The 143800-nt window shown below is 50.4% G+C and overlaps 1 protein-coding gene across 1 annotated transcript; it reads right to left on the reverse strand.

The window, feature by feature from the left end:
• Positions 1–4006: 4006 nt before the first annotated feature.
• Positions 4007–98384, reverse strand: NKD1 (NKD1, WNT signaling pathway inhibitor). Its single transcript, XM_027513617.1, has 10 exons — positions 98172–98384; positions 98008–98040; positions 97218–97351; positions 36157–36223; positions 20700–20806; positions 16519–16614; positions 10593–10740; positions 10001–10085; positions 8546–8673; positions 4007–7744 (listed from the first exon to the last, which is right to left on the reverse strand). The coding sequence occupies exons 1-10, from the start codon at positions 98194–98196 to the stop codon at positions 7152–7154; spliced, it is 1416 nt and encodes a 471-aa protein (XP_027369418.1). The 5' UTR covers positions 98197–98384; the 3' UTR covers positions 4007–7151.
• Between the last annotated feature and the right edge of the window lie 45416 nt (positions 98385–143800).

Here is a 143800-nt window from a genome sequence, read left to right on the forward strand (position 1 = left end):
CTAAGCGACAAACACTCTCCCTTTCACAGAGAAGGAAACTGAGGCACAGAGAGGCTGCGCCCTTGTCCAAGGTGGCACAGCTGGGAAGTAGCAGGACCAGGACTCAATTCCGGTCTGCCTGACTCCAATATTCATACCCTCCACCCTGGGCTGTCCTGCCCATCTGAGCTGAGACCCCAAGCCTGCGTTCTGTGGTCTGGCTACTAAACCCAGTCACCTCCTCAACTCCACCCAGCAAGCCAAAGTAGGCCTGGTAGAGGTACGATAGGGCACCTGTATGCTTGGGAACCAAGCCCCGGTCTGCAGCATGGCAAAGCAGCACAGTAGATGGTCACATGGAGCCTCCCCCTCCCCAAGGCTGGCTTTGACCACCTGCACAAGTGCCTCTCCAGGGAGCCAGGGCCTCAAAGCACAGCAGGAAGACTGGGAAGGGCCAACAGGCATCTCCCTAAAGAGCCAAGGGAGGAAGGGGAACACGGGATCCCCACACCTGGGGTTACTGTGGATACACCCTAGTCGGAGCACATGCCTTGACTCCCACCAAATCTGGTTCTTTGGTGCCTGAAGTTTTATGAGGGGGAGGGTGGTAGGTTATTGAAGGCCTGAATGGCAAAGCAGATAGGAAAGGAGCTCAACTCACACCTACGGGAGAGTTATTAAATTCTCCATTTGTGTCCTCTGGCATGGTCATGGCCACATGCTCCAACATCATGAGGCTTTCTGGAGGTTCTGGGTGGGGCAGGTGTGTGGGGCGCTCTTTCTGTCTCCCTTACACCTCAGGGCACACACTCCTTAAGGCTGAGCCACCGGAGTTCCACCCTGCTTGTGCCAAGGCCCTGGGCTCCTCACACTAGTCTGTGGGCCCAGCTGCCACGTCTTGTCCTGAGGTGGGTGCTTGTTAAAAGCACCAATCCTCGCACCCAGCCCCAGGCCCACAGAATCACAGTCTCGGGGGGTGGGCCTGAGTCTCTGCATTAACACGCTCCCTGGGAGATTCTTATGGCCCCTGAAGTTAGGTACGGCTCTCAAAGGAGGTCATCTGGATTCTTAGCCTATCTGTCCAAGAACTCGGAACACCTTGGTACCCAGGCCAAGGAATCTACACCATCAGAGGTGGGGCCCAGGCACCGGAATTTCAAAATCTCCCCAGGTGATTCTGAAGGACTCATAGGATGAGAATTTCTTGTTGTGAGCATTCCATCCCTGCCTGTTCCCAGCCCCCTCCCCCACAGGCTGGTCTAGGCCAAAGTCAAGTCTGGAGGGTCTCCGTCGAGGTAGAGACCCTCTTGTCTCCACCAGGCACGTGAACTGGACGCACCACAATGCTCCTACTTTATGGAGAGAAAATGGAAGGGAGAGGAAAGCTCTGGGGCAGTCAGGGGGGAGATGGGGAGTCTAGGCAGGCCTCTACCATTTCCTCCACCTCTGAGGTCTCCTTCTGCTACAAGGAGATGGACCTCACACCCATTCCCTCTTCTCACACTAAAGCAAGGTGGGGGTGCACAAAGCCCTTGGCAGGGACATACATTAATCAGAATCATTCAAGGGCATGAGCCCCACAGGACGGGGGTCAGGTTCAAAGGTCTGCTGCTTTGCAAGAAGGTGACAGGGCCAAGAATAAGATCAGAACCCCAAACAAGGGACATGACGGTAAGAAGTGATAAAGCTTCAGTGGTTGGAGAAGGGTGCCCTTATACAGCATTCGAGAGTCAATACGCAGCTTTTGAAATAATGTAATGCAATAATGGAATACTTGCTTGTGTGTGTTAGTCGCTCAGTCGTGTCCGACTCTTTGTGACCCCAAGGACTGTAGCCTGCCAGGATCCTCTGTCCATGGAATTCTCCAGGCAAGAATACTGGAGTGGGTTGCCATTCCCTTCTCCAGGAGATCTTCCTGACCCAGAGATCAAACCTGGGTCTCCTGCACTGCAAGCAGATTCTTTACTGTCTGAGCCTACTGGGAAGCTAATACACAGCTCTTAGGAGTCAATAAAGCGTTTGTCTGAACCACCTGTATTGGTTCTGCAAAACACAGCCATGTACACATGGGGAGAAGGGGTGATACTGGGGCTTGTCCCACGCCTGGGGGAGCAAAGGCAGGAGCTGGGAGGGTGGGTACTGGGGCTGGACTGGACAAGGGCAAGGGGCAATGCTGCCTTGGGGTCCTTGGGGCCTGCAGTCCCTAGTATGTGCTGGTGAATTCCTGTCTTCCGAGAGGAGGGGAGGGCGTGGGGGTGGGGTGCCACAGCCCGCTGGCACGGAGCACAGCTCAGGGGTCCCCTTTCATTCCCAAGAGCGCTGACAGGCCTCACAGAAGCCGGTTATTAGTGCAGGCAGCCTTCCCCTCCTCCTGCGACCTCCAAGGTTGCCTTCCCTCTGGCCCTGTAATGATTTGACATCTGAACGCTGAGGAAAAGGTGGGATGGGAGTGGGGGTGGGGGAGAGTCAAAGCAACTGCTCCTGGCTGTTTCCTTTGCCAGAAACTGTAATTGGCACTGCTGAGTGTGAAGTGCACGGGCCCCTCCACCCCCCGCCCACCCCCTCCCCGACCCCTCGTGCTTCCTGGGTAACTAGAGCCTCAGCTTAGTTGGCTGCCTAAGCCAGACATCCCTGGTGTCAGGGACAGATCAGCAGAACCAGGCATCCTAGCGACCGAGCACCTGGAGTTTTGCGCATATGGGTCTGTAGACCCCAGGGAAGGTCTGGCCCTCAAAGCTCAGGATCTGGGGAGCTAGAGCAGTTCCTCTGCAGTGGGTGTCAGATTTGCCTGCAGGACAAAACTCACCCCTACTAGCCTGCAGGAAAATGCTCACAACCCCACCAAGAAGCATGGTTGACCACGCGTTCATCCTTCCATTCCTTCCTTCTCTTCTCGCCTTCCCTCTGTTTCCTCCCTTTCTCTTCTTCCTTTAGCTGCCAATGACTGGGTACCACTTCTTTTAGAGCTCATTCACAATCGATCAACATCGAATCGCAGGCTCTTGAACTCAGCAGATCAGCATTGGCACTCCAGGTGCCAGGGCTCCAACTGGTGGGCACCAGACAAGCCGGGCAAGCCTCGGTGGGGATGACAGTGCCTCAGAGCAAGAGAGGGCTTGAGCAGCTGTCGGAGAGGACCGGGCAGAGCTCTGTGACACAGGGAGCTCTCCAAATACATTAGGTCAGAGAGGAAAAGGGCCTAAGTATGAATACTATGCTACTCCTTGGGTAAAAATAAAAGGGTGTGGTGGGAAGAGGATTAAGTGGTAACTGCAGTGTTTTCTTTCTTGAAAATAGATCTGAAATAAATATTGCAAAATGTCAGCATTTGTAAAATCTGGGTAGTGAGCCTCACGGTTACTGTTACACAGTTTTCTGTTTCAAAGTTTGTTAGAAGTATTTTTTAAAATAGTAAGATGGGAGGGTAGGGGAGAGATGAATAAGCAGGGCATGGAGCATGTTAAGGGTAGTGAAAATACTCCGTACAATATTATAGTGATGGAAACACATCATTACGTGTGTGCGTGCGTGCCAAGTCGCTTCAGTAGTGTCCGACTCTGCGACCCTTTGGACTGTAGCCCATCAGGCTCCTCTGTCCATGGGATTCTCTAGGCAGGAAACTGGAATGGTTGCCATGGACTCTTCCAGGGGATCTTCCCGACCCGGGGATCGAACATGCATCTCTTAGTCTCTGGCATTGGCAGGCAAGTTCTTTACCACTAGCGCCACCTGGGAAGCTCACAAATCATTATACATGTGTTCAAACCCAGTGAATGCACAACACCAAGAGTGAGCCCCAACATAAAGTGTGGATTATGATGCGTCAAGATATGTTCATCTGTGGCAAAAAAAAGAAAAAAAAAAAAGTACCATCTGTTGAGTGATGTTGACAATAGGGAAGGCGATACACGAAGCAGAGAAAGTGTATATAGGAAGTCTCAGAACCTGCCTCTCAATTCTGTTGTAAATCTAAAACGGCTCTGAAAAAACAGTCTTAAAAAAATAACAGAATTTAAATGGGGAGATATCGCATTTGAGTGTATTTATTTTTATAAAAACTGTCAGTGACACTTTCATAGTGTTCTTGTGGGCCAGGAGCTGTTTTAAAATCGATGAATTCTCACAACAAATCTGTGGGGTAGGTCTCTTATGATTCCCCTTCATAAATGGGAAGCTGAGGCTTGAGAAACACACATAACTACAGAGGGAGGGAGTCAGGATTTGAACCCAGGCAGCTAGGAACCAACATCTGTGCTCACACCACCACGGCACACTCAAAAGGCACCAGGAAGCTGGGATCAGGGAAGTCAGAGGGCTGTGTGCTTCTTCGTGTGCACTGTTGTGTACTGTTTGAATATTCTACATGTGCACGTTACAGCTCTTTTTTGTTTTTTAAGTTAGGTAAATTCCAGGTACCAAGAAATAATAGAACCCTGACAGGTGTGGGGCTGGGGGAGACGGCACGGACCTCCTCTCAGAGGCTGAGGAAACACTCTAAAGCCACCAGACCACAGAGAGGCTCCCTGCTGGACCCAGTGCCTGGCTCATTCCCATGGCTGCAGCAGTTCTGGGCCTGGGGCGTGATCCGCTGTCTGCTCAGTATCCCTCTTCTTCCTTCTTCTGGCACAGACCCCACCCCCTCTCCACAGGTTAGACATATGACTCTGGGGGGCCACAGTGATTGGTCCAGGGATGGGTACTGGCTCCAAACCCAGCCAATCAGAGTCCTTCCCTGGGCTTGTCCTAGTGGAAAATCCTTTTGCATCGTGGGTGCCAACAGCACCCGCACCATGGCAAAGCATGTCAGTGGAAGTATACCTCCAGAAACGGAGCAAGAAGAACCAGGGAGTCGCAGCTGCATTCATAGCCTGTCATCTCAAAGCCAGCTCCCTCCCTGCCTTCCCTGGTTTGGTTACATTCCTATCAGTTTCAGTTGGTTCCTGCCTGAGAGCAGCCCACAGCCCCAAACACGAGAAGCCCAGATCCACTGGTTAAGGGGTCCTGAGAAAGACTAGAATCCCACCTCTGCCACTTGCTGTGTGTTCTCAAGAGAGTTACTCAACCTCTCTGAGCCTGTTGTACTCCCTGAGCTTCTCCTGGCCGCCTCAAAACTCACTGGTTGTCACAAGGATTAACTATACTAATCCAGTTCCAGGTATGCCAGTAAGTAATAAAATTAATATGGTGACAACAACTCTGCACACTATCTTCAAAAATTACTCCTTAGCAACCCCAGTAAACCAACACCAGAGGCTCTGGAAAAGGGGGTCCCTGCTGGGAGACCAAGTAGCAGAAAGGCAGGCAGCTGGAGCCACTTTTTCTTCCTGTGTGCTCCCAGATTCACCCTCCACTCTCCTCTTTCCTGAAAGAATGCCCGTGTGACCCCCATCAGTAACTCCCTTGCTCTCTGGTTCCTGGTGGCTTCAGCCGAGGAGGCCTCAGCAGGACACAGGAGGACAAGAGAGAAAGGTCCAGAAGTCGTTTCCCTGGAGGGTCCCCACAGGCTGGCTGCATCCTTCCAGAAAAGGCCATGGCTCCTTCGGGTGCCCCCACCCCTCTGTCTGACGACGATGACCCCCCCATCCCCACACCCTCCACTCCAGGGGTAGGAGTGGCACCCAGAGTGCCAGCATATGCCCTTTTACTCTTTTAAGAGGCTTGCCCACACTATGTAGATATTCCCTTTGTTAAGCTCACGTACTCATGCTCAGTCGCTTCATTCGTGTCTGACTCTTTGCGACCCTATAGACTATAGCCTGCCAGGCTCCTCTGTCCATGGGATTCTCCAGACAAGAATACTGGAGTGGGTTGCCATGCCCTCCTTCAGATTAAGCTCACTCCATTATCCAATTAGGATGTGTGTGTCACCGGTTTTCACAGGGTCCCTGACTAGTTGACAGGGGTCCTTTTCCTGGCCTCCCCAGGTCTCAGTCAAAATTCTTTTCTACAGAGGACACTGCTCCAGGGTCCCAACTCTGGCCACTGTTCCCATTTCCCTCCACACTTCCATAATCCCACAGTCCTCTCCAAAACCTATCAGATCCTCAACCTTGAGAAAGGACCCCCTGATGAGAGGCAAGGGGCATTTAATGAACAGCAGCCCCACAGGGAGGCAGACACAGGGTCACTTCTGGACTTTGGATGTGTCTTGAGAAGCAAAGCACCAATTTCTGCACACCAGAAAAGGTACCTGAGAGTGTATATTTATAGAAAGATACATAGAAATGGACAGATGGCATCTATCTATAGATACAGGAAGCTCTGTTAGAGAATCGCGTAGGTATGTATATATTTGCCAATGGCAGGACATGAGGTTTCCACATTCACAACCGACAACACACAATTGCCTGATCTTGGAAAACCACACTTGTTTATGTGGTTAGTTCCCTCTCCAGAGGTTTCCAAAGTGAGAAGGCTGGTTTCAGGGGCAGTCTTTAAATATGTGTGTGTATCTTTCTAAAGAAGAGAGGAGGAGGAGGAGAGAAAAAGGAGAAATGTATTTTCACGTTGCGCAAGGCAGGAACGATGGGGCTGGTTTGGGGCAGGGGGCATGATCCCACTGGAAAGGTGTGAAAGGTTAACTCCAGAAAGGACAGCTAAGGTTTCTAGGTTGGGACATCAAAACACAACAGCCGGGAAGGTCGCGCAGTCCGCTGAAATCCCTTGTAGCACATTACAATCAGTTAAGGGCAAAATAAAATCCGAATCATACTAAGAGGTAGCAGCTGTTTATCTTCTCGGAGATTTCGAGGGTCTCTGGAAGCCCGGCCAGGTGAGGGTGTTCTTCTGGAGTCGGGCAGGGCTCTGGCCGAGGGCTCCGGGGGTGGGGCTGGGCGTGGGGGGTTGGGGAAGGGAAGGGTGTGGGATGGCCCAGCGTGGACAATGGCAGCTCCCGAACCCCAGGGAGCCTCTGCCACTGCAGGCCACTTCCAAACCCACAGTCACTTCTTGGGTAAGTTATGCAGTCCCCACAACATATAAATAAAAGTTTAGTTCTGTGTTTCCATATATCTTCTACATGGAGGCTAGCTGAATATTAGTGGAGTAACAATAATTATTAATAAACAATAGTCGTCATAATAACAATAATTAATAGAATAATAATGCCTTGGGGGGCTGGGGGGGGGGTCCTTCATATGGTGCGGCAGGGCAGGGGACGGGGCTCTACGTCTCTATGTCTGGTAGAAGTGATGGTAATGGTGGTGGTGTTCGTGGTGGTGGTGATGTTCGTGTCTCTGGACTGCCTGGCCGGCCTGGCTCTCGTACACCACCACGGCGGGCAGCTCCCTCAGGTGGTCCCGCCCCACGACGGTGCCACCCACGGCCAGCGGCGCCTGCAGGCCCCGGCACCCTTGCTGGCTCTCCTTGGCGCGGTGCTTGTGCTTCCGGTGCCCGAGGGGCGCCAGGGTGGGGAGGAGGGCAGGGCTGGCGGCCAGGTGGGCCGAGGGGGCCACCGCAGGGACCGCGGGTCCCCCGGGGGGCTTGCTTCGCGCCCCTCTGGCCACGTGGCCCACACCCACGCTCTTGCCCTGGGCCTTGGGGGACCTCACAAAGTGCTTGCTCCCGTCCTGGGTGCCGCCCCGGAGCCGCTGCTGGACCTCCGAGGCCTTGGCGAAGGGGGCGTCAAGAAAGTGGAAGGAGCCGGGGTCCGCGCCCTGGGGCTTGCGGTGTGGGACGTGGATGGCTTCCGGCTCGTGGGAGCGAGATCGAGTAGGGTTGGAGGCGCGAGGGGGCAGTTCTGACTTCTGGGCCACTGACGGGGAGCCTAGGAGTCAACGCAACAGACGTTTAGTGAACACCTACTGTGTGCTGGTGTCGCAGGATGCCCCAGAAATCACCCGCACCCCCAGTTCTCCCATACGGAGAGAGGCAGCTGTTCCTTATCAGAGCTCCCACTCCCCACCCACTGCTGGCTCCTCCCTGTCTTGGAGGAGAGTTTTCTCGAATGGAACTTTGCCATCTGCTAAGTGGGGAAAAAACTGTTTCTTTGTTAGGTCTTTAAAAATAATTAATTCTCCTTCTGAGAGTTTGAAAAGAGAGGAGACAGAGACACTGTTAACTGTCTAAGGCCACCGGGGCACGAAGAAAATCTATGAGCATGTTCCTTTACTTACAGAGGTAACCCAGAGAGGAATTAAACACAGGAGGAGGGGGAGAAGGGCGCCGAGGGGAGTGAAATTAAGTGGGCTGCGTCTTCATTTATCATAGCAAGAGCCAAGATGTCAAGGGCTCATAAAGACAGAGTGGTGTTTTGCTTAACCAAGCCCGGGGTCCTCACTGGAAGAGAGGGGAACTGGGTCGGGGCGGGTTAGAGTGCAGCGCTGAACTGCTGTTTTCACTGAATTAGAAACCCTTGGATAATATTTGATTTTGTTCAACTTCGTACATGTATTACTTTAATCTCTCAAAAGTTTTCAAGATCGTCTCCTCGAAGAAGACTCAAATCACTCTAGTAAAAGCTACGCCTCCCCCCAGCCCAGGGGGCCAGTGAACACCTTCGCCCCGCACCTGCCCGCCCGGCCACGCCCTCCCCTGGCCACCCACTCAAGTGAAGGCGCTCCCTTACCAGGCCCAAACTGGGACGTGTAGTTTTCTATCCCGGCGAGATCTAAGTAGTGGTTTCTCCTCTCAATGTTCTCATCCACGCAATGGTGGTAGCAGCCGGACTGCTCCAGATGGCTGTCACCCTGGAACCTTTCGGGGAAGGCAAGTGAGAGGGTGGGCCCTGGCCTCACAGTGGGAGAGGTCCCACAAAGCTCCTGGGAAGTCACGAGACAAGCATTTCTGGACCCTCTGTTAATTTTGGTCTGGGTCTTGGGAGCGGGGTAGGGAGAGACCACTTTAGTACTCTGGCCCTCCTTTTCCTCCCCTGCCTAGCCTCCCTGGGCCAAAGCAAAGGAGAGAGTAACTGATCAAAAAGATGGTCCAGAGCCAGGCTTCAAACTGTGTGTCCCCAATGTCCGCCTGGCTCCCCAGGGGTTGGGGAGAACAGAGGCCCCCAAGCCACTGGAGTTGAGGTCAGCAAACTCCATCACCTGCTCCAAATCCAGCATGGGCCTTCCCAGTGTGTGTGTGTGTGTGTGTGTAAGGGGTGTGTGTGTGTGTGTGTGTGTGTGTATGTGTGTGTGTGTGTGTAGTGGGCGTGACGTTTTCCCCACTGCAGGATTCTGGGCTCCCTGCCCTCCCCTTCAAGGGTCTCTGTGATCTGCCCATGCTAGCTTGCCTCCTCCCTGCTCCCCTTAGGACAGCCTCCCACATCTGTAGCCAGCTTGGGCACCCCTGATTCCTAGCCCTCTCCTCACACCATGCTGTGTCCCTGCTTGGACCCCACCTTCTCTCTTCCCCCTGTGCTACTATTTCTCAAATCCCAGTCATTTCCTTTCCACATACACAGTAGATATTGATACATCTTCATGCCTCCCACGTTACTGTTACATTATATTACTGTTTACCTCAACACTTTTCTTTACTCAGTCTCTTTTCATCCCTCCCTCCCTTTACTTCCTTCCTTGCAGTTAAAGAAAAACAACAGGTGAAAGCTAATTGCAGTCTTAGAATCCTTTATCCACATTTCTGAAATCCAAAACGCCCCAAAACAAAGATTTTCCATAATTCGTTTGGCAGCCAAGCTTGCTCTAAACAGATGTGAAGGTAGCTATAGTCTTTATCTCACTTAGCGTGAATATATATACATGTCCCTGCAAAAATATTTCTGTGCTAAATCCTGGGTTGCTGCTCAGACCTCAAACAGAAATACGGTGGGAGCACCTTTCTAAAACTCAACAAACGCCAAATTCCAAAACAAATCTGGCCCAAGGCATTTTGGATGAAGCAACGCAGACCTACATTTAGGTATTTTGGAAAACTGAGCTTGATTTGTGAACCTGTCCTCTTAAGTCACACCCCCCCACCCCCACCCCGACTTCCCGCCCCAGGAGGATGCAGACTGCAGCCTCCTGCTTCAAATCCCTTAGAAGCTGGTACACAGCTGGTGCTCAACCCATGCTTGGGACCGCCTTACCTGAGGAGGGCCCGCTGCTTCTTCTCCCAGCTTCGCAGCTCCTCAGCGGGCTTGGTCTCGGCTCTGGGTCTGGCACTCTGCAGGTCTGAGTCCCATCCGAAAAACAGATGGGTGAGCAGCTCGCTCCTGTGCCCACCCACCTCCCAGCCCTTCTCAGGCTGCCTAGCACACAGTCCTTAAAAACTGGCCCACAGAAGCTTCACGACAGCTCTGTGGGGAGGGTTCTCCGAGCCAGGACTAAATAGAGGGGTCTTGCTGCTACGTGCCTGGCTTAACTCCTTCCCCCGACTCACCTCCTCCCAGACCCCTTAGCCACCTTCGAGGCTCGGCGCACTCGACCACCCTCCCCACGCCCAGGCCCACCTCCAGCACTTTGCTCACCCGGGCCTTCCATCTCTAGAACTCCTTCCGTATCCAAACCCTGGTCCTTCAAGGACCTGCTCAAACTCCACTTGTCCACAGAGCAGCTCACAGGAAAAGCCCTAGGCTCCCCACCCCCCCACCCCCCGCACTCCCCCGATGTGGGCTCTGAGCCTCCCTGAGAGCTGGGAGTGGACCAACCCCATGGCTAGCATGGCCTGCCAGCCCTCACCGGGGTGATTGAGGACGATGCTCTTCTTGCTCTGGCTCCCATCGGGGGCCACTGTGAGCTTGACCCGCAGCGTCTTGCTCGACGTTGGGGAGTGGTTGACGGAGGAATCGACCACCTCGTAGATGGTATGCAGCAGGCTGGTGATGTCCTGGATGGGGAGGGAAGCAGAAAACCACGTGCATTTAAAACAGAGTATTCAGAGGGGCGGTGGAGCCTGAAAGGTGGAAACCTCCCCAGTTCCCCCAAAGCCCAGCCTCAGGCAAAATCTAGGATGTCAGAGGCTCACCAGGACCAGAAGCAAGAGTGAGGGAGAGGGCGGGTGAATGACCTGAATGCACAGGAAGGATGGTGGGCAGCGGGGCTCAGTGGCACCTGGGCCCACGGAGGCACTGAATGGAAGTTGCTTCAGAAAGCTCATGCCTCGAGGGTGCAGAGTTGCCCCAGGGATTCTACATCCTCTGGACTTCCAGGATGTCCTGCCAGCGCTAAGCCATCTCCCAGGCAACAGAGAAAGCTCTTCTGCTGGGCACTATTTAACAGGTAAACTGAGAGGAGGGGCTCAGATACTGTGGCCGTGAGCATCAGCAGCATCTGCTTCTGATCTGATGAGCACTTTCTCAATGAAAAATAGAAAAGTGGATGCGTCCCTAAAGATAAACTCTTTTGTGAGAACTTGACCAAAACTCCTCTTCTCTCTAGACCTCAGTTACCCCCTCAATCAGAACAGGGCTCTCCAATCCTTAGGGTTGGGGGATGGAGGGGGGACCAGGTGCCCCCAGTAGGTCCCACCCACCACATCTGCCTAAGGTCCTTGGTCTGAGGGGAGGCTTCATGCTTTAAATGATGTTGGAAACCTCTAGAAAAGGTATTTGCCCTCTATAGGGTAGGCTCACAGACTCTTCTGCCCAGAGACTCTTCATGAATACAGGTGGACTCAGCCCCCTGTTGCCCCCTCACCCATAAGCCTTTAGGCAGAGGTGACACCAAGCACTGCCGTGGCTCTGCAGTAGGTGGACAGATGACCAGAGGTGGTGGGGCCAACTGGGTACATCCCCACCCACGGGAGGTGGCAGCCACCCAACTCAGCTACTTGTGACAATGCTGGCTGACGGTCATTCCAGAGAAGCCAGAAATCCAGAATCTCCTGTTACATTTTCAGAATCTTCGATACCGGCAACTAATTTTTTTTTTTTCCAACTCGATTTCCTCTGCCCCTAGCCCCTGGCAACCCCCATTTTATTTCTGTCTCTATGAATCTGACTACTCTAGATGCCTCATATAAGTGGACTCATGGAGTACTTGTCTTTTTGTGATTGGCTTCTCTCACTTAGCATAATGTCTTTGAGGTTCACCCATGTTGGGTCAGAATTTCCCTCCTTTTTAAGGCTGAATAATATTCTATTGTATGGATATGTCACATTTTGCCTACCCATTCATTATTCATTCATCAATGGACCAGAGAAGGCAATGGCACCCCGCTCTAGTACTCTTGCCTGGAGAATCCCATGGATAGAGGAGCCTGGTAGGCTGCAGTCCACGCGGTCGCTAAGAGTCGGACACGACTAAGCGACTTGACTTTCACTTTTCACTTTCATGCATTGGAGAAGGAAATGGCAACCCACTCCAGTGTTCTTGCCTGGAGAATCCCAGGGACGGGGGAGCCTGGTGGGCTGCCGTCTATGGGGTCACACAGAGTCGGGCACGACTGAAGCGACTTAGCAGCAGCATCAATGGACACTGGAGTTTGTGCCCACCTTTTGGCTATTGTGAATAATGCTGCCATGAACATGGATATGTACAATTATCTCTTAGAGGATCTGCTTTCATGTCTTTGGGGTATATACCCAAAAGTGGAATTTCTGGGTTATATGGTAATTCTATGTTTAATTCTTTTGAGAAAACTCCATACTATTTTCCATAGTGCTGAGCCAATTTACAATCCCACCAGCAGTGCACAGGGATTCCCTTTTCTCCACATTCTCACCAACACTTGTTTTTTTTTTGTCCTTTTGATAACAGCCATTCTGACTGTGAGGTAATATCTCATTGTGGTTTTGACTTGTATTTCCCTCATGATTAGTGATGTTGAATATCCTTTCATGCACTTATCAGCTATTTGTATATCTTGTTTGGAGAAATGTCTAGTTAGTCTCTGCCCTTTTTAATCAAGCTGCTTGTTGTTGCGTTGTAGGAGGTCTTTATATATCCTGGATATTAATTCCTTCTCAGACACTTGATTCGCGGATATTTCCCCTATTCTGTAGGTTGCCTTTCATTCTGCTGATTGTGTCCTTTGATGCACAGAAGCATTTAATTTTGATGTAGTCCAATTCATCTATTTTTGCTTTTGTTACCTGTGCTGGGCTGGAACACCTGGGGGCTACATTGGGGTTGCTGGGGGCTGCCAGTTTGAGACCTGGGCTCCAGCCTCTCACTTGCTGGCTGACTGGGCATCCCAGCAATTCTAGCAAGGCCCACAGAGGACCCCCTCTTTCTTCTCTTTCCCTTAAGCTGCTCTGCACCACCACAATTGCCCACCCTCTCTCATCACCTTAGGAAGCCCATGAAGGTGGCATCATTATCTCTATTTTACAGATGAGGAAAGTGAGGTCCATCAACATAATTGCCTAAAGCATCACACACCAGGCCTGGGGCCCTGGAATGCCATCCCCGAGGGTCCCAGATGATTCAAGGTGCAGGAACAAGGGTGCTTTGGTAGTCCCAGCTGGAAAACCAGCCCTGTTCATTACACAGAGTCCAGCACAGAGGAGTAGATGCCTGTGACTATTTATTGTACAAATGAACACCTGAAGGATGAACAGGTACTTTCTTCTGAGTTGGGAAGCTGGCCCAGATGCCAGCTGTAGACTGGTTGCAGTGAGGTGGGAGTCTGAATGTCCCAGTGCAGGAACGAGCATGCTGACGGCCAGAGAGTGTGGAGGGAAGGGGTATTTATAGCCAGATTTGAGGAGTGGCTTTAGAGCTAAAAATAAATCGGGGGAAACACCAGGCTGGGTCCTCCCCGGACTGGGAGCCAACCTCCTCGCTGCTTGGCAGGAGACAGACACCAGTGAAGGCTCTCCCTGCAACTGGGCTGGGGCACCCTCCTTGGAAATCTTCACATCCTTGCTATGCCTCATGTTAGCAGGGGGTGAAGAATAGCAGAATGAAGAATGAGAAAGCAGTGTCTGCCTGCAAGGTTTCGTAAGGCCTCCGAGGTGGGGGGCAAACCCTTTTATGGTCAACTCCTGAGACTCCCTCAGTCTCTTCTGAACCAGAAAGGAAGAGGGTGGCTACCAGGGGCCACTGCACGTGTTAGGAGAGGTGAAAGGCCACCACACCCCTGAGAAGCCCAGTCTGGCCTTCCCTTGAATTGCCACCTCCATGCATTTCTGTTACCCAGGCTTCAAGCCTGGGATGCATTCTCCTGTGAAGATAATGAGTCCATTCCCAAACAACCTGGGAGTGGGGTGGGTGGGGTAGGGCGCGGAGGGAGGAACAGGAGCTTCTCAATCTGAAAACACAATGACCTCGCACAAACAGCGTGATAGCTGGAGGGGACTTGGTGTGTGTGTGGGGGGGGTAGTCTCACCTAAATCATCTCCCATGTCCCCAGGGTCCCAAACCAGGAAGAGTCTCTGCTGCTTCCAAATACTCAGGTCTCCTTGGGAGCTTTGCCTGCTCAGAATCCATTCCCTTCCCCAAATAACAGACCCTTGATTTTATTTTGTGATCCAAATCCATTCCATTTTTCATTCCATGTGACTCGTGTGTCAACTTTCCCTTGACTCCAGAATGAGCACATGTACTCAGAATCAGCCATTAAACGCATCACAAGCTTATGGCCAAAATGATTCTGCACCAGTCATGTCACTCAATCAAAGCCGGTCACATTCAGCTGTGGAGCTCCACGTGACATTCTGAATTTGGGAGAGCTGCAGACAGGCTGGGGTATAGATTGAAACTATCAGTCATTATCTTGCCAACGGGAGAGACTGTTGATAATGAAGGAACACAGAGGAAAGAACCATGAAGAACAGCTAGTCCTGAAGACACTGAGCCTCTGGATCCAGCCATGCCTGAAGTCAGTGCCCGTGGACTGAATTTTCAGTTACATGAGCCAAAATGGTCCTCTCTCTCTCTCTCCCTTTTTTTTTTTTTTTTAAACTTACAGTAGTTTGTACTGGGATTCTGTCACTGACACCCAAAGAATCCTGAATGATTGAAATTCACTCACAGCTTTTCCTCCAATCTGTTCTAACATCCCCTAAACCATAGCCTGAGGAAGAGGTGGCCTTTTTTTACCCGGGTCTCTCCTCTGGCAGCTTCTCCTGCACTATTTACAGAGAAGAAAATACTGAGCCCTGAACCGGGACAGGGAGATAAGATAGCAAAGTTTCAATTCTCCCTGGGAGCACCCTGAGGCCCTCTGGTGCTGGGCGAGAGACGGGCGTGGAGCCAGCCATGCTCCTCTCGGGTCTCTGCGGATCTGTTACAGGCCACACACCTGGGCCTCCTGGGGAGGGAGTGGATGTCAGAGAGAAACTGGGCTGAAAAGGCAACAAGGAGGCAGAAAGGAGGATCTCAAGGCCCAGGCAAACAGAGGCAACAATCATCAGTAGTAACTCAGACGAGATCACGCGCCAGCCTAAATAAGCCCTCCCCTGGCTTCCCTTAACACCTGAATAGAAGTCAGGTTGCCAGCTGCGGCCTCCGAGGCCCCACACGACATGTCGTGCTGGCTTCTGGCTGCAGCCCTGTCTTTCCAGATAAGCAGCCATTGCACCAGTCTCCTCTGGGTCCTTAAACACCCTGGTGCTCTCATTCTCCCCAGCCTGGGGCTCTCCCCGAGTTTGGCACCTGCAGGGCTCAGTGCCCATGTCACCTCCTCCAGGAGGCTTCTCTGGTCACTCCAGCCCATCTCATTCACGTGCATGTGCTAAGTCGCTTCAGTTTTATCCAACTCTTTGCAACCCTATGCACTGTAGCCCGCCAGGCTCCTCTTTCCATGGGATTCTCCAGGCAAGAATACTGGAGTGGGTTGCCATGCCCTCCTCCAGGGGATCTTCCCGACTCAGGGATCGAACCCGTGTCTCTTATGTCTCCTGCATTGGCAGGTGGGTTCTTTACCACTAGCGCCACCTGGGAAGCCCTTCTTAGTCACACCACTCCGTTTATTTCTGTCACTGAACAAATCACAGCTTACTATGACCCTACGACGGTTCAGGCTCCGCTTCTCTCAGCGGACTGTGAGAGCTATATGGCTAGGAATTGCATCTGTGCCGTTTCCGCAAAGCACACCCAGTGGACAGGAGGTGCCCGCCATAGATGCGCCGTACATAGACCCAGGTATAGAGGAAGGTGAGAGGAGCCCAGGGAGGAAAGACATGTGGGAGAGGTTTGAGGGGAGAGAGAGACACAGGCCTGCAGCGAGGTGGGGGGTGGCGTGGGGGTGGACAAGCTTGTAACAGAGCCGCTGGCAGCACCCTGGGGGCTGGGCTGCTCATTTTTTAATTAGTAGAGAGAAGCACTGGGGTCCTCTGGGTGCCCAGCCCACCCCAGCTCCTGGGCAGATTGGCCGGGGTGGGAAGTAGCCTGGGGCGATCTTGGAGCTCCAGGACCAGAGAGAAGAGGAGGCCGGACAGACTCTGCTGGGGACCGGGTACCCCTCTAGGGAGGTCTGGGGCCCTGCGCCTGACTCTTGCCCCTCCCCAGCCTGAATGGTGCTCGCCCCAGAGCAGCCTGGCGGCCCTTCCTCTCTGTCGCCTCCTCCTTCTCACCGGTTTCCATGAAACTCCCAGGGGCCTCACTCCTGCCCTCCCCACCTGACCTGAGGAGAAGGGGAAGGGGCAACAGGGGTGTGTGCCCGACGAAGGGTCCTGCGCCAGGGGTGTGGCCTGGCGGGAGGCCCAGCGGGTTCACTCACCTCTCGAGTGACCTTGCCATTGTTGTCAAAGTCGTACAGGGTGAAGGTCCACTCCTGCCGGCTGTCTTCCTCCACAGACACGTCACACTGCAACTCCTGGATGTAAACAGACAACAGACATACGTGGCCGGTCACTTGGCGGCTGGGACACCCGGAGGCTGGGTCACGGGGCCGCCAGCCTCCCCGCTGCCCTCCCCAGACCCTGTATGAAGGAGAATGTGATGACCAAGACATGCAAGGCCTGGGAGAGAGGCCAAGCCGGGCCAAGGAGCTTGGGCCTGGGGAGAGGGGCCTGCCGGGTACCAGACACTCTAGGGTCTTCAAAGGCCGAGGAAACACAAGGGAGGGCTCTGGGAGGAGGCATGCGGCCTCAGGAAGAATGAACTTGGAGCCGGGGGTAGAAGCTACCAGAAAACACACAGGGTAACTTAGCCATGGGCGGCCACCCAACCTGGAAGGCAGGATGGGAGGAGTGTTAAGAGCTGAAGGGTCAGCCCCAGGTGCCAGCCTGGGCTTGGCCCTCTGCAGTGACATGAACTTGGACATGGCCTTTCTCTTCTCGGTACCTCAGTTTCCCCTCATACAGACTACAGAAGATGATGGTCCAGACCTCAGAAAGTTGTTGGGAGCATTAACTGCCCCACGCCACGTCCCCTGAGCCCCCTCCACATTCCCCTGTAGTTGTGGTTGGCTACTCCCCACCTCCCACTTCAAGTGTCCAGCATCCCTGTCTGAGGAGTCAGGGATTGAAGATCCCCAGGAACCAGAACAAGGAAGGGGCCAAGCCAGGGGACACATCTGAGACTTTTAGCATGGCTCTCTGGGGAGCCCTGGCGGACAGAGCCCTGCTGCCCGAGACCTGCTCATCAACCAACCCCCACCACCCCCAGTGACGGGCACCCCTCCTTCCCTGCTCCCTGGGATCACCTCCCAAGTCCTGTCTCAGGGTCTGCTTGGAGAGAACGGGAAACAGATATGTAAGCCACTTGGCTCAGAGAAAAGCCCAATTAATGGAGGTAGCTGCTATTGTCTTTGCTGGAGTGACTAATACAGCAATGACGTCATCACCGTGGCTCCCACAGCCCGAGGTGTCCAACCGCAAGGACTGGGAACAGGGAATCGGGGAGCTCCGTCACCGGCCACCCGCATGCAGGGGCTGGCTGAACCCCAGACAGACAGGTCCAGAAAGGACGGCCGTTTGGGGAAAGAGAATCCACAAACAGCCTTTTAGATCCACAAGTCCTATGAAAACAAGCGAAGACACCCCCATACCATCCAGTTCCATGTCTTGCCTTGGCCCACTTTTTCTTCTGCAGGAGGACAGACTCAGTGCCTCCAGAGAGGGGCGGTGCCTGGCCTCCCAAGGCTGGCGGGAGTGAGCCCCAGCACAGCAGCCCTGCCCCAGGCTTCTGCAGCTCACAGCCAGCTCCCTCTAGCAATTCTCGGGCGGCCCACGCTGAGTTCAAAGTCGGCCTTCCCTCAGTTGTGACACGCCTGTCTGATACCTGCCAAGTGCTCGCTCTGCTCTCCAGCACTGCGTCCTGCAGCACTTGCCCTGCACACATGCATGTACACGAGTGTGTGCCTATGGGCACGTGCACACACACATACATATGAACACACACAGACATACACACACTCACATACATATGTCTACACACTGATACACACATCTGCATACACATTCATATACACATGCACACCTGATTCCCTTTCCCAGCCCCTCCACTTGGCTTCAAAGAAAGCTCGGGTTAGAAGTTCAGAAATATGGGTCAAGTAACTACCCCCACCTCCCATGATCTCTGTCACACGCGTCTTCTTGTCCCCCCATCCCCGGCCTCTGGGGTGAGTCCTCCTCAGGGACCACGGGTAAGTCACAGGCATCAGCCGGCCCCCATTTGCAAGCAGACCCACATGGGCTTCCAGGAAAGACGTCCGAGTCTGGGTCTTTCTTCTGCCCTGGCCTCGGTGTTGGCTTTGCCAAGCACCCCGAGAAAACCTGCAGAGACCCGGGGTGGAGGGCTTAGGAAGAAGTTAGCAACCCCAGGTCCTCAATGAGACACCGCCTGCCCCCTCAGCTCCTCAGTTAGGAGGACGCAGGGCCCTTGATGACCTATCTCACCCCCTCTTCTGCGTCATCTCCCCTTTGCTATTCCCACACAGCCAGCCAGCACTGGCAAGCCTCCAGGCCTTCTGCTTTTCCCTTGGCCGGGAGCGTCCTCCTGATCCCAAAGGCTCCCCCATGCATCACCTCTCCCCAGCTCCTGCCTCTATGCCCAGAGGCTCAGTGCAGACACTTGCCCTCCCCAACCTCTGCTGCAGCCCTGGCTCCCCCCTCAGGGCACTGTGCAGAGTTTGGGATTGCCAAAATGCCCATCACTCTGCACCCTCTAGGCTGACTTAGGAAACCTCCCTGTCCCCTCTCCACACTCCCAGATCCCCATCACAACGCTGACCGTGCAGTTACTGGGCCTGGGTCACTCATCTGTCCCCCTGACCACACTGTGCTCCGTGAGCCAGGAACCATGCCCAGTACACCGCCAGGTTCCCTGGAACTAGCGGGTATCAATCCCCATTGCTTGGAAGGGAAAAGGAAAGTACTTATTCTGCACTGGACACCCTTTTAAGCACCTGCTGCTGCTGCTGCTAAGTCACTTCAGTCGTGTCCAACTCTGTGCGACCCCATAGATGGCAGCCCACCAGGCTCCCCCATCCCTGGGATTCTCCAGGCAAGAACACTGGAGTGGGTTGCCATTTCTTTCTCCAATGCATCAAAGTGAAAAGTGAAAGTGAAGTCGCTCAGTTGTGTCCAAATCTTAGTGACCCATGGACTGCAGCCCACCAGGCTCCTCCATCCATGGGATTTTCCAGGCAAGAGTACCGGAGTAGGGTGCCATCACCTTCTCTGAAGCCCCTGAGATGCCTTAATTCATCATGTTTCCGACATCCCAGTAGATAGATATTGTCAGCAGTCCTCAACCTTTTTGGCACCAGGGACCAGTTGCAAGGAAAAAAATTTTCCACGGACCAGGGGGTAGGGAATGGTTTCAGGATGATTCAAATGCATTACATTTATTATGTACTTTATTTCTATTCTTATTACATCAGCCCCACCTCAGATCATCTGGCATTAGATCCCAGAGGATGGGAACCCCTGGATAAAATGACTATCACCATTTTACAGGGCAGGCAAGTGAGGCAGTGGCAGAGGTGGGAACTGAATCCCCATCTGTGGGCTCCAGGGCTCTGCCCTAGTGATCTTGTAGGGGAGACAGAGCAGGAAGGAGGGAGGGTGAAAGGAGGGTGGGGAGAGGCTGGTAAGCTCCCTGCAGGCAGCCTGGGTCTCCCACTTAGCACCTGGACCTGTGCTTGGTACACACAAGGAGCTTAACATACCATCTAGGGAGGTAGGACAGACAGACCGTGGGCTCTGGGTGGGCATGTCTCTTTTGCTGTTGACCATCTGAGCCCCACCTGGGCTTCCCACGTGGTGCTAGTGGTAAAGAACCCGCCTGCCAATGGCAGGGGATGTAGGAAATGCAGGTTCAATCCCTGAGTTAGGAAGATCCCCTGCAAGAGGGTTTAGCAGCCCACTCCAGTATTCTTGCCTGGAGAATCCCATGGACAGAGGAGCCTGGCGGGCTACAGTCCACAGGGTCGCAAAGAGTCGGACACGACTGAAGGGACTGAGCACACCTGCACCTGAATCCCAGAGTGAAGGACCTGCCCAAGGCCTCCTGGTCACCTACCCTACCTGTGAGCCCCATTTTGGCCCCCTGGACAGCCTTGGGAGGGAGCTGGTAGCAAAGGTTTCCTTCACCCACGAGGAAACGGAGGACCAGAGAGGAAGTGCAGGCAGTCACGGCAGCACCGGGGCCAGAGTGCCATCTCCCCTGTCCACTCTCCTGTCCTTCCCCAGCCCAGCGGCCACCGCCTCTGGCCACTACCCCATGGTGAGAGGCCAGGGGCCTGAGCTGAGAGGGGAGGGCCGCGGGGAGTCACTAGGGCCTGTGCCGAGCTGGGGTAGCCCCAGATGTGGCAGGAGGAAAGGTTGTTCATGGGGGAGGAGAGGGGCTGTCACATCTGGAGGGGCCTCAGCATCCCTCCCCCCCCATCAAAAACCAGCACCGGGCAGAGAAAACCCTTCCGCCCAGGGCTCAGCACCAGGAAAGGAAATTTACCTCGAATTTCAGCTGTTTCTTGGAGCCCGAGCAGGGTTCGCCTGACTTCTCCATCCTCTTCTCATCTCCGCTGGCCAGTCCGTCTGACTTCTCGGGAGGCAGGGCCACTGCGGGGGGAAGGAATAAGGGAGAAGGCATGAGTTAGAAGGCGCTGAGCCACCCCAGGCCCAGACCCTGTGGCTCTGTCCGGAGGCCGTCCCCACCATAGCACGGCGGGCCCGCTCTGCCCGGCCACTTTGCTAGAGTCAAATCCCTCTGTCCTCCGGCCCCGTTAATGCCCAGGGCTGTCCCAGGGGAGGCCCCCTCCCAGGGTGCCTCTTCGCCAGCCGCTCAGGTTACCAGTGGGCCTCGCAGGCCTCTGTTTTCTGTGGCCCAGAGAAGCAGCCTGAGGCCACCCAGGGCATCTTTGGGCCAAAGACCAGGTGAATGAGGACAGAGTGGAGCTTCTGGAGACCCCAGAGGGAGCTCTGGACCACGGCTGCTTTCTGCAGTCTCCCTGCCTTCCCTGAGAACACTGCGGTGACCTCAAAGATACCACCCACCTGGGCTCAGCAGGTCGCACACTGGTGGGTGGTCAGGAAGGAGAACAGAAATGGGGAGTGACGGAAATGGAGTTCACTGAGGTAGAGGAAGCACACACACGCGCGTGCACACCTTGGTATCTTCAGGAACCAGCTCACCCTGGGACTTCCATTCTGCCTCTGCTCACCTAGAAGGGCCTCCCTCTGCCAAAAGTGTTGAGTATAGGGCTCTCGAGTCCTTCCATGCCCTCCCAGTAGCAGTGGGAAGATGGGCATGAAAAGCTGGTGGTCTGTGGACATCACTTTCCTGTGAACACCCCCAAGGGGTGCCAGGGGACAGGGCTGGGAGCAGCCATCATCCCTGAGCCCATGGTTCCATCAGATCTTGAATGTCCCATGAGACCCCTCCAGCCTCTTCTGTCTCTGCCTGATAAAGGGGACTCAGGTTTGCTCAAGAACGTGCTTTCTAGAACCTCACAGCTCTTCTCTTTAGATTCCCTCAGCTTCCCTGGGGCAGTGATTCTGTTGCCCTGTTTTACAGGGGAGCAAACAGAGCCTGGCTCTCACTTGAGGAACTTTCCCCCTATGTCCAACTAAGGGTGGCCCAGGAGGGCCTGTGAGCAGCTGAGATCCCTGAGCAGTGGCCCCAACCAGGGCTGGACTTTCTTGGGAAGTCAGGAGCCTGGAGATATATGTCTACCAGGCCAGGAAACCAGGTGGAGGGCCTTGCCTCTCCCCTGACCCTGTCCCCCACCACACTCCCACACCCCAGCTTTGCAGACCGGGACCCAGGAGTGGCTACTGGGGAGTGCCCCAGCTCTCCCACTTGACCCCTGCCCTGTGGGCTCAGCAGTTATTCAAAGCCCTTCCCAGGGAGCCCTCAGAGCTTCGTGGCTGACTACACTGCTCATTGACTCACTCGGTCCTCACAGCAACCCCAGGAGGCAGGTACCAGGATCAGCTCCACTTTCCAGATGGGAAAACTGAGGTACAGAGAGGGGAAGTGCTTTGCTAGTAAATGGCAGGGCTGGGATTTGAACCCAAGTAGCCTTGCTCGTGCTGCTGACCACTCCATGCTGATTTTGGCTCGGTTCAGCAGACTTGGTGCCAGCCCTGGAAGAGGGTACTCTCTGCTTGGGCTCTGATCCTCCCAACACTGTGTGTGGCTCTAGGCAGGTCACATAACTTCTCTGGATGTCTCAGTTTCCCCAACTGTACAGTGGGGATGATAAGAGTCCCTTCCCCAGAGAACCCTTGTGTGGATTCAAGGAGCTGCAACTGAAAGGGCTGAGAGCCCCGGGTCAGCACACGGGGTCCAGCCATCAGTAGTGACAGTCTGGCGAATGATGGCCCTGGGTCTCCCCAGGTGGCTCAGTGGTAAAGATTGCGCCTGCAATGCAGAAGCTGTAGGAGCTTTAGGGTCAATGCCTCCATGGTCGGGAAGATCCCCTGGAGGCTGGCATGGCAACCCATTCCGGTTTTCTTGCCTAAAAAATCCCCCGGGACAGAGGAGCCTGGTGGGCTACAGTCCATGGGGTCACACAGAATCGGACACAACTGAAGCAATAGCACACACACAGGATATCCCTACACATTGTATCTTTTAGGAATCAGGAAATGAGTAGCCAAGTTTTCTAAAAGCTGAGGCTTTTGGATGCAAACAGACACAAAAGTGTCATATCAGCCTGGGTAGGAACCAGGACAGGGAGGGAAGACATAAAGATAAAGATGCTCCAGTCACCAGGCTAGACAGGTGGGGACAGGAAGGCCTCCACGGCCAGTGATGTCCTGGCTCCATCACAGCTCCCTTCTTGACTGAGCCTTGGAACTGGGCTCAGTGGGATGCAGGGAGCCCCCAGATCTCCGTGCCCCCACAGCAAGGCAACAACTCCCTAAAGCTGTCAAGGGCTCCAGCTAGAGACCCCGTCTCAGTCACAGACCCCGGCTCCTCCCTGGTGGTTTCATAGAATGAGGCCACTGAGAATAAACCTAAAGATCCAGGTGGGGGCACCTGGCATCCTCATGGCTGGGGTGGTTGACACGAGGAAGGTCAGGATGCTGCCCGCTCCTGGGGTAGGGGATGAAACCAAGTCCAGCGCTCTCTGCTCCTCCAAAGCAAACAGCTCAATGGCCAAGAGGTCTGGTTGTGACACCAGAGAAGTTGGGTGGGAGACTGGCCAGTGACCCAAGGACAGCCAAGCGCACAGCCTGTACCACCCTGACCCCTCCATCTCAAATCTACCGGCACACCGCTGGGCCAGAGCTGCTGCCATCGTGGGAAGAAGAAAAAGAAAGAGAAGAAAGGGAAACAAAGGGCAGCTCCATCTTCAAAGCTGCTGCCTCCCTCTGCCAAGGTCCTGGCTGGAGATGCAAGCCGGCGAGGCTTATCGAAACCAAACTTCAAGTTCAAAGGGAAGTTATCAGAAAACCACCTTCAGGTTCAATGTTGCCTTTCAAGTTCCACTTGATAAAACCCAAAGAAAAGAAACCTCTGTCCCTGCTCTCTCCTACTCTGGGGCACCCCTCCCCCTGACACCCAGACAGCCCATCCTCCCTTAGGCCCTCCCCTGCCTGCCCTCCTGTCTCCTCTCCTGGGGAGGAGGGGAACCTCCCCCTCGATCCCTTATCCCCTTCATATGTCTTCTCCAAAGACCAGGGTTTGTCCTTTCTTCATCAGTGTGTCCCACCCCTCAGCCCATCCTAGCTCAGAAGACCACCTGGACACCCCCCAGGAGCCCCTTCCCAGCATGAGGGGCAGGCACAGGTGGGTAGTATTACTGGGAGCCATGTGCCCTGGGGCCTGGGACCAGGAACAAGGACAGTCAGCACCCTGTTGCCCCCACCAAAGAAAGCCTCTCTCCCGTTCACTGTCCCCTGCCCAGGGGCCAGAAGAGGTGGCAGATGATCAATCAGACAGCCGTGAAGACCCCGGTGCCAGACGCCTGGGCTGGGACTCAGGGGCCCTGCTTCTATATACACATGTGAGTGAGCCCCCTGAAACTAAATGACATCAAATCATTGCCCACCCCAGCTACCCCTGTGCAGAACGCACCCCCTTCTCTCCACCCGTCCAACCTCAGGCTCATGGGTAGATGGGAGAAGGGTGACTGGGGCTCACTGCAGGCTTCCCAGGCCCCACCAACCGGAGAACAGTACTTTTGTCAGGATGGGTTTTAGCACCAGAGCCTGAGCCCATTCATTCCTCATCTCCTACCCTATGCCTGTTCAGCCCACTGATTTTTTTTCTCCCCAGAGGTGATCTTTCAGGGGGCACAGTTTCAGGGGGACCCTGGGCACTCTTCAGTTGCAACAGTAACAACACTGCTAGTTGGAAAGCAGTGGAAGGAGGAGGAGAAAAAGGAAGGGAAGGGACAGAGTGAGGAGGAAGGAGACTTTCACTTAGCCTGACACACCCTTGGGTGACCTAGAGCAGGGGCTGGCAGCCCGTGAGCCAAAGCCAGCCCACCACCTATTTTTGTAAATAACGTTTTACTGGGACACAGAGACACTCACATCCATTGTCTATGGCGAAAGAGAGTTGAGTAGCTGCAACAGCCATTCTAATGCCTACAAAGCCTAAAATAGGTACTCTTCCTGGCCCTTTGAGTAAAAGTGGTGGACTGTGCAGTTTTGCACACCCAGGAGAATACAGCCTTGATAGGCAGGGTGCAGGCTGAATTTCACCTGCTGTTCACCTGCTTGACTGGAAATCCTTGTGCAGTCCACAGCCTGCCCAACCATATACAGCAGCCATAGAAGAAAGAAAATTTCAACTCTGCTTTCTTAAAACCAAGTCTCAACTCCAAAGAGTCTGGGGCAGCGTGCAGAGCTCCTTCTCTGTGGAAGCGGTCCCCTGTCCCTCCTCTCACCACGGCCATGGCCATGAGGAGCCAGCCGGCCGGCTGTGTTTACCAGATGATGGCTCTGTCCCACATTAGCTCCCAACCTGGCATCTCTCCACCCCCAGCAACTGCCAGATTAAATGCATTACTTGACCATCTTCACCCGGCTCCCTTTGATGTTCCCTTCTCAAGCTTCAAAATACCTTTTGGAGGGAGATCAGACAGCATTAAACAGAATTACTAATTAATTAAGCAAAGTTAAATTTTAAACACTGTTTGTTGTGTTAGCCAAAAGCCTGAACAGAACAGACTTTTTTCCTCCGCTGAGATCAAAGACAGTCTCTTCCCTCTCCCCTCCCCCAGTTTAAAAAGGGGGTGGGGGTGGGGAGGAAGAGAGGGAGAAAGAAGAGAGTGTTGAGTACCTCTGGGGAGAGTAGGAAATAACCTAAATGAGGCAACTCTGATCATGGGCCCCCCATGAACCACCTAATGGGAGGCATCCAAGGCTCCCTTGGAACCTCACGCTATGAGAGCCACGGTCACTTTCTTGGGACTGTTTAGCAGTGATCCAGGGAACAGGATGGCATAGCCAACCCAGCCAGAGCTGTTGACAGCTGGCGCCGCCCAAGCAGTATGAGAAGAAGAAGGGCTGTGAAATGAAACAGATCCACCCACCCGAGACCCCACCCTCCTGAGTAGGATAAGTGCCCCAGGGCTCCTCCCTTGGGTTTGGGGTCAGGGTCACTTGGGGTCACTGGGACACTGGCTCTGAGAAGCTGACAACTGTGCATGGTACACCTCGGGGGCGCCATTCACATGCCGGACATCTTCGATTGTATATTGTTCATGACAGTTTTTGGACAGATGGCAGAAAGGTATCTTGAGGAGGGGCGTCCTTTTTCCACTTTGCACAAACACATTTCTTGCTAGCAGAGGGCTGTCTAAACTCATTCAGTCTGCAGTCCTCTCTGGGATTTTCTGATAATGATGGGAGCCTACCACGTCCACGTGGCCAGAATGCAAGTTTCTCAAGAGCTGGCCCTGCTGGCTACTGCCCCGCAGCTGCCCACAGTGTACCATACGTGCACAGAGCAAATATTCCATCCCAGAATGACCCACTGCACCAAACCCCCCCAGGTGGATAGAACACAGGCTACGTAACAAACACTATGAATTCTGCTGTGGTTGGGAACTGGAGTGGGAAAGAGGGCAGTTTAAAAGGGGTAGGTCCATTCTGAATCCCAGACATCGGCTAAAATCCAAACCCTGGATGATATCAGCAAATGCCAGCTTATTTTAACACAATCCAGAAGGGCCTGGTAGATATTAAACTTTGGAAGAAGAGACGAATTTGAAACACGGTATGATTAAGTCAGCCCCACCAAAGACCAGAAATGACTAATACCGGAAGGCCTGGCGGACACCTCTCTTAGCCTGGTTACCTGGCAGGTTCTTCTCAGTTGATAGAAAGTAAGATTTAACACAAGCCAGAGCTTCCTGGCTGGAGTTTGGACACTGGCCTTAACATACTCACAGGCCTTTCTCAACTGTCCACGTCCAGATTATCTGCCACAAATATTTTAGGCTCAGGGTGGCTTGCCAGGATGTCTCTGACTCCCCAACCCTTCAAGAGCAGCTGTTAGAGGGAATGCAGATGAATTTTAATATTAGCCTATGCCAAATATAATTAGGAGGGTAAATCTGCTGCCAGTAAAAAGAGAAAGATATCGTATGTGCATTCCAGACCAAATGGTTTCTTGCGTTATCTGCATGAGGCTCTCCTCGGGGCACGAGCGTCCTAGAGACACACAAATGCGTGTGTCCTTGCACACAGCAGTGGCCTGTCTGGGGGTGCTGGTGAAGTTAGTGGGTGCACACGTTATTCCATTATGTCCTCTTAATATCACCATGCAGGGTGTGGTACCGCCTGCATTCTACAAGGTGCAAGAAGCCAACTTGATGGAACCATCTCCCAGCCCCGTCTCTCCACAGAGCCGGTTTTCCCTGCCAAGAACACTCTTTCTGTCTCTCAACACCTGCTCCTCCTTCAGGTCTCCAGGTTAAATGTCCCTATCTTCTGAGAAGGCTGCCCTCCTGTACTCTGGGGTTGGGTTAGGTTTCCCTACCCTGATTACACTGCTATCATCAGGACTGCTGCAGCCCCAGCCTGTCACCCTACATAGGAGTGTATCATCATCGTCATCAAAACGCAACAACCGGCAGCAGCAGCATCAGGATGTGAGCACAGAAGACGTAGAAACAGAACGAAAATCCCTGTTTCCTGCCTCCCCAGCCACTGGTCTGTCCACTCTGTCACAGGACAATGGTTAACACCTGTTCCTGCCTGTCCCGCAACCATGCTCCTCTTTCTCATAATAGCATCTGGGTTTTCTCCAGTGGGCCGCCCCTCCCCCAGCTCAATCCATGTGGTTTATGGGGGCGCTGATCCCACTCCAAGCTTCCTGGAAGCACCCAGACCCGACCAGCTTATTTTATCCTGGTGGCCCTGTGTCCTCGCTCTAATGCCCAAGGACAGTTGTTCATGAAGCTGACGAGGTTAAAGTTGCTGGGCCTCTGACTTGCACGGGCTCCTTCCAAGTTGGAATGTGTGGACGTGGTTGGTTGTTTTTATGATGCTTTCAAAATTAGGTATTTTATCCTCGCTTGGTTAAGAATGCTGTCTCTTCCCATTCTGACTTCCCGCCCGTCCCCTTGTGTCATGTGGTATTGGAGTGAACACAAGCATTTCTGGAATCGAGCTAAGGGGAACTTGAATTGGGGATATATTTATTTAGGTTTAGTGAAAAATAAATGCATACTAAATAGAAATATGTAAATACATATATTTGTATATAAATGGTCCACAGTTATGAAAGAGAATCGTGTATTCTTTCCCTTAAAAAAGACAACCCCCAAACTGGATAAACTTGGGTCCCACAAAAATCTAGACCTGCCCTGGCCAGTAAAGTAAGAATCAAACGTTTGCAAGAAATAATGGACTTGGGTGCTATCTTTCACCTGTGATGGCTCAGCTCATAAGATATGAGGACGCAGAGCTGGGTAGTCATCTTGGCTACCTTACTGGGAGACACTAACAGAGGGAAGACGGAGATGTGACGGAGACAGAGAGAAAATGAATGAATGTGTGTGTGTGTGTGTGTGTGTGTGTGTGTTAATGACATGGTTTGAGCTCCTGGATCAACCAGCCCTTCTTTGGCAAGATCTATCTCAGGATTTTTCAAATCTATGAGCCAGATTTTAAAAAAAAACATTTATTTATTTATTTGGCGGCACTGGGTCTTAAGCTGTGGCATGTGGGATCTAGTTTCCTGACCAGCAATCGAACCTGGGACCCCCTGCATTGGGAGCCTGGAATCCCAGCCACTGGACCACCAGGGGAGTTCCTATGGACCAGATCTTAAGCAAGTTCAGGTTGAGTATCCAACAGACCCCAAAGAATCCTGACTTAACTCTCCATCACTTGGAGCCCTTGCTTTTCAGGAAAAACAAAACCACCACCAACACATAATTGACCCAATGCAGTACTCTCGAAGCTGGCTTCCAGCAGTTTCTGCCAGTGGGTGTCTACCCCTTCCAGGGTCTTTTTCTCCTCACTCCTGCTTCCCCAGGTTACATTTTTCTGTAAGTAGATTTTATTTAAGGGCCAGTTGTGACTGAGGGGAAAGAAGAAAGGGGGAAAAAAAAAAAAACCTTCCCAACAAATAGCATTCTGGCCTTTTTTTCTCATCAGAGCATAAGGTTGATGGCCATTCTGCTTTGAGGTTTGAATAGGATTGAGACGAAACATCTGTTGGGGGAGGGAGGGGAAAACGCCAGGAGAGGGAGAGGGAAAGGGAAAAAAGCCTTCTTTGGGCTAAAAATATCATGTCCCTGCCACTCTCCCCCCATCCCCGCCCAAGTTAAAACATGTGATGAAATTCAACTTTTAAAATCTAACCCCGAGCTACTTGAAGCTATGAAAGCCTCCTCGGTATCTGACACAAGTCAGAATTTCCACTGTTCAAGCTGAGCTTTTATGAAGAACAGACTTGAGAGAAACTGCTGTCACGGCTGCAGCCCGGGCTTCTGGGGGGACTGCAGTGGACTGGAGTCGGGGCGACTGACACTCGCCGGCAGGACAGGCTCTGAACTGAGGGAGAGGAGCCAGCGGGGTGTGGCCCGCCTGCCCCCTCCATCTGGGGGTCCCTGCTGCTCGGCAGTGAACTCCCCTTCCTCCCAGACTGACGGGAACCACTGGCTGCCCCATCGATTGAGAGCCTCGCCTGGGACTCCAGGGCTCTGGTGGAGCGGTCCATGGCCTCTTCCTGAGAAGTCCCCTCCCTCTCTCTGTCTTTCTCTCTCTTCCCCAGCTGCTCCCTAAACTCCAGACTTGGTGTCCATCTGTCTGCTCCACAGCCCTACCTGCATGTCACACAGGCATCTTGAGGCCAACACATCCAAAAACAAAAGACATCGTCACCTCAGAAGGGAACGCGTAGTTCCCGAAGCCCAGTCTCTAAGGTGTCCCTGGGACCCCTTTCTTTCCCTCACCCCCCTCCCCGTCTCTCTCCCAGCCCTACCACGCCACCCCCAGGCCCCTCCACGTCGCTCCAGCCCCTCAGCCCCACTAGGCCAAGACCATCACCTCTCCCCTGCACCATCACAATCGCCTCCTGTTCTCATTGCTCCCCCCCACCTCAGAATGACCTGGCCTTCACAGAAGCCACAATTCTCTGGTGCAAAGGGAAGTCAGAATCTGGCACTCACCTACCTCAAACTTGCCAGCAGTCTCTCTTCAAAAGCAGCGTGAAATCCCAGCCCGGGGCCCCACCCTTGCCAGCTGCCCCATCCCCATCCCCCTGGTCTCTGGCTGCCATTTGGGCTTCCCTTCTGTGTTCCCCCAAACCCCACAACCCTCCCACCCTGGGGCTCCCCTCACTCCTCTGACTGCTCACCCCTCACATCCGCCCAAGGCGGCTCCTTCCTGGCACCTGCATCTCAGCTGAAACGTCATCTCCTCAGAGAAGCCTGTCACCCTCCACCTTCCCTGGGTTTTACCTCTTCACAGAACCACCCCTCCCAGAACCTTGTGTGAACCAGGTTATCAATTCACTGCCTGCCTCCCTCGTGCCAACACCCTCACAGAAAGGCCCACCTACCTTGTCCGTGGCTGGAACCCAAGGGCCTAACAGGGCCCCACACCTGCAGTAGGCACTCAGCAAATATTAAAACGTGTTGAGTGAAGAATAGACTGTCCTCAGGTCTGCTGTGTGACCTGAGACAGGTCATGCCTCTCTCTGGGCCTCAGATTTCTTACTACAAATGAAGGGGACGAAAGGCCTCCCAAGGGCTCCTTTGCTCTGTGAAGGGTTGACATTTCCCACCTGGGAGCCTCGATGGGCTGGAGCGGGGCACATGGGGCTTTCCTGGGAGCTGGTCTCCAATCACTTCATGGTGTTGGCCTCATTCTTCTAGAGAGCATGGTTGGGCCCTGACTAACAATTTTTTTGACTTGACAACGGTACAAAAGCGATACACAACTGTATGTGGAATCTCAAATCTGGATCTTTTCCCAGGCTGGCGATATGTGGTACAACTCCTCTTGTGATGCTGGACAGAGGGTCCCAGCCCCCAGTCAGCTACGTAATCACGAGGGTCAAGAACCCATACACTTACAACCATCCTGAACTCAGACAGCCAAACTTTTTTTTACTTCCAGCACAGTATTCAATAGATGACATGAGCTATTCAACACTTTATTATAAATAGGCTTTGTGTTAGATGATTTCACCCAAGTGTAGGCTAATGTAAGGTGGGCAAGGCTAAGCTATGATGTTCAGGAGGTTAGATGTGTGAGCGCACTTTCAACTAATGATATTTTCAACTTACAATGGGTTTATTGGGACATGACCCCATCCTAGGGCTTCCCAGATACTGCTAGTGGTAAAGAATCCACCTGCCAATGCAGGAGACATAAGAGACACGGGTTTGATCCCTGGGTTGGGAAGATCCCCTGGAGGAGGGCATGGCAACCCACTCCAGTATTATTGTCTGGAGAATCCCATGGACAGAGGAGCCTGGCAGGCTACAGTCCATACGGTCACAGAGAGTTGGACATGACTGAAGCGACTTAGCACGCACGCACGACCCCATCCTAAGTCAAGGAAGATCTGTTTTTATTGAGCTGTATGGCATGCCAGACTATGTCACGCACTGGGAGTGGAAGGAGACATTCAGAGATTCTAATAGGATTAAAGAAGCTTTGAAAATAGGCTGGCTTTGATCTGGACTAGTAAATAATTACAAACACCAGTTGGCTCCTCTTCAAGAAAGAGGAACCCACGAAACAAGAGTCAGGACAGCTCCCAGACACTGGCATACTCTGAACCAGCGCTGCGCTCTGGGCTTATATAAATAAGCTCGCTGTTACAGGCCCTCAGAGGAAGACATGCTATGTCTGCCCCCAACAAGAAACTGAAACACAGAGAAGTTAAGTGACTCTCCTAAGACCAAACAGTGAGCTGCAGTACAGCCAGGCTGGATCTGGGGTCTGACTCCAGAATAAAGGGAGAAGGGTGCCTCTCGTGTACTCCCATGGGGTGGCAGGAAGACCAAGTTTGGGCCATGCCAACAGGGACAGGCCTTGAGCTCACAGTGGGGCTGCTTTGCCCTTGGGTGTCAGTCCCAACGCCACTGCTCTGCTCCACAGGACTCCAGGCACCTCCACTCTGGGGCCAGAGAAGCCGAGACCCCTGCAGACTCTGCCAGATGACACCTGGGCTGGGCCAAAACAAGGCCTGTCTATCAGCAGCCCTGGGGCCTAGACGGGGGGCCCAGGCCCCAGAGGGAGGGGCTGCCCGACTCACTTTTGGTCCTTAATAAATGCACGACCAGCAGGCAGAGTTCTGTGGACTCAAACTTTCTATGGAAGATGCCGAGCTAACCCACTCTGCCCACTTTCACCTCCAAGCAACGAGGTAGAAAGACAAGAAACAGTCATGATGTTGAGGGTTAGTGGTCAGAGGCCAAGGGTGAGAGGTGGGAGTGAGCCAAGATGTTGGGCAGGGATGTGGCCAGCACCAGGTGGGGAGAGAGGGGATGCGGGGAGAGAAGGGGCCTGTGACCATCTTCAGGTCCTTCTCCCCTGACAGGCGCAGAGTCAGAGTTCAGTCGATGCTGGGTCGAGAGGACACCCCCAGACACAGTGCTTCCTGGAGCCCCTGACACCAAGCTCCACCTCAGGCCACAAGCCCAGGCTGCCACCACCTGTCGTCCTGCCCAACTGGCGAGGTGGGGACCTCAGGTGGGCACTGGAGTGAAGGGTGGGGTGAACCCCCCAGTCCTTAGCGCCCTGCTGGGTCAGCAGAAAGTGGGGGGGGGTCCCTTTCCCCTCCCCCTACAAGCCGCAGGTCCCGCCCGCAACGCCAGGACAGCTCTGGAGCGCGGGACTTTTCGTGCTTACTTTGTTCTCTCCACAGTTCAAAAGAGCTCGCAGTCCCAGCCCTCGCTCCGGGCCCAGCCTTAATCTCCCATCCCTCGAGCTCCCAGCTGGCCAGTTAAGGCAGTTAAGACGCTGGATTAGGGCCGGCTTTACATAACAACGCTGGAGCTAAAGCCATGCTCTCCTGGGATGGCTAAAAGACTTCTTTTTATCTTCACGCCTCAGATGGCTTTTTTTCTCCCTTAGCCCTCCAGCCAGCCAAGAGGCAATGAACTTGGCCAACAGGAAGACAAAGAGGAGATTCAGGATTCAGCTTGCTCTCCCTTGGCCCGAGGCTCGGAGGGATGCCCGCAGCCCCAGCTCCAGGCCAGGTGGCTGCTTCGTTGTGGCCAGGACGCGGCAGCACCCACCAGGCCTAGCCATCCACAGCCACGTCCATCATCCTGGGAGTGCTGCCTCGGACCCGGCACCAGCGGTGGCCCAAGAACCACAGGCGGCCGCTGGGGCCAGCATCCCTTCCAAGAAGCCTCAGGGGCCACACAGGCAGGCCCAGAGCAGCCCAGCCCTACTGCCTTATTTACTTACTGTTTTCACTTTTTAATTCTGTTATTAGTCTTTCGCTTCAAAGGAATACATGATCACATTCTTCTTGTAAAAGTTGAAACATTAATTACAGTTAATACTACAATCCTCTGACCATGCTTTCCAATTTTAATCTCCTCCTCCCCTGTTCAGAAGGAACTACTCTTTCTGTCTGTCTAAGCTTCTAGCTACACAATTGTATACATACATATGTGGTCCACATTCATACACACGAGAAAATCCAGAGTGCTGTCTGGTACCTTTTGTTACATAAAAGGTAATTAACATACTATCTATAACACACTGCATCTTTCAGCAACCTGGTCTGTCTTACATTCTGTGCTCTGTATAAGCTTTTGTTTGGAGAAAAGGGGCTGGAAACTCGACCACCAACAACCTAGTCTAATCCCTAGTTGGAAACTGAGTCAGGCTTGTGGCTCCCAACTCCTCCTCCCCGCCCCAAAGGTGGTACTGATATACTCGGACACCATCAATGACTGGCAAGGTGCCCAGTCGAGGCACCTTCGAAGCTGTCCTCGAAGCCTGACCTGCAGTGGTCCTAGTGGGCCACGGGATGGACCAAGTGCCACCAACACCCCCACCCTTTCTCTGACAGGAGCTGGGACTCTTGGGCACCTCCTGTTTATCTCCCCTCCATCAACCAATGTTTATAAGTGCCACCCAGCAGCAGTTTATCCTCTCTACAGGGTGCCCACATTCTCTGCGCATCCGCGGAGCCCACACCCCCCTGCATTGTGTTAGAGAGGGAGGGGCCTGGCCAAAAGCCATAGCGAGTCTCTGTGGGAGCAGGAGGGGAGGGGGACTTGGAGACAAGTCTCTGCGTTCCTCGGCCAAGGGCTCCTGCTACTGCATCCAACAGGGCTCGTACTCTGATCAGAGGTTGAACAAAGCACCCCTCTTCCGAAGAGGATTCCATGGGCATGTCATGTCTGCAGGGAAAGATGCCTCATGTGAAACCAATTACATGATTTCAGGCTGAGCCTCAGTGGCCAGGGAAGTGCCTTATTTGGGGCAGTCACCAGGGACTCAACACATGATGAAAATATAGACAGATGGTGAGATGAGTGAATAACAACTGGAAGATGGTTAAATGGGTTAAGGAATGAGTGATAGATGAGGGAGAGATGGGCGAAGGATGGATTCTGGATGGCTGGGTGGTAGATAAGGACTGGCCGGATGGGTGACAAAAGAGTAGGCAGATGAAGGAACAGGCAGTGATGGAAGGATGGGTGGGTGAAGGATGGAGCAAAAGATGAGTGGATGAGCGTTGGATGGGTGGGTCATGGATCACTGGGTGGATGATGAGTGAGTGATGGGTAGATGAATGGATAGATAAGTGGACAGGTGGGTACTTGTATGGCGAGAGATGGATGGAATAGATGGAAGGATGAATGAATAAGAGGATGAGCTTGCTAAGTTACCAGGTGATTGAGCAAATGAATAGAAAATGGAATGAGTGCTGAAGCCCATGTAATCCTTGTCTGGGGTCACCTTAGCCCCCAGATCCTACATCCTGCAGGCCTTCACCTGACTCCCCCAATCACCTCTAGGCACCAGGTGCTGGCATCTCTCCATGGAGCCAAGGATGACAGCTGAGGCTTGGGGAAGCCCAGGGAACAATGAGAATCAAAGCCACTGAGCCTGAGTGTAGCCATCAGATCCAAATATGCTCAAGAGAAACACCCTAGAGTCCTGACAGAGATGTCTGTCCATGTGCCTCCTCCTCCTTCTATTTGGGACCTGCTTGAATTTGAGCAAAGTCTGAGAGATACTCGGGTCCCAGGCACCCTCCAAATCCTGGGCCACAGAGTGAATCTCTCAAAATAGTGCTTCTCAAAGTACAGCATGCACACAAGTCATCTGAGGAGCCTATTACAGAGCAGACCAGATTCAGCAGCCTGGGTGGAGCTGAGGAGTCTACATTTATCACAGCTCTCAGGCCCGATGTGGCCACAGTCCTTGGGTCTTGCCAAGGCTCCCCTCCAGAACTTCCTGGCACGGTCTACTCTCCTCTCAGGACCCTAAAGCCCTTCCAAGACCTATATTTTCCCTCAGAGACCCCTGCCAGCCCCCTGTTCCAGTCCCAGAGAGGGCTTTACTGTACAAAGTGTTAGTCACTCAGTCATGTCTGACTCTTTGTGACCCCATGGACTGTAACCCACCAGGCTCCTCTGTCCATGGAATTCTCCAGGCAAGAATACTGGAGTCGGTTGCCATTCTCTTCTCCAGGAGATCTTCCCCACCCAGGGATCAAACCCAGGTCTCTTGCATTGCAGGTGGATTCTCTATTGTCTGAGCCTCCAAGAAAGCACATTTATTGCCCAAAGGCTGCATCAGTTCAGCAATTCTCTCCTCTGATTCTGAGTGGAAAAGGGAAATGCTATCCCTTTCAGCAAATGCTTTCATATGCTGTCCAGTCATTGTACCAGCTTAGGGAATTGAATAGGAAGAGGCCCTCATTCCCATTCTACAAGTGTAGAAACAGACTCAAAAAGGGGACGTGGCTTCCTAAAGTCAAATCAGTACACCAGTGGGCCCCAACTCTCTACTTGAGTGTCCTAATTCTTTCTACAACGCACTGCTTCCTTGAAGAAAGCAAGGAGTGAGAACTACAGAGGAAAGTGGTGAGGGGCTGGGGCTCTGTTTGTGTGTGTGCACACCTGTGCTCCAGGTGTGTGATGTGAATGGAGAAACATGAGGGTTGCTTCATACAGTGCATGCTACATGCCTAGCCCTGCTTAAGAAGCCTATGAGTGGCCACTCCCCCGCAGTGGGGAAGGTGAGGTCAAACAACTTGTCCAAGACCCCATGGCTAACACAGAGCAGGATGTGAGCCTGGGTGGCCTGAATCCACTCCCAGTGAGGACCAATGAGGCACTCCACTTCCCTCTTGCTCCTCACCCCATCCACCCCCAGTGCACCCCCACAGAGAGTCCTGTCCTTCTCCTCCTGGTCTGCAGATTTTCTGGAGGGTATGAAAGGCATAAGGTAGACCAGATGGTCCTTCCCCACCTCACTGCCCTTGGGAAGAAAGTAATAGGTTCTAGTACCTTCTAGCCGAAAGTCTTCCTCTTCCTCCTCGCTGAGCGTTTCTCTGAAAACTTCACCCACAAGCTCCTAGAGGAAGACAAAGCAGGAATATTAAAGAAGTACTGGAGTCAGGTAGGAACCTGGCATCCTTACAGTCAAGGTGGCATTGTGAAGGTGTGTGTGGCTGGTCACAAAGAAGCAGGGACCCTGTTCTCAATCTTCTGATTGAAATTTAGGTCAAGTAGGGAGAGCCTATGACACTTGTAAAGTTCATTACTGCACTGCTTTTTAGAAAGTAAGTTTTTCTCAGCCTATAGCCTGCCATGAAATATTACACAGGCTCATACTTCCCACTTGGAAAGGGAGATCCACCCTCCACCCAGGAAAATGACAAAGACAAGCTCAGAAAATGTCCCTCCTCTACCCTTCTGGGCCAACCCAATAGATTTAGGACCAGAGCCACCTCTGTGGGTCCCTAGAGGAGACCTTAGTTTGGATCCTTCCTCTATGAGAGGGTCCCAGGCAGCTGTCTTGATGAGTTTTATAAAAAGGGCCTGGTTTGCTGAAGGGAGCACTCCCTCAGCATAAACCCAGCTGTTAACATATACCCAAACTTGACATAATCCCTTAACATAAACCCAACACAACATCTTCAGCGCAACATCTAGGAACCTGTAGGCTCTGCCTTTAGCTGACCTTCAGTCATGCCTCCCACATCTCCCCCTTCCAGCAGCTGGCCTGATCCTTGCATATGCTTTGCCTTGGTCTGCAGGCATGAGTTTAAAATGTCCAGTAACTCATGCCATGTAGCAGAGCTGCTCCCAATCAGCCTGGTCAGGCTGCCACCCACGTGTTGTGAGGCTGGCAAGGGAAGTTAGTTAGGTCCACAGGCTGGGAAATTTCTGGGATATCAATAAAGGTCCCATCTATCTGATCCCACTCCAGTAGGATGACTCTAGAAACAGAGGAGCCCAGACTAGCGCTTGTCAAACAGCTTCTGTATTTATTGGTATTCTGCCAAGAGGAGTAATGAGATCAAAAGGGATTGTTTTAAACAAGGCCCTTTGGGCTTCCCAGGTGGTTCCCGTGGTAAAGAACCCACCTGCTAATGCAATGTAAGAAACACAAGGTTCAATCCCTGGGGGAGGGCTTGGCAACCCACACCAGTACTCTTGCCTGGAGAATCCCATGGACAGAGGAGACTGGTGGGCCACAGTCCATGGGGTTGCAGAGTCGGACACAACTGAAGCAACTTAGCATGCATGCATGCAAACAAGACCCTTTACTGCAAGACTTACTATGGTAACAGACTGCAGATACCTAAGTAGTAGCTTATGCTGCACCCCTCAAACCTATTTAGACCAGGAAGCTTTTTTCAAAAGCATCACATGGGATTTATGTTCCAAGGAGCCCATGCTGGTAAATATGCCTATTTTAGGGGAGAGATGAGGCTTGGGTGTGGGGGGAAGGGTCACACTGCTTTCTCTCTCTTAATGCCCACAGTGATGCCATGGCAGTGCTTCATGAACCACAAAAAGAGGAGCAACAAAAAGCCTCAACTTGGCAGCTCTCGCCAACTTCTCCTTTTGAAAAAAAAAAAAGTATAAAGAAAAAGAAAAAACACACTCTTCAAAAATTAGAAGAAAAAAAAAATCCTGCACTGGAGATGCTTAAGAGAAAAACCAAGAGCTCGCCTCGATTAACAAAAGAAAAACAATGCTTTGTATAGCTGATCTTATCAATTGGACACAGCTGGAGATAAGTCTCGTGTGTGTGTTTTTTTAAAGATGAACAGCTAACGTTTTATGGATTAGAAGTGGTGTTCTCTGTTCTCTTTCTTCTTTCAAATCATTCTAGGACATTACACACCCTTTCTTAGACATTGTTCAAATGTGGTCATTCAGACTGCTGGTGTCCCATGGACTTCAAAACCAGGCTGCATTATTCTTCAAGTCAGGATGTCTTCTCTCTCTCCTCCTCCGCCAATTATTATAATCACTGAACACTTCCTGGGCTTGTAAACTGGCTGTTTGTGTTAACAGAGCTGGAGCTGACAGGGTAACTGGGAGATGGTGACAGGAAAGGGCTGCACTCGGCTGGCATCATTAGATGGCTGGGACGCCCCGGCAGCCAATTAAAGCCGATCTTTCATGCCGGAGAGAGACGGATGCTGCTTCTCCAGAAAGGCTGGCAGGCAGCGTTTCCTCACAGGAGTGGGTGACCGTCTTCAAGGGAAGCGACAGACCCTCGTGTGCAGAGGCCCAGTGGAGGCTGGGAGCCGGCGCTGACCTCTGAGCAACCCTGACCGCTCCTGGCAAGGCCGACAGGACCTGTGAGATGGAAACTTCTGGGCACTGGCATCTTTTTACTGGCACACTCAGAGGAGTTTAACGACTCCAAACGTCACCAGCAACAAAGCAGCCTTCTGGAAGAAGCCCCATAACGATGCCTCGCACCCACAGTCATCACTCGGATGACGGCTTCAACGCTCCCTGAGAAGAACTGTCTGCTGAGCGGGCCTGGCTCTCTTGACATATTAAAGATACGTCTGTGCATATGAAAGCACAGTTCTGGCAAGTTCTGAGGTCGGTCTCTTCCCACTAAACCTCACTCTGCTCTGTGTAACACATCGACAGCTCCTCAGCTCTGTGGTCTACTGACACCCAGGGCCATGCAGCTGATCAACTATGGCAAACATTCATTTCCTCCACTGACCCAGACAGCCCAGGGCCTGGGGAGTGTGGTGTCTGTGGTCCTCAAGCTTTGAATCACCAGGCCAGAGGCCACATAAAATGTTGAGTCAGACACAGGATCACATCCTGCCTCCGTGGCCTCCCTCGCCCTGGATGTGGGGCCAGTCGCTGCCTTCGGGAAATCTCAAACTACTTATCTGTAAAATGGGAACAGTGATAAACCATTAAAAAGTCAGCTGACACCTACTGTGCATTTCCTATGTGCTAGGCACTTTATATTATCTCCCTTTATCATCATAACAGCCCTGCTCTTTCCATCTCTTGAGGAACAAATGCTTGTAAAAATAATGTGCAAATTTTAAAGTGAAAGGTATAATTGTTACTGTTTTCCTACAAAGTGCCTCAACCCTCAAGGAATGAGATAGGAAAACAATCCCAATGACAGACACTCACATCCCTGAGCCCTCATGATATATATGAGGTACTGATCAATTGGGATATTCACCAGAACCTCCAGAGAATGGGGTTCCCAACAGTCCTGTGGGTTTAAATGAGGAGGAGCCTCCAAGAGGCGAGGAGACCCTGCGGTGGATCATCAGCAGGGCCAAGACTTGAGCCAGCTCCTTCAGGTGCTGGCCCGACCTTGTACAGTGGAATTGGGGCTCCCATGGGCATGGGGATGGAGGTGGCCAAGAGTCCTGGCACTTGCTGGGGACCAAGAATCATGCTTAAAGAAGTGCAGAAAATCAGCCCAGCCAGCCGCTCCAGTGTGTCAGAGACCAAACACTCCCCTTTGTCCTGCAGGACTCAAAGGCCCCACGGCTCCTCCTCACTAGGTTTGGGACAGGGCCAAGTCTCGGCCATGAGCCTTCCTGCAGACTGGTCCTAAGGGCCTGGCCCCAAACCCTGCATGCAGGGCTCCTGGCCATGAGTCCCAAGGGAGCCCCAGCACAGAGGATGCAGGGCAGGGAACTGGTGCTGCTCAGACCTCGGTTCAAATCCCTGCTCTACGTGGGTGAAGGAGGTTTATCTCCAGTGTTCCTCAGTCTTCCCGTCTCTGCATAGGGATGAGAGCAATCGCTCTGTCTCAGGGCAGGTGTGAAAGTACTTGCATTGCACGGAAAGTACTTAGCATTACATCTGATACCATGACTGGGGCTTGACAGATGGTGGTTACCCTTTATTACTTGCACTCTTACTGTCAAATGGCTACCAGAACATTGCTGGGCAAAGCTGAATGGCTCACCAGACCCGAGGTACCCCCACAGACACAAAGAAACAAGACACAGAGAAACACACTCTTCTTCTGTGTGGTGCATATTTCTGGTGCTTTGTTTAACCCCTGTGGCAGTCCTTTGAGGTAATATGATTATCATCCCCACTTTACAGATGAGAAAACTGAGACACAGAGAGGTTTAGTGACTTGCCCAAGGTCACACAGCTAGTAACTGTCAGAGCCAGGATTAAAGGCAGGTGGCATGGCTCCAGAGCCCATACTCTTCACCACGCTGCCCTGGAAGAAGCCTGAGCGTGGGGTATGGTGTGCAGTGACCTCCCTCACTGCTCTCTTCATCAGCTCAGCCATCACGGCCCCCTCTCTTCTGGTCTCTAGGACAGTCAGACTCAGCCTCTGCTCCAAGTTCTGATCAAAGACCTTCCTGGATCCACACACCTCCGGCCCCACCCAACCTGGTGCCAGGCTGCCTCCTGCCCAGTGCCCAGGCTGAGTGGCCTACAGGGCCCAGACCTGCCTCCCTCCCAAGTCCCAACGCTGCCCCTCCTCTGCCCCACACTGGGCCTCAGGACGAGAGGCCAGCTCCTCCGGGCGCTGAATGTGCAGCCAGCATCAGCCCAGAGCCCAGAATTGCAGGCACAGTGCCTTATAAGGCCTCCAGGGATGGGAACCCACATCAAAGCAGGGCCTTGGGGAGCGGGCTGGAGTTCAGTTAGGGTTTTTTCCTCTTTGTCTTTGAGACTTCATACTCCTGAGCTTAATATCTTTCCCCACCGCCTGCCCCAGCAGTTCTTTGTCAATCTTTCTGTTCTCTAAGAGCTAACAGATGTTGGTGCCACGGGGTTTCAAAGGCAACTCCTGGTGCCCACAGAACACGGCACAACTTACAGATTCCAAGAATGCACGGGGCTGGGACAAGCCAGGGAAAGAGAAGGGTGGGAGGCAGGACCCAGCCACCCTGTAACCCTGAGATCCAAGCAGCCTGCCCTGGAGCTGATCCAGGAAATTCCTGGCGAGCTCCCTCTACACAGCACACTCCACAGAGGCGGCGTTCCTGCATTCGGGGCGTTCCTGGGGAGCCAGCGCCACTGCAGGCAGGCCCCTTGGAGAGTAAGCTCTGGCCATGCAGGGCAGGGATGCTTCACTCCCAGAACCCAGCTGGACATGGGAGTCAGGCGCCTGCAGGCCCCTTGGGAGTTGAGTGATAGCAGATGCCTTACTTAACCCCTCTGGGACCCTTTTTGCTCCTCTATAAAATGGGGATTTCGTTGTCAAAGAGGAGTCAGTAAGAAAATGCAGACCAGATACCTAGGACAGTGTCTGATGCAAACGGGGGAAGGGAACACAAGCATGAACTTCTCCTTCAGCAGCACCCTATTCCTGCCATGTGCTTGGAACATTCTCACATTTTATCTTCGCAAAACCCTAACACCCAGTGATTCAATGCCTCAATGTCCACCCTGGTGCACAATACTCGTGTGTGTGCACCACGGAGACATGTTCAAGTTCAGTCAGGTGGAAGGCAAGGCTGTTTCTATTAGCCCACAGTCAGAAACACTCTGTACGCCCAGCAAAGGAAAGTAAACTAGATCTATGTGTGGAAAACCACACAGAGGCTCAAAAGAGCCAGGTAGACCTGCACACACTGACACACAGAACCCACGCCACACGCAAGACACACAGGGTACGATTCTACTTGGATACTCAAGAAAACGCCACACACACGTATGTACCATGAGGTCGCCGACAGGAACACAATATCCACGGTTACTCCCAAGGAGGGGAGGGAGACGAGATGGAGGGAAACAGGAGTCACAAACTTCAGCAGAATGGTTCCAGTTTTTAAGGCAAGCATCCTTCTTTGCCACTTGGGTCATTACAACGCTGTTTTAGCAAAATCACACACAAGAACCCGCTTGACAAGAGAGGGGCCTGAGGCTCAGCCAGGAGACTAAGTGGCTGGTTCAAGGTCACTTAAGAAGAGAAAGTGACAGGCAGGGGCTAGGGCTCCATGGCCCTGGGCTCCTTGTCTGGAAAATGGGGCAGAAGGCCACCATGATGCTCATGGGGCCTCTAGCACAGGCTTTCTGGGGCTCCAGCCCCCCCACCCAGCAGCAGAGAGACCCCTTCTCTTGGGCTTCACTCAAGAATCAAGAGTGAGAGGGTCATCCACTTTCTGAGGTTCAATGTCCCCGATTCCAACCTGTGCCTCTAACCTTTGTTATTTCTGCCCTCTGAGAGCGTTCCCTGGCCCCCCAAGTGTGCTCTATGCACACGGGCCGGGGAATAGGCAGAGGGTGCCAGCAGCAGCACTAGAGGGGGCTTCTGGGGGCCCGGACTCCAGCATCAGGGGCTGGGGATCCCCTCCTCCCCAGAGATGAGAGGGAAACAGACACACTCTTTCCAGACCAGATTCCAGCAGAACCCAGCAGACCTCAAGGGGCAGCTTCCCAAAAGAAATGGCACCTCCCCTCAAAGGAGCAAACGGGGGCAGAGCCCTCGGCCTCCCCTAAGGACACTGCAGCCTCGAGGGGCCACAGGTCCACCTGCCCAGCATGTGTCCTCTGGCTGCAGTGAAGCCAAGTGGAGTTGTCGCCTGGGATCTTTCTCACGAGAGCTGGTGGAAAAGACGTCTTCTCTGTTGTTGAGGCTGCGCCTCCTCTCCTCTCCAGCTGCTGGTGAAGGTCCACCCAGGAGAGAACACCCCCCGCCACCACAGGGACAGAGAGAGACCCATGCGGGAGAGGGTGCTCGTCCATGGCCTCAGGTCCAGCCGTCTCTAACAAGGAGGCCCCCGAGGGCAGGGATCTGAGTCCATTTTGCTCTAGGACAGGGCTTGCTGCACAGCAGACACTCAAATACCTGTTGAATGAATTCTGAGTCAGACCCACTCTCATTGGCCTTTCCTGGGGACCAAACAGCTAAATTGTCACAGAAGCCACTAAACTGCCCTCCTGTTCACACAATTCTTACAACTGAAAACTCTGACCTCCAAAGACCCAGCATCAAGCCAAGCTTGGAGGCCAAAGAGAGGAAGCTACCACCGCTGGCTTCACTGCAACACCTCCACGAGTGTCCCCAAGCCCTACCCCACTGCAGGAGCCCAGCGAGCGAGGTTGGGGACAGGAAGGTGGGCCCCGAGGGCTGCAGCCTGCAGCGCCAGCCTGCGTGTTTGGTCTACGAGGACCAGCTCTCCAGGGATGTGTGGCAGTCATTAAAATTCCTCAGATTTCTCCCTGACTGTTTTTAATCTGCTCGAGATGTAATCTCTGGGCCCATGTCGCGGGGATTCCAGCCTGAGCTTGCTTCCTAGACTTGAAGAACTGCTTCTCAGGAAGGTGGACAGTAGGCAAGGGATGGGAGGGGAGGACTTCTGACCCTTGGGGCCTGACTCTTGGGCCACCACATCCCCCTCCTCTGACCTCCAGGTCCTAGACCCTACAGGGTACAAATCACCCCCAAAGACAGGTTTGTCCCATCCTGGAGACACAGCTGGCCACAGACAGCAAGAAGCAAAGCCCACATCCTGGGCTGTCAACCCAGCAAGCCGTGGGCACCCTTAAGCCATTGTCCCAACCTCCCCCGGAACTGGGTCCCACCTGAGCCACCGTGAGTACTTAATACTTTTCTTTAAATTGGCTCTCTCTGTCCTCTTGAAAAAAAAAAAAAGAACACCTAGAGAAGGAAATGGCAACCCACTGCAGTATTCTTGCCTGGCAAATCCCATGGACAAAGGAACCTGACAGGCTACAGTTCATGGGGTCGCAAGAGCCTCGGACATGACTTAGCAACTAAACAACTGTATAGCACAGGGACGTCTACTCAGTGTTTTGTGGTGACCTAAATGGGAAGGAAATCCAAAAAAAACAGGGGATATATGTATGTGCATAGCTGATTCACTTGGCTGTATGGTAGAAACTAAGATAATACCCGAAAGCAACTCTATTCCAATAAAGATTTATTTTAAAAATCCTGGAAGTCTTGCCACAAGGAAGATCAATACAATCATGGGTGTGATGTCCTAGTTGAAGCTGAGGTTTAAAAAAAATATGATGCGTGTGAAACCAAGATGAAACTGTTAAAATACAAGATGTCCACCACCGCCCTCAAATCCCGTCCCCCCAGTAGAATGTGGAACGTGCCCTGGAAAGGACAAGGTTTAAGGAGCCCAAAGTTGAAGTCTCTGCCCATCGCCTCCACCCTGAGCCATCAGGCTGGTTCTGACGGGAGGGAAGGAGTTGGGGGAGGAAGCAGGGAGGCAGGGAGCCAGGCAAGTACCTGGTGAGGTCAGATGGAAAAAGGTTCTCCTTTGTCAAAGATAAGGTGTCCATAGGTGTGTGGATTTATCTCTTGGCTTTCTATTTTGTTCCATTGATCTATATTTCTGTCTTTGTGCCAGTACCATACTGTCTTGATGACTGTGGCTTTGTAGTAGAGCCTGAAGTCAGGCAGGTTGATTCCTCCAGTTCCAGTCTTCTTTCTCAAGATTGCTTTGGCTATTCAAGGTTTTTTGTATTTCCATACAAATTGTGAAATTATTTGTTCTAGCTCTGTGAAAAATACTGTTGGTAGCTTGATAGGGATTGCATTGAATCTATAGATTGCTTTGGGTAGTATATTCATTTTCACTATATTGATTCTTCCAATCCATCAACATGGCATATTTCTCCATCTATTAGTGTCCTCTTTGATTTCTTTCACCAGTGTTTTATAGTTTTCTATATATAGGTCTTTAGTTTCTTTAGGTAGATATATTCCTAAGTATTTTATTCTTTTCATTGCAATGGTGAATGGAATTGTTTCCTTAATTTCTCTTTCTCTCTTCTCATTATTAGTGTATAGGAATGCAAGGGATTTCTGTGTGTTGATTTTATATCCTGCAACTTTACTATATTCACTGATTAGCTCTAGTAATTTTCTGGTGGAGTCTTTAGGGTTTTCTATGTAGAGGATCATGTCATCTGCAAACAGTGAAAGTTTTACTTCTTCTTTTCCAATTTAGATTCCTTTTATTTCTTTTTCTGCTCTGATTGCTGTGGCCAAAACTTCCAAAACTATGTTCCTTATCTTTGACAAAGGAGGTAAGAATATACAATGGAGAAAAGACAATCTCTTTAACAAGTGGTGCTGGGAAAACTGGTCAAAACCACTTGTAAAAAGAATGAATCTAGAACACTTTCTAACACCATACACAAAAATAAACTCAAAATGGATTAAAGATCTAAATGTAAGACCAGAAACTATAAAACTCTTAGAGGAGAACATAGGCAAAACACTCTCCAACATAAATCACAGCAGGATCCTCTATGACCCACCTCCCAGAATATTGGAAATAAAAGCAAAAATAAACAAGTGGGACCTAATTAAACTTAAAAGCTTCTGCAAAACAAAGGAAACTATAAGCAAGGTGAAAAGACAGCCTTCAGAATGGGAGAAAATAATAGCAAATGAAGCAACTGACAAAGAACTAATCTCAAAAATATACAAGCAACTCCTGCAGCTCAATTCCAGAAAAATAAACAACACAATAAAAAAAATGGGAACTAAACAGACATTTCTCCAAAGACATAGAGATGGCTAACAAACACATGAAAAGATGCTCAACACCACTCATTATCAGAGAAATGCAAATCAAAACCACAATGAGGTACCATTTCACACCAGTCAGAATGGCTGCGATCCAAAAGTCTACAAGCAATAAATGCTGGAGAGGGTGTGGAGAAAAGGGAACCCTCTTACACTGTTGGTGGGAATGCAAACTAGTACAGCCATTATCAAGAACAGTGTGGAGATTCCTTAAAAAACTGGAAATAGAACTGCCTTATGATCCAGCAATCCCACTGCTGGGCATACACACCAAGGAAACCAGAAGGGAAAGAGACACGTGTACCACAATGTTCATCGCAGCACTGTTTATAATAGCCAGGACATGGAAGCAACCTAGATGTCCATCAGCAGATGAATGGATAAGAAAGCTATGGTACATATACACAATGGAGTATTACTCAGCCATTAAAAAGAATGCATTTGAATCAGTTCTAATGAGGTGGATGAAACTGGAGCCTATTACACAGAGTGAAGTAAGCCAAAAAGAAAAACACCAATACAGTATACTAACGCATATATATGGAATTTAGAAAGATGGTAACGATAACCTTGTATGTGAGACAGCAAAAGAGACACAGATATATAGAACAGTCTTTTGGACTCTGTGGGAGAGGGAGAGGGTAGGATGATTTGGGAGAATGGCATTGAAACATGTATAATATCATATAAGAAACAAATCAGTCCAGGTTCGATGCAGGATACAGGATGCTTGGGGCTGGTGCACTGGGATGACCCAGAGGGATGGTATGGGGAGGGAGGTAGGAGGGGGGTTCAGGATGGGGAACACGTGTATACCCATGGCAGATTCATGTTGATGTATGGCAAAACCAATACAATGTTGAAAAGCAATTAGCCTCCAATTAAAATAAATAAATTTAAATTAAAAAAAAAAAAAGGAAGGTTCTCACGGCCTACGGATCCTCCTTTTCCTGTAACCACAGGCCCTCCCTCTAGGGCTCACACTTTTGGAATGTGACTCTGGACATGGAGAACATGGCTGATGCCAACAGAAAATGGCAAAACTTAGCATGACCCAGAATGCGCCCTAACCTCCAACCTCTGGGATTTCAGGCTCTTCTGAGGAGATGACCCAACACAAGGCATATGGTCCAGGGCCGGGTGGGGTGCGGCGCTCGCTGCTGTGTGACTGGAATTTTCCTACAAGTCAGTGTTCAAAGGAGTGTCTACAGTGGAAACCAGGATCTGATGGGCTTGTTGGGCGTGGGAGTAACTGAGGTCATGCGTATAAAGGATTCAGCGATCATCGTAACCGGCGTCTCTTTGGTAAGGGCTGGCCTATGCCAGAGCTCTGCTCAGCACATTCGACGCACGGCTAAATGCTCCAAACAGCCCCGTGGGTTGGGCACTGTTGCCACCCCATTTCAGCGGCCAGGAAACAGGCTCAGAGAGGGGAAGTAACCATCTGACTCTGGCTCCTCTGCTTTTGGGGCTTCCCAGGTGGCGCTAGTGGTAAAGAACTTGCCTGCCAATGTAGGAGACATAAGAGACGTGAGTTCGATCCCTGGGTTGGGAAGATCCCCTGGAGAAGGGCATGGCAACCCACTCTAGTATTCTTGCCTAGAAAATCCCACAGACAGAGGAGCCTTGCCGGCTACAGTCCATAGGGTCACACAGAGTCAGACACGACTGAAGTGACTTCACCTGTCTGTGCCTCAGTTTCCTCATCGGAACATGGACATGACGGCCCCCACCGGGTGGGGCGGCTGCAGAGAGGCACTAGGAGGGCAGGTGGAAGCGTGCAGCACACGCCAGGCAGTCGGCACACCATCAACACAGCTGTGCCTGCTCTCTCCCTCTGGGCCCCCTCTTTCACTCTCTGCCCTCCCAGCCTCTCTTCCAGCCCCGCTGTCTTTGGGACATTGTACAGCTGATCAAAGCTGGACCTAGCGAGGCCTCAGCCCACCCCATGAGGCCTTTAGCGGCAGGCCCGGCAGGCTGCCTGCACTCAGCACTTCTTAGCGTCTCTGCCTCTTGCCTGGCCACTGGCCAGTCATGCCACCGCCAGCTGACCCTGCCACACGACCGGTGTGCCACACCCCTGGCCTGCCACGCTGCAGACCAGCCATGCCACCAACATGCCACGATGTTGGCCTGCCACACCCTTCAGCCGGGTGCTGATAACAGGACAGGCCAAAGGGGCCGGGGTGCACCTCTGATCACTGAACAGCTGGGGCTGCCGCTGCCAGCAGCTCCTGGCCTTGGGACAGGCCCCAGGTCGGCTGCCAGGGTCCAGCGCGTGTGCCTGGCTGAGCAGGGTGGCGGTGATCCAGGTTGCTTATGACAGACGCATGGGCGTCCGTGGACCAGAGAACGGGGCCCCCACAGACCACAGGCCACTTCTTTGTGTGGAAAGGATGTGCAGCCCTGCCCAGGGCCAGGTCCAGCCCAGTCAGGGCCCCGAGCGGCCAGGGGACCCTGGGAAGTGTGGTGTTTCTCTCAGCCTTGAGAGTAAGAGATTTAGGCTTCTGGCTTCTGGCTAATGTAAATAAACAGATGGAGTACATTCCTCTTGTTTTGAATATCCAAAGACTCCTCATCAGTTTCATGAGAGAACCAAAGAACAATGGTTTGGGCTAGACTCTAAGACCCTTCTGCTATACACACTCAGCCCACCGCATCTGGCCTTGAAGCTCTTGCAGGAGTCATCTTCCTGCCCCTCTGATGCTAGCTGACATTAGGCCTGCCTTCCTCTCTCCTGATCCCCCTCCCCACCGCCCCTAACCCCATAACCCAGCTTTGACACCCTTTCCCCAGCTGGACTGCCTTCCTTGGGGTCTCCAAATCCCACCTGTGCTCTTTTCTCCACTGGGAGAGCCCTCTCCCCTCGATAGCTGGATGAAGTCTTACCCCTGCTCCACTCTAGTGTGACTGCTGACTTCCAACACCCACCCTGCCCCCCCACCACCACCAAACTGGAACAGAATCAAGGGTCGCCCCTCTGGGCTCCCAGAGGACGCAGTTCATTCAGGATCTTAGCTAATGCTGTGTCGCCCGATCTGTACCTCAGTGTCCACATCTGTAAAATGGGCCTGTGACTCAGGAGTGCCCCGAGAGTCACACATGAGGTGGCCGTGAAAGAACAGAAGAGTTAATGATACTGTCTGGGAGTGAGTGCCGTTAGGTGGGCGGGCAGGTGCGGGACAGCCGATCCCGTTTTGTTTATAGAGTCTCATTCTCCGGAATACTTCTGGAAGGACACGCAATAGCTATTCTTGGGGAGTTGAGGTGCTGTCCTTCCCACTGTCCAGGTCTGTAGACTGCCTGGGTTTTCTGTTGTCTCTCTTCTTTCTCTTTTTTAAATCAAGAACATGTAGTGTTTTTACACTAAAAAAGAAATTAAACTTTGTTCCATGAAGAAGAATGACACAGCTCCCTGCTTACCCAAAGGTTCCATCAAGCCCCTGGGCTGGCGTCTCAGACCACACTGTCCCAGCCCTGCTCCCGATTTCTTTCCTGTGTCCAACTGGGGCAGCTCCCTCCTTCTTGTTGTTCAGGCCAGAAACCCAGGAGTCATCCTGCCACGTGTCTTCAAACCTTCTGCTCAATCCACAGTGCATCCTGATGCCTCTGGCTTCAAAACGTACCCTGAGACGCGTCTTCCCTCCCCTGCACGCACCGAGCCCTCCAGGCCAATGCAGCAGGACAATGACCACCCTTTCTATTCTCCGCACCCACCTCCCACCCCATTCTCCAAGGTCCTCCTCACGCCCCACAAAGCCCCACCCAATCTGTTATAACACCTCCCTGCCTTCATCTGTTATTTCTCTGTCACTCTGCCCCAGCTACCCCAGGCCCCTTGCTATTGCTCAAACACGCTTGGCACCACCTCAGGGCCTTTGTCCTATCTGTTTCCTCTGCCTGGGAATTTTTCTTCAAATATCCTCTCCTCCCACTCCTCCAGGTTTTGGTCACCTCATCACCTGGGTGAGATCTTCCAACCCCCCTATTGAAACTTGCAGCACTGCCTGTACCCCCTCACCCTCTTCCCTGCCTAGCTTTTCTCTGGGACACTTCCCACCCTCTGCACACATAGCAGTGCCTGACAAAGGAGGCAGGCCATGAATACGTGTTGATGACTAAACACGGCTCTACAGTTTTACTGACTCAGAAAGACATACCCCGTGTATTTGTCAAAGAGAAAAGCAGTTGCCAAAGAGCAGAGGGAATCCGATTGCATCTGCTAAAGTCGTCTGCGTGTGTTTCCATGCCGTGTAGTCCGAGAGGCCCACGTGGAGGGACCAGCACCACACCAGAACGTTCCCAGAGGTTTGTCCTGGGCACTGGATTCAAGGTCTGCAGTTGTTTGCCATGAATGTGCAGGAGGATTTCTACAATCCGAAGTAGTAGCCAGGCATTTGGGAGAAAACAAAAACGGGCACCTGAGCTGGTTCTAGAAGGAATGGCTCATGGGAGACTGCCCACGGGGTCCTGGATCCAATGGGTGGTGAGGTTTACAACTCTCCAGTGACATGAGGTGGAGAAGGCAGTGGCACCCCACTCCAGTACTCCTGCCTGGAAAACCCCATGGACGGAGGAGCCTGGAAGGCTGCAGTCCATGGGGTCGCAAGAGTTGGACACGACTGAGCGACTTCACTTTCACTTTTCACTTTCATGCATTGGAGAAGGAAATGGCAACCCACTCCAACGTTCTTGCCTGGAGAATCCCAGGGATGGGGGAGCCTGGTGGGCTGCCGTCTATGGGGTTGCACAGAGTCGGACACAACTGAAGAGACTTAGCAGCAGCAGCAGCAGCAGCAGTAGCAGCAGTGACATGGGGGCTTTTCCAATCCTCACTGGGAGAGAAGGTGGAAGCCCGGGGCTTCTCGGCACCTCAGACCCCGCTGCTCCCTCCCACAGCCATGCTGAGCTCGCAGACCGTGAAAAGACCACTGCTGGAAACCCATTGCTTCTCACTGCCTTTGGCTGTGCACACATAGGAAGTCAGGGGCTGGCGAGACCCCTCTTTGTGGTTCATGTAATGCAGACAAGGTTTTGATTCCAGAAATGGCACAAGGCCAGCTGAGCATGTCAAACTGGGCTGTCACTGGGAGTGGGGGAGGGTGGCAGCTGCCCCCTGTTCCCCGAACCCGCTGCACACCAAATTCTGCTGTTTCCATTCACAGGCAAGGAAGGAAGGAAGGGAATAAAGAAGGGAGGGAGAGACAAAAAATAGGTTTTGGGTATCAGGAAGGCAGCCCCTATCTGGTCTGGTCAACCACCTACATATCTGTCATCCCAGAGTGGTCCTCTGGGAAGCCTGTGGCGGTCTGGGAGATGCTGCGTGGTCAGCATCCAAGGTCTGAGGATGTTCTGGGGCCTGGGAGCAAGTCAGCATCCCCGACAGTGACTCCGCCCATCACACCTATACTTTGTTCTATCACAGTCCTTGGGTCTTCCGACTCACCCAACAACCATGGGAGGTCACCAAGGTCAGCTATCATCCCCTTTTACAGATGAAAAGCCCGAGGCTCTGAAAGCGGAGGCAAGAACGTGGCGCAGTGGGAGGGCCAGGGCCTCGTGGGATCAGCTTCTCGGCAGGACAGGACACGTGGTATGTATCCACGTGGCAGTGGAAGGCAGGCGCGTGTTGCACGCACACCCAGCCTCCCAGACCACAGGCGTGGGGCTAGACCGGCACCCTGGTTCAGAACGGCACAAACCCCTCCAAGAGTGTCCCCCCAGAAAAATGCCATACAGATAAAACTGCACGGTAAGCCTTTTCGCGAACTTGAGGTTAAGGACTCTCGGAGTACAGATGGAGAACCCGAGTCCTCAAAAAGCAACAGGATCGGCTCAGAGTCACACAGCTGAAGAGCAGCAGGGCCATGATTCGAACCCAGAGCATCCACAGCAGGCAACAAAAGATGAGGCCTCACAGGGGTTGAAATAAAAACCAGAGTCTCTCAACTCTACCAGAGGCCACTGTGGAAGCACTCTGACCAGATTCTCCAGGTGCCAGGACCAATGGTCCATGCAGTCTGGGGAAGATCCAGGGTTCTGCTGCGGGACTTCTCAAGCCTTTATAGACTGTTCTCATTAGGAACCCCTGAGGTGTCCACAACATGAGGGATTTCCCCATCTTCTCTAGATTCTTAGATGTAGACTCACCCCTCTGTCTCATTTACCATTTCCGCATCCCCCCAGCCCCCATTCAGCGTGCAGTCCCTGCCATCAGCCCAAACCAGTGAGGTTTCTTCAAAAAACAATCCCCAGTGCTTTGATGGGAGAGTCAGAGAACCCCAAATCCCGCCCCCCCCGACCCTCCACCAGGTGGCCCCAGGCCAGTGACTGCCTGGAGCAGGAGAATGAAAGCCCAGCTTCCATGCCTTCTGTGGGGACTGACTCTGAGCCACACTTACAGTCCAGAGCTACCCACAGGTCAGACTAAAACCAAGGCTCTGCCTGAAATTGCACCTTGCCTGCTCCTTCTCCTTCTCTCCTCCGAATCCCCTCCCCACTCCCGCCCCATTGCTGGTCTGTTCTGGGAGAGCATCCTCCAGAAATCACTGACACACAATCCTTGTCTCAGCCTCTGCTTCTGTTTCTGTGAACCTAAGCTATCTCTCCACTGAACAGCCTCCAACAGGTAGTTGGAGGAATCCTGACACATTTGGCGAATTCACAGGGAACAGACAGGCTGATTAGTCTCAGACAAAGGCATCACCCCATGGCCAGGCCAGCGAGGTCAAGGACCAAGGGTCTTCATGCCAGGGCTTGGATCTGAGTGGCAGGCAGGTGGACACTGACATTTTTTTGTAAGATTTTTTTTTTTCAATGTGGGCCATTTTTAAAGTCTCTATTGAGCTTGCTACAATATTGTTTCTGTTTTATAGTTTTTGGTTTTTCAGCTGCCAGGCATGTGGGAGATTAGCTCCCTCACCAGGGATTGAGCCCACACCCCATGCATTGGAAGGCAAAGTCTTAGCCACTAGACTACAAGAGAAGTCTTGAGGATGGACATTTCCTCCCACCTACCACCCACCCTATCCCAACTTTGAGAAAGCCTTCTCTTCTTTGAGGCCTAATTCAAGTACATGAAGGCCTCCCTGAGCACCTCAAACGGCGCCCCCCCACCCCTCCACCAGACTTCCCTCACTACTATCCACAGCTCTCAGACCGCCTTCACAGACTGTGTCTTCAGGGGGTGTCCAAGGCTGGAGCAAAGCCCTTGGCCCCTTTCATCACCTCTGCAGTGGGCACCTGGGACTTGGACAACGTCCCCTCTTCCCTTAGCATCCACTCTTCCGTCTTCTGGCAACCATGTAATTTTCCTTAGAAAGCCACCCCTTCACAGGCTTGCCAGATTTTACAAATAAAAACCACAGGACACTGAGTGAAGTCTGAACCTCAAATTCAATCATTGTTTAGTATAAGCTATGCCATGCAGTACTTGGGATATACTCATATTTTTAAAGAGGGATTCCCAGATGGCCTTACTGGTAAAGAACTTGTCTACCAATGCAGACATAAGAGATGCAGGTTTGATCCCTGGGTTTGGAAGATCCCCTGGAGGAAAGCATTGCAACCCACTCCAGTATTCTTGCCTGGAGAATCCCATGGACAGAGAAGCCTAGCAGGCTACAGTCCGTAGCATTGCATAGATTTTAAAATATATTCTTTATTTGAAATTCAAATTGAACTAGGCACCCTGTATTTTATCTAGAAATCTTCCCCTCCACCATTTCCATCCAAGAGGTGTGGACAGGACTGATTTCTCCCCCTAACTGGACAAGGAAGGACACATGTCCCCAGGTCTGACCAGTGAGAACTCTGTACATTCCTGGTCACAGGGATTGGCCAAGTATGGGCACATGAGCCAAGGTCAAAGAGATGCAATCCCAAGGACATCTGCTCTCTTTCTGGTGACATTAATGAGATGTGAGGGTAGGGATCTGACACTGAGGAAGACATTCTACCTCCTTACAGGGAGAGTCTGTCAAAGGAAAAAAGCCATCACGGAGGGAAAGAGAACCAGGAGGTAAAACCAAAGAAAATATGCCGTGACAACACTGTGCATCTGGACCAAACTGTGCCTGAAGCTAGAGCTTCTCCTAGACTTTTCAGTTATATGAACTGCTAAATCTCCCCTTCTAGCTTAAGCCAGTTTGAGCCTGTTCTCTGTCATGAACAAGTTCGGCTCAATTCAGCCTCCTCTCACCCCACCCACCCCTGGGACAACAGTGGGCACAGAACCCACACTCAGTATTTCAGCTGCATGTGTCCATAACTTTACACCTCGCTGTGCAAGGCCGTGTGGGATTATGGGAAAGCCTGGGCTTTCGAGTCAGGCAGGCTGTTCCCATCCCAGCTCCGTCCCGTCCTTCTTCCAGGACCTTGCATGAATAACTCAACTCTCGCGAGCCTCAGTTTCCTCATAAGTAAAACAAAGATCCTCGTATCTAGACCTGGCCTGCCCATATAATTTTACTGCCCAAACCAGGACCCTTCTGAGAGTGAAAGGGGGCAATTTTAAGAACCAGGCCAAGACAATAGGAACAGCTGGAACTGTCTTGGGTAAACAGGCCAGGGGTAGCATGGACCTACAACTGACCTTGCCTACCTCCTCCTGAGCCATGGTCAGTGTATACCATCCTGTCCACCCTCCCCTCTGCCCAGAACACTCCCCCCCACTCTCTCCTTCTAGCTACTTCCATCTCGGCTTTAATGTCCCCTCTTGGAGGCACTATCCTGTGGCACTCAGACTCAGTGTGGTCCCCACTCTGTGCCCTGGCCACCTGTGACACCCTTGTTATCCTCAGGGGTCTTTATAACTACTCCTTGTGGATGGCCAGTCTCCCGCATGGCTAACTCATCAAGGACAGGGACTGTACATTTCTTCTTCATTCCTGAAGGCCCTACAGACCTGGCCCAGTGCCTGGAATACAGAAAAGGGCAGCCAAAAAAGTAAACAGCTAACCCTCCTTTTCCTCCTCTCTACAAATCCCGTATTTTCTTCGTGTTGATAAACCCAGCTTGGGTGAGCTGTCAAGCAGGGCCAAATGGGACTAGGATCACAGAGTGGGGAGGGTGTGGGGCAGGGTACGGCCTGCCCCCAGCCGGCCAGGACACGCTAATAATGGTCTCAGAGCCAGCGACTCTGGGGATGGCAGCCCCAGGAGGCCCCGCCCAGCTCAGCAGTCCCTAGGCGGCGGCAGCGGTGCACTGGCCCCACGACAGTTTTCATTGATCTGGGGCCAGCGGAGACTGGACCCAGGCCGGCTGCCTATTCCAGAATCCAGCCCTGGCTCCTGCTCAACACACAGGCCCGGCGTCTCCCCGCGGCCCCAGCCAGCTTTGTCCTCGGCAGCCACAGCCAAGTCACTGCCCAGAATGCAAATTGGGCAGGTGCAAAGGGGCCTCTCCAACCTGAGACCAAGGCCATGACATCCCACACACAGCCCCAACTGTTCCACCCACGAGCAGACGGCGTCCCCTTGGGATGCTCAGCCCCTTCCCACACAGCAATCCTGGTTTGCCCCGGGGAGGGCTCACTGCTTGAGTTCTTGGTCCAGACAGGCTCCCAGCCTGAGATCAGCTACCTGGAGAACTTTGTCAGACCAGCTCCTTGACTCGCACCCCCAACCAGATGGCACAGCACTACTTTATTTCCACAGGCTTCCTCCTCCACTCTGTAGGCCTCAATGGCTCCCTCTTCCTGACCAACTCAAATCCCTCTGTAGCCTTGCCCTTCCTTCCCAGGCCTGCTCATTGGGAGACAAGTGGTTATAGGGGTGGAGGAATATTAGCCTGGGAGCCATACACCCTGCCTCATTTTCACTATTTGTACAAAGTGAGGAGACAGGGCTCCAACAGTCCATGATTCCATGGCTCACAGTAAAGCCAATCCAGCCAAGTTCTGACCTCTTCGTCCTTCTTCTGCTCTTCAGGCTACCCTGAAGGGCTCTTGCCCACTTACAAAGCCACTTACAAAGTCATCTCTCAAGACTGCTGCTCTCAGGAGCAAACGTGCCTTGAGGAGAATGAAGGAGATATGTAGGATCTGAATGCTTCCCTCAATCAGATTCTGGATCAGCCTAGCACATAGCTCCCATGGCCCCAAACTTCCTGCCCCAGGAGTGAGACAGACTGAGAAATGGCAAACACCTAAAGCACTAAAACACCACAGGCAGGACCCCAGCAGCTCAGCTTACGTGTATCTCAAAAAATAATACCTATCAAGGTTAATTTCATGAAAGGCTGAGTCCTAATGGCTATGAGCTCAGATGATGCTGCAGGGGCCAAGAGAATCACAAAGTGAGGTGGGGCCCAGATTCAGCCCCGGGTTTGGGTCTTGGCTCTGTCACCGACCGTCTGTGAAATGCTGGGCAAGGTGTTAACTTCTCCGTGCCTCAGTTTCCTCCTTTGTATCATGGGGAAATAATAACACCTACCTCGTGGAGTCATTGTGATGCTTAAATTAGATAATGAAGTGCTTAGAACAGTGTCTAGCTCTATATAAATAAGAAGCTCTTTATATATATAGAAGCTTCTTTATATATAAAGAAGCTCTATATAAATATTGATTCAACAAATAAAACTAAAGGTTAATATAAACTACATAAAGAGGTACTCATAGAAAAGAAGAATGATTCCCCTCCCCACCAAAAAGGATGACTGAATACCTTTAGCATTCATTGGCTTTTACATATAGGAAGGTATAAATTTTGCTTTTTCCACTGGAGGTATGCCAGTCTTATATGAGGTTACTGATATGTTCTTGTATTACCCTACAAGCACAGAAGGATCAATATGGGGAGATGACGTTGGGCCAAACAGTCCTGGAAAAGGCTGGGTCTCTTCCAGAAAAAAAGGCTGGACTGGCAAGAGAGGTTACTTACAACGCCAATCTCAAAAGAGGGATTCCACATTGTTTGCCTGCCCATTTCCTTTAGAGGGGAGCAGGAATGGCCCAGACTGGAGCCACCACGCCCCAGGAGATGAATCCTCAAGGTGGCCCCACTAATTAAGGACACTACGAGCAAGGCACAGCCCTGCCTTCATAGTGCCCCTGTTGCAGCTGATACTTCACAAGGCCAGGGGAGAGGGCTGTGAGCGCTGTCCTCTTGCTGGCTGTTCGGCACACTGGACTACAGAAATGCAAAACCAAGCAAGAGCCCACGAGTTCCTCGTAGACAACACAGTCGTTGCTTTTTCCTTTATTTTTAATTGTCTAAATCTATTCAGCCACTCTGTGTCTTTGGACTGGAGACTTGAATCCATTTACACTTAAAGAAACTACGGAAAGGGAAGGATTCACTCCTGCCATTTTGCTCACGCCTTCTGTTAGTCTTAATTCTTTTGCCCTCTTGCTGTCCTCTTTCCTGTTTTATTGGATTTTTACCTGGTATGCTTTGACTCTTCTCTTTTTTTCTTTTGTGTAGCTTCTCTGCGTATTTTCTTTGTGGTTACCAGGGGGCTTACATAGAATATCTCAGTTATTAGAGTCTATTTTAAGTTGCTGAAAACTTAGGTTCAAAAATTCAAACATAGAAAAAGTCAACACTTACTTCTCCCCCTACCACATTTTACATGGTTGTTGTCACAATTTACATCTATTTATATTGTGCATTTATTAACACATTTTCCAGTTATAGGTATTTTTAATACTTTGTTTTCTAACTTTCGTACTGTAATTAAAAGTGACTTGTGTGCATGCGTGCTAAGTCGCATCAGTTGTGTACGACTCTTTACGACTCCAGGGACAATAGCCCACCACGCTCCTCTGTCCGTGGGCTTCTTCAGGGAAAATTACTGGAGTGGGTTGACATGCCCTCCTCCAGGGGATCTTTCCGACCCAGGGATTGAAACTGTATGTCCTGCAGCTCCTGCATTGCAGGCAGATCCTTTACCACTGAGCCACCAGCGAAGCCCCTAAAAGTGACTTTCAGTTCAGTTCAGTCACTCAGTCGTGTCTAATTCTTTGTGACCCCATGAATCGCAGCATTCCAGGCCTCCCTGTCCATCACCAACTCCCAGAGTTCACTCAAACTCATGTCCATCGAGTCGGTGATGCCATCCAGCCATCTCATCCTCTGTCGTCCCCTTGTCCTCCTGCCCCCAATCCCTCCCAGCATCAGGGTCTTTTCCAATGAGTCAACTCTTCACATGAGGTGGCCAAAGTATTGGAGCTTCAGCTTTAGCATCATTCCTTCCAAAGAACACCCAGGGCTGATCTCCTTCAGAATGGACTGGTTGGATCTCCTTGCAGTCCAAGGGACTCTCAAGAGTCTTCTCCAATACCACTGTTCAAAAGCATCAATTCTTTGGCACTCAGCTTTCTTCACAGTCCAACTCTCACATCCATACATGACCACAGGAAAAACCATAGCCTTGACTAGACGGACCTTTGTTGGCAAAGTAATGTCTCTGCTTTTCAATATGCTATCTAGGTTGATCATAACTTTCCTTCCAAGGAGTAAGCGTCTTTTAATTTCGTGGCTGCAGTCACCATCTGCGGTGATTTTGGAGCCCAGAAAAATAAAGTCTGACACTGTTTCCACTGTTCCCCCAACTATTTCCCATGAAGTGATGGGACCAGATGCCATGATCTTAGTTTTCTGAATGTTGAGCTTTAAGCCCACTTTTTCACTCTCCTCTTTCACTTTCATCAAGAGGCTCTTTAGTTCCTCTTCACTTTCTGCCATAAGGGTGGTGTTATCTGCGTATCTGAGGTTATTGATATTTCTCCCGGCAATCTTGATTCCAGCTTGTGCTTTTTCTAGCCCAGCATTTCTCATGATGTACTCTGCATATAAGTTAAATAAGCAGGGTGACAATATACAGCCTTGACATACTCCTTTTCCTATTTGGAACCAGTCTGTTGTTTCATGTCCAGTTCTAACTGTTGCTTCCTGACTTGCATATAGCTTTCTCAAGAGGCAGGTCAGGTGGTCTGGTATTCCCATCTCTTTCAGGATTCTCCACAGTTTATTGTGATCCACACAGTCAAAGGCTTTGGCATAGTCAATAAAGCAGAAATAGATGTTTTTCTGGAACTCTCTTGCTTTCTCCATGATCCAGCGGGTGTTGGCAATTTGATCTCTGGTTCCTCTGCCTTTTCTAAAACCAGCTTGAACAACTGGAAGTTCACGGTTCATGTATCGCTGAAGTCTGGCTTGGAGAATTTCGAGCATTACTTTACTAAGCGTGTGAGATGAGTGCAATTGTGTGGTAGTTTGAGCATTCTTTGGCATTGCCTTTCTTTGGGATTGGAATGAAAACGGACTTTTCCAGTCCTGTGGTCACTGCTGAGTTTTCCAAATTTGCTGGCATATTGAGTGCAGCACTTTCACAGCATCGTCTTCCAGGATTTGAAATAGCTCAACTGGAATTGCATCACCTCCACTAGCTTTGTTGGTAGTGATGCTTCCTAAGGCCCACTTGACTCCACATTCCAGGATGTCTCCCCACTGTTATCACAGCATGCTGTATTTGTCTGTGCATTTACCTTTACCAATGAGTTTTATACTTTCTTACATATCGTGTCGCTGTTGGACTCTTTAGTGTTTCTAGTAAGGCAGGTCTACTGGCCTCCCTCAGCTATTATTTACCTGGGAATAATTTTATTTCTCTATCATTTCTGAAGGTGTTTTGCCAGGTATAGTATTCTTGGTTGGCAGGTTTTTATTTTTCTTTCTGTACTTTTAAAATATCAAGACTTCAAAAATATATTAGCATTCCCACGTTTGCTACAGGATTATTCACAATAGCCAGGATGAAGAAACAATGTCTCCTTCAGTAGATGACTAGATAAAGAAAATGCAGTATATATATATATATATATATATATATATATATATATATATATATATATAATTGAATATCACTCAGCCTTTAAAAAGAAGGAAATTCTATAATCTGCAAAAACATAGACCAGCTGCATAGATGAATGTTATGCCAAGTGAAATAAATCAGTCACAGAAGGACAAATAATGCATGCTTCCACTTATATGAGGAACTTAAAAGCAGATTCATAGACTCAAAGAGTGGAATGGTGTTGCCAGGGGCTGGGGAAGGGTAGAAATGGAGAGTTGCTAGTCAATGGGCATGAAGTTTCAGTAAAGCAAGATGAATAAGCTCTAGAGAACAGCTGTACAACACCGTACCAATCGTCAAATAAAACATATTCTTGGACTCTTAACAATTTGCTAAGTTAATTTAGTATGTTAAGTTATTCTCATGTTAAATGTTCTTACCACAATAAAATACAAATAAAGTTTTTAAGCATAAATAAGTAGGGACTTCCCTGGTGGTCCACTGGTAAAACTCTGTGCTCGCAGTTCAGGGGGCCTGGATTCAATCCCTGGTTGGGGAACTAGATCTCACCTGCTGCAACTAAGAGTTCACATGCAGCAGTTAAAGACTGCGCATGCATCGATGAAATTAAAGGTCCTGCGTGTCGCAACTAAGACCTGGTGCAATCAAATAAATAAATAAAAATAAATATAGTTTTAAAAAGCATAAGTAAGTGAATGAAGAAGAAAACCCATAAGGACAATACAGGCTTTAAAAGCTGTGTTAAGTCACAAGTAAACTTTACCATTTAAATAAACTTGATTGGTTGGTGGAGCTGAGTTCATGAGGACTCATTTCTATATTCTACTCTTGTGTATGACTGAAATTTGCTATCATGACTACTTTTCAAGGGGTTAGGAGGAAGGGCAGCTTAGCCTGAAAACTAAGAGCAGGACTTTGAATCCTTCTCAGAGAAGCAGTCAGATCCAAGGCTCACCAGGCATCAGCTAGTCAACAACCAAGAAACTGTGATGCTGGGTTCTGAGAAGGTGCTAGATTTCTTTTAGGCCCAGCAAGATCACAGCAACACAGGAGGGGCTAGCTGCTGCACGGCACTGACTGTGAGCTAGCCACCGTCCCAAGAGCTTTACGATTATTGACTCATTAAACCATCACAACAACCATGAGGTTCTCATTGCTATTTCCCCATTCTACAGGTGAGAAAACCGAGGCCTGAAGCAGTTAAGAAACTTGACCAAGCGGCTAAGAAGTGTCAGCCGTGGGATTCAAAACCAGGCCATGCTCTAGGCTGTGCTCTAACCACCATATTGAACTGCCATTCCATGTCAGCCCAGAGCAGGTCATGGTCCAGCGGGATCAGATATAAAAACAACAAAACAATGGGTTAAAGCTGTAGCATCACCATAGCTTTGGAATAGATTTCATTACAAGTGCAGTAAAAAGTTGGTAACTACGGTATCCACCACTAGGTTATTTGATTTGTCCTTCTAAATGCATGCTCGCAGTCCCACGTATTTATGGGAATTCAACTTGAAATCAGCATTTAAATCTTTAAGAAAAATTGGCTCCTCAGATAGACATATAAGTTGAATGAACTGAGCAGTAAAAGTACAAATAGGCGCAGGTGCCCCTCTCCATGCTGAAGTCACCTGGACGTCAGGGAATCCCAACAGCACCACAGCGCTGACCCATCACCCGCACTGGGCCTGTTTCACTCAGCACCAGCCTGAGTCAGCCACCTTTGCCCTGAGCAATTCTGCTGTACAGGACCCTCTGGGACTCCCTCTACTGATTCAGCTTTGGGCTTAGTCACATGACACATCCCAGGGGCAGACAGATGTCCAGAAGCAAGTCAGGTCTCAGAGATCCTCAGGTTCTTTCAGGTCCATCAAGCTATATGCAAAGTGCAGGACAATTTTCCCATAAATCACTAGTTCAGACCAGTGACTTCAGAGGATTGAAGCTATCTTGATATTCAAGATAATACTTTTCCCTCCTATATAATACAAACGTAGGTTGGATTAACAGAAGAATTGCATCTATATCACTGTAGATGATTCTACTATCACCAGAATAGCGCAGACCCCACCTGGAAAATGAGCTTTGTATGTAAACAAGTGGGTACACTCGCCTTGCTGTTGAAAATGTGGCCTGAGGGGCAGCAGTCTCTATATGCAGAGTCTCAGGCCCCACCTCATCTACAAAAACAGTATTTGCATTTTTATATGATTCTTACGTAATTCATATGCACATTCAAGTTCAGGAAGCCCTAGTCTACTGATAACCAGAAAGATGACTGCAGAGTTCAGTTCAGTTCAGTCGCTCAGTAGTGTCTCACTCTTTGTGACCCCATGGACTGCAGCACACCAGGCCTCCCTGTCCAACACCAACTCCTGGAGTTTACCCAAACTCATGTCCATTGACTCGGTGATGCCATCCAACCATCTCATCTTCTGTCGTCCCCTTCTCCTCCTGCCTTCAATCTTTCCCAGCATCAGGGTCTTTCCAAATGAGTCAGCTCTTCGCATCAGGTGGCCAAAGTATTGGAGTTTCAGCTTCAACATCAGTCCTTCCAATGAACACTCAGGACTGATCTCCTTTAGGATGGACTAGTTGGATCTCCTTGCAGTTCAAGAGACTCTCAAGAGTCTTCTCCAACACCACAGTTCAAAAGCATCAATTCTTCGGTGCTCAACTTTCTTTACAGTCCAACTCCCACATCCATACATGACTACTAAAAAAACCATAGCCTTGACTAGATGGACCTTTGTTAACAAAGTAATGTCTCTGACTGCATAGTTAAAGCTGGTATTTATTCACTTAGCAGGTACCGAGCCCTGTTTTAAATACTTAAATTACTCACATAAGCCTTGCAAGATTGAGGTGGGGACTATCACAATCCCCACTTTACAGATAAAGAAACTAAGATTTAGAAAGACTAAGTAAGCTACTGCAGAGCACACAGCTTCAGAGAGGTAGAGCTGACAACAGAACGGTGAAGAGGTGGAAACTCAAGCTGAAGACCCCAGATGATCTGCAGGAGAGGGTGGGAGGCTTTTTCCTTTCTGCAAAGTGAGAAGGTCAATTCTGGGTGCCCCTTGAAGGCAGAGCAGAACTCATAGCAGAAAGGGCTCAAAAACCCTATCCTTGTAGGAGCTGGAGCCATTCAACAACAACAAAAAAGAGGCCACTCAAGGTGGTGAGCTCCCCATCACAGGGAGGTATTCAAGCAAAAGCTGGGTGGCCTTCTATACAAAATGTACTGGAGAGGATACCTACTTCATGAAGGAGTCAAGCTTGATAGCTTGGACTTTCCTCTTTAATCCCAAGGCCAGGAAGATGTTTCCTACATCTGCTGGAAGACTGGAAGGTAAGAATGCCCTCCTTCCCCATCAAGGGCTTCCTGTGGATAATGATGGCCCATGGGAGCCTAGGAACTCTCTGTGGCCTTATGAGTCCAAACAGATGATGGACACTTTTGTTACCCCTCTGGCCCAAGCACCTTCCTCATCCTGAATCCCAGACATGTGGCCCTGGTGGTCCTCAGACAGGAGGTAGAGCTAACTGACCCTTAACTGGCGACAGGAGGGGACTCCCCTCACCTGCTCTGAAGCAAGGCAATACCTCTGTGGCTCAGAGAGTTGCACTTTCACACAGGGAAAGAAGCCCCCATTCACTTCACCCATGGGCTGTGGCTTTCACTTAGCAGATCCCACACACTGGCATCTTCAAGTACCCGCAATTTGGGCTTAGCTCACAGAACACAGTTAAAACATCAAACCCTGATGGGAACTTGTCTTCTAAAATGTCAGCCCATGGAGCTCTTTCAGAGGGACACAGTCCTGGCCTGGAGACAGCTCAACCGAGGCTCAGAACCTGATCGCTGGAGCTGGAATCACAGCTCCCCATGTGAATGGACCGCTCTGTGCCTCAGAATCTTGTCTGGAACATAAGGACAGTAATAGCATCTATCTCACGAAGCACACTTAGAACAGTCCCAGGCACGGAGTAAGCACTGCATTGAAACATAGACAAAAAAAGTGGACCAAAACACCCTCATAAAACAAAGCTGCTGAGTATGTTCACAAACTAGCACACTCAATGAAATAATGAACAAAGCACCTGGTGTGTCGGGCACACAGAAGTCTCTGGATAAGTGGTGGCTGTAGGCACTGGGGATTCTGCTGCTATCATTTTTATTACAATGATCAGATTCTAAGGAGAGAAGAGAAGAAAACTGACACAGACCACAGGGTCCAGCCCAAGGGGCCAGGATACAGAGGGAAAGGGATGGCAGACCCTGATGGCCGAGGCGGGCAGCACAGAGAGGAGGGGAAGGCCCTGCCTGGGTAAGAGCTGGGCAGCTGGATCTTGGAGGCGGCGAGGCCTCCACAGAGCCAGCTCCTTAGGCCTCAGAAGTCAGGCCAGCTTTCAGTTCCCGGCATTCCGGCCCCAAGTCCCCACTCGGGCCAGCTGCCCAGGGCACTCAGATTCTTCCAGGGCCCAGGACGTGCTTCCAAGGCAGCCTCATCGCAGACTTAGGCCCAGAATTCCTTGGCCGGCAAGGACCTCCTCTCCGAGCGGCTGACACGGCCCAGCTGCTGGGGCGCCTTCTCCTGCACTCCCACCAAGGTCCTGCCAGCTCCAAAGTGGATGAACGGGAATTGCCAGTGTCCCCAGATCCCGCTTCAGCCATGTGTTTGGTACAAATGCCAGTGAAGTAAAGGGCCTTGGCCGCCTCTCCTCGTCCTTCGGTGTCTCTCTATAGTGGCCAATACTGCGGGGTCAAAATCGGAATCTAAAGACAGATTTTCCCCACCCTGGAACAAAAAATCCCATGAAAGGCCAAGTTTGAAGGAAAAAGAAACGAAAAAGAACCCTCTCTGTTCTCCAGAGTAGCGCATCCCGAATCTAGCACTGTCCGTGATTCTTCAAGGGAGCCAGGGAAACTGCCATTATCTGGCCTCATCACAGGTCCCTTCATCAGGAGGCTGTGTGCACCCCACCCCATGTCTGGGACCTCAGTCTGGGTGTCTGGGCCTTGTTTCCATCTACAGATGACAGCCTAGAGCCCTCAGGGGCACAGCCACTGAAGGATGTGGGCTACGGTGTCATGAGGCCTCTGCCATCCACAGTCAGGTACAGACAAGCTCAGCAGGGGCCACCCTAGATGGAAGAGACCCCATGCTCACTCACGGAGGCCGAAGATGAGAAGCCAACCAGCTCCAGTCACTATCAGTTAGCATGTACCTATAACCTAGGGTCACTTCTAATTACAATAATCACTGACGTGCACTCTCTGCACCAGATATTATGCCGTATACTTTATACTTTTCTTCTTTCTAAACCCTTGCAACATCCCTTCTGTTATTATCCATTTTATGAATGAGAAAACTGAAACAGGCTGAATAATGACAAAGGTTACACATACATTTAGAAAGTGGCAACTCCAGGGCCTGTGGGCAGGAAAAAACACCCTCAGCCCAGCTGTGGCAAGCTGAGTGCATTAACGGCCTCGATTGGTTCACACCCCCCTGCACGTACCCGCTCCGGCAGTGTTCATCCGCACTGACTATGAGCTTAGCCACGTGACTTGCTCTGGCCAATGGGACTGCAGCAAATGTGATGAAACCAGATACTTGATAAGGCACTTGGGGTTTCCACTTCCTCTCTGGAATGCCAACCACTGTAATGAGAAAGGTTGGGGCTTGCCTGCTGGAGGAAAGTGACACGCACTTGAATGACAGTCAGTGTATGTCAGATAGCTCTTTTCTAGAGCAGGCAGCTGCCAATCTACTGTGCCAACTGTCCTCAGAAGCACAAGTAAGCCCAACCCAGATCAGCCTAGCCCAGCCCAGATCAATAAAACTCCTCCAACCAATCCAAAGAAGCGATAACTAATGGTTGATTTAAGTCACTAAGTCTTAGGGTGATTCGTTACAGAGCAATAGTTTAGTATGTATATACACACACACACACACACAAATACAGATTTTTCTCTTACTGTCTATTCTCTTTTGACATAGGGAACAAACCTCTTGAGATTAACAAAGTGAAGCAATGCTACTGTGAATGAAAACTCCATTTAAATCGAGGGGTTCATGCTAAATGAGGGATCACCAATGAGTTTATTTAGATGAGTCTCTGAAACCTAGAACCCTTGGAAACACCCATGAAGAGATCAGACCACATCTGCAGCTGTGACCCTCATCACTCCGACACACCTGTGCAATGGAAGCATTTATCACCCCCGCCCCACACTCATCAGACAAAGCTCTACCACGTGCCAGGGGATGCCTCAGTTTCCTCCCACGCAAGCTGACATTAAGTTATGACTCTATTTTGGATATCTGTGGTATAAAAAACTGCCCCAAACTTTGTGGCTTACAACGGCCACTTCCTTATCTCTCACAATGCTGAGGGCTGACAGGGCTCAGCTGGGTGACTGTGCTGGTCGTATCTGAGTCTCTCACGTGACTGCCGGCAGATGGAAGTTGCGCTGCCGTCAGCAGGAGCTCACTTGGGCTGGAGCACACAAAACGGTTCACTCCATGTCTGGCCCCTTGGCAGGCGAGGCTGGGGCGCCAGGCTCAGTGTCTCCCAGCTGAGACACGGACGGCTAGGCTTCTCTCTCACTTCATTCTGTCTCTGAGCCTCACTCTCTCCATGTGACCTCTCCATGTGGTTTCTCCACCCAGATCGCTGGACTTCTCCCAGGGCAGCCTGGGGCTCTCAAAAGCACGAGAGCAGAAGCTGCCAGGCCTTCTTGGTGCTTCTTCCACTGCTTTCTGAGGAAAGCAGTTATAGGGCCTGTACAGGTTCAAGGTAGGGGAATAAATCCCACTTCTTAATGGTGTTGGGGGTGCGGTGACAGAAAGCTGCAGCCACTTTAATTCATCACAACCTCCTACCTCCTACACGTGGCCCACTTGGCTGAACAACCCAGGTCAGAACAGCCCACATCCTGAAGTGGAGGGGTCACCCACCATAGACCTTAATCCACACCAAGCAGCAGGCCTGGGATGGATCTACAGCATATACATTGAATAAGCAAATGGGCTTTCCTGCCAGAACCACAGACAGGTCTGGAAAGAATACCAAGGGGAAGGCAGTGGGCTATGGACCCCAGAATCCCTGCCGGGTCACTGGAGACTCCTGAGGTCCCGTTCAGAATAAACATATGAGATGATCCATGAATGGCACCGTTCCCATCCCTGGACACACACAGGGACGTCTGGAAGGTGTGAGGTCACCACGTTCTTTGCAAAGACCTCAGTCTAGAAATGGGCACCGGCACGATCTGGTCTCCCTCGGGCCCTAGGACAGAAAAGAATCTTCTCTTGGCAAGAGCCCTAAGCAGAGGCCTGAGGGACTGCTAGACGGAGGGCAGCCCCGGGAGAGTCCTTAATCGTTTAACTAAAATCACATTTGAGGCATAATTAGCAGACAGCTCCAAATTCATGATCTGAGGCCCATCGGCTCAAATGGACTAATTAATTGAGACATACTTGGGCGGGCAACGCGCTCTGGCCTTCTCTGAAACATCCCAGGGAACTCAGCAGATCAAGGCTGGCATCTGGTCCACGAGTCACCTTCCTATGGCTAGGCAAACAGACCAACGTGTTCCTGGGCAAGAAATATACCTCGCAGCACGCCACAGCTCAGGGAGGTCAACCAGGCAATCTCCCGACCCTCATGATTCACCCTCCCCAGAACCACTCCTCCAGCCCAGCAGGCTCATAGCAACCAAGAGCTGTTTCAAAATTGCCCAACATCATCCTGGATCAGAAAAACAAAGTCACCCACTCTGTGGAAGCCCACAAAGTACCCAGAGCCAGAGACCCACCATAGAGAGCAGGCGCTGGCTATTCAGCCAACTTGCTCAATCCAAGTTGCTTCTGAGCAAGCGGCTGGCACCCCACACAGCAAGGGGGACTCAAAATTTCAGTGGGGAGCTTGGGAAACTGGTCCCCAAATTGAAGGAACACTGAGTTATACTAAAACCCCCATATTGAGATTTACAAGGCACCTGAGCAAAACAAAGCTCTGAAAAGTCCTGCAGGAAAGAAACTGGGTTATTCAGTTGTTGTATCAATTTTTCCCAAACTTCTTTTAGCACAGGATCTTTTATTCCCTAGAAACACTATTAGGATACTATATTTGGGAAATCCTGTCCTACAGGAAGCATAGGACATCAGCAAAGGGAAGACATCATAACTACAATCCTATAGGAACTCAATTATCCAAATAAGTGTAGTGGGCCAGGTTGCATATTTGTATAGTAAACACACAGAAACTTTCATCTCCACGCAGAAATACACTCAATTTTCTTAAAACAAAGAACCATCTTGGCTCACCTTTTCCCCTTTCTCTGAGAGAAAATTTTTTATTTTTTTTTAGAGAAATTGAAACATTTATTGAAAAGAAACATAGGAGAAATACATGCAATGGCAGTGATGAAGGCCAGGAGAGAGAGAAACAGGATTGGTGGGTGCTGAGGGGCTCTGGCGTGTGCCCCCCAGAGCCCTGGCCACACTTAGCTCCAGTTGAACTGATGCCAGTGTTGTATACCACATCGCAATGTTTTATGCCTGTAACTCATGTAATACTGAATTATAATCAACTATACTTCAATCTTTAAAAGGGGAGAAAAATAACAAGAAGTCAGAAATCTGGACTTCTAAGTGAAATTTCCCATATTTTAAGTGTTGGTTCTATTTTTTTTTTAAGATTTTTTTTGATGTGGATTTTTTAAAAGTCTTTATTGAATTTGTTACAATATTGCTTCTGTTTTATGTTTTGGGGATTTTTTTTTTAATGCAAGGCATACGGGATCTTAGTTTCCCAACTAGGAATCAAACCCACACACCCCTGCATTGGACAGTGAAATTTTAACCACTGGAACACCAGGGAAGTCCTTTTTTTCTTTTTTTTTAGTTAAGTCAAATACAACATTTCTTTGGGCCAGATATGGCCCATCAACTTGTAATCTCTGCCAAAAGGACGAGAGTAGGGTGGTCATTGACCTGGCGCTATCTCCTGTTTTCCAAGCTTCTCTGGCCAGCGCACCCTTGGGAAGCAGAGCTGTAGGGTTGAGTATGCTTGCCCTTTGGGGCGCTGTCCCTTGCATTCACCCAGCACATACACGGCATTCCCTATGTGTACCCGCTCTTATGCCAGATGCAGTGACGGCTTCCTAAAGATGTGGGCTTTGCCATTGCAAAGGCTCCTGGATCCTCTCCTCACCTTGGCACATGTGACAAGCGGTGAGCTATGAGCCCTGCACACAATGGGGGCTCAAAGTGGCCGGGCCATCAAGGGGAACCTTCATGGCATCATAATGCTAAGGTTACTTCCAGAAATGGGATCTGTTCTCAAATGAAAAATAAAAACAAAACGGCCACCTGGAAAGGCTTACCAAGGAAGGGGACAGACAGAAAACCTGGGTGCAGCAGGCCAGGCCACAGGAGTATGTGCACAACCACAGGCTCGCTGGGTCCTTGGAATGGCCCCTGTGATAACACAGCCAGGGCTTCCTTTGAATGTTTATTTGTTTTCACAGATGAGGCCCATGGATGTAAACCGACTTTCCTCTAAGGACATAGCAAGTCTTGCATTCCTGACAGGAGGAGATGTCATGAAATCAGTGATGAGACACAGCCTGTGCTGCAGCCAGTCTGGCTCCCAAGTTGCCCAGGAGGACTCAGGCCTCCAGGGCATTTTCTGAACCATGAGGGAAGGTATATCCATCTCCTTGCATGCATCTCAGTCGCTTCAGTCATGTCCAACTCTTTGAGACCCTATTGACTGTAGTCCGCTAGGCTTCTCTGTCCATGGAATTCTCCAGGCAAGAATACTGGTGTGGGTTGCCATGCCCTTCTTCAGGGGATCTTTCCAACCCAAGGACTGAACCCATGTCTCCTTCATGGCAGGCAGATTCTTTACCAGAGTCACTGGGGACGCCCATATTAGTCTCATATATTCCTCAAAAATCAGATGGACAACCACAGAGTTGGCAGAGTGGGCATCCAATTGGAACCTGAGTGTGAACTGCTCAGCAAAGTGCTAGCAGCCCCAAGATGCAACACCATGCACATGGAAAAGAGGCAGACACTTCTGGACCAGGAGCTAGACAGCCAGGTGAGGAAGTCAGCAGAAAAAGAAGCCCAGGCACCAACAGCCCCTGCAAAGGGCACAAGACTCAAGCTGTGGTGGTGACAGAAATGGACACCTGTGCTCACAGGTTCATGCTCCCCCTTCCACAGTTTGGGACTGTCACTGGGAGGTGGCTGCCCCAGACAGGACTACATTTCCCAGCACCCCTTGCATCATGGGACCACATGATGATGTGCCATTTCACAGCCAGGGATCTTCCACTTCTCTTTCCATCACTAGCTGGAAGAAAGGACTCAGAGAAGCACATGAATGAGCCACAAGATGGAAGGAGCCTGGGCCACAAAATCACCACCACAGGGGCGACAGTCAACTTCCAACCAAAGACACCTGTTTTTGACTGGTACATGAGTAATAATGAAAATTCTTGTGTGTTAGGTCACATACATCTTTGCTACAACAACTAGGGTGACCCCATCTAAACCAGGAGAAGAAAGAAAGGAAAATGCCATGGATTGAGAGAGGAGATCCTCACCAAGGTGAGCAGCTCAAGGCCTCCATGATACAAGAAAAACTCACCTTGCTAAGTCAGATCAGCCACTGCCTCCTACATGCAGCCCTCCTGAAAGCCCCTAAACAAGATCAACTTTAAGACCCCTGGGTGATTAATTATGCCTACCACCTTGATCAAGAATACCTTATGAAAAGTTATTTTGAAAAAAAAAAAAAGCTATTTTCCCAGTGTAGTCTGCCCACCCACCCAATAACCTGCTGAAGGGTATTCCTACCGTCTCCATTGACAAGCGAGGACCACGGGGTCCAGAGATGCAGGGACTGTTCCGGGTCAAGCAGCTGGGAGAGGCAGAGCCAGATTTTGACCTAAACTCCTGTCCCTTCCATCAACCCCTCCTGCACTGGGGTATTTCACACCTTTTCCCACAAATCACTTTCTGCACCATTCACCACACTGGGTACCTCCTAAAGAGGCTGCTGAGGCCAGGGTTGGGGGCCAGACTCAACAGTCAGTGCAGAGGGTCTTGTGCCAACCCACAGCTTCTCTCAGGCCAAATTCTGCTGTTTCCTGAGCCTGCCTGGGAGCTGCTGCTACTGCTGCTGTTTAGGCACTAAGTCATGTCCAACTCTTCATAACACTGTGGACTATAGCCTGCCACGTTCCTCTGTCCATGGAATTTCCCTGGTAGGTAGCCTACCTGGGAGGCTCCCATCCAAAACTAGCTCTCTAACCCAGCTCTCCTACAGTCTTACTAGTCACTAGTTATCGATATTTACACCAGGCATTACTATCACTGGGAGTCTGCATTGTCTTTGTAGCCTGGAAGAGGCGAAAGGGGTGAGTGGCCAGATGCCATTATGTGATCTGATGTTGGAGGGTGGAGAAAGCTGCTCCTCCTAGTGGTTCTGGGGCATGCTTAGCAGTACACACATCTGCCAGCCACCAAGCATCCATTTATCTAAGGCCTGGGCAGGGCTCTGAGGGGAGTGAGGGCAAATTACCACACGCTTCCAGCTTTAAACAAAAGGCAAGAATAAGCCAAGAAGCTAGTAACCAATCTCAGGAGCTGAGAATCATCTAGAAGCCAGAGGTGGGTTTGGTGGGAGCAAAACATGGCCCCCTACAGCAAGATGGAGCTATGGAGGCCAGCTCATTCTTTGTGGTGCCGTCCTATGCCTTGTAGAAGGTTTAGCAGCATCCCTGGCCTCCAATACTCTGGCCACCTGATGCAAAGAGCCGACTTGTTGGAAAAGACCCTGATGCTGGGAAAGCCTGAGGGCAGAAGGAGAAGGGGGTGACAGAGGATGAAGATAGGGGGTGACAGAGGATGAAGATAGTTGGATGGCATCATTGACTCAATGGATATGAGTTTGAGCAAACTCCAGGAGATAATGAAGGGCAGGGAAGCCTAGTGTGCTGCAGTCCATGGAGTTGCAAAGAGATGGACACAACTGAGTGACTGAACAACAATAAAAAAAAAAACAACTAGCCTCTACAGATCAGATGCCAGTAGCAACACCCACCCAATTGGTGACAACCAAGAATGTCTCCACACATTGCCAAATGTCCCCTGATCCCGCTGAGAAACCCTGCTCTAAATTAGGGTGCGACCAGTGGCTGGCCATGCCAAAATTTAGGCCTGGTGCTCTCAGATCTTCCATCTTCTCATATCTGGATTTTTTTTGTGTGAAATGCCCCAATTTTTAAATTTTGCCAACCAATTAATTAAAAATAATCTGCTTAGGCAATGTGAACCAAAACATTTGTATGCCAGTTACCAGCTGAGCCTCTGCTACATCCTGAAGGAAGAAGAGAAAGGACATAACCCACCTATCAATGCTGAAGGCCCTGAGCTCCCTACAGACCAAGCTCAGACCCCCAACAGCCTGGAAGAGCCCTCTGCAAGGCTCACACAACAAAGGTGGAGACAGACAAGGAATCTGAGTTATTTCTGGGGGAATATTGTCACCACCTCACAGGCTTTGCAAACACTCTCTCCCAGGAACACAGGCAGACAAACCCACCCCCAGAACAGATTCCTCAGCAGGAAAATTGAATTTCCTCATTCACATCCCTGCCCCTACTTAACCTCCTCTCCCCCAAATACAATTACTCTCCTGCTGATGTTTCTGGAGCCCAGACCCTGTGCGGTTCTGGTCCACCAAGCAGATACTGATGAACCACCCCCTACAACAACACCAGCCTCTGGGCACTGGTGAATCTTTCAGTGCTAACACTGCCTTAGAGGACTGGGCTCTGTATCTTCCAGCCCTTAGTTAGAGAACTTGTTCTAAGCAAGTTTCCTTTACTTCGAGTGAAAATCTGGGTTACTAGGGGGAGGGCAGGAGAGAATCTAATAAATCTTAGAATATACTTTTTGGCTAAAAGAGAGAAGAAAAAAAAAAACCTACTTACTGGTGTCATGAAACAACTTTCCAGCTCTCTCTGAAGAGAGCGGGTTCAGAAGTTACTATTGTATTCAAGCTGTATTAAATCAAGCTGTGAGCAGCACCGGGGTTATGCTTTTAAAGAATGCCCTGAGCCAATTCTGATGTTTAAAGGGAAAAGGAAAAGTTTCCAAGGCTTCCATAAATTCCGATGAGAGGAAGTTTCAAACTTGGGTGTTCACAGTCCGTGGCCCCCACATGGAAACAGCTTGGTTTCATGTATTTGGTTTTCCTGTTCAAACTTGAGGGTCTTTTAACTTTTTATTTTTACAGGGCTCCAAAGAAAAGGGAGAGGGAGCCATTAGTTCCCTGAGTGCCAAAGAAAACCCCGGAGCCTCCCTCGGAGGGCCTCTCTGCCTGAGGCAGCCGCGAGGCAGGGGTGTGGGCAGGGGACCCCTGGGTCCTGGCACACCCCGGCCGGCTCCTCCTGCCCGCTGGAGGCCAGGCCTGTGGGGCCAGCCACTAATTAACTCCGACAAGATCAATGCAGGCCGGAGCATGTGAGTGGAGACCGCGCAGGACAGTCATTTGGCTGTGGCTGAGCTTCAGCGGCCGCCGGCAGCAGGAGGAACAAAATGGAGCCTTTCCAAAAACAAGAGGAGGCCCAGCCAAGAGCCGAGGAATCCTAATTTTAGTCCCTGGGGGGAGACGGCTGTGTCTGCTCAGCCAGAGCACCAGTGAGGACCGCATCCCTCAGAAATGTCAACCAAAGCAAACAGGCCCTCCCAGGACACAGCCCCCAGCTCTGACTTCAAGCAGCTCACCCTCGGTCGGGAGGGCTGACTCACACACATCAGGTTCCAATCCGCAAGCCCCACTCTCCAAGCGCTGCCCGCCTGGGAGGTGGTCAAGGTCGGTGTAGGATACCCATTTGATAGGCAGGAACACTGAGTCCCGAGAGGGGCAACGGTGAGGCAGAATGAACACGGGCAGTCCTGAATCTGGATCCAACAGGGTCACACAACACCTGTGTGACCTGGAAGAAGACACCTTGTTACTCAGAGCCTCAGTTTCACCATCTGCAAAATGGGAGTGAGGATGCGTCCCTCAAAAAGTTGTAATAAGGCACAAATAAAAGCTGGAAAGGTATCTGTATATATTGTATGTATTGTATCTGTATATATTGGGTTGGTATCTGTATACACTGGTTTGAGTTTTGAAAGAACTTTTTGGCCAACCCAATATACACACACGTACGTAGATATACGTTTAAAGGTGACTCTTGAGCTGTGCCGCAGACACAGAGGGTTGACAGCAGTCATCCTATGACCACACACCCCTCCCCCATCTGGGGTAACAGCACCCTGACCCGCCCTGGGCTGCTGCCTTCCCTCAGCCCCTGTGGCTGTGAGCCTGACCAATTTCCAGACACCTACTGAATCAGAATCACCAGGGGCTGAACCCAGAAGTAACTCTTTGTTTAATTTCCCCAGGTGCACAAGAGACGGTCTTAGGAACAGCTGCCAGAAAAATTCGAGAGGACCCAGAGGCTGTGCTCACAGAGGGTGTTAATCCCCCCAGGAAGCTCACATCTGCAGAGGGTCTCAGATTCCAAAGGGCTGTCCAGATGGGACCCTATCCCAGACCTGAAACGAGATGAGAGACCCCGAGGGGCATTCCTGCGGGGCAGAGACCAGGTGGAGTTCTGACCTGACCCTGGAAAGTACTCTCTGGCTTTTTCCGCCATGACCCTCCTTGCCCCCCGCAGAGCAGATCAAGGAGAGAACAGACGCCCAGAGTCTCCACACTGAGCCTGCCCCTGGTTCCTGTAACATTTGACCACAGTCCCAGAGGCCTGAGGGGGAAACCAGGGACATCCACTTGCCACAGGGCAACTGCAGCATCAGGAGGTCTCCATAGCAACACTGCATCTGGAGAAATGGACGAGTTACCTGGTGACCAGATAGGGTACAGGGGGTGCAGTGGCAGGCAGGGGTAGGGTGGTACTCAAGGATGGGGCTGGGGCTTTTCCAGAAAGGAGGGAAATAACAAACATCTGTCCAGAGGGGGAAAAAAGTCTTCCAGCAAGATTTTTCCTTCTTCTATCTCCTCTTCCTCATAAGAAGACATCTTGCAGGGAATAGTTAGTAGTTATAATAGGAGCAGCTTTACCAAGCACCATCTATGCCAGACGACGGGGTTCACGACCTTACTGAATTCATACACCAATCCCAGAAAGGAGGGTCAACCAGTAGTCCCATTTTACAGGTAGGAAGACTAAAGCCCCAGGGAGATGAGGGAGATTGCTTAAGGTAACACAACCAGTAGAGGGTGTGTGTGTGTGTGTGTGTGTGTGTGTGTGTGTGTGTGTGTTCAGTAAGCTCAGTCATGTCTGACTCTTTGTGACCCTATGGATGGTAGCCCACCAGGCTCCTCACTCCAGATCCAAATTCATCCGGTTCTAGAGTCACTCTCCTGCTCTCTTCTGACAGGCATGGCAGCAGCCCTTCCATCCTCCACATTCTCTGGGCTCAGCAGAGACTGGCTTTGGATCCAGCTCCACCTGACCCAGAGGCACACTCAAGCCCTGACACCACGCTGCCGCTAAGCTGTTTAAGAGAAACTGAGCACTCACTTTTAGGGATGGGCTCCTTGTCCAGAGAATTTGTTTCCCATGGTCCCCCAGCAGATGCTCTGAGCCCCTGCCCAGCTAGCGCACTAAGAAGGGGGTGGGGCACATGACCTTGGAACACCCAACCTCCAGCCTTTCCCAAATAACATGTGGGGTGGAAGAAAAAGCACTGGTTAATTCCAAAAAAAAGTTCAAGATTGAAGCAACTTAGTAGTAACTGAGTGTAACCTCCCCAACCCTATTTATGGACAGGATAGTTGAAGCCCGGAGAAGGGAAGGAACTTGGGCAAGGCATGCTGCTAAGTCATTTCAGTCGTGTCCGACTCTGTGCAACCCCATAGACGGCAGCCCACCAGGCTCCCCCATCCCTGGGATTCTCCAGGCAAGAACACTGGAGTGGGTTGTCATTTCCTTCTCCAATGCATGAAAGTGAAGTCGCTCAGTCGTGTCTGACTCTCAGCGAACCCCTGGACTGCAGCCCACCAGGCTCCTCTGTCCATGGGATTTTCCAGGCAAGAGTACTGGAGTGGGGTGCCATCGCCTTCTCCATGGCAAGGCATAAGCAAAGCAATTTCTTTCTGCAGGTATTGATGGATGGATCCCTTCTATGTGCCAGGCACCATGCTAGGCATGGAGCTCTGGGGGTTAATAATAAAGACTGTCCCCTGACAGCAGAGTTGATGTTCCTATAGGAGGTGAGCAATAACTCACCCCAAGGAAGTAGAAGGAGTAGGGTGCTACAAGGCAGCAGAGCCCAACATTTTTTGGCACCAGCGACCAGTTTTGTGGAAGATAATTTTTGCACAGACGGCAGGGGGTGGGTTGTGGGGGAGATGGTTTAGGTGGTAATGCAAGCAATAGGGAGTGATGGGGAGTGGCAGATGCAACTTGGCTCATTTGCCAGGCCACCACTCACTTCCTGCTGTGCTGCCCAGGAGGTGCCAAGGACCAGTACTAGTCCGCAGCCTAGGGGTTGGGGACCCCCCCCATAAGGAACAGCAGTGACAAAGGAGCTGGTCCTAAGCGGGGCCTCAGGGAAGGCTGCTCTGAGGCCGTGATGTGGAAGTGGTGTCTTGAAAGGTGGGTAGGGGAAAACCAGGCTAAGAGTGTGGAGAAGAGGAGCCCTAGCAGTGGGACCTGCCTGTGCACAGGCCCTGAGGTAGAAGCATGATGGATGAGTTCCAAAAAGGACCAGAGTAGCGGGGACAGAGGGAGCTCAGGGGAAGGCAGTAGGAGATGAGAGGTGGGAAGGGGGCAAATCATGGGGAGTGTTATAGACTACAGGAAGGATTTTAACATTCACAAATCCCCTGCCTGGGAAGTCACAGCAGGGGATCTATACCGGAGGGTGATTCTGTAAAACCCCATTGTGTTCTGTAAGATCAGCCTGGCTGAAACACAGAGGATAAAATCAGAGGCTGGTGGAATCCTCCTGAAGTGATGTGATGATGGCTTAAACCAAGATGGGGACAGTGAGAAGAGTTGACAAAAGGTGTCCATCTCTTGGCTGTTCAGTTTAGGAAGGGGAGGAAGAGTTGGGAACGACCTCTAGGTTCTGACCTGAACAACAACAGGTGAGCAGAAGGCCCGTCACTGAGCCAGGGCGGCCTGGAGCCCTTGCAGTTCCCTAGGAAGATGAAGAGGGTAGTTTTCAGACAGTTGATGATTGGATGCTTGAGCAACGTGGAGAGACAGCGCCAAGCAGTGGTACCCAGGTCTCCAGTCACCCTGAAACTCCCAAGGCCTCCACACAACCCCCCAGGATGCCATGGACATACACCCTGGGTCTACCCAGCTGTGCAGCCAGCTAGTCATCCTCATCCTAGCTGCTCTGCTGATGGGCCTTTCTCCATATCCTCCTCCCACAGAAGGCAGAGCCTCAGCATCTGTGTCTCTCACATCATGATCTCAGAAGAGGGAATTTGCTTTAGTTATTGGAAGGCTGCCGTCTGCAAGTCCCCAAGCCAGGCCCATGTCACTGACAATTTCCAAGGCCTTGAAAGGGACCTTTAATCCAATTGTCTGTGGCAGGCAGTTAATGGGCAGCCCCTCCTTCCCCCTCCACCTTCCTCCTGGCTTTCCTTTTGAAGGCAGCCCCAGGGAAGAGCTGCCCAGCACAGCCCTGGTCCAGCCCTGACAGCTGCACGCCCACACAGCCAGGAGGGTCTGCCAGGCAGCTGGAGAAGACCACCGGTGCCCAGCCCTTGGTGTCAAACCCCTCTGTGCCTGGCACAGCACTGGCACAGTTGCAGGTGGGGGGCGTATCCCTAGCCATGTTCCTTGCTCAGCATGAAGTTCTGCACAGATATTACAGTGCCCCCAGCAACACATTTTCCAGATGGAAAAACCAAGGCTAACAGACATTATGGTCACCCTATAAATTCTGGAAGTGGATGTCTGACTGCATTCTGCGTCCAGAATGTCACTTATTACATGTCAATATGAGCAATGGTGCTAACTGCCACGTGAACTGCTCTGTGTGTGTCAGGTCCTGAGCTGTGTTTCAAGTCCTCAACCTACACAACAGCTCTGTGGTGTACGTACCATTTCTCCTCCCATTTTACCGGTGAGGAAACAGAGGCACGGAGAGGTTAAGGAACTTGCTCCAGACCACACAGCTAATAAGTGGCAAAGTCAGCATCTGCATCAGGTCTGGCTGTCTCTGGAGCACTTCTTATTCTTTATTATCTGTCCCTACCCATCAAACCAGTCAATCCAAAGGGAAATCAACCCTGAATATTCATTGGAAGGACTGATGCTGAAGCTGAAGCTCCAATACTTTGGCCACCTGGTGGGAAGAGCCGACTCATTGGAAAAGACCCTGATGCTGGGAAAGCTTGAAGGCAGGAGGAGAAGGGGACGACAGAGGATGAGATGGTTGGATGGCATCACTGACTCAATGGACATGAGTTTGAGTAAACTCCAGGAACTGGTGATGGACAGGGAGGCCTGGCGTGCTGCAGTCCATGGTGTCACAAAGAAATGGACATGACTTAGCAACTGAACAACAACAACCCCATACTTAGCCCAGTTGCACTTTTTTCCCTAATCACTTCAACATGAACTATAGGTATACGACAGGTATACTTTTTGTCTATCTGAATGTATGTATACATATGTATGTATGTATATGGGGGCAATGTCATCACCATTAAGAATGGTGTTGAATCTAGACCAGGGCTACGCAGTAGGAACAGAATGGAAGCCATACATGTAATTTTAAATCTTCTATGCATGTGTATCAATGGCACCCCACTCCAGTACTCTTGCCTGGAAAATCCCATGGACGGAGGAGCCTGGAAGGCTGCAGTCCATGGGGTCGCTGAGGGTCGGACACAACTGAGTGACTTCACTTTCACTTTTCACTTTCATGCATTGGAGAAGGAAATGGCAACCCACTCCAGTGTTCTTGCCTGGAGAATCCCAGGGACCGGGGAGCCTGGTAGGCTGCTATCTATGGGGTCGCACAGAGTTGGACACGACTGAAGCAACTTAGCAGCAGCAGCAGCAACGTAATATTGTTTACCTTCCCAAAAGCCTTGAAAGTAATGTTCTGAGAGACTTTTTTTCAATCAAAGAACCCTTTGGAGAGTCACCACCATTCCTAACCAGCAGGTCCCACTTGCGCATTCTGAGGCCTCCTATGGACAAGACACCATGCTAATATGTTCTCAAAGAGATATGAAGACTAAGAACTGTCAAGCAACTAAGGGGGGTGGTTATGAAACAGTTACCAAACCCTACTGCCCTCCAGGCCCTGAGACTCCCCACCTATTATCTTTTCACCCTCCCACTCAGCCTAGAAGGAGGAGGGGTTCGACAGTATCATCCCATTTCACTGATGAGGAAACTGAGACTGAGAAAACATGGATCTTGTCCAGGGCCCACCTATCTGACCTGGCCAACCCAGAGCAGAACTCAGTAGGCATTAGCAAAGCAATGCAAAGTCTTTTAGGAACAAGGAGGGCAGACTGGAGGGAAGGTTTTGGGGGGTTTATAAATGTGTGATGGAGGCTGCATGAGAAGGAAGAAGGAAGCCAGGCTTCTGAGGATGAAGAAGGGGCATTTGCAAGGAATGAACAAGCAATGCATGGCTTTCTGGCAGAAGGCACAGTCAAGGGGACTCTGAAGAGGCAGACAGTGTATCTAGGCACTAGGTGCCTTACAAGTAGCCCATGTGCAGAGCACCGTATGAGGAGAGTCCAAGCTCCATTATCAAGTAAAGCACCCGTTGCCCAACCCACGGGCCATAATGCCAGAGGAATCCACCTTCCCAAAATATTTACCAGAAGGCTCTGGGCACCAGACTCCATTCTGTAAACTTGGGTACCATTCCAAAGCTGAAACGATAGATCTCCTGGAGAGCAAGATAAACTCTCCCTCACATTCTAAATAACGACAGGGAGGTGAGGAAGAGAACGAAATAAATCAACCTTCTCCAACTGCCCAACTTAAAAGGGCTTATGCTCAGAAGCAAGAAGAAGGCAGGGATGCCGTCTCCTTATCAGGCACACGGCTGCTCCAGACACAAACAGAACTCTTGGCAGGCATCCTTCTTCTCCATCGTTGGGGGGAGGGGGGAACGAAGTCTTAATCCGCAAAGGTCAAACTCATCCTCCTTAAGTACAATCAAGCCAATGCTGTTTTTCCCTAATTTCCAGGAAACAACAGTCCCTTCCGTGAGCTGAGGTACAGACTGGGGTTCAAGAAATGAAGCTCGTAAATCTCCAATTTGCTGGCGTGACCCAGATTTCCAATCCTCCACCATGGATTCCAACCAGGAGTCTCATTTGGGACTCGAGAAACATGCCCACTGCACTCCAAGGCAAAGGAAGCTGCAGGATAAGTTGGTTTTGCAATATGTGTAAGGAAGGCCCATCTCCCTGCCTCTGACAATCACCATTGGACATCACGGATTGAGCAAACAAGTACTTAACAGAGATGATCTCGTTTAATACTCCACATGCCCATGAGGTGGATAACTCTGTTATCCCCAACTCTGCTATCCTCAACTTACAAATGGAAATGGAGGCTCAGAGGGGCGAAGACCAGAGCCTGTAAATGGGAGAGCCAGCTGACCCCAGGCTTGCTCTCCAGCTGGGGGCCTTTCCACACTGGTGTGCAAACCTGTTTCTTCCTTTCTCTGCCACCCCACTTCCCTCCTTTATAGCTTAGCCTCCCTTCTGCCCACCTAACAAGCCCCAAATCCCCAGGGAGGGTTAAGAGAAGGTGGGTGCACGCCCAGGAGCCCCCCACCCCCTAGGCTCCTGCGTCATCTCATGTCACCTACTCCCAGCTCCAGAAATGCAGCCCAGCCTCTCAAACGGCCCATCCAAGAAGCGGGCTTCCTAGCATAATATTTTCCTCCCACAGAACGTGAGAATAAAGGGCTCTTTGCTTGTCTCCTGAAATAACTGGCTCTCACCATAAAGCAATCTTCTGCCCAGTAAAAATATTTCTGTAAAACTTGGTAACTCTATCTGCAGTTCCTTTTCTGAAAGTCAAAAATCTTGGACAGTGAAACATGGCAGGGACAGACTTTATGACAAGCTCATGAAGTCATGTCTCCCCAGAAATTTCCTCCTTAACCCTGTGATTAATTTGCTGTTAACCACAGGGGTTTTGTGTCTTAATACTCTCAAAGCAAAGCACTAGTCTGCATTTCTGCAGAACAATACCCACCACCTGAGACCTAGTGTCCAGCCAGGTGGGCAGCAGAACCACTGGCTGAGGCTCAGGGGCCAGAAAGGACTCTGCTGAGACTGGGGACCTCCACCAAGCAGACATCATGCACGGGGGAGCTGTCACCTGTCCATGGCCTGTCCACGGCCACGCAGGAGGCACAGTTTATAAAATAAGTGAGAGGTGTCCGAAGATCAGAATGGAAAACCGCTCACAACTAACTCAAACTCACCCCAAGATGGCTGGATAAGTCACTGAAATCTCATTGGCCTCAGTCTGCCCATCTGGAAACAGAAAAGAATCACTCCAGGGAACTCTTGAGTGAACAAAGATGTTCTCTCTGAACCTCTTCATCCATCAAATAGCAACAAAGCCCCTTCCAAATGCTGCCTTGGGTCCCAGAGAGATGGTGTGGGTTCACTGGGAATCAGCAGCTCCAGAGAGGTCTTATCAGACTATTGAGTATGTTTACTGAGTGCTTATTGCACGCTAAGCCTTAAATCGCAACGTGCATTATTTCATTTAATCCTTGAAATGACTCCAAGAGATGAATACTTTTTCCCTTCATTTTACAGGTAAGGAAATTAAAGCCCAAAGTGAATACAGTTCAGTACAAACCCAGATCGGAAGTCCAGGTCCAAAGCTGTGTGCCCCCCTGGAGTAGAGAAGATCCATATAAGAAAAAAAAAAGTTAAAAGATGAGGTTTTTAAAATATTCATACAAACTGAGGCAGCAGTTCTTTACCTGGGGGCTACAGGTGCCCTGAAATTAGGGGTCAAGGTACAACAGCACTTATTTAAGGGGAAAGACACCATCTGATATAGCAGATTCCCAGAAGGGTCTTATTACCTATCCCCTGAGGATTAAGGATCACCTAACTATGCTCATCACAGAGAGGCTAGGAGCTTGAAAGGAAAGCTATGACTCATGGGGGCTGCATGGAGGAGCCCCACTTCTAGATTTGCATGGCAAATCAGTTATGCTCTTCCAAGATCCAATGGCAAGCAATGGTCCTCCCCAGATAGGTAGCTAATTGTCAGGCTGCCTCATCCCCACCCACGCCTGCCAGCTGCCACCTGGAGCTGCGGTCAGTGCGTTTTACATGCAGCACAGATGATGGTTCCATCCATCCAGTGTGCATTCTGCAATCTTCTTCTCACAGGTGATTTTCCTTTAGGGAACCACCTACCCCCACCATCCCAGCCCTTGAGGTTTGGAGGGGTGGCTCTCATCCCAGCCCCCACTCCAGGGTGGCCATGTGACCCAGAACTGGCAGAAGCAGAGGGTTTGGTTTTGGGCTGGCCATGGGATCAAGTCACTACTACAGGATCCCAGGCTAACTTTGGTCGAAACTATCTTCTAGTTGGAGATGGAAGCCCAGACTGCTAGGAGCCAAATTTCCACAATCTGAGGGAGAGTCAGCCCAAGAAAGAAGCTGACCCAAAAGAAACCAGAGCTGAGAGCAGAAGCTGCCACCCTGGGACAGAGCTGGATGGAGCTCTAGGACCCAGCTTTCCTGAATTCGGGTTTCCCTAGTGGCTCAGATGGTAAAGAATCTGTCTGCAATGTGGGAGACCTGGGTTTGATCCCTGGATCAGGAAGATCCCCTGGAGGAGGGCATGGCAACCCACTCCACTACTCTTGCCTGGAGAATCCCATGGACAGAGGACTTGGATGGGCTACAGTCCATGGGGTCACAAAGAATTGGACACAACTGAGTGAATTCAATTCACCCTCCTGACCTCCCTGTTACACAGGTCAATAAGATGCCTCTGTAGGAAACAGCTGAGATGGGCTTAAAATTCAAAGGGTCCTGACTCATCCACATAGAGAAAGGTCACACCTACTTAGTCACAAACCCCCCTGAAGCTACTGCCCTTGTGAATTTTGAAGACCCTGGCTTTGCTGGGGGTGGGGTGGGGGGGACTCTGGCTTTGCCAGAAAAGAAATAGAGGGCTTGGTGGGGAAGGGACCCCTAAGGGCACTACCCTGAGTCCATCCCAACCCCACATCCCCTTCCAGCTATTGGCATCTCTCTTCATTTCTTCCAGAAAAGCGTATCCCTAGAGCTGTCTACATGTGCTATTTTCTCATTTCTCCTAAATGTATTGGCTCTTTGAAAAATACAAAGTGGTGCTTCCTCACTGGAGAAAAAAGTCAAACAATGTAAAAACGTACAATGTGAAAATTGAATTCCTTCTCTCCTCACCATCTCCCACCACTGCACGCCTCGGGGAAACAGAGTTTGACAGTGTATTATTCCAGATCTTTCCATGTGCTTCAGCAAATATATAGAGACACAGGCCTGAACAGACTTTTGTATACTGCAAAAAACAGGACCACCTTATACTGATGTTTTGTTCTTGCTTTGCTCATTCAACAGCATCTCAGGGCCTCCTTCCTATCAGCGTGTAGCCCTCACTCAACCTGGTTTTACCTAATGAAAAGGCTACACCACTGTTTACTGGCCTATCTTCTGGTGATGGATATTTGAGTTAGTACAAGTTTTCCTTCTTTCAAACAACGTAGCCATGGATGTTCACACATGTAGGTGCTTCTGCTCCCGTGCAAGTGTTCCTCAGTCCCTTCAGGATCCATGCCAGTCTCACCTGAGCTATCATTCCACCAAGACAGCTCCTGCCAAACCAGACTGGGCCCACCAGGACCCAAAGTCCAATGGACACCTTTTCTTAGGCTGTCAGCAGTTTCTCTCCAGGAGACCATATCTTCCCTCCTGGTAAAATACTTTGATGGCCCCCCAATCTATCACAGCTGGAGCTTCCCTGGTGGCTCAGATGTTAAGAATCTTCCTGCAATGCTGGAGACCCAGGTATGAACCTTGGGTCAGGGAGATTCCCCTGTAGAAGGAAATAGTGACCCACTGCAGTATTCTTGCCTGGAGAATCCCATGGACAGAGGAGCCCAGCGGGCTACAGTCCATGGGGTCGCAAAGAGTCGGATACGACTGAGTGACTACGCTTTCACTTGTACTTTTCCTTCATTCTATCACATCTCCCAGTATTTGTGTCCCTTCCCCTGAACCTGGGCTGAACCTGTGACTAGTTTTAACAAAGAGAATGTGACGCTGCCAATTCTAGGTCTAAATCCTTAAAAGTTCTGGCAGTTTCCACTTTTGCACTTGTAGGAAGTCGGCCATCATATAAGAAGTCTGATTACTCCGAGACTGCCATACTATGAGGAAGCCCAAGCTAACCCTGCGGTGAGGCCACCTGAAAGAGAACTGAAGCCCCAGACGATGAGCCAAGTGGACCTGTGGCAGCTGGCCCCTCGCTGTTGGAGCCAACCCAACTAGGCCACATGGAGCTAGAGATAAGGTGTCCCTGCCAAGCCCTGCTCAAACTCCATAATCTTAAGCAGATCACAAAATGATTAAGTCACTAAGTTTTGGACTAATATGTTACACAACAAAACATAACCTACACATCCATCTTTTCTTCACTACATTCTGAGAGGAGGAAGCAAAGGCCAGGAGAGGTCACAGCAGACACCTAATGGCTAAGCTTGGCTCAGGATTCCCCAAAAAGTGTTCTGTCCAGAAGGACTGAGTTTGCAGGATGCAGCTGCTGCTTGTCATGCTCAGAGGCTGGTTTCTAAGGTGAGAGGACATGAGACCCCCAAGGGCCCTCTTCATGCCCTAAGCAAAGGGAGTGGGTGAGCAAGACAGTAATCCTGGGGAATTTGTTCTGACCAAACTGTCAACAACCCAAAAAGCCCTGACGTCAAGAAAGAAAACTTAGGCTCAGAGAGGGAACTTGCTCGAGGTCACACAGCCAGTGAGAAGCAGGGCTAGGTCCTGAAACCAGGCATTCAAACTCAGAGTCTAGACCAGTGACCAAACACCAGTGTTTTCTAACACTTATAGTGACCCACAATAAGAATTATGCTTTATAATGGGCCTCAGTATACATGGGTTTGGGTACAGATATGCATTTAGATATAGACATACCTGGCTTCCCTGGTGGCTCAGATGGTAAAGCGTTTGCCTGCAATGCAGGAGACCCGGGTTCAATCCCTGGGTTGGGAAGATCCCCTGGAGAAGGAAATAGCAACCCATTCCACCACTCTTGCCTGGAAAATTCCATGGACAGAGGAGCCTGGTAGGCTACAGTCCATGGGGTCGCAAAGAGTCGGACATGACTGAATGACTTCACTTTCTTTCTTTTTATAGACATATCTAGATCTATTTATCTATTTATTGGTATGGACATCCATGTCTATATATCCATATATATCTATCATCTATAGACATGCCTGTCCATGACTATCAACTAAACAGAAAGTAACACAAAGCAACATTTACTATTACTACACAGGATGTTCTCTCTTATTTTTGTTTTTGTCTATTTCATTTTTTTTAATACTGGTCACTACATAGATTTCAAGAGCCATGAATGAGCTTATAAGATACAGTTTAAGAAAAAAAAAAAAAAACTCACCTATAATGAGTTAGGACAGCTCTAAAATCAGACTGCTCTGAATTTGAATCTTGCTAGAGCAAGATTCCACTTCCAAGTCAAATGACTTTAGGCAAGAAGGCAGATTTCCTTAAAATCTCAGTTTCCCCAGCAGTAAAATGGGATAATGACAGTACCTGCCTCATAGTGGGGCTGAGAGAACTCAGTAGTAGGGACAGCTCTTGGCCCAGGGCCTGGCATACAGCAGATGCTCAATGCTGTACCCAGGGTTCAGCACAGGGCTCAGCATACAGCAGGCACTTAACAACCACACTGAAGCTGCAGCCACAGAACCCCAAGTAAGGAGGCAAGTACCCAAGACCGACTGGGGCAGTGGGTTCCTTGAGATTCCAGGACAGGGGAGCAAGGAAAGTGCTCCCAGCACCCACTTGGAAGGCAACTTCCTTCCTGGTTTGTATTAGTTCTCTGACATCATCATTTTGCTTTTGAAGTCTATCTAGATCCCTGGGGGAAAGAAGGCTAAAACAAGGTCAGGGTCAAAAGCTGCCCTGTAACAAGGTACCCCAAAGTAGCACCCTCAAACCTACTCAGGTGGAGCTGCCATGAGTCAAAGCCTGCGTGAGAGCCCTCCCACCCCCAGCCTGTGCAGACAGCTGGAGTAAGAGACACATTTGGGAGGCTCGGGTCTTCCCCAGCCTCAGTTGTGGCCTGAGGGTGGCCAGGCCCATCCTGCTGACAGGCACCTTTTAGGCTCTGCCCCACCCTCTCCAGAGCCCCAGCTCTGTCTTCAAGCTTGAGGCTGCGGGCTTGGGCAGCACATGGCAAACCAGCCAATCAGCTCCAGGCTTTCATGGGACCTGAGATTCTCCCCCATCTCCCACTCAGCCAGAAGGAAGAGAATCTGGAGGGATCAGACATCATTAAAAAAATAAATAAAACTGTGGAAGATTTGCAGCAGATGGACAAGGGCTCAAAACAAGTTGCAACATATAGCATCCTGCCCCACAACCCCCAAGCGCTACCCACCCCTGAGCTGGACCCTGCATTTCTACTTGAACATCTCAGGGACTGGATTGTCCTAAGCCGGACACCAGAAGTGGGTTAAAGACTCCCCACTCAGCAATCATGCCTTGTGGCCTTTGCATTTCCCAAACCCTTTGTCTGAGCTGTTTTTACCAAATGTTTCATCACCGGGCTATTTATCCTTTTGGGACTCAACAACTTAGTTCCCTAAACCAAAGGAGAACCCCTCCTCATTCTCTCTTACCACGCCCTGTTCTTTCCCTTCATCACATGCAGTGCACATTTGGGTGAGCAGCCACTAACCACACCAGACAGCTGCAAGAGGAGGGGCAATGTCTGCTTTGTTCTCCTTGATTTGCCAGTGAACGCATTTCACTCTGAATGACTCCACAAGGTAGGAAATTATGACCGCCCATTCCACAGATGTGAAAGCTGAGGATCTGCAGTAAGCTATCAGGTAACCCAGGGCCACCCGGCTGGGAGAGTTGGGAAGTCTGATTCTGAAAGCTCTAAACACACTCCTGACACCTACTATGGGCACACTCTGGACGCTGGTATAAAAGGGGCCACAAACCACATCTATACTGTACTTACCCTACCTGTCCTCCCATCCTTCTCTCTACCAACTGAAACATACTATCCATGACTCCCCAGCGCCCAGCCTTGGCTTGGGCTGTACCTTCCACCTTGGAGGCAGCCTGAATCCACCCTCCCTGGCTGGGCTCAGGAGTTTAACTTGCTGAGCCTGTCTTCTCAGCTGTACACGGGGGAATAATACATGTAAAGAATGCATGTACAATATTAGGCACTTTAATATTCACTTGTATGTGCTATTATCCCTCACACAGTCATACCCCACCAAAATCTTGTAGGTTTAAATCAACAGTCACAAGCCAGCCCATATCCAGCTGTCTGGGTCCACCCAAAAGAGTGTTTTTGAAAATTTTTATGTAGTTGATGATAATTTTTTAAATTAGAAAAATTTCACATAAAAATCCAGACGGCTGGATTCTCTTAACAATCAAAAGATGTGGCAACACCAGGCCACATTCCCACATGACAACAGCTGGCTGGGGCTGAGGGGCGCTGCTCCCTGGACACGGCACATGTGCTCCCCAGGGCATCCGAGTCCTCCCCACCCCCTGGGTGTCTCCCAGCCAGCCTGATGCATTGGTGAATATGACTTCTCTGGTCCCTGCAGGTCCTTTAGATTCTGACCCTTGGTCTCAGTCTTACCATCCTTAGAGCTGTATTGACATGCCATGTGTTTCAAAAACACCTCCTCCAATCTCTATAACCCTGTGTCTCTTCCTGGTTTTGTAACTGTAAGAGCGAACTTACACAGTTACGATCCGTCCCATACTACAACCATTTTACAGTTTGAGCCCTCACAGCTGCCCTGTGAGGTAGACACTATTATCATCCTCACTCTACAGATGAGGAAACACAAGCACACCCATACTACAACCATTTTACAGTTTGAGTCCTCACAGCTGCCCTGTGAAGTAGACACTATTATCATCCTCACTCTACAGATGAGGAAACACAAGCACAGAGTTGATTAGTCTATTTCATCCCCACCCTCATCCATTACCTGCCCTCCCCTCCCCCCCACCCCCAGTCCTGTGTTGCTCTGTGCCCTCAGGAAGATAACCTTGTGGACCCATTCACCAGGGCTTCCCAGTCTCTGGCTTCTGAATTCAGCTGCCAATGGGAGGCCCCCGTAAGAAACTGGAGGATGCCAGGAGATGGGGGTGGTGTGTTTCTTCTGCACCTCCTCACTACTTCTGTACTGTATCTCTGACTGCAGTTAATCCTCCATCTTTATAGCTTCGGCCTGGTCTCCACCTGTCCTCAGCTGTGATTCCTACATGGATCCAATCCAAAATATCCAACACATCCTCTCTGGCCCTTTTTTGCCCTTGCGGGGTGGTAACAGCTTCCTCCTATTGCCAGGGACCCACCAGATACTGGGTACCTCAAGACCCCATGAAGGCTCCCTAAATGCTGCCCATAGCTCCGGAAGCTAATTTCACTTAGACTCTCCGGAGTGGCTCTGTTTCCCACTAGATCCCTGGCTGACAGAGGTTCGACACTGTGTCCAAGCTCCCACAGGCAGAAAACGGCGCAGCAGGATCTGAACCCAGGACACTGGGCCGCAGAGTCCTCGCTCTGTAACCACCCCCTGACACTGCCTGGTGTTCTATTCTACTTCTCCCGGTCCTTCACCCGCCTGTGGCCCCCTCAAGAGTCCCCCGGGTGGCCCTTGTGAACTAAGCACTGTGCCTGGATCAAGGCAGACCTTCCAGAATCTCTCCCTCAGCCCATAGAATCAGTCACTTGATTCCTCTTTATCCTCTGAAGTATTTTTACAAGGGAGAGCCCATCCTTCCCCACATTCCTTCTTCCCCTAGATCAAAGGGCTTACCTCTGTCCTGCTGGCCCCTCACACAGGGCCCCTCACACACTTGTCTCTGCTCTGCACAAAGACCAAGCTCCATGGCATGGCTGAGAAGGCCCCCAGGCCCAGGCCGTGACCCCTCTTCAGCCAACTGAACTTCGATCAGTATCTCAAACAAACTGCCCTCTTCATCACAGGGCTTTCTCACATGTGGTGGGTCAGTCCAACAGACACTCATGTGGCTGTTAGGTGTTCTCTCCCCTTGCCTCGCTCATCACTACTCCTCTCCCTATGCAACTCTGGGCTTAAATCACAGCTCCTCTGAGACCACCTGTGACCCTGGACCAGTTCACACTCTCTGCTCCAGACTTTCAGAGTGTCTAGAGAAAGTCTTTCAGACTTTCAGAGAATGCCCAGAACATTCTCTAACATTCCCTAAATATTGTCATTATTCAGGAGATAACTTTTCAAACATGGGCCAATCAAACATGAATATCAATGCAAAGTAAAGTATTAGCAAATCAAATATGTGCTAAGTTGCTTCAGTTGTGTCTGACTCCTTGTGATCCTCTGGACTGCCAGGCTCCTCTGTCCATGGGATTCTCCAGGCAAGAATACTGGAGTGGGTTGCCATGCCCTCCTCCAGGGGATCTTCCTGACCCAGGGATCGAACCCACATCTCTTATGTCTCCTGCATTGGCAGGTGGGTTCTTTACCAATAGCGCCACCTGGAAAGCCTAGCAAATCAAATATAGTAATATTTTAAAGCATCAGTCTAGCACGGCAAAGAAAGATTTAGTTTAGGAATGCAAAGAAACTTAAACTCTAGGAAATCTGGCAATGTAAATCATTCATATAAATCACACATTATATTAGCAAAGAATCATCAGCTCCATCAATACTCCAATAGCATTTGATAAAATTCAATAATTATTCCTGGTTTAAAAAATCTTAGCAAGTCAGGAGATACAGAAAGCTTTCTTAATTAGTTAAACAATGAACATCATACTTAATAGTTATGAACCAGTCAAGGATATTCTAACCAATGCAATAAGATAAGAAAAATAGATGAGAGGCAAAGGTGAAAGTTCAGCTTCACGAAACTCTAAGTTCTATTCCTCATAACTTCCACAACATCCTAACCACACTCAAAAATCTGTGGAATGAACAGCCACCCAGATTAGATCTGATTCCCATTAAGTGTTCTCAAAGTACCCAGAACCTCTCCTTTGAGGCATAAATCACGACTTAGATTGTGTAATTTGTTTTTACAAACCCTTATCTTCTCCGACTAGAATGTAAGGTCCATGAAAACAAGGACCACGCTCTACTGACAGAGCAGATGTATACCTGGCATAAAGTCAGTCCTGAATTTCTATTGCAAGGGTGCATAAATGATTTGAATAGAATGCATTCAATACATAGTTTCTAAATTCCAATAAACGTAATAAATTTTATCCTACTTCTCAGCTAGAAGATTTGAGGCCCAGGGAAGGGAAGGATCCTTCAGCTAATGCCACACACCACTGTGAAGCCCACCCATTACCCTGGGTTCCTCTGAAAGGTGTCAGCCACACATAGGCCACAGCCCACATGGCTCAATAAGTAAGGAAAGTGAAGCCCAGAGCAATTCTCAGAGCCCTTGAAACAAACACACATCCAGGACACACCCCGGTGGCCAGAGTCACCTGGTAAGACCTGCCTTTCTGGACGTGCTGCCTTTCTGGGGCGAAGGATGACTTCAGCGGAGGGACCTGAGGCTTCCCTCTCAAAGCCCTGTGACAGGTACCGCGTGGATAAACAGCCCCCTCTGCTTTCCTGGGCAGTTATCAAAGAATTAGTTATGTCTCTGCAAATGCTTGTTTGGAAAAGGTTCTCCACCCCACCTGGGCTTGGCAGGAACAGCAGCATCACCAAGCCTGCCCTTTGGGGAGTGATCAGCCTTTTCCTCCAGCTCCTGAAGGAACTCGGCCATTCTTCATGTGCAGAGTCTGAAGTGAGCCATAAAGAAGCAGGCAGCTTCCCAGGATAAACGGAGCACGGTGACATCAAAGACTGCCTTCCAGATTAAACAACTGAGGCCTTCAGCTCTCTCTGGCGTTTCTTCCAGGATATTCTGGGCTCCTGCCTCAGTTCTCCCTTGGATGGAATGGCAGATATTTTGTTTGTGAGAGTCTGAATTTTTTCCTTCCTCGGGGAGTGGGGGAGGGAGGAGGCGAGGGGAAAGGAGGGGGAAAGAGAGTGAGAGGAAGAGAAAGAATGTCTGTGAGAGACAAGAGCCACAAAAAGAACATGTGTGAGTAGAAAAGAGAGCGGGAAGTCAGGGAGGCAGCCTGAAGTGCCTGCTTTGGAATCCAACAAGTGACCTAAAAATTCTAAAGTTGTGAACCTTCAGTTACAGTGAGTGAGGTTGCAAGAACCCTCGAGCAAAGAGGATTGTGTATGTGTGTGTGCTAAGTCGCTTCAGTCGTATCTGACTCTTTGTGACCCCATGGACTGTAGCCCGCCAGGCTCCTCTGTCCATGGGATTGATTCTCCAGGCAAGAATACTGGAGTGGGTTGTCATGCCCTCCTCCAGGGGATCTTCCCGACCCAGGGATCAAACCTGTGTCTTTTATATCTCCTGCATTGGCAGGCGGGTGTTCTTTACCACCAGTGCCACCTAGGAAGCCCATAAGGAGGATTGAGGGGTTCCTGACTTCCTGGGGCCCACAGATCTCCTTGTGGGCCCCTGACCCTTGCCCAGAGGGTCACAATGCACTCCTCTTCCTCAGACACATCTGGTAAACTGAGGCAGGAGACCCTCCAGCACAGGCCCACAGCAATTCTGGGGTAGGACAGGCTCTCCCTGGGATTGGCATGTCACTACACCCCCTGGCCCTTGGGGTGCCTCCCTCTGCCAATCCCATGGCTCAGGCGCCACATCCTACCCACAGCTGGGCTTCTGACCTTCCTCCCACACAGGGCAGCAGGGGCCACCCCTCACTCAAACAGCTGGGGCAATGCCCCCCAGTCCCTGGGCATGACACTGCATGCTAATCCACTCTACAGAGCATGCTGGTATCTGGACCAACAGACTGGCTGCCAGGCCAGCTCCACCCCACCCACCTGTCCAGAGGGACAGGGAGCTCACATGTGCCAAGAACCACTAAACTGTGGGGGGGATTTGTAAAATCTAAAATTTGTAGCAAGAATGAGCACCAGAGAGTTCCAGACCCCACAGGACGCACAGCCACTTGGAGCCCACAGTCCCTTCTCGAGGGCTCAACCCAACCATGGACACTAATGTGCCGGGGCCTCCCCCAGCTCCTGCTGCACAAACCCATCCCCTCTTTCCACACTTCCTTGCTCACTGGCCCAGCCTCTCATGAATGCCACTGTCTGCCAATGCACCTGTGCACATGCTTATTCTTCATCTCCTTTATTAGACTGGAAGCCACAGGAGGACAGGCACCACCGCTCTGTGATCTGCCACTGTAGCCTCAATGCCTGTCTTGGCTAGGGAGTTCATAATTAATAACAATTCATTATTGATCATAGTGAATGAACAGCTGAGAGTCTGGAAGAAAAGGCCAAATTATAGTCTGTCATTTATTCCTGCTTTCAGCTTTACCTGGACGGAGTAGGAAGAGGCAGTGATGGTGACCTAAACCATCTTCATTCATTCTTCATTCATTCACTGAGCAAATTTATCATGAGAGCCCACCGCATGCCCTGGGACTGCCACAAGGAAGACGGATTCCTCAGGAGGTGATTCTTCCTTTGCTGACCGTTCAGCCTTGTTGCTTTAAGGCCTCAGAGGAACAGTCTGGCCCCTGAGCCCAGTGCCCAAGCTTCCTGGTATGAGGAGGAATACGCTCTCTCCAGTCATCACCCGCATTATCGCCTCACTCTGACCCCCCCACAGGGCGAGGGGATTAAACATTCCCCAAGTCTAGAAGTTTGTGGGACATACTGCGGTTGTCTCCTGGTTTAGCTTCCCACTGCGTTTACGACAGACTGCACAAGGTGTGAATGTAGAGTGTCTATTCCTGAGCTTGAGGGAAAGCACACACATAACAGCCTGACTCGGGGAACCAGAGTCCTTCTCAAAAACAAAAAGGTTTGTAGGGAGGATAAGACACTCCTCGAAGCCTCTACAAGAGACCCCGTCACAGAGATGCATTAATGTATCCAGAATGACACCCTTGCCCACTTTCCACCATTCTGAGGGACCCAGACCTACCGGAAACCAGAAGCTCCCCCCAGCACTCTGCCTAGCTCCAGCTTGCCCCTGCTCTCCTCCCCACCCCCCACGGGTCCAGAAAGCTGCCAGGTGCGGCTATGAAGCTGGCCTGGGTGCCACAGGCAGAGGGCACCCTCCATGGAGAACTCAAAGAAGTCAGTGAGTGGAAGCCCAAACGCCTCCTCTAGCCTCAAAGCAAATCATCTTTTAATTGTGAAACACCAAATATTTAATTTATGCTCTACCTCAAATGTCAAGTCCACCTCCCGGCACATAGCTTTGAAACCACGTAAGGAGGCCTAACACTTTCCATATGGTGAAGACATGGGGCCTTTTAATTGTGCCAACTGGTATCATTCAAGGGTAATTCCCCTGGAATCCAGCACTCAGGCAGCAGCTGGGCCGGCCTCCAATCTCATCACCCAGCCCCATACGTCCCCGCAGGCTCCCACCATGCCTGCGCCCTCCCAATCTCCCCCAAATATCAAAATGCACGAGGTGCCCCTAATCAAATTACCAAAGCGCCTGGCAGCCACCTTTGATCCAGAGGCAGGCTTGCCTGCACCAAAGTGCTCAGCCTGTTTTCTTCAGGCGACTTTGCCATAAAAGAACAAAAGGACCCAACTGTGGGTTGGGGGAGGGGATGGTCTTAAATCCAGAGGTCAGCGTGCATATATGCACACGCATGTGCACGCTACAGGAGGGTTCACAGACACGCAGATTCTGCTTCTCCAAGTGTTCTCCTATCAATGTCTCCTATCAATATCTGTGTCCATTTACTCCATCTACTAAGCTTGTTAATTTTACCCATTATATCTTCCAGATCTAACATTTCCAATTGCTTTTCTTTTGTTAATGCCTGTTGCTGCTTCATGCTTCTAACATCATCCTTTATCTCTGAGATTATTATGCTTACTTTAATGTCTAATTATCTAGCACACAGTTGCCTGGCATACAAATTGTTCGTGTATCATTCATCTTCTGTAGAACTCATACAGCTTGCATGTCTCCTTATTTTTCTCCTCAGAGCTCATATTCCCTTGAAGCTCATCATGTACCACTAAAAGGGCAGATGTCTTAACCTGTGTCCCTCCTCTGGTTTCATAATCTGGGCCCCCATCTCCACCTTCCCAGGGCCTCAGGAACCTGCCAGGCTTTCCCCAGGTTCTACACTTTATGAAAAGTTACCTGCCAAAACTCTGCCAGAGATGAGCAGGTTATTACACCCGTTTTGCAGATGAGCTCATTAAGGTACACAAAGGTAAAATGGTTTATACAAGGTGACAAGCTATTGTGGCTGAGACTGACCTCATTTATTCATTTATTTTTTGGAAGGGTAGGCATGGGTTAATTGCCGATGAGGTCACCCTCTCACATCCCAAGATCTTGCATGAAACTAAGACCCACCTTAAACGTTTACTAAGCTACTCAGACCCCCTCAGGGAGGAAGAGGGCAAGCAGGGGCCCCTAACGCTTCTGCCTGCCTCACCCCAAAGTGCTCGGCAGCTGGCCAGCATGCCACCTCTTAGGAATGACTAAGTGGGACCCCCTCCAGGCGGATGCTCTGGTGCGGGAAAGTACTAGTAAGTACTCCAGAAAGGGAGAAAACCAGAGTCCACACCAGCTGGCTGGCAATTTTACAGGGTTATGAGGAGGATTAAGACAATGTAAGCAAAATGCTTGACACACATGGGTGCTTAATAAATAGTAGTTATCTTTGCAATAATAATACTGCTGGTTGGATGAGCCAGGAATGTGTCCCCAGCTGCCTTGGTGAAAGGCTGGGTGATGGAGTAGAGACAGAAGCCATTCCCAGGACAGGGACAGGTCTGGGGTGGGGGGTGGGGGTGAAGCTCTGCCAGCGCTTGGAACGAAGCACACTTCAGAGCCCACACCCTCCTACATCCTGATGAGATAATGGAAGAACCCAGAGCCACCCTTTCCGTGCCCCTAGAACTCACGGAAACTAAACAGACCGGGGGTTGCCTACTGCGATCCCGTTTAATATCTCAAAGTTAAACTGGGGGTATTCTTTCTCATTCACAATTTTGACCAGTTGTACTTAACATTTTTCTCAGAATCGACTTCAGACTATCTGTTTCAATTTAGCTTCATCCTAAGCAATAATATCCATGAAATCAAGGGTTTGATGTCCCAGCTATTTTATTTTTTTCTGGTAAAAAGAAAAAAAATGTAACTGTTAAGATAAAAACTATTCCTCTATACTACTTGAAATCACCTCGCAGGCACCCACAGGACAGCCCCACACCTTGGGCTCACCCTGGCTTCTCCCGAGGCCAACTCCACCTCTGCAGGCTCAGGAATGAGGCCAGCAGTGGGGGGAAGCCAGGCGTCCGGGTCCCAGTCACCAAGCACGACTCCCAAGGAGGCAGAGTTTCTCTCTTCTGAATATCCTGGATGGCAGGGCCCACCCTCCACCACCCAACATATGTCACACTGATGGCTCTCGGGCTCACATCTTCAAAAGTGCTTTGAACAAACACTAATGACCCCTCAGCATTTCTCTGCGAGAGGGGGCTGGGAAAGGAGGGGGCAGGCCCCATCCCATACTGTCCTCAGCTGGGGGAAGAAACCAGGCAACAAAATTCCCGTGACTTCACCAAAGCCACAGACTTAAGCTGGGGCCCCCTCTCCCCCCTCCCCCATTTTCCCCAATGGCAACTTTTACTGGCTCACATCCCTCTTGCTGGGAACACTACTATTTAATTAAAAACGACAGACTTTTGTTTTCCTCTCCTTCCTTCCTCCTCCCTCCCATCCTCCAGGATTGGATGCCAAGGAGACCCACCAAAAACATGCGGGTAACATTTGTTATGGCTTTGAAGATAAAAGTCAATTGAAGTAAGCCCTCGCTGTATTTCAAGTTTCCCCTAAAGCATGGAGCAAGCTGCCTGGCAGTTTAGGAAAGAAAAAAAAAAAAAAAGGACTGCAAATAAATGTCATTCTGCAGGAATACTTTGTAAAAATAAACAGGCTGAAAAAACCCAAAACTTGATTAATGGAAATCCACTCAGTTGGCCTCTGTCTTGAGCTGCAAAATGCATTTGTTCATATGGCTAAATCGGATCATTTTCATTGGGCTTTAAATAAATAAGGAGATCAAAAACTAGAAATGGTGGGGGGAAGAAAGGGAAGTTTGTACTTCTGTTTTTAAAGGGCCCTAACTGCAGCGCCCCCTCCCCCCACCCAGCGCTGGCCTTTCCTAGGGGACAGTAGCTTCAATTCTAACCTAACCAACAGATGAAAAGAAATGCGGAGGAGAAAGCCCCCTGCTCAGCAGTGACAGTGTAGGAGGGGATGGGGGAGCTTCCTCTAGATGCAGGGGTTATATCATACATGCACAAGTCAACTATCCACAGGCTCACCTCCTGCAACTGACTACACTCAGTCCAGGTTCCACGACCCTAACACACAGACATACACACACACACACTCACACACATCTGAAAACTCCACTGGCCCCTCCCCAGCCTATGAACAAGACCAAAGGACTAACCAGACCTGAAACTGAGTCTGTTCCCCTCTAAGTTTAAGAAAAAAAATTAAATGTCACATCAAAAAGTTGATTCATCCTTTGATCCTTGGCTTGCTCGAGTTCCACGCAGACCATCTGAAAGCCCTGTGCAGAGTTCCAGAGCCCATAGGACATCTGTGAACACCAGTCCCAGGCCAGGAGCTGCGGCTGGACTCACTCACTCCCCTGTCACATCTATTGCTCCCCTAGGAACAAATCCAGCCACAGGGACTCACTGGGTTAAGGCTGGGGTGGGCCAGACTAGAGCACAATGAGGCCCTCTCTCTCCTTGTGCACCAAGCCAAGGGGTCTCCCAGATCTCAGTACCCCCCAAGTTCTGCCCCCACCCAGATCACTGCCTGCTCTACTGGGACTCCAAGGCAGTTGGCACTGATGAATGCCACAGACACTTGGAACACATTCGGAGGGCAGCACAGTCCTGCCTTTCACCCAGACACCCCCAACCGCCTTCCCTCTTCCCTAGCCCAACTCCAAATCCACCTTTGAATGCTGGCCACAGAAACAAGGAAGAAATCAGAGCAAGTCCCCGAATCCCTCCAGCACAGACAAGTTCCCCATCAACTGGCCCACCTCACCTAGGACCTTTCCCCCCAGGAAGCCCTCTGCTCCCCAACTGGCCCCTCCATATGTGTCACCAGGAAGGTTCCCCGAGGCAGGGGGTGTGTAGGGTGATGTTGGTGGGGCAGGGGCACCTAAGGGATTTCTGGGCTTATAAGTTGTGCCAAGAGATGCTAAAAGTTGGCTGGGGGGTGTATGGAGACCCATCTCTGAGGTTGAAAGGGAGATAAGTGGGGATCGTACCCGAGCTCCTCTGCCAACAGTGCCCGCTGCCCGCAGCTGTCGGGGTCCCGAGCTGCCACCCGGGCAGCGCTGCCTCCCGATCCACTCCTCGATGCCTTTCCGAGCCCAGGCGGCGCTCACAGCGAAGCTGTCACCTGGAGCGGGGACGACATGAAGCCCCTGAGTCTGGCCCCTAAGCTCAAAGTTACCCGAGAGAAGAGAGAAAGAGTGGGCGAGGCAGAGGCAGCAAGGGACCAGGATGGTGCTGAGAGCTGCGCACGATCCTGAGAGAGGGACGCAGGTAATCAGGAGAAGGGGGTTCTCCAAGCGAAGCCCCGAGAGCAGGGACCTCGAGGCGAGCCAAGAGGGACACGTCTGGGGATCAGGAGAGCGAGCGCCAGAGGCCAGGACTGCGGAGAGGAGGGACAGACACGGGGTGAGGAGAAGAGGGGAACTGAGGGTCAGGAGAAGGGACGCAGGAGCCAAGATCTCGGAGGGAGGCTGACGACCAAAAAGAGAGGAGGCAGGCTCTTGGTGAAGGGGCGGCAGTGAGCGCGGAATCGGGGTACCGTAGGGGAGGGGTTGAAGGTCAGAAGAGAAAGTACTGGATAGCGGGGAGCGGGTAGGTGGGGCAGAGAGGGGGACACAAAGTGTGCTCCAAGGAGAGGGTTTGTGGGACTGGTGGCTGGAGTAACGGGTGCGGGTGGCCCTGGTAATCAGATCCGCGGGTTAGGCCATTCCGCTGCCGTCCGCGGTGCTTCCCCGTCTAGCCCCCACCCTCCTCCCCGGTCCGTGCCCCGCACGCCCCTACCTTCCGGGCTCTCCCTGCGCTTGCACACGGCGGCTGCAGGCACAACGCGCGCGGCGGCGGCGGCGGCGGCGGGAGCCGGAAAGAAAGGAGAGGCAGAGAGTTAGCAATCGCGGGGACGAGGGCGGCGGGGGCCAGGGGGCCGGCGCGCGGGCGGGGACACTGACCCGGCTTGGAGTGAAGTTTCCCCATGCTGGGGGAGCGGCTGGAGGGGGCGTCCCTAAGCCATGCGCCCGGCCGGCGGGCCCTGAAGGCTCGCCGCGCCTTGTCTCGCTCTCCTCCTCCTGAAGCAGCCCCGGAGCTGAGCGGAGCCCGAGGAAGCGCCGGGACTCGCTCCTGCCGCTGTTGCCGCGGCCGGACTGACGCCCGGGCGAGCCGAGCCCCCAGCCCGCCGCCGCGGCCCGCGCCTCCCCGCGCGCCCATTGGCCGGGCGCGGCGCATCAAAGGCGAGGCGGACCGCCGAGGGGGCGGGCTGGGGGCGGGGCCGGAGCACTGGGGGCGGGGCGTGGAGAAGGGCTTAGGGCTGGACACAGCGCCCCCCTCCAGGCTTCGGTCTTTGACCCGGGCCGGCGGCTGGGGACCCGGGACTGGGGACTAGAGGTGGGGTTGGGTGGTGGAGGGAGGCGGAGGAGCTCTGGTCAGTAGGAATATTGGGACAGACACCCTCTTGGGTTCTGCCCGCTGTAGAACAACTGCTCCTCTCACAACGCTGCTCACGGCGCTGTGTGTTCCCTGCGCTCGATTTTTCCTGGAAGCGGACTGAATTCTGCGGCTCCACTTTACAGGTGATGAAACTGAGATCGGAGACGAGATGCTGCTCGGAGCGCCCGCGAGCGCTTTGCCCTTTCCCAAGTCTTGCACGGTCGGACTTCGGCAGAAAATGTTCGCTATTCCCCGCCCAAAGCCCGCCCCGCTTCTCCTCCGAACCTCTCTCTAGGCTTCGATTTGGTTGTGCAGGAGAAGCCCCCATTGCGCCTCCGGCCAACTGTGGACCCAGCCAGCTCGCGGCGGCTACAAGTGTCCGAAAGCCGCAGGTTGCCAGCCAATCGCTCTGTCCTCTCCTCCCGGGCCCGTGGGTGCCCGCCGGGGGGTCGGGGCGCGCTGCCAGCTGTGCGGCCCGGAAGGGGGTAACCGCTGGGTCTTTGATCTTCCTGGGTTTCCGCTCCCCGCTGCAGTTCGCCAGACCCAAGGGCTTGTTTGTTTTGTCTGGGGAGGTCTCTGCGGAGGGGAGGGCGACATCAAGGGGTTCCACTCCACCTTTGTGGTTCTCAGAGAGCACGCCTGCTCTGCTGGGGACACTTGGGGCCTGTTAAGTTCGGCCTGGTACTGGGCAGTCTGGGCGTGGGAAAAGAAAACCCTGTGCAAGGAGAGAAGAAAAGCGCTGCCCCTTGGACTGAGTTCTCTGTGTGAGCCTCCGTTTTACAGACTGTAAAACGGAGGCTCAATTCTGTCCTTTTTGCCAACTCCTTAGAGGGACACTGCCCAACAGAAAGATAATGTGAGCAACATAGGTAACTTAAAATTTTCTAGTAGCCACATTTTTTTTTAAGTAAAAAGCAACATTAACTAATTTTAATGTATTTTATTTAACCCAATAGATCAAAAATATTTCAATTTCAACATATAATGAGATGTACATTCTCTGTTTTGCATTGTTTAAAATCTGGTATATTTTACACTCAGAGCATAACTCAACCCAGATGAGCCATACTGCAAGGGATCGATGGCCACAGGTGTTTGGGCATCACAACTCTGCAGCATCTACATGTCTCCGAAGGATATTGGGGACTGCGTGGCCCTCTAGAGTCATAAATCCCTTCATCCAACAGTATCTTACTTCCATCCTTCAAATTTGCTTTTTACATCCCCTTTTGCAGAGAAATGAAGGCTACTCTTATAAGCAGGTACACAGCAAGCTGTGTTCCATTTGAGGAGTGCTGGGACCACCACCACCACCCCAAAAAATAGTTATTATTGTTCATTTTATATTGCATTTCTCTATACAGTACCTGGCACTTCCCAGGTGGCACCAGTGGTAAAGAACCCACTTGCCAATGAAGGAGTCATAAGAGACACGGGTTCAATCCCTGGGTCAGGAAGATCTCCTGGAGGAGGGCACAGCAATCCACTCCAGTACTCTTGCCTGGAGAATCCCGTGGACAGAGGAGCCTGGCGGGCTACAGTCCATGGTGTCGGAAAGACTCGGAAATGACTGAAATGACTAAGCATGCATGAATACAGTATCTACTGTATGTCAGCCATTGTCTTAAGTCATGTATAACTCTTACAACCACTGTCTGATGCAGGTTCATACTTGTTCTATAAAAGAGGAAACCTACTAGGCTCAGAGTGGTGAAGTCACTTGCCCAAGGTCACACAGCTAGTCAGTGACCTGGTTAGGAACTGAGCCCAATCCTGTTGATTCCATTGCCCATGTTGTTTTTACATTGCCCATGTTGTCCCAACACTGTCCAAACTTAACATTCCAGCTGTGTGACAAGCACTGTTTCAGGCACTTAAGATACATCAGTGAAAAAAACAAAAAATCCCCACTCTCACGGAACTTGCACTCTACTGGAAGGAAGACTGAGAATAAACATAAAGAACAGGCAAATAGTACTCTAAGTTCACAGGCATCACCAGCTAGAGCAGTGGTTCTCAACTGAGGGCAGTTTTGCACTTTGGGGGGCATTTGGGATTGTTTGAAGGCATCTGGTAAGTAGACGCTAGGATTGCTGCTAAACATCCTAGAATGCACAGGACAGCCACCTGAAAGACTGATCCAGCCCCGAGTGTCAATAGTGCCATAGTGAGAACCTCTGGGCAGCAGTGAGAATGAATGAGCAAAGCAGGGTGCCAGGGATCAGAAGTGAGAGGGAGGTGGGGGCTCTGCATGTCTGAATTCCAGTAGGAGCTTTCCTGCAGACCCCTCCGAAGGAAATGGAATTTGGTTGAGGGAGGAGGGATGCTGGATGTCTCTCTCACCCCCACCCCCCACTGGTGCCAGGGTGCACCTAAATCAAAGCAAAACTCGGAGCGGTCTTTCTCACAGTGCTCTGAAAGTTGGTTACTTCCTTAAACCGGTCATGGCTTTCTTCCTGCATGAGAAAAAAGTATCCCCTCATCCCCTTGGGAATTTCTTTTTACAGTTCAAAAAGAGATAAAAGCAAGAACTAAAACTCTGCAGTTACCAGCTTTGAGTCTTAAAGGAAGTAAATCCCAAATGTCCAGCCCAGACACAAAGCTCCCCCTCCACCTTCAGCCTGGCCCTTCCCAGCCCGGCAGGCGCCTGGGGCTTCACTGCTATGGGAACCATGACATCCCCACCCCCACCAACCTGGTCCTAGGGGGAGACACAAGAGAGGTGGGCCTGATGCTGAAACCTTAGGCTGTCCAGAGCTCTGAGGAGGGGTGCTCCAGAGGTCACCAGCCCACCATCCACCTGGGATGGCTATTCGCCCTTTGCTAGCTTCTGGCCCCATGACTTGCTGTCCTTTTATGTGTTTTAATAATTTATCTGGCCCACTTCTTGGGCTGTATACTTACAGTGACACATCTTTTTCTTTGAAGATTTCCCATCCTTTGAGGGAGGAGAATGGGGAAGGAAGGCAAGGAAGAGATAAGAGAGAGAGATTATAACAGAAACGGGTTTCATGGGGCTTGAGATTTAGCAAGGCTGGTTTAGGTGAAATCTGTTAGACATGGAGCTGGGAGGTTTAAACACACACACACACACACTCATCACCCTGGTTGGCTGTCCCATGCTTGTCCCCAAGTTAAGCCATCTGCTCTGGTCCCCTTCAAATGCCACTTCCTAGAAGAAGCCCTTCTTGGCCTTCCTGCCCGAAGAACTCTGACCACTCTGAAGAGTCAAGTTCCCCTCCCCACCTCTCTCCACTTAACACTCCTTTATTTTTTAAGGATGGAGCTAAATTTCCCTTCTGGAGTTAGGGCTCCTTGAGTTCTTGCCTGACTTGCATGTCTAGATGCAGTACCCAGCATTGCCCATAGGAGGTGCTCTATATGAAACTAGAGGACCCCACCCGGTCCCATCTCTACCTTGTGACATGTTGTGGTCAATAAGAGGGTGGGAGGGCTTCCAAGAATATGAGCTGGGATATATTAAAGAAAAAAAGAATGTCCAAATTTGGCTGGCTCCCCCTAGATCCCTGGAGTTGCTTCATGCCACAGCTGCCTGGTAAGTTTCAGCACTGTGTGTGTGTTAGTCATTCAGTCGTGTCCAACTCTTTTGCAACCCCGTGGACTATAGCCTACCAGGTTCCTCTTGTCCATGGATTCTCCAGGAAAGACTGGAGTGGGTTGCCATTTCCTTCTCCAAGGTATCTTCCCAACCCAGGGATCGAACCCAGGTCTCCTGCGTTGGCAGGCAGATTCTTTACTGTCTGAGCCACCAAGAAAGCCTGGTTTGGGTGAGAATAGGAAAGTTAAACTGTGCTGTATGGGGCATCCCTGGTGGCTCAGTGGTAAAGAATTCGCCTGTCAGGGCAGAAGACACAAGTTCAATCCCTGATCCAGGAAGATCCTACATGCTACAGGGCAGCTAAGCCCATGTGCCACAACTACCAAGCCTGTGCCCTAGAGCCCAGGAGCCACCGCTGCTGAGCCCGCATGCTGAAGCCCCGAGCCCTAGAGCCCGTGCTTCATAACAAGAGAAGCCACTGCATTGAGAAGCCTGCACACCGCAATGAAGAGTAGCCCCCGCTCACACAGCTAGGAAAAGCCCACGCAGCAGCGAAGACCCAGCACAGCCAAAAATAAGTAAATAAATAAAATTTTTTAAAAAACTGTCCTACGTGAAAAAGTCACAGGAATTTTCAATATGGCAACCAGGAAAGAGAAGGAAAGAGTGACAAAGGAAACAGCATGAGGAGAAAGTGACAAATAAAAGGGCCCACGAAGGGGCAATCCAGTGAGCTAGGGACAGTCGATCCATTTTCAGGACAGTGAAGACTAAAACGTGATTGGCAGTTGTCACTTGCTGTGCTCGGTGCTGGAATTGCCCTTCATCCCTCCAAACCTCAGCAAAACCCTAACCACATCTCCAGGGTAATGGCGCAGGACAGAAGGAAGGAAGCAGAAAGATGGCCCAAACGTAGATCATCCATCCATAGGTCAACAGGCCACAGTCTTCAGAGTGGAGATGTTCATCAGGAGGGAAAGATGGGAGCAAGAGGGAGCCAGGAGGAACGCCAGCCCCAGCATCAGTCCTTGGAGGTGAGCGGAGGGCGTCTGGACCAGGGGTACTGTCCTCAAGCCACTCTATCCAGGTGTTAGAGGAGAGACCCCAAGGACAGATGCTGGCACCTAAATGTTGATAAAACTGAATTGAATTTTTGTGCTGCTGACACCTCCTGGGTCAAGAGTGTTTCAGCAAGTTCAGAATGCAGGCATGCTAGGTGACCTTGGAGGAGGGAGAGAGACAGCCCAGCCTCAGCATGGCCTGCTCTCCTCCACTCCCTGCCTCTCTGCTCCTCTCCAGGCCCCTCTGAGAAGTCCTTCCAGCCTTAATACCACTCTGTCTACTTCCAGACTTCTTTCACAAAAGGGAGAAAGAAACTCCCATCTTATGAAGACTTTGTTTTTCAGTAACAATCTGGGCCTACTCCCCATACTCAGTCTGCTCATCCAGAAGACAGAAAGAAGGGCCCAAGAGATCAGTCTTTCCCAAAAGGATGTCCATCGAACACCAGAATTATGAGATGCTCTTACTACATGAAAGAAAGAGCTCTGTGGGCCCTGCCTAGCAAAGGGAGACAAGTTCCTCTTCTGCAGAACTTGTCAGAACCTTCAGGGAGTGCCCCAGCTGTGTGAGTTTCTGAAAGGAGGGCATCCTAAGCAGTTTTTTTCAAACTCACTGGACTGGGGAACCCTTTCTGGGAGACACAAGTGAAAATGAACATTCATGGGACAGCCTTTGGAAAATGCTAGACTTGGTGTCTTCTAAGGTTCCTTCCAATCAGAAATTCCAAGTGCTAAATCCAGGGTCCTAGCCTAGAAGGGTGGCAGTAAGGAAAGTTCAGTGGGGATAGAGCCAGTGTGGGGAGGTTCCCTGAAAGAGTAGTCATGTGTGTTTAATGGTGTGCATTTAATGTATTTCAGAACATATGCATCCACCTCCACGCCTCTGAACAGTCAGATACCTACAACCCGTGAGAATTCATGTGGGGCTTCTTAAGGCCAAAGCTCGAGGCAAGACGGAAAAGCATTACTGTTCCAAAGCTTGCAGTGTTTGCCTCCCTCACCTACCTTCCCTTCTAGTTTAGCCTCGCCCCCCTCTCCTGTTCCTCCACCACCATCACCTTCTTTTCCTTCCATTTCACAGAGCACAGTTTCAGGGCGGCCCTGTTGCCATGTTGGTACACATGACCTCTTTACTCCTTGGCCACAGCTGATTGGATGCCTAACCCACGAGCTTGGCCAATTAGGATCTCTTTGCAGAATTTGACTAGCAAGGCCCAGGGTCTGGGGTCTGCTTGCTGGTGATCTCTGAAGCTGAAGGGCTCTGTAGTTTCCGTAGCTCCAGGGACTGGAGCAGCTGCTTAGGCATCCATGTGGGCTGATGAACAAGCAGAAAGAAGCAGGGGTAGGAGCTGTCAGAAAGAGAGATAGTAAGCCAGGTGAAGAAAGATGTGCAGAGAGACAGACAGAACGTCTTGGTCCCTGATGCTGCCTGTACGCAACTCCTAATCTTGTTAGTTCTGCCTATGTATTCTATGCAGAACTGAGAGACCCTTGGTTCCCCCGTCTTGGGCTGGTGTCAAAGAGCCTAGATGAGAGTTCCCTGGAATTTAATGTGCATATGAATCCCCTGGAATCATGTTAAAATGCAGTCTGGTATGGGACCTGAGAATCTGCTTTCTAACAAGCTCCAGGATGAGACTGATGCTGTTGGTTTATAAACTGCATTCAAGACTCTAGAAAGTGAAGTCTTCTCAACAGCCACTAGTGTTACAGAACTTGCCTCTTCATTGAGTAAGTTGCAGTACTGGGCAGAAGAAGGAGGAAAAGACATCAGGATAAAGGGACCTGAGAAATAAAGATACTCTCTTTCACCACATTGTTCAACAAAGATTTTTGAGGGTCTAATTTATACCAGGCTTTTATGTTGACAAAACAGACAAACATAAGTCAGTGCAATATTTGGTGTGTCTGTGGGGAAAATCAAGGAGGAAAGAGGGAGACGAAATACTGGGAGAGGGGTTGCAATTTTAGATAAAGGGGCCAGAGGGTAGTCTTTATGCAAAGATGTGAAAATTAGGAAGGGAGCCATAAGGATGCCAGGGGAAAGGAGGTTCAGGCAGCGGGAACAGCAGGTGCAAAGGTCCCGAGGCAGGGACATGCCAGGAATGTTTTGCAAACAAGGAAGCCAGTGGCTGTGAAGCAGAGAAAGTAGAGAGGAGGGGAAGATGAGGTGGGAAGGTGACAAGGCTAGTCTGTGGGAACCTTGTGGGCGTTGGCAAGGATGTCAGCTTTACTAGAGAGAGATGGCTGCTGTTAGGGGATTGTGAACCAGAGTGACAAGGCTGCTGAGTTGAGAGCAGAGTGGGAAGACAGGGGTGGTGGAGGAGATCAGGCAGGGGCAAGGAGACCCACCAAGAGGAGATGGCAGCAGCCTCGGCAAGACACGAGAGTGGTTGAGACCAGGATGATGGCAGTGGAGGAGGTGAGAGGTCGTGGGCCGAATGTGCTTGGAAGTCAGAGGCGACAAGACTAGCTAATAAACTGGATGTTGGGTGGAAGAGAAAGAACCGAGTTAAGGAAGATGATAAAATGGCCTGAGCAGCTGGGACGAGGAAGCTGCCACTAACCGAGATGATGAAGCCTACAGTGGGCGCTGTCTACAGAGCAGAGAAGCTGAGGACTCAGACTGAACATGTTCTTTGGAGAGGCCTGTTGGGTATCTGAGCAGTCAGATCAAGTAGGCAGTTGGATCCGTTCACCTAGGGTTCAGAAGTTGCGGGCTGAAAGCTACACCTGGGTGTCATAAACCTCGAGAGGGAATTTAAAGCCCGACATTGGATGAGCTCCCCTGGGGATTGAGTGCAGCCAGAGAACAGAAGAGGGCCAAGGACAGAGCAAGTCTGGAGGATGGCGAGTATCTGCCCATCTCCTGGAAATCTCCGCAGCTCCGCGACCCCTTGACCTCCATCCCATCTACGCAGCTCCCCTCCTAGAGAAGCCCTGCTCAGTAAATCCTTCTCTTACCTGCTCACCCCACCCCTGCCACCCGCCCCCACTCCACAGCAGGCAGGATTCCTGGCTCAGCATCTGAAGTCTCAAAGCAGTTCTTTGTTCAAACCAGCCCTGGAGATAAACGAGACAATGTGTGCGAAGTGCTCTGGGCTGCCGGCTGGGGACCCATGGAGGCCAGCTGTCTCTCTGACAAAGTGGATACGGCAGAGCTCCGCACCCTCCCCAAGTCAGCCGTGTCTGGGACTGTGTCACAGCACCCGGTGCCTGGCACACAGTAGGGGCTTTAGACATGTTTGTTGTGGACAGGAATGACAGCAAAGGGGCCCATCTGAGAAGAGGTGATGCTATCTCTCCTTGGACATCTCCCAGAGTTCTCTAAATCCCCCTCCCACGTCATTTGTGTTTCTTCTGACTCTGTGCCCAAGAGAGGTCACTGCCACCCTATGGCTCTCAGCAGCTTTTGGCCATATCACACCTACCCCTAGCCAGAGTGGGAAGGCAGATGGAGGTGTTCATACACCCAGCTACTACTGTGGTCCCTTCCCTCTGAAACCACAGGGCCAAGTGTTTTCTCCTCCATAGAACAGAGAATTCTTCATTTGCATCTTCCAGCAGAGAGCTGGGGTGCATCCTCCACCTGGAGCCACTTTTGACATCCTCGTCTGCGGACCTCTCTGGGTGACAAGTATCTTTGTACTCAGCCCCCTTCCCCAACCCCTCCCTCCCTCCCTGGGTTCTGACTCTTTCTCACAGGCTTCCGTCTGCACAAAGGGACCATTGAGAGGCAGGCCGTGGGACGCCGCCTTTGATCTGGGGTTCTAATAACGTGTGTATGTTTGCGTTCCAAAACAATGCAGCCGCCTCGCTGGATAGATGGAGGCGGGGGAGGACCAGAAAGTCGGCAGGACGCTTACAGTGGAGGCTGGGCAGTGAGCATCAGCTTGCTGGTTGGCACCTTTGGAGAGCACCTTGGCTGAGTCTGGCTGGTGAGGTTACACAGACCAAGACCCTGGCACGGCCGTGCTTTGCCAGATGCCCCTGAGCTCCACAGAGCCGGTGATCATGGGTTCACCAGGGGAATGGAGGAAAAGACAAAGGAGGGGTTTGGACAGGTAGAAGAAAGAAGTGAAAGTGTCAGTCACTCAGTCATGTCTGACTCTTTGCGATCCCATGGACTGTAGCCCACCAGGCTCCTCTGTCCATGGGATTCTCCAGCCCAGAATTCTGAAGTGGGTTGCCATTTCCATCTCCAGGGGATCTTCCCTACTGAGGGATCAAACCTGCATCCCCTGTATTAAATGCAGATTCTTTACCATCTGAGCCACAGCGTTGGTGGCATCTTCCCAGTCTAAAGGGGCAGCTGCAGCTCAGTGCCAGTTTCCACTCAAGGACCCTGAGTTACTAGATCTTTCCATTTTTCAGGAGTAGCTGCAAATCCATGTTTCTAGGTGAAATCTCCAAATTTTCAAATATTGGCAGTTAGTTCAAAAAAACATATAAATTATGATGTAGGCCAAATGAAACATGCACTCCTGCTGGGATCCTGCCCCTGGGCACCTGCTTCACCCTCTGCTTAGGTAAACGCATCCAGAGAAAATGTACACTGGAGACAGGCGAGGCGGGGGAAAGGAAATGATTCAGACCAGACCCAGGCTCTCTTCAAAAGGGAAAAACAGGATGATGATGGCAGACTCATGCCCCCTGCCCCAGTGTCCCCCAAACGCCCTCCCTGCCATCGCATTACCCCTCCAATCTCTCAGCAAATGGGTACTAAGTCCCTCCAGTGGGCCAGGACTAGGCTGGAAGCAGGAGATGCAGGAATGAATCAGAAAGGACTCCCTCAAGTCCAGGCAACCAGACAGAAATGTGGCGAGCTAGGCTGTGCTGGGGGCTCACTATTGCCAGGCTCTGTGTGAAGGCTTGTATGCATTTTATTACCTCACAGGGATTCTCAAGGAGAATAACGGAATTTACCAACACAGTGGCAGAGGCTAGATTCCCCACTGCCTGCTAGCCGAGCTCCTGCATGCGGTCACTACTCTTCACTGTTTCATGGGCTGCAAGATAGGTCTCCCAGGTTTGTGCCACGTAACACTTGGTATTGTGCAGTATATAACTTGTGTAACTATACGTGCCAACCCTGTGGTAGGACAAATTACAACAAATTAAGTGTTCATCAGTTCAGTTCAGTCACTCAGTTGTGTCCGACTCTTTGTGACCCCATGAATTGCAGCACGCCAGGCCTCCCTGTCCATCACCAACTCCCAGAGTTCACCCAGACGCACATCTATCGAGTCAGTGATGCCATCCAGCCATCTCATCCACTGTCGTCCCCTTGTCCTCCTGCCCCCAATCCCTCCCAGTATCAGAGTCTTTTCCAATGAGTCAACTCTTCACATGAGGTGGCCAAAGTACTGGAGTTTCAGCTTTAGCATCAGTCCTTCCAAAGAAATCCCAGGGCTGATCTCCTTCAGAATGGACTGGTTGGATCTCCTTGCAGTCCAAGGGACTCTCAAGAGTCTTCTCCAACACCACAGTTCAAAGGCATCAATTCTTCGGCGCTCAGCTTTCTTCACAATCCAACTCTCACATCCATACATGACCACTGGAAAAACCATAGCCTTGTCTAGATGGACCTTTGTTGACAAAGTAATGTCTCTGCTTTTCAATATGCTATCTAGGTTGGTCATAACATTCCTTCCAAGGAGTAAGCGTCTTTTAATTTCATGGCTGCAGTCACCATCTGCAGTGATTTTGGAGCCCCCAAAAAATAAAGTCTGACACTGTTTCCACTGTTTCCCCATCTATTTCCCATGAAGTGATGGGACCTGATGCCATGATCTTCGTTTTCTGAATGTTGAGTTTTAAGCCAACTTTTTCACTCTCCTCTTTCACATTCATCAAGAGACTTTTTAGTTCCTCTTCACTTTCTGCCATAAGGGTGGTATCATCTGCATATCTGAGGTTATTGATATTTCTCCCGGCAATCTTGATTCCAGCTTGTGCTTCTTCCAGCTCAGCATTTCTCATGATGTATTCTGCATAGAAGTTAAATAAGCAGGGTGACAATATACAGCCTTGACGTACTCCTTTTCCTATTTGGAACCAGTCTGTTGTTCCATGTCCAGTTCTAACTGTTGCTTCCTGACTTGCATACAAATTTCTCAAAAGGCAGGTCAGGTGGTCTGATATTCCCATCTCTTTCAGAATTTTCCACAGTTTACTGTGATCCACACAATCAAAGGCTTTGGCATAGTCAATAAAGCAGAAATAGATGTTTTTCTGGAATTCTCTTGCTTAGGTACATATAAAGTCCAAGAATGTTGTGGCCAGGGCCTCTCCTGAGAGCCTTCTTCCCAGCATAAATCTTGCATCTGGAGAATAAAAAAATTCCTCCTTTGCCCAGACCATCTGCCTCCCATGGGTACATGAGAGAGGCAGAGTTGAACATAGCACTTCCTGGCTCCAATATTTGCCCTCAGTTTTCTTGTCTATAAATGGGGATTGTAGTTAAGATGTAATTCTAACATCCCTGAAACAAGTGAAGCGGGATTCTAGGCTCAAAAAGGTAGCTCTGCCTTCCTCACCTGCCAGGAGAGTAAAGTTGAGCCCCTATTTATCCTCACTTCCTCCACCTATCAGCTGATAAAGAATCCGCCTGCAATGCAGGAGACCCCGGTTTGATTCCTGGGTCAGGAAGATCCACTGGAGAAGAGATAGGCTACCCACTCCAGTTTTCTCAGGCTTCCCTTGTGGCTCAGCTCGTAAAGAATCTGCCTGCAATGCAGGAAACCTGGGTTCAATCCCTGGGTTGGGAAGACCCCCTGGAGAAGGGAAAGGTTACCCACTCCAGAATTCTGACCTGGAGAATTCCATGGACTGTATAGTCATGGGGTTGCAAAGAGTCGGACACGACTGAGCAACTTTCACTTTCACCTCCATCTATAAACAGTAGACAGCTCCCAGCTCGGCCTGGGCTCTTGGTAAGCTTCAGCAGTCATTAATGTTGCCTCTCGTCATCATCATCATCTCCATAACCTTCCATGGTTGGAACTATGCTGCAGAGGGCCGTGCCCTCCTCCTGCATAAAGCCTCCCGTGGTTCCCGCTGCCATCAGGCATCAGGCCAACCCTTTCCAAGAACTCACTGGGCTGCGCAGGCCAGCTGACCTTTCGTGTTTGCAACATAAGAGCAACGGGATGAAGCTCCCAGACAGTGTGAAGTGGAATGGGGCCCGCCCAGCCTGCCGCCTTCCATCTGGGCTGCTCTTCTCCCCGAGCAGGGGGGCCAGGGCTCCTCTATCCATTGCCCTGGATCACTTCAGGGAGGGCACTGGGGAGGAGGGCTGGTCACAACTCATTATCCAAGGTTGGCAAGTCAGGCCTTAAGAGAATGGCGCTGGCCTCAGAAAGAAAAGGGTAGAGGAGGGACGAGCTGACAGGTCTGGGAGCCCCACTGCTCTGCTCCCAGCTCCTCCCCTAGACCCTTAACCGCCTTCTTTGTAGGAGGATACTCTTGGGGGCCCAAGTGGTTCAAGGGAAAATACAGAGGGCTAGTAATAACCTTTACAAAGCTCCTCGGCCTCACTAAAATCCCAGAGAATGGGAAGTAAACAGCAATAAGACACCTTTAAAGGGCTTTAATCAGAGGAGAGCTGTAATCACTCTCAAGCCAATGTCCCCTTCATACAAGGCAATGTTTTAATGCACATGTAACATTCTAGATACTCTTACTTCAGAATGCAACCCACTCCAGTACTCTTCCCTGGAGAATCCCATGGACAGAGGAGCCTGGCAGACTGCAGTCCGTGGGGTCTTGGGGAGTTGGACACGACTGAGCAACTTCACTTATTTACTTACTTACTTTAGATGCTGCTGCTGCTAAGTCACTTTAGTCGTGTCTGACTCTGTGCGACCCCATAGATGGCAGCCTACCAGGCTCCCTCATCCCTGGGATTCTCCAGGCAAGAACACTGGAGTGGGTTGCCATTTCCTTCTCCAATGCATGAAAGTGAAAAGTGAAAGTGAAGTCGCTCAGTTGTGTCCGACCCTCAGCGACCCCATGGACTGCAGCCTTCCAGGCTCCTCCGTCCATGGGATTTTCCAGGCAAGAGTACCGGAGTGGGGTGCCATTGCCTTCTCTGTACTTTAGATGAAGATCATTCAAATTTCAAAAAGACTTAAATGCCAATCAAACTGCTAATTCTTCTGTTCTTAAAGACAACAATGTGTGGGGTGGTCCAGTGGTTAGGAATCCATATTCCGCTGTAGGGGCATGGGTTAGATTCCCTGGTTGGGCAGCCAAGATCCCTCTAGCTATGTGATGCAGCCACACACACAAAAATAGGAATAGGTGCCAGCATTTCAAAAGGCAGTGTTGGGGAGCCCTCTTATCTCATATCCTGTTCCTCCTTGAGCTCCAGCATCTGGCCAGTTCCTCAGACACCCAAGGGGCCTCCTGAGTCTGTCCTCTTGCTTCGGCTCCACTCCCTGCCCTCCCCAGTCCAGCCTCCTGCTCATCCTTCAGCCCTGGCATGGGTGTCACTTCTTCCTCCACAAGCCAGCTGTTCTCTTCCTGTTTTAGCCCCCAGCTGGAGTCCTGGAGAGCTCTGACCTTCAACCCAAGTGGCTTAGTAACATGGTCCTTCATCTCCCCACTCTCACAATCATCAGATGGAATTCTGGACCAGCTGTTAACATACAGAGCCAAGGCTGTTGTTTGCAGGATGAGCAGGAATAGGGATCCATCCCACTTCTGTGCAGCTTCCCTCTGAAAATCAGTCCCCAGCCAATCTCCGGCCAGAGGACCACCTCCATGCAGCTTGTGGAACCCGCGTGGTGACAGGCTGTCAACACTGACCACCCCATCCACCCCACACTGGATGCTAAGTTCAAGGTGATTCGTTGAGGGGCTGTCTTCAGGCTTCCCCCGACCCAGTGTGGGACAGTCACCAAACTGGGTCTGCTGGTCAGTGCTGAGACAAATCCAACTGTGGGAGATGAGCACATAACAGCATTGATGAAGGTGAGTCATGAGCTAAGGTATGGAAAGGCTTTACACAGAGCCTGGCTAATAGCAGACATACAGTAAAAGGGAGCTTGTCATTATTATTAAAAGAGCACCCCAAAATAATGTTTTCTTTAGGACTTTCTGGCTGTAAGTGACAGTGACAAAAACCTAATAAAACGAATCCAAGCAAAAAGGAAGGTTATGGGCTCACATAACCCAGATGCTGGGAGGACAGATCATGGGCAGCTTCAATTTATAACCTGAAAACTTTGTGTTGAGAGTGAAAAAGATAATTATTTACCTCCCCCAGCCCAGATGAGAAAAATCCTGGGGAAGGACTCTGATTGGTCTAGCTTGTGTCATGTACACATTCCTGGACTAGAGGAATTTGGTGGGTCCAGCTTGAGTCAGATGCCCAACCTCATGGCCAGATAGAGTTGATTGGCAGCCCCATCTCAATGACAATAGTTGATGAGAAGGAGCAAGTCCCCTAAAGTAAGGGGGAAAAGGAAACAGTTTCTTACCTAAGGAAGGCAGAATGTCCTCATAACTCTACCCTTCTGATACATGAACTCAAGGCCTGCCAAAGAGGTATTTACCTTCACTTTATGGATGGGGAGTCTCAAATCTACGCAATGACTTGCTCAAGGTCACATGATCTATAAGTGGGGGCCCTAGAACTCAGTCTCGGAGCATCTGCCTCCATAATTTTCCTCACATCTAATCCCTTTCTTTCTTCAGAAAGAAGAGAAGGGTTGACTGAACACAGGCACTCACATTTCCCAACTCAGCTACCTTCTTGGGTTAGTCCAGCTCATCCAGAGCCAAGCTGGATCTTTGGAAATGTCTTTGAATGGGTGAACTCGACCTCTTGAAATTGACCCCTGGGAAAGCAAAAGGGAAGACAGTAGAGACATAGGAATGAGAGACTGAACAATTTGAGAAGCAGGTTAACAGTCGTCCTTGACCTTGAAACACAGGTGACCTGGAGACAAGAAAGGAAAGCTGGTCTAAAAAGGAAAGAAAAGCTGGCTTGGTGAGGGAACCAGAGGGGGGAAAAATACTTTAGTTGAAAACAGAATAGAAAAATATATATCATACCTGGCCCAGGGCTACCCTCTGAAGCCTGGTCTCGATGTTGAGAAAAATGATTCTAAGATTCTCTCCTGTTGACTAGAACCATAATACCTCCCTCTCCAGATGGTTGTGGGCCTCCAGGGATGAAAGGAAACCATGAAGGGGGTGTCAGCATCAAGACGGATCCCCGGGTCAACTGACACTCCTGGAAGGGGGCCAGGTGCCACCCTTGAGAGCAAATAATTCATTCTCTGACGAGATGGCAAGAAATTTACTTTTCAGAATACTCAGAGGCCAGTCTCTCTCCTTCTTCCTGACCTGCCCACAGTACATCCTAGTCTGGCTTCTGCAACCCCCTTCTTCCAAGAACATCCAATGATTTTCCTTTCCTACCTCCTTACTATCCGAATCTACCTGTCCTGTGGCCTCTTCATTCACTGCTGTACAAGAAGCCCAGCTAATCTGCCTGATGTCACTGGAGTGACTGTAGGTGTCTTGGGTGAAGGTGCCAGTCATCTTTCCTTCCCAAAGAACACACTTAACACATGACAGAGGGCTTGTCCCCTAGGCTGACCTTAGGGTTTGAATAGGGCATGCCAACAACTCATCTCCAGGCTTTCGGGGCATCCCAATACATCCTTTCACAGCCAATAAGGTGCCAGGTCCCATCCATTCTTCTGAAATCTCCCTTTGATCTGCATTCTCTCCCTCCACACTGCCACTGTCCAGGTGTGATTGGCTAAATATGGCCACACATGGTTTGTCACTCTCCCTATGGAGCAGAGGCATTTATTTTCCCCCTTGATTTCGGGTTGGCCCTGTGACTGCTGAACCAGTGGAGTGAAGGAGAAGCGAGCCTGTGCAAGTGCTGGGCCTAGCCTTTAAGAGGATGGGCAGCTTTGTTTTCTCCCACTTGGAATGCTCTCTTCTGGAACACTCACTCCCAGAACCCAGCTGAAATGCTGGAAGACCAAGCCCCATGAAGAGGTCATACCTCTATGTCAGTCAACAGCACCAGCTCAGTTTCCAGCAGCCAGCCACAACCACCAGCCTTTGGAGTGCGCCATCTTGGATGTCTAGCATGAAAGAGTCCCCAGTTGACAGAAATCCCAGTCGCCATCACACGGAGCAGAAGAGCTACCCCACCGGACCCATTTAACCCTCAAAATCACAATAGATAATAAAATGGTCAAGTCACTGAGTTTTCTGGTGGTTTGTTTCATAGCGATAAATACCTGAACTCCAGAATCAAACTTCCATCTCCCCTGTTGCAACCATTTGCTAACTATCTCCAAGCCGGCACACTCGTCTATTCTCGAGGGTTCTTTTCCAAGCCCAGAACTTAGTGTGTCATTCTTCTGAAGACTTCAACAGCTTCTCATGGGACATGGTAATAGTACTTAGCCCATGGATTACCAGGGCAGCTTTATTAAGTACAGATGTGCCATTAAAAGTCTTTGAATCAGGCTATCAGATGGAGAAAAAACATGGCTGGTGTGGCAGATTAAATTATTTGTCCATTATTCTTCCTTGTCTGCCTTTACCATGAGCCCTGATGAGCAGAGGGAAGTCTCTCACACCAGTGGGCTTGGCTGTGTAATTCATTTCACCCAGTTGAATATCGGCAAAAGCAACACTGTGCCAGTTCCAAGACAAGACCTTGAGAGGCGTCGCATATTTCTGCTCCTCCCTCTTGCACTGTTACCGTTCACTGTGAAAGAGTGTGCCCAAGATGACCACCAGCCTTTCAGCCTGGGTCCCAAGATGAGAGATATGAACCCAACCCCCAGCCTGGACCTGACTAACTTACAGAACTGTAGTGAGAAAAATTTGTTATTCTATCCCTTAGGGGTCACCGGTGACACAGCATCATTGCAGTAAGACCCTATGGACTGCAGCCCACCAGGCTCCTCTGTCCATGGGATTTTCCAGGCAAGAATACTGGAGTGAGTTTCCATGCCCTTCTCCAGGGGATCTTCCTGACCCAGGAATCAAACCCCAGTCTCCTGCATTGCAGGCAGATTCTTTATCATCTGAGCTACCACATCTCAACTAATATATCCGTGATTCCAAAGCATATCTCTGATAGAGAGCCATTGGCCCAAAGGATAAAGTCACAGATGCTTAGACTGGCATTCAAGATCTTCTTCAGTCTGACTCCCAGTTATCTTTCTGGCCTCAACTCCCAGCTTTCTCTTCTGTTTTTTTTTTTTTTGTTTTTTTTGTTTTTTCCTTTTGTTTCTGTTTTTTTTTTTTTTTTTTTTTTAAGCTTTCTTTTCTGAACCAGTCAGGAGTCTGGGTGCTAAAACAGAATCCAACCCTGATGAACCCTAACATAAAAGGTACCCAGAGGTAGCTGTAAAATCAGACGGAGAAAATGGACAGAAAACAAGAAAAGTCAGGCAGGTGAGACCAGGGTCAGAAGAGACACAGTCAGAAAAAGAGAGCACTGTTCGTCACCTGGACTCTGGACACTGGATATTTAAGCCACTGCTTGCAGAGAGGGGATCTTGGGTTCTCCAGCTCCTTTGGAGAGGGAAGCACCCCCACTGGCACAGTCACATGCTAACCACCACTAGGGAAAGACCAGGTGGGACTCCTAAAGAGGACAGGGTCAGACTCCAGGCAGCCAGAATCCCCACAAACCTCCCCTGAACCTCCGTACTCCCTATGAAGAAGAAATGAGTTCACGTTTGTAAAACTGTTGACTGTTTCCAGCAAATAGAAAGTGCCATAGGAAAAGTGTTAGTCCTCAGTCATGTCCGATTCCTTGCGACCCCATGGACTGTAGCCCTCCAGGCTCCTCTGTCCATGGGAGTCTCCAGGCAAGAATACTGGAGTAGGTAGCCATTCCCTTCTCCAAGGGATCTTCTGACCCAGGAATTGAACCCAGGTCTCCTGCATTGCTGGCAGATTCTTCACCATCTGAGCCACCAGGGAAGCCATAGGAATACTTCTCAAATAAATATTGCAATACATAACTTCTAGGCCATGGGCTAAATAAGGACTTTTTAAATTTTTTTTGCTGTTAATATTTATTTATTTGGTTGCTCCAGGTCTTAGTTGCAGCGTGTGGAATCTAGTTCCCTGACCAGGGTTTGAACCCGTGCACCCTGCATTGGGAACTTGGAGTCTTAGCCTCTGGACCACAAGAGAGGTCCCAGTCTTTTTTATTTTAATTTCCCTTCCTCTCCATTCTCTTAGGTTGGGTTCCCAGAAGCAGATTTCAAAAGAAGAAAATGTGTAGCGGGTTGGGTAGGGGGACCAGAAAGAGAAGGTATCAGTTAGGGCACAGATACCCAAGGGAGGATGTATTATCAAACAAGGATGCGTTATCAAGCAAAGTCCTCCAGACAGTAGCTTGGGGTCACTCCCACAGAGGAGCTCTGCAGTCACATGAGCTGCGTGAGCTGGGGTAGTGATACTCCCACACTGACAGACGTTGGTTGTTGATGTCTCTGGTTGCCTCTGGGTCAGAGCTTGCCCACTCTGGTTCCAAGACTCTCCTCTTGGAGCTGTCAAGTGACAAAGCACTTCCAAATAGGAGACTCCATGTGCCCAGCTGGAGTACTGGTTTGACATCCAGTCTAAGGAATTAGGGATTTTGACCCAGACATCTATTGCTCCGTGGCATTTCACCAGCAAGCCCTGGGCTGGGCCGGGCTGCACATAAATATTAGCCCAAGCTCAAGTGGTGTTTCCACTACTCATATTTTGAGGGTTCAGATGCAGGCTGGGCTTTCACAATTGGCAAAATACTCCCTTGCTCAGGCAATCTCCCAGCACTTCCTCAGCACCCTACAGGCACCAGGCACTGGCCTCAGTGTCTGGGAAGACCTCAGGCCTCGCACATTCACAGATGACTCCAGGTTCTGCCCAGCATCAGAAGAGAAGGACAGATCAAGTGGGTCAGGGTGCTGAGGAAAGAGATGCCACTTCCCACCTGAAGCTTAGGGACCGGCCTCAGGGAAGGGTCGCTTTTGAGCTGGCCTTGAAAGGATCTGAATGGACTGAACTGGGAAATTATCCTCTGGAGGACTTTCTTTGAACGCTCTCTCTACTTCAAGATCTTCTCATGAATTACCTCTTTTAACTACCTCAACTGCCCTGCAAGGAATATTTATCCCCATTTTCAAGATGAAGAAATTGGAACTTCCCTGGTAGTTCCATGGCTAAGACTCTGCACTCCCAATGCAGGGGGCCTGGATTTGATCCCTGGTCTCCAAGCAGTCCATCCTAAAGGAGATCAGTCCTAAGTGTTCATTGGAAGGACTGATGCTGAAGCTGAAACTCCAGTACTTTGGCCACCTGATGCAAAGAGCTGACTCATTGGAAAAGACCCTGATGCTGGGAAAGATTGAGGGCAGGAGGAGAAGGGGATGACAGAGGATGAGAAGGTTGGATGGCATCACCAACTCAAGGGACATGAGTTTGGGTAAACTCCGGGAGTTGGTGATGGACAGGGAGGCCTGGCGTTCTGTGGATCATGGGGTCGCAAAAAGTCGGACATGACTGAACTGAACTGGAAACTAAATCCCACGTGCCACAAAAAAAGATGCTGCATGCCATGGCTGAAAAAGATCTCATGTGTTGCAATTAAGACATAGAGCAGTCAAAAAAATAAATTTTTTGTAAATAAAAATGAAGATGAAGAAATTGAGACCCAGAGAAGTTAAGTAACTTGCCCAAGGTTATACAGTTAATAAATGTTTAGAGCAAGGTTTTCTAACTGCTATATGTACTTGCTATCTTCCATTAGAAAGATGCCAGTAGAGTTTAGACACATGTCTATAAGTTAAACTTGAGACAAAAGCCATAACCAATCCATGAAATAAACATGGATGACAGAGCACATCCACGGGAGATGGAAAGTGTGGTAGGGATTGCTTTTGTCTGTCAGACATAGCTCCCTCTCTTCACCCCATCTTTTTCTGATATAAGGTAGGGGTAGGCATGTGCGTGCATGTGTGCCTGCTAAGTCGCTTCAATCATGTCTGACTCTTTGTGACTCCATGGACTGTAGCCACCAGGCTCCTCTGCCTGTGGGATTCTCCTGGCAAGAACACTGGAGTGGGTTGCTATGCCCTCCTCCAGGGGATCTTCCTGACCCAGGGATCGAACCTGTGTCTCTTATGTCTCCTGCACTGACAGGTGGGTTCTTTTCCACTAGAGCCACCTGGGAAGCTCCAGGTGGGTGTACCAACAAAATTCCTTTCCCCAGATCTAGGCCTTGAGCTCATGGGTGGAAGGTGACTGCCACAAACACATCAGGTAGCAGACCCCCTGTCTCTGACATCCTCTGAAATATAACTTCCAGATCCAGCTGTTCAGCTCCAGCTTCAATCCTCCGTACTACCCCAGGGTTATTCCAATAAAAGCCCACAAAAGGCTCAGGTTAGTCAGAACTTGTTGCTCCAGTTTGTCAGTAAGACGTCTCAGGTGACATAGTAGTTGATAACAGGAGTGGGGTGTGGAAAGTGACCTACCCTAAAATATGGAATTGGTGAGTATATATTGTCTCATTGTGTAAGCAAGTGTGTGTGGAATGTTTGCACGTGCAGCCAAACAGATCCTGAGTGATGTATGAAACAGGTTGGGAAAGCCCCTTTCTTGGATGATCTTCCTTAAGCTACATCTCTCTGCTTGTTCTTCTTTTTGACTGTGGGTTTCAGGTTTGCTTCACTCTTTTCCTATTTTAACTAAGTCAGTGCTTTGCAAGGTGACAAAGGATGAGGAATCAGGTGGCCAGCTCAGGTAGGGAGTCCCCTGATGAGTCCAGGAGGGAGCAGAGAGAGCTGAGTGGCTCAGCAAGGAAGGCAGTGGGCTGGGGGAGGACAGTTGGTTCTAGTGACACCTTCGACTTGCTGTGTGTCATTGTGAGTCTTCCCTTTCTGGGGTTCAGCCTCGCCTTTGATAGAATGAGGTCTCCTCTAAACCTAACAAGTTTGGGGTAAACATGAAGGCATCTGTCCTAGATCACATGAAGAGCCTGACAAGGTGAAGTCAGGTAGTAATCCTGGGGAGCCATGTCTATGTAGACCTCTCTGGGCTCTCACCTGAGAGTCTCTGCACCTGAAACCTACACATGCCAGCTTATTACTCTTCCCACATCTTCCTCTCCTAATTCCTCTCCTCTCCACACCACTCCCATTGTAGCAGAAAGAGTTATCTTTCCCCCACTATCCACTCTGCCTTCCTGGCTTTAGTAAGAGAATGGCCTCACAGCTACAGGCTCCATTTTCCCACCTCCCCTGCAGCTAAGCAGGGCCCTGTTTGAGCAGCACATGAGCAGAGGGGATGTCTGTATGCCCTGCACCTTATTCTTCCCTCATTTTGCAGGTTGGCACATTGACACAGGGTAGAGATCCAGCTTTAACCACGGGGATGGGCAGAAGACAAGATGGAAGTAGCTTGGACCCCTTACCCAACTGCCCTCCACTCCCAGACCACCTCCCAACTTGAGCTTCACCTGAGAGGAAAAAAAAAACCCGCCTAGTTCAAGTTGCCATACCCAGGGGGACTATTCTTTCTTTAATATTTATTTATATATTTGTTTATTTGAGTCTTAGTTGCTGCAAGTGGGATCCAGTTCCCTGACCAGGGATAGAACCCAGGCCCCCTGCACTGGGATCACAGAGTCTTAGCCACTGGACCAGCAGGGAAGTCTTGAAAGGACTGTTCTTAAAGCCGCTTACCGTGTGCCCTAGCAGATATCTCCTCCCCCGGTTCACACCCAATCCTCAAAGACTTTGCCAGCTGGGGCGAGAATCTGATATCCACCAAGAAGGGAGGAAAGATGGAGAGAACTGAGAGCAGGAGAGAGGGAAGAATAGCTTTTTCAGACACCCACTCTGGTCCAGACATCCATTATCTTGAAAGCTTGAATTGTATCATTGGCAAATACGGTCCATTTTTTCTCCTGAAGTGATAGGAACGCTTCACTCCTTTTGGGGCAAAGGTCTCAAGTCTGAATAACCATAATTTCTCTCTCAGCCTTTTTTTCCCAAGTGAAAATGATGCTCAGTTAGGTCAGCTCACAACTCAGACAATTGCCCAAGTACTTCTCTTTAAGACAACTACTGTTCTTCAGTGTGCAGGATGAATGCTTTATGTGTTGGCCACGTAGAACATGAAAACCGCTTGTACTCAAAGGTGAGGAAATTAACAAATTAATCCATTTTTCCTGCTTCAAGGACATTCTTAAGTGATAACCATCTCTTTTTCTGTTTTTTGTTTTACCACGAGTGTATCACAGCCTGATTCACGTGCCAGCACAATCAGACTTACCCAATATTGCTCTCGCACCATCAATGCAAACCAGTCCACACAGTGAAAAGGACAAATAACATTTCAGTGTTATTATGAAAATAGTTCTGACCTTGTAGGCCCCCTGACAGCGACCCAGGCATTCTCAGACCACACTTTGATATGCCCTGCCTTTCACTATTTTGTCTTTTTCTATAAGCATACAAGCATGCATGTGCATGCTCCCACACACACACACACACACACAACACACACACACAGCTTCTATCATTTGATTTTGAAAAGGGCATTTGAATATCAAAAAGATGAAGGACGTCATTTCAGAAGAAAGCACAGCCCAGTAAACTGCATGCGTTTAGATTTATGAACAACCCACTGCATTGTCCTTACTTTTCTGGTTTTGCCAAGGCTGGAGGGGGGCAGATGTTGGCATAGAAGTCTGGTGTTTGGAAACCGCCTCTAGGATGGCACACCCCTTCTTGAACAGATGAGAGAAATGAAGCCCTGAAAGGCTGAGTGCTAGCTGGGGCACAGCTAAGCATGGTCGGACATGGCTGGAGCCTGGGTTCACCTCCAGACAGGCACCCCTCGCAGGAGGGCCCCAGGTAAGCTTTTACACACAGCCTACCCTTTCCAGAAGATCTGGGAGTAGACCAGCCCCCGGGAAGCCCCCAGTGAGGCATGTGTGGAAATGGGTGAAGAGCTCACATCCATCACGAGCACGCTGGAGAAATAGTCTGAACTATTAACCGGCTGACACTGCTTGGCCTCTGCCCCACTTCCTCCCCCGCACCCGCACCCCCATTCCCCCATCCAGTATCCACTGTCTTGGGTCACTTCGTAGGAGCCACACAGATTCACATACCTACTCAGGTGCACAGCGCATATATATCTGCCAGCTACCCCCCAGCTCACACTCACACCTTACCTGCCCCGCCTCCATCCCCAGTTGCATTCTTTACATCCTCTCTCCCCATCAGGCCCACAGCCCTCTACTCACTGCCCACCCCTCCCACCGTCCCCTGGGCACACACAAGAAGACCCAGGCCTGAGGGTCAGGGCAGCCAACAGGCAAGTCGCTTCCCCATCCCAGGCCTCAGCTGCCCGGCTATAAGGAAGGAAAGGAGGACTGGAGGAGAAGGTCCATCTCTAGAGACCCTGGCCAGTTTCAACACCCCACGGGTCTATGATGGTAGAAAAGCATGTGGAAGTCCACCCCAGCTGCCCAGGGGGATAGGGAGAGAGGGGACTTGGGAGGCAGGAGGGAAGAGGGTGTCAGCAGGAGGTGTTGGCATCTGAGAGCACCCAGGACTGAGGCTCCAGGGTTGGATGTGAGGGTAAGGGGGACCGGTTGCAGGTGGTGGGTCTGAGGAGTTAGGTGGGGAGTGTCACAATAGGGGACTTCGGGGTGCAGTTTAGGGGCTTCCAAGGGCTCCTCAGTGGATGGTGAAATTGACCCTCCAGAGTCTCCACAGTGGTGTACAGAGTGGTTTATGCCTTTCTCTGCACAAAACTTTCCCCCTAGCAACGCCAAGCAGCAAGCACAGAGACAGATATCCATCCCTTTATTCAAATAGTCAGCTTCTGTGGGAGGTGGTGATGGTGAATTGTATGTGTCCACTTGACTGGGCTCCACGGTGTGCAGTGAAAGTGTTAGGATCTCAGTCCTGTCAGACTCTTTGCGACCCCATGGACTGTAGCCCACCAGGCTCCTCTTTCCATGGGATTTCCTAGGCAAGAATACTGGAACGGGTTATCCTTTCCTCCTCCAGGGGATCTTTCTGACCCAGGGATTGAACCCAGGTCTCCCGCATTGCAGGTAGATTCTTTACCATCTGAACCAGTAGGGAAGCCCCCAGGGTGCAAAGACAGTGGATGGAACATAGACTGGGTGTGTCTGTTTAGAATTTTCTGGATGAGATTAACATTTGAATCAGGGGTCTGAGTAATGCAGATTGCCCTCCCCAGTGTGGGTGGGAATGCCAGATGGAATTTGCTGACCAGGGAGCCGTCAGCACCCAGAGTCCTGGAAAGGGCAGGGACCCTGTTCACTGTGCTTTGAGTCCGCTTGGATTTACACTCGGCAATACGGTTGGCTTGTGGGAAGGCAGAGATATGACTTGGCGACCCTAACTCAAAAGTTTGATGAATTTTAATCTGTGGCCAGTGAGAAAAGATGGGTTTTCCTGGTGCTGCTACCGCTGCTGCTTTCACATCAGTTGTGGCCAACTCTGTGCAACCCCATAGACGACAGCCCACCAGACTCCTCTGTTCCTGGGATTCTCCAGGCAAGAACTCTGGAGTGGGTTGCCATTGCCTTCTCTGTTTTCTGGTGGCTCAGTGGTAAAGAATTCGCCTGCCAATGCACAAGATGTGGGTTCAATCCCTGGCTGAGGAAGATCCCCTGGAGAAGCAAATGGCAACACACTCCAGTATTCTTGCCTGGAGAATTCCATGGACAAAGGTGCCCGGCAGGCTACAGTCCATGGGGTCACAAGGAGGTGGACACAACCTAGCCGCTGAGTACAATAAGAAGAGACACACACCTGTGTGTCTCTGAAGCTGCCTTCAGAGTGGCCTCCTGGATTTGCTTGTGCTTACCCAGAGAGGAACTAGCTTGACCTCGTGGGCTCAGAAATCTCCTCTGTTTCAAGAGCTAAATGACAGTCACAACCCCAGAACCCCCGTCCCTGGATCCCTCTCCCTGCTCCCCCACCAGGAGGATGGGAGACAGCAGTCTTCTCGGGGAATTAAACTCTTAAAGCGCTTCTCTTCATATCATGGAGGAGACAGGAACAAAGCATTTCCATTACCTCCACTCACTGATAATGCAGGCGCAATGGATGTCAAGTCATACCAAACAAGCTGAAGCTACTAGTTAGAAACAGAAGCAATAACTCTAAAGGGAGTCCATGCCAAGGAAAGGATTGCCTTCTACTTTATACACTGTACATAAGTCCAGACTACCCAACAAGTAGGACCCCCCTGAGGGAGCGAGGGGGAGACACAGGGAGCAGGGAGAGGTATACTGCATGGCTTGGGTGCCAAGAAGGAGGAAAACCCCATCATGCCTAGGTAATTCCTGCTCTGGGGTCCCTGCCCACATGGAAGAGATAAACATGGTCTGGAACAGAAGAAACAGTCTCCCCACCCCAGGCCTTCTCAGATGAATGGAATCACCAATTTAAAGGGGAGGTGGGGACCTAGACCAAAAAATCAGACCAAGTAGCCTGACATGAGGTAGTCATGATGACAAGATGGAGGAGTGGGTTACACCAAAGGCTTTAAGGGTCCAGCTTTTTCCATTTGAATATCTGCAATTCTGTTTGCTAAATGTCCAAATGATTTCAAATCCACACCCTTACTCAGCTTCCTCCTTTGTGAAATGAAGATGATAATCATTGTAACCACCTCGTCAGGATCTGTAAGGATCCAACGGCTTCATGTACATAGAGCCCTAGAATCTGTTCTTGTCGTTGCTCAGCCGCTATGTCATGTCTAACTATTTTGCAGGCCCATTGACTGCAGCCTGCCAGGCTCTTCTGTCCATGGGATTTTCCAGGCGAGAACACTGGAGTGTGCTACCATTTCCTTCTCCAGGGGATCTTCCCGACCCAGGAATCAAACCCACATTTCCTGCATTGGCAGGCAGATTCTTTACCATCACACCTGCAAGAAAGCCCCAATCCCTGGAATCGTGTCTACTAAATAAATACCGATATCCAGGCTGCCACCTTTGGTGTCATATCCCGTTGTAACACAAGGACATCAGAGGCCAGGAGGACCCACATTCCCAGCTTAGTCATCTTGCTTGGAGGATATCGTTCAACCCCTTTGAGCTTCAGTTCCTTCATTTGAGAACCAAAATGAGTTCTCTGAAGCATTATCATGAAGTAACACGGAATGATGGAAACAGGCAATCCCTAGACTGTAAATGGCTACAGTCCATGGGGGTTGCAAGTCAGTCGCGACTTAGTGACTAAACCGCCAGAGGTGGGTTTTTTTGTGCAGTGCACAGCCTGAGCAACCATCTGTAGCAGCCCTGATGATGAACGTCAAGCAGTTGGCACATTGGAAATACCACCCCTGTGTGAGCTTTCCTACCAAACCATCGACTAAAACTCAAAGTCTTTCCTGTGCACCTTCCCCCGTAATGAGTACAATCTATGCCAGGGCTGAGGAAGATGGGCCATCTTCCATTTGTGAGGGTTCCTACAAATGTTTCTAGCAGGAAAGAGCCCAAATCCTGCTACAAAGCAGAATCCAACTCCACAGGTCAGGCTCCAGAGAGTGAGGCAACCTACAGCTGGTGAAGGGGACAAGGCTGGGAGTGCAGAGGTATCTTCCCCACAGGAGGGTCACTGGGGAAGGCCTGGACTCCAATGCTTTGACTGATGATGGTGGTCACTCAGGTGGAAGGGGCAGTGTCTACAGAGGTGAGGAGGGGGACATGCTTCAGAAAATAGGCTCCTCTGGGGGCCCTTCTGTGTGCACCTAGGAGTGCCCACCCTGTGCCAACTGGGGGTGAGGCAGAGTCCCCGGAGAGCCTCTGGGGACTGGCCCCGGTCCTATCCCGTACCAGTCGGTTAATCCACTTCAAATGGGACAGCTCTCGGAGAATCCCGAGTGACACCATTGTTCTATTGCCCTTCATTACCGCCACTTAGATCTTTTTACTTTATTACAAACATTCTTTAGCCCAGTCACGGGCTGATCTCCTAATTGGAGCTGCCGCTTCCACCCCCGCCCAGATCAAAGCAGCCCTGTTTGTTTGTGGAGGACAGAGGATGAGCCGTCTTGCCAGCCTTTGAACATGAAGGCCCCTTTGTCTTCCAGCTGAAGTCATCCCTGGCACCCGCGGGGAGGAGATTGGGGAGAGGGGGTTGCTGTAGCCTGGCCAGAGGCTCAGACCACTCAAGCTCTGGTCCGAGCCTTCAGAATAAGACCCCAGACCTCCCTGCCGGCCTCTGAGGCGGGCTTGCAAACCGGCAGCACGCCCCGCCCTCCCGGCCCCGTGGTGGTTTAGTCACTAAGTCGCGACTGACTTGCGACCCCATGAACTGTAGCCTGCCAGGCTCCTCTGTCCACGGAATTCTCCAGGCAAGAATACTGGAGTGGTTTACCATTCCCTTCTCCAGGGGATCTTCTTGACCCAGGGATTGAACCAGGGTCTCCTGCATTGTGGGCAGATTCTTTACTGACTGAGCCACCAGGGAAGCCCCCTGAGAGACATCTTATTTGACCACTATGGTGACCTTGTATCTAAATGTTTAATTTAAATACTTTTTAAATTTTTAATATAGCAGATGCTTAAATATTTCTTAAAGAAATAAAGTATTTCTTTTGTAGTTTTTCTTTAAAAATTCGAATACCTGTCAATACTGGGCCTCTGCAGAGAGAGTGAGCTAACCAGCATTCTGAATGTTATTGTCTCATCTGAGGGGCATCCATGGGGCATTTCAGGCACCTTTTTATTTTTAACACTTGCTTTTAAACTGTTATTTCCCCTGAAGTTCCCTGGGCCAGAACCTGAGCCCTGCCACTGGAGATGGTAGGAAGCAGTGGAGGAAAGTTTGTGCCCATTTTACAGACAGGAAAACTGAGATCCCATGACATTCAAATAAGTGGCCTGAGGTCACACAAAGGCTAATGACAGACTTGAGAGGTAGAAATTACAAGACGAAGGGAATTGCCAATTATTTATCCTCTCTTATTTTGATGTTATGATCAATTGGAAGAGAAAAGCACAATAAAAGTGGCTTTCTTTAATATAGACACCCTTGAGGTTAACACTTGGGATCTGTTATTATGTAAGAAGCTGAGTACTCTTTATAACAATCCCTAGCACTGGGTTATAGTTTCTACACTTTACAACTGAGAAAAGCAAGGCTTTGAGACTCAAGGACTTTGCCCAAGGTTACCCAGAAGGGTCAAAGGTTAGACCCAGGACTGCCTAGCTGGTTGGTTCTGTTCTGGGTTCATCATGAGCTGGACGGTTACATCTTAGAGCTTCTGGTTCTCCTACACAACATGGGGGCCACCTACTCAGAGGACCTCCCTACCTGCAAGGCATCTGCAGCCTTGCTTATCTGCCCCCACTAAGCCCTCCCTTGAAAGAGCCAACTGGACCAGAAGTGGACACCTGACCCAGGCTGGGCCAATGAGATCCTTCCTGCTGGGGAGTAGAGATTGGAGTTCAGTTGTGGACTCCAGTCCAGACAAATAGGATAATGAAGTGTCTGAAAGGAAAGAAAGATGGAGCAGAGAGAAACTGATGCTGAGGCCCGACCGCCCCACAGGCCTCCGGGTCCAGGTCTCACGGCCTCACCCCCAGCCCTTGGCCTTTGCCATCACCCTGTATCCTTTCTGTGGAGCACCATTTTATTCTCAAGGTGATTTGAGAGATTATCTGTCTTTACAGCCATATAATCCCCCAGGTAAACAGAGTAAGACAGAGCTGGGTTTTAATCCTGCCCCTGCCCTGGCCATGTGCTTTTAGACAAGTTATTAACTATAGTTTCTCCTGTTCATAAAGTGGAAGAAATAAATTCCTACCTCATGGGGCTTTGGGGTGATTCAAAATAAATAATGTAATTGGAGATCCCTGCAGATAGGACCCAGTGCAGCAGAGCCCCGGCACCTGGCTAGAGCTTTTACCAGCTTTGTTATATTACATTAGAAAGCTTTCGTGACAGGGAGAAGCAGCAGTAATTTCAACCAACTCTTGACTATTCCACTTTGCAGGGTATCCACAAATTAATTTTTATCATGTGTTGATGTCCTTCTACCATCAGTTTCTGCACATGCTTAGGAAAGACGGAATTATTTATCAGTGGCAAACTCTATAATTGTGGAGACAGAGGCTGTTGTTCAGTCACTAAGTCATGTCCAACTCTTTGTGCCCCCATGGACTGCAGGATGCCAGGCTTCATTGCCCTTCACTATCTCCTGGAGCTTGCTCAAACTCATGCTCATTGAGTCGGGGATGCCATCCAATGATCTCATCCTCTGTCTTCCCCTTCTCCTCCTGCCCTCAATCTTTTCCAACATCAGGGTCTTTTCCAATGAGTCAGCTCTTTGCATCAAATGGCCGAAGTTTTGGAGCTTCAGCTTCAGCATCAGTCCTTCCAGTGAGTATTCAGGGTTGATTTCCTTTAGGATTAAGTAGTTTGATCTCCTTGCTGTTCAAGGGACTCTCAAGAGTCTTCTCCAGCGCCACAGTTTGAAAGCACCAGTTCTTCAGTGCTCAGCCTTCTTTACAGTCCAACTCTCACACCCATACATGACTACTGGAAAAACCATAGTTTTGACTATAGGGACCTTTGTCAGCAAAGTGATGTCTCTGCCTTTTAATATGCTATCTAGGTTTACCATAGCTTACAACTAAATCATCTAAAGCAGGTGTGAATTTTACTCCATGATCCTAGATATGAAAAAAAAAAGTTCTTATTTTATTTTTCTAAAATCAAATTAAATTTGATTCTAAGCACCCATCCAGCAGCCTGACTAGAAATTTGTCCGTGGACACTGTTGATCAGTCCTCAAACCAAGGCAGAGCTGGACACAGGGTTGCTCAGAGGTTGCAGCTCGGATGCCTTCAGCCACGTCTTGGCATGAAATCTTTGCTTAGGCCTGGGGTCTCAGTCCAGCCACCCTAGATATGGCCTTTTCTCTCAAAGGGGCTACCACAGCCCTGTCTCCAGGTCCCATCCTGTTATTTTCAGGATTTGAGAATTCCACACAGATCTTTCCTCCCTAAGGGAATTTAATTTTCCTCTCATCACCTCCTCTCCCCAAATCAACCTCCCCCATTCAGAATCACTTTCCTTCACTCTGGGAAGACCCAAGACAGCGGTTCTCAAAGTGTGGTCCTAGGCCAGCAGCATCTGTATCACCTGGGAATTCTAGAGAAGTGTAAATTGTCAGGCTCCTCCAAGACCTGCTGAATCAGATGCTCTGGGGGTGAAGCTCAGCAATCTGTGTTTCAACAAGCCTTCCAAGTGATGCTAAAGTTTGAGGACCACTGGTCCAGTTTCATCATCACAATGAATTTATCAGTTTAAAACCAAAGCCAAGAAGGTGGGGTTGTCTTGAGACAACTTCAGGCTCTGGTCTCGGCTACACAGCATCCTCTCACCTGGTGAGCGAACGATAAAGACCTGAGTCCTGAGGTAAGGAGAGACAAAGGACTTGGCTAGTGCTCATGGCAGTATATGTTGTGAACTGCACAACTCCAGAGGGCGCCATTCATGTAAACTGCCACCTGAATGCCAAAAGATGGTGGCCAAGAGGGAAACATAAGGGAACCAAACGGCATAAGGAGGGGGCTTGTGATTATTTGAATAAGTGGGTTTGGGGGATTCCATCCCATGCAAGGGGTGAGTGGGAAAATGGAAAGAAAAACAGTGCAAAACCTGAACTCAGCCCTAGGGGGCGTTGTCTATGTGGACAACACACGTTACCGGTCAAAGAGAAGAAAGCATTGAGAAGGTCTCAAACTCAAACACCTAGAGGAACCAGGCTGGCAATAAGGAGGCAGGGGGCTGGAGGATGCCTCCCATGTAAAGATGCAAGCTCCACCCAGCCTCAGCCACTGTTGCCACATGGGATGCTGGGCTCAACCTTGTCAGATTCAACTTTCACGTGAAATCTCTTGACATATTATAAACAGATTTTGATTTTTAAAAACACTTTACAGCATATCCAAACATAAAAATTATTCTCAAAATCTAATTAAAAACAAATTTAACAAAAGATTTGAACATTTCACCAAGGAAGATATATAGGTGGCAAAGAAGCTTGGGAAAAGGTGTTCCACATCATTAGTCATTGGAGAAATGCCAATTAAAACCACAATAAGATAACACTATGTACCCCCCGAACTGAAAGAGTCACATGTACCCCAATGTTCATTTCAGCACTGCTTACAGTAGCTAGGACATGGAAGCAACTTGGATGTCCATCAGCAGATGAATGGATAAGGAAGTTGTGGTACATATACATAATGGAATATTACTCAGCTATAAAAAAGAATGCATTTGAGTCAGTTCTAACGAGGTGGATGAAACTGGAGCTCATTATACACAGTGAAGTAAGTCAGAAAGAGAAACACCAATACAGTATATTAACACATATATATGGAATTTAGAAAGACGGTAACAATGACCCTATATGCAAGACAGCAAAATAGACACAGATGTAAAGAACAGTCTTTTGGACTCTGTGGGAGAAGGTGAGGTGTGGGATGATTTGAGAGAATAGCATTGAAACATGTATATTACCCTATGTAAAATAGATGACCAGTACAAGTTCGATGCATGAAGCAAGGCACTCAAAGCTGGTGCTCTGGGACAACACAGAGTGGTGGGGTGAGGAGGGAGGCAGGAGGAGGGTTCAGGATGGGGGGACACATGTAGAACTGTGGCTGATTCATGTCGATGTATGGCAAAAACCACCACAATATTGTAACACAATTAACCTCCAATTAAAATAAATAACTTAATTTAAAATAAAATTTTAAAAAAACTGACAATACCAAGTGCTGACAAATAATGTAGAAAAACTAGAAATCTTAACATTGCTGATGGGAATGCAAAAGGGTACCACTACATTGGAAGCAATTTGGCACTTTCTTATAAAGTTAAACATATTTTTACCATGCAACCCAGTCATCCCACTCTTAGGCATTGCCCAAGAGAAATAAAAATTTATGTTCACACAAGACTCTGTAAGTGTACACTTATGACAGTTTTCCTATTTGTAATCACCAAACTGGAAACAACCCAAATGTTCCTTCAACTGGGCAATGGATAAGCAAATTATGTTATATATATATATGTAATGGAATATTGATCAGCAAGAAAAGGAATGACCCACCAATACATGCAACAAAGTTGCTAAATCTCAGTAGGCATACTGTCAAGTGAAAGAGCTCTGACTCAACAGATTGCTAGTGTAGGATTCCATTTTCATGACGTTTTGGAAAAGGCAAAACTGTAGGGACAGAAAACGGATCAGTGGTTGCCAAAGGTTGGGGGTGGGGGCAGGAATAGACTAAAAAAACCACGCAGGGGATTTGGGGAAGTGATAGAGATGCTATATATGTTGCTTACGGAAGTAGTTTGTCAAAACTCACAGAACTGCATACTAAAAAGGGTGAATTTTACTATCTGTAAATTATATTAATACAATAAAATTATTATACTTTATTAAACAATATACCTTAATAAAACATGGAAAATTAAATAAAAATCAGTCTGTGGGCCAAACAAAGCAACCATGAGTCAAGTGCAGCCCATGGATTGTCCTGGGTGTCACGGAAAACAAAAGGGGGACCGGAAGCCCCAGCCCCTGCCCTCAGGGAGCAGAGGGACAGAGAGGCACGACTTTAAACCATACTCCCCAGTGACAGCCCTTCTCTCTGGTTTTCACCTAGGGTTACATGGAGGATGTCCCAAAAGACTTCCTTCCTCACCTAAAATAGTTTGGAAACTATCAGCCTCTTGGAAATAGGGATGGACCAATATGTGAAGATTCCATGAGGACCCACCTCTACCATTTCTCCTCTGTGTGACCTTGGGTCCTTCCTGGGTCTTCATGTCCACTTCTCTAAAATGGGAAATAGACCCCCCCCCCCTTGGTGCCTGTCCCCCAGATCCCCTAGGAGACCCTGTGAGACAGGAATATGAAGGGGCTCTGGCTGTGGGAGGGATGAGCTGGGCAAGAGGGTGGGGAGAAAATCATGGAAGACACTCAGAAGTAACCAGACAAATGCCCATTAAAAGAGCAGGGAGGTACTGTTTTTCATTCATTGGATTGGCAAAGATGAAAATAAAACTGAGGTTTGGTTGTGGTAGCAGTGGGGATGTGAATGAGCCCAGGGGCCTTAGGTTCTGTCCTCAACCCAGTCACATATTGGCATCTCCTGGGCAGCTGTCAACCAACCTGGAGCCCAAGTACAAGCTTAGTTGCTCAGTCGTGTCCGACTCTTTGCAACCCCATGGACTGCAGCCAGCCAGGCTTCTCTGTCCCTGGGACTCTCCAGGCAAAAATACTGGAGTGGTTTGCCATCCCCTCCTCCAGGGGATCTTCCTGACCCAGGGATCGAACCCAGGTCTTCTGCATTGTGAGAGGATTCTTTTATCGACTGAGTCACCAGGGAAGCCCAGGTGAGACCCAACCAATTAAGGAAAATCTCAGGAAAAGGAGCAACAGAGGATGAGATGGTTGGATGGCATTACTGACTCGGTGGACATGAGTTTGAACAAACTCTGGGAGATAGCAAAGGACAGGGAAGCCTGGCATGCTGAAATCCATGGGGTCGCAAAGAGTTGGACACGACTGAGTGACTGAACAACAACAGGCAACATCATAATCAGAATTTTTAAAATAATTTTTAAATTGGTTCTTTAGCATGGGAAAAGCAGCAAGTAATATACAAGGGAAACTCCATACAATTAACAGCTGATCTTTCAGTAGAAACTCTGCAGGCCAGAAGGGAATAGCAGGATATATTTAAGGTACTGAAGGGGGAAAATCTACAGCCAAGATTACTCCACCCAGCAAGGAACTCATTCAAAATTGATGTAGAAATCAAAGTCTTTACAGACAAGCAAGAGTTAGAATTTAGCACCACTTCCCTGGTGGCTCAGATGGTAAAGAATCTGCCTACAATGCAGGAGACCTGGGTTTGATCCCTGGGTTGGGGATATCCCCTAGAGGAGGGCATGGCAACCCACCCCAATATTCTTGCCTGGAGAATCCCCATGGACAGAGGAGGCTGGCGGGCTACCATCCACATGACTGGGCAACTCAGCACAGCACAGCATAGCAAGCATCTTTACAACAAATGTTAAAGGGACTTCTATAGGAAGGAAACACCACAGAAGGAAAAGACCTACAAAAACAAACCCAAAACAATTAAGAAAATGCCAGTAGTAACATGTATCAATTTTTAAATTGGTGCTTTAAAAATGAAACATCTGCTCAATGTCATGTGGCAGCCTGGATGGGAGGGGACTTTGGGGGAGATTGGATACATGTATATGTATGGCTGAGTCTCTACTGTCTACCTGAAACTATCACAGCATTGTTAATCAAACAATGCTCCAATATAAAATGAAAAGTTAAAAAGCAAAAATGAAAAAATAAAATGAACAACTGTATGTGTATAAGTGTGCATCTGAAAAAATAAAAATATATATATATATGCTGTGCTGTGCTAAGTCGCTTCAGTCGTGATTGACTCTTAGCGACCCCACAGACTGTAGCACACCAGGCTCCTCTGTCCATGGGGTTATCCAGGAAAGAATGCTGGAGTGGATTGCCATGTCCTCCTCCAGCAGATCTTTTCAACCCAGGGGTTAAACCTGCATCTCTTGTGTCTCCTGCATTGGCAGCATTGGCAGGCAGGTTCTTTACCACTAAGGCCACCTGGGGAGCATATATATATACATACATATTTAAAGGATTACATTTGATTGCTTGTTGTTAGAATTCTCTCTTGTTCCTCAAGGTAGAGGTATAAGGTAATAGATTTTAGACGAAGTCTGGACTTCAGCTTCAGAACAAATCAACCAATCTAAATCCATCATGGTAATTCTGTTTCTCTCACCGATAACTGGTGTTGAGCCGGCCTACTCTCAGTTCTGCCCAAAAAGGGGTGTGGGATGGGCTAGGGGTCTTTCTAGCCGATGGTCTATTTCCCTCAAGGAGACACAGGAGAGAGAGCCAGTCACTTCCTGTCCCCGAGATGGTGGCCCAGGAGCACATGATGTTTAACGGTGCTGTGGGCATCTTGAGCCCAAGAGGATGGCCATGCCAAGAAGACGTGCAGGTGCTGAAAGTGGTGGAGGGAACAAAGAGATGGGAATTGGGTGTCAAAGACACTACAGACCAATATGAGCCACCCTGTCACTAGGCTTCCCTAATGTGAGATAACAAGTGGCCTAGTGGTCAGATTCCCTACTTGCTGTGTTCTCTATTCCCTAAAACTGACAGCATTTCCAAGACCCACCCCTTAGAGAGCGGTCCAGGAGAGTGGAGTAGCCCCTACGGGTACCTAGCTGAGCAGGACTTCCCTTGCCTTTATGGAAGTGGCCTGGTCTGACAGCTTCTCTGGATTCAGGACCACTGGTTGCTTGAACCTCCATGATCTGGCTCAGTGGGAACCTGTACCTTAGCGGCATGGGTGAGTGCGTGGAGATGGGGTCTTCTGGGAGCTCGCAGGGGAGAAAAACCTCAGAGCTCTCTGAGGTCTCACCGTCTTGAGGGTGGGCAGGAATGGTTTATACTTCCTCAAACCTCACAGACCTGGCAGGGAGGTAGGCACCCTGGAAGGGTGATTTCAAGGCCCAGTTTCTATAAGGAAATTGAGGGCTGCCCAGTTTGAGGATGGAGCTGCTATGAAAACAGCAATCAAGATGCCTCAGTGCTGGCATCTTCCCTCTTCTGGGCACCAGGCCTCCATGTGCTGAGAACACTAGAGTGTGCAGAAAGGAAATGCCCAGACCTCCTGATGATACCCTTGAACCTGGGACCCCACACAGCTGGTGGCAGCCAGATGCCTTTTCAGTCCCTGGCCAGAAGGCACCCAGGCCCTGTCCCTGAGGTGCCCACTCAAGGTGAGAAACAGAATATGGCCCCAGCTCTAGGCCTGGAGGACTTGGGCTACACAGATGCTGAACATCCAAAAGACAGTGATTCTGGCAAATCAGGCCTCAGTTTACTCATCTGTAAAATGGGGGTACATACGATGACCACCACAGGGACTCTAACATGGAGGACATGCACAGAGTTGCTGATTCCTTGCAGAGACCCCACCCACTCTCAACAGTCTTTAACCCAGGTGACAAGTCATTCAGATCCTTGGGAGTTTGTGCTGCTTCTCATCCTAGCTGACCAATCCCTGCCCAAAACTGCAAGAAAGGTTTCAGTCCCAGTCACACATTTTGAAAGGGCAATCACAGAGACTGGAGGTGAGAATGAAAGTGAGAAAAGCCAGTCCTCCAGTGAGGACAGAGGAACAAGTGGTCCCAAGAAGCTGAGTGGAGGACCCGGGAGGAGGGGAGGGTGGTTGTGAGGGGCCGTGAAGGACAAGCAGGAGTGTGTAGACCTGGTTTCAGAGTCAGCTGTGAAAAATAAGCAAAGAAGCCCTCTTGGACATCTAAGCCCTGCCTCCTGCGTTGGCTCCTCAGAGGACTATGCTTATCTCCATCTTTCAGACAGAGAAGCTGTGGCCCAACGGCTCACACACATGCCTCGTAAGCCACCAGCCTGGGATTCAAACCCAGGCCTCTGGAGGCTCCCAGCTTTATGTCCCCGTCCTGCCACTGACTCAGGGAGATGAAGAGAGTCCTTGCTCCTCTCTGGGGCTCAGTTTCCCCATCCTGTTGACCTCCAGGCCCTAAATCCCCCGGTCCCCAAATAATGTGCCTTGCCAGCGCCAGCCCCTCTTCCAGGGGCTCCAGGACCAGCCGTTCCGGCAGGACCACCCCCCAGCCATACTCTGGCACTGACCCCCAGCCTGCCCTGCCTGGGGCAAAGGGTGGCCAGGACTCCTGCCCCCGGGGTTACCCCAACTCTGAGCACTCAGCTTTCTGGAAGAATGACCCCATTCTTCTGGCTGATCACTGTCCACAGCGACCCCAGGCCTCTTCCTCCAGGCTGCCCCTGCAGACAAAGCCCCAGGCCCAGGCTGGACCCTCTGCGCCACCCCCCAGCCCTCATCCACATTCCTAGCCCTTCGGCACCAGGCATCTGTTGCCCTTCTGGAATCTGTGTCAGGCTGCTGAGGGGCGGGCAGGCCTCCAGACCCAGAGGCCCAGGGCCCCCGAATGCCCTGGGGTACACCCCCCAGGGTCTACCCAGGTTGCTTGGGAAACCATTTCAGGTCGTTTGAGATGATCAGGAGCCTTAACTCTGTTTTGAGCCAAACAACAGGAAGAAACAAACCCCAGTCTGTCAAAGTCCTTCAGACAGAGCCCCGCCGGGGGCCAGGCATGGCGGCACACCTCACTGACTCCTCTCTGCTGCTTCTTTATTCAGCTCCACAAATATTCGTCAGGAGAGCTCCCTGCCACACTGGCATTGGTGTCCGCAGAGGTCAGCGGGGGACGGGTGGGCGAACAGAAGAGAGGAGAGCCCCCAGGGAGAGCCGACTTTGTCTCTGCACCAGGGTCCTCCCAGGGCAAAAGTGCTTGCTACCTCTTCTGTGCGACTGTCCACAAAACAGCCAGTTGTATCCTTCATTTCTAAGTGGTCCCAAGGATGGAGAGACCCCAAATGCCGGCCATGTTCTAATGTGGGGGAAACGTTCTCATCATCCATCCTTGGGTGTTAAAATTCAGCGCCATGAGCAATTATTACACTTACAATTGGACAGCAAAGGCTTACGGGCCTGTTTTTCCAGTACCGAGATGATTTATTGGAGGTGGCTGTAAATGTTATTCTGCTCCTTGTAAAATGCAGACAAGAGTAAAACACAGCCAAAGAAAGTGAAAAATCACTCGTAGTCACTGATGGGGCTGGAAAAATCCGGTTCTTCATTTCCTAGTCCACAATGATGTAAGGCCTTGGGGATCAGAGCGGCTGAGGCGCAACTGTGAAATCCCTCAGGGCTCTGGGTGCACCTGCAGGCCCTGGCCTGGGCCGGTGGGGGCCCTGAGCCTTGGCTGCCCTAAGCCTGTGCTCCCAGAACCACATGGGGGGGCAGTAGGGAGCTCCCCGACAGGAGAGGAATTCAATATATACTGATCTGTGAGTCCTCAGCATGCTGGGAGGCAGATGTTCCCAGACACTGGCTAAGAGGCAACAGTCTAACCTCCTCCAAACCTGGCTGATCAATTTGACATTGCCAAGTTTTAGGTTTAAATCTTATGCCAAGCAAGTACATTAGGAAATCAGCAATTATTCATTTTCACCAAGACTTCATAAAAGAACAGACATTTATAATATTATTTATTTTTATTTATTTATTTGGCTGTGCGGGTTTTGGTTGCAGCATGTAAACTCGGTGGTTGTAGCATGTGGGATCCCGACCAGGGATCGAACCCAGGCCCCCTGCATTGGGAGTGTGGAGTCTTAGCCCCTGGGCCACCAGGGAAGTCCCAACAACAGACATTTAAACACCAAAAACAGAAAAGACAGACTCTCAAAGTAAAAAACTTTATGAAGAACTCCGTATACTGCCCTCGCTTGCCTCATTTCACTGTGGGGGAGTCAAGCCCTGGATGAAGGCCTGCAGTTCAGAGCCAGGCTGGGAGGCGTGGGCTTGTCCTCTCTCTGGACCTCAGTTTTCCCCTTTGTCTAGCATTCTTCGTGCTCAAAGGCTCTGAGTTCTCTTAACCCCTCCCTCCCATCATTTCTCTCCCTCTCTCTTTCCAGTGACAGTCTTGTCCCAGTGGTCACCTTCTAACAGCCCATATGTAGCAGATGGTTTGAAAGTGCCAACACTAGACAGACCAGCAGAGGGGCAACCTGGGAGTCACCGAAGGGTCTTGAGCTGGGGAGAAGGGGCAGGGAGGCAAGGCCGCACGGGCATCCCAGCTGGACAGGGAGGCGGCGGGGAGAGAGAGAAGGTGTCAAACAAGGCAAAGGTGAGAACACTGGAGCGAGGGTCTCTGTGGTGTTCCAGAAAGGGGCACGAGATGTAGAGGGGCCATGAGAACATTTCCAGAGGTAGAGCCGTTTTCCGGATGGTCTTTCTGAGCTTCAAAGCCATATTCTGCCAGTCGGCGGGGTTAGTTCACAGCAGAGTCCCCCTAGGAATCCCAGATGGAGGGAAGGAAGGACGAAGGAGACCCTCCAGCTTGCCCCAGCACAGGTGCTCCTTCCAGAACCCCTTGAAACGTGTGCTCCAGAAGTCCCCACCTGAGACCTGTTCTCTGGGGCTGGGGTCTTGTGAAGAGGGTGTGATGGAACGTAGGAACACTCCAGCACCTGTTATCTCTCCAGCACCCTCCTCCTCCCCGTTAGCACCTAGCATCCTCTCCTCAGGGTCTTCCCATTTGAAAAGTCCAGCCACACAAATAAGGGGGAGGAATGAGTGGTGAAATCAGGGCTGAGGTAGGTTTGGATCACTGCACAGAGGGAAACTGAGGCCAGAGGTGTGACCCCTCCCACGTCAACCAATGAGTGGTGATATGAAACAATAAGAACAATTCAATCAATAATAATGAAGGTTTGCTGAACTTCAGTCTCAGTCTTCAGATTTAAGCCAGAGGGGTTTGGATATTGGAGCCAATGGATTTTCAGACCCTGTGGCCTGAGGTGGTGAAGCACCTGGGGATTGAGGAGTCTTCCGGGTCATCCCACGTGGGACTATCGCAGACACCAGGAGCCTGCTGGGAGGAGCAGACAGTCTGCATGTCACCCGATGTGGACATTTTTAAGCAGTTAGATTTTCCTTTCTTCTCAGCCCCTCAACCCCACCCCCACCCCTCCCAGCAAATGGATAACAGGAAACAGCCAAGCTTCTTAACTTTTCTTTAATCTTCCCCTCTCTGGCAAACTGAAAAATCAAACGATAATTGTCTGGGTGATCTCATTATTGTCAACAAAATCCAAGCCTTGAAGTCCGAATCCACTGAAACGCTGACACATTAAACACAAAAGGAAACTGAGCTTGCATGTTGTTCAATAAATAAATAAGGCTGGCGGGAGCCTGGCGCAGGCCTGGCACACGGAGGGGCCAGGCTGGCGGAAACGTGGGCAGGCAGAGCGACCGTGGGACCTGAGAACCGTGGCCTCAGGGAAAGACGGGGTCTAAGGGGTCGACATCCCATCCTTCCTGTTTGTATCAGTCTGATCCCTGCCGGAAACAGATGGCATCTTCCAAAGGGAAAGTGGGGCTCTTTACAGGTGAAGGGGAACCGGAAAGGTCTTAGGGACAGGGAGTACCAGTGGGAGTAGGTACCACAGCTAGGCCTGAAAGGACAAGGGGATGATGGAGCAGGACCCAGAAAGGGTGGCATTCAAAGAGGCAGTCAGGTAGGCGCTGTGTCCAGGCAGGGAGAGAAGCAGGGAATGGACCTCCCTCCTGCCGCCTTCTCAACCCCCGATGTGTCCTCCTATTGACCAAACCCAAGCAAAAGTCAGAGGGAGGCACCGATGGACAGCTGGCGCTGCAAGGCCACACAGTGGAATCTGGAGGGGCATAGAGGCATGCCGTCCATGGTGGGACACCCTTCAGGGTGCCCCATGCGGGGCCCACCCCAGCTCGTGCCTGCCCAGGGATCAAAGCGCCCCCCCCCCCCCACCTCTGCCTGCAAGCAGCCCATCCACACCTGAGCATTCTAAATCTCAGCTCCTGGCAAAACCAAGTTCTGGGGTTGGGAAGCAGGTCACACGCAGAACAGGGAGCTTGAGCCTGGGGAGGGCCTAGTGGGAGGCCTGCTTCATGGGTGCATTGGTTGGGGAACACAGAAACAAGAGATTCCCCCCTTTGATCATCTTCTCCATAGGTCTCTGGGCCTGATGTTTCTTCCACCTTATCAGAACAAGCGCCATGACAATACATTCCTCATCACTCGCATGGAAAATGGGATACTTGGGGGGACAGAAGTGGGCGGGGGTGTCCTTCCCCTACTCCCTTCTCATCTGTAGTGTGGTGAGCTTACAGGGACAGACCAGCCTGGGCGAGTACCGCCTGCGCACAGGGCTTGCCGGGAGCTGCTGTCGACTGGGGCCCCCACACCTCCTCTTCTTTCTGGCCCCGAGGCAGCCATGGGAGGTAAAGAGCATCAGGAGAACTGGCGCCCTCACCTGCCTCTGCTGCTTCCTGGTTCTGTGTCCCTGGACAAACCCTTCCCCACTCTGGGCTCAATTACCCCAAATAACAAGGAAAGGAGGCTTTGATTCTGATCTCGGCCAACCCAAGACCTCAGCAAGGAGAAGAGCCCCCTCCCTCACTCTGCACAGTCCCTCCCTCTCTCCCCAACTTCCTTCTATCCAAAAGGGGCAACTGGCTCCTTCTACACTACAGAGAAGTTAATTCTAAATTTTTTATCTGTGAGAAATTCCCATGAGCACGCTGGATTTTTGCTAAGCACCTCTTGGGTGTTGTCACATTGGGGTTTTTGCCAAAAACTCCCTCTGTTCCACCTGTTCAGCCATAGTGTGAGCAGATGGGATGATGGTGGACCCCAGCGTGCCTGACCCTCAAGCCGGAGACGGTCCCAGGCCCCCCTCAGCCCTCCCTTCTCGGGCTTGCTGCCCTGGGTCTCTGAGCCTCGGTTTCCTCATCTGTAAAATCAAGGCACTCATTGTAACTACATGACTGACAACACAAATAGCATTTGGCTTGATGCCTGGCACGTGGGATGCTCTTTTTTCCAGCCTCTTGTTCTGCTCTCCTTGAAGCTTGGTGCAGGTGGATTTCCTCTGCAAAGCCAGCTGGTTCTGACACCTGCCTGTCCAGTCACTGAGCAAGTAAGTCCTCAGCGCTTCATTTCCTGGCTTAAAAACCCTCCCCAGGAAACTATGGAAATAAGGCTGAAAAAAACCTCTTACTAAATGCAAAGAACTGCATGCTTCTAAGAAATTAAGAAAATATGTTTATTTTCTCGTCTTTCTCTATCTCATCACCTTGAACAAGTTCTGAACTCCTTGAGGGTAAAAAATGAAGGTGGGACACCACTGTTTATTGAACACCGTGGGAGATATTACAAGGGCTCTCTAATATCTGGTTGTCTTTTCCTTCCTGAACATAGAAAAAATCCTGTATCCCAGCACCCTTGCTGTTACATGGAGCCATGTGACTAGTTCTGGTCAATTTAAAATTGAAATCTAAAGTATGCTGCTTAGCTTTTTAGTTAATTTCTTTCTCTGCTCCAGTGAACATAGGGGTTTCCTGTTGAAATGGTGGAACAAGAACTTAATCTTCTGGATCATGTGTCGCACACAGGGGAACGCTGCCCTGGGGAGTGGCCAGCGCCATCAGCAAACCTTTTGCAAGAATGAAAAATAAACTGTTGCTGTGTTAAACCACTGAGCTTTGAGGAATATTTGTTATTGCAGCATAGCCTTGCCTGGACTGACTGGTACAAACGCTCTCATGTCAAAGTGTTTTCATATGCATGATGATTTCACGTGATCCTCACAACAAGTCTTGAGACAGCCTTGTTATGATCTCCATTTTCCAGATGCAGAAACAGACTGAGACACGTCAGATAAGTGGCCCAAAGTCAACAGGAGGTAGACCCGGGGGTAGAGCTAGGTTTATATGCCTTCCAAGTGCTGAGTCTTACCAAGGAGGTAGGTTCCACTCCCCAGAAAGGCGGTATCTGGGAGGCAGGCATGTAAATGGCCAACTCAATGGAGAATGTTCCCGGTCAGTTTGGGGTCTTTGTTGAGTAAACGTAATCCTTCAAGTGTGGCTTTCTACAGTCTGGGAAAAAAATGTTCCCAGCTAAAAGTAGCTACACCAGAAGGTCTCAGCCAGAGTCCAGCTCCAGCCTGGCAGACTTCTCAGATGGCTTGGAATTCCTGCTGGCCAGGGTTCCACCAGCATGGAAGTGTTTATACCCGCCTCAAATTAGTTCTCCCATGCCTTCCAGAACCCAGTCCATATTTGGGATGGAAAAGGGAAAATGATTCCCAGTGGGGATTCAGAAACCTCAGAAAAATTCCACAGGGGCCACAGGCTCTTGCCACATGGACCAGGTCCCTGTGCAGTCACATCTTCTGGCCCCTCACACCTGGACCCTGTGCCGAGAAGGGCAGCCAAGTCAGAAGGACATGACCTAAACACACACACACACACACACACACACACACACACACATACACACAAATTCAGAAGGAAGGTGTTTCTGGAAGAATCCATATGAGAGACAGTATACCTCTGCAGCCAAATGAAGGGTGAGAGAGAAGAAAAGACCTAATTTGTGTTTCTCATCCATTGAAAGTGGGCTTTTCTTTCTCCCTTCAAGAAGCTGCCAGGTGATTGGATTGTCTTCAGCTGTGAGGAGCAGAAACCCCAAATAAAAGGGTCTTTGCAGAAAGAAAAGCTCCCAGAAGGCCACGTGGTGTGTATCCTTTTTATAATGCTCAGAAGCAGCCAAAACAAAGCAATATGCTGTTTGGATGTACCTTTATATGTGACAAAACCACACACACACAGACACACACACACACACACACACGAATAATAAATGTAGCGTTCAGGGCAGTGCTCTGGGATGGTCAGGGGAGCAACAACAATTGGTAATATTCTATTTTTTGAATTTTGAGTTGAGCGGTGGGTAAAAACATACCAGTGGCATGTCACAACCAAGGTTTATGCTTAATCCAATTCTGTCTACCTATTAGGGCTTCTCTGGTGGCTCAGACAGCAAAGAATCTGCCTGCAATGCAGGAGACCCAGGTTCGATCCCTGGGTTGGGAAGATCCCCTGGAGAAGGAAATGGCAACCCACTCCAGTTAACTTAGATTTATTTGTGTGCATGCATGCTCATTCATGTCCAACTCTTTGCAACCCTATGGACTTGTAACTCACCAGGCTCCTCTTTCCAGGGGATTCTCCAGGTAAGAATACTGGAGTGGATTGCCATTTCCTCCTCCAGGGGATCTTCCCAATGCAGGAATCAATCAAACCGGCATCTTCTGCATCTCCTGCATTAGCAGGTGTATTTCTTTACCACTGAGCCACCTCAGTGGCTTATTTTATGGGTCTTATTTTATGTTCATTTTATAGATGAGCAAACTAAGAAAAGAGAGCTTAAGCAATCTGCTAAGGACCACACTGCTACTAAGTGGTAGGCAGTCAGGTTTCAGAGACCTTGGTCTTAGCTGCTGCAATAAGGATATAATTACCTCATGAAACTATAATCCCAGAGCCAGGGTTGTTGTGGGCAGGGCGGGAGCGGGGAGGATATGACATCATCAAAGATGCCATCCTCCACATGTCCACCATGTCTCCCCACCCCCACGGAAGGGCATATTGTACCTGCAGCATTTTCAGAAAGTCACAATGCAGTTCAGTAATTCTGATTCCCATGTTCAGAGTCAAACCAAGCATCAGCCACCATAATGAATTTAGAAAAAGTCACCCCCTGAGACTTCAAGGGTAGGTGGGAATGGCTGAAGAGGGCTAGCAGGGAACCAAGAGCATTTGCCTCTACCACCATTTGGGATTCTCTTGCAAGGGCTCTGAGAGGAAAAGGTGGATGACTCCCCTTGGACTGTGACCCCTTGAACAGCAACCATACCTAAGTCATTCTGCTCTCCTTCCCCCCTGCCTGGAAAAGGCCCATCAAATAGCAGGCATCCAGCTGTACCGGATAGGTCAGTCCTTGAGCCTGCCTTGCTGAAGGAAGAGGAGACAGTCCGTCCCTGGAGCCCCAGAGACTGATGTCTGGCTTATTCTGCCTCTGATGTGAGATGATTGGTCGAGAGTTGATCACCTGACCTGAGGGAAGTTATGTCATAGGTTAGCCAACAGCCTATGATACATCTCAATACAAAGGAATAGGTAGGTGGTTTAGTGGATGTCTTACCCCAGATTCCCCAAAGCAGAACATGGGTCAGACTTACGTCCTAATGTGTCATGGATAGAGATAATCCCAAGGAAGCAAGAAGGAGGGGTGCAGGAAGTGAGGCAGGAAGAAGGGCATGGTGGATCCCCATCAGAAGTGAAGGACTTCTTCCCTAGCTTCTGGCAGTGCTGTTGGAAGGCGGCCTCCAGCTGCCAGCCCTGTTCACAGTTGTTTTCACCGAAGTCACCTGGGTCATGCCCCACTTCCTGGAGCAGCCCATCAAATAGCTGATAAGCACAGGGGCTTAAAGGCCTGACCTCTCACCACGACTCAGGACACCTCTGAAGGCCATGCCAGTTTCAGGATTCCCGTCAAGGAAACCACATCACAGCTCAATGCTCCCTCCACCTGGCCCTGCTTCCACCTAGCCAGGGCACTGGCAGTGACCCCAGGAGCACACCCCAAGACGTGCCTGTGTGCTGAGCTCCATCTCAGACACAGCTTCCCAGGGAGCCCAGGTGGGTAGAGGGAAAGCATAATTCAGATGTAAGTGTCACCTAACTGGCTCCAGCACCCCGAGGAGATCCTGCGGGTTGACCAGCCCTGCATGGTCATACATAAAATAAGCCACTGAGGTGGCTCAGTGGTAAAGAAATATACCTGCTAATGCAGGAGATGCAGAAGATGCCAGTTTGATCGATTCCTGCATTGGGAAGATCCCCTGGAGGAGGAAATGTCAATCCACTCCAGTATTC

Source organism: Bos indicus x Bos taurus, chromosome 18, assembly GCF_003369695.1.
Source record: "Bos indicus x Bos taurus breed Angus x Brahman F1 hybrid chromosome 18, Bos_hybrid_MaternalHap_v2.0, whole genome shotgun sequence".
In the NCBI taxonomy this organism is placed as follows: Eukaryota; Metazoa; Chordata; class Mammalia; order Artiodactyla; family Bovidae; genus Bos; species Bos indicus x Bos taurus.

Excerpts from the sequence above, each read along its gene's own strand:
- NKD1 (XM_027513617.1), bottom strand. The coding sequence starts at position 98,196 with ATGGGGAAACTTCACTCCAAGCCGG. Across the intron at positions 36,224-97,217 it reads CTGTTGGCAGAGGAGCTCGG|GAGCTTGTGGGTGAAGTTTT; the intron begins GTACGATCCCCA and ends GTCTTCCTCTAG. Across the intron at positions 16,615-20,699 it reads AGAAACAGCTGAAATTCGAG|GAGTTGCAGTGTGACGTGTC; the intron begins GTAAATTTCCTT and ends GTTTACATCCAG.